This window comes from Phyllobates terribilis, unplaced genomic scaffold (genome assembly GCF_046119375.1).
Source record: "Phyllobates terribilis strain yellow unplaced genomic scaffold, ASM4611937v1 Scaffold_13__5_contigs__length_258822181, whole genome shotgun sequence".
Taxonomy (NCBI): Eukaryota; Metazoa; Chordata; class Amphibia; order Anura; family Dendrobatidae; genus Phyllobates; species Phyllobates terribilis.
The window spans coordinates 78866474-79010652 of record NW_027362773.1 but is presented as its reverse complement, the minus strand read 5'-3'; positions in this window follow the sequence as shown (position 1 = coordinate 79010652).

Below are 144179 nucleotides of genomic sequence, written 5' to 3'. Positions count from 1 at the left end.
TGTCTCGTACATTGTAGTCCTATGTAACCCTGCTCCCATAAGTGATTGGCAGCTATGCACAGTGAACACAGAAAACTGCCTATCATTGGTATTGGCAGGGTTATACAGAGGTCAGAATTCTGTGCACTGCCAGATATACAGAAGATAAGACACGGAAATGTGTCAAAATGACATAGAACATACCAGCAAGTGACACAGAATCAGGGTCTCTGCCCCTATATCATAGCAAAAACCTGCTGACAGATTCCCTTTAATGTCCCTTTCTTTTGAGGCCGCATTCAAACTTCAGTTTTTTTTATCAAAACCAAATAAATGGACTCAAACATAAGTGCAATGTGTAGGAGCACGTTCACACTGTGGCCATTTAAAAGACAAAACCTAAGATAAAAACAAAATAAGCAAATACCCTGTTTGATGCAAATAAGTAAATAGTGATAGTACATACATGTAAATAACATAGGGCACTTAGTTAACACTATTTTGATCAAAAAAGCATAAAAGCCATCCCACCACGACAAGGTGACCCAAATAGGATGGTCTTATCTCTAGTATTAAAACCTTATTATGTGTCAGAAGACCTCACTGTAGATGGGGCAGAGCAGGACCGGGGTCCAACTGTTCAAACACCTGCCCATGGGAAGCTATGTAGATGAAATACCTACCTCAAAAAGGGCATGTACTATAATTATTTTTTATTTACTTACTACAGAGTATAGGTTCACTTTATTTTTTATCTTAGGATTTGTCTCTTAAATGGCTACATTGTGAAAGTGCTCTTGCTCATTGCATTCATAACAACTTATGTTCCGGCTCATTTCTTTGGTTTTGCAGTAGTTTCTAGCACTCTGCACAAAAAGGAGCATGGCTCCCCTTTTTCGAGATAGAAAGAACCATCTTGGTTGGGTCACCTTGTCGTGGTGGGAAGGCTTTATTGCATTTTTGATCAAAATGGAAAACTAAAAAAATAATATTATGGCTCTTGGAAAAAGGACAAAAGCACAACAAAAAAAGCTACAACAGGCAGGGGTTAAGCACCAGGCGCAGTACAGCGCTGGACCTGTGTTATGCATTTGACCACATCCTTTGTCATATTATGTATTTTTTTTCCCCAAATTGAGAGTGCAGAAAGACGCCAACACTCCGAGATAATCCACAGATAACAAAGGCTGTAATTATTATCAGCACATTTTCATCTTCCGTTTCTCGGTGGCTGGAGGCCTCATTCTGTCATTACCCATTGTGATTTAAAGTCAAATAAATGTCACTAATGGATGTGTAACTCCAGATTCATGTCACAAAGTCATATAAAACTCCAAATACATGGCACTTTACGATGAGAAATACAAAATATAGGTCACAACACGCCACAGCCAAATTAATGTGTCAGTAATAGAATAACGAATGTGGAAATAATAATAATAATCATTATTTGCCGGAATAATTCAATCAGAGCAATCATGTTTTCCTGTATTGGACACGAATGTATTTATGGGTACTGCCATTATTAATAGCTGAGGCGCAGGCTTAAATGTCGTAGGTAACGCAATCAAATTTAATGACAAATTTACAGATTTGTTTGATGCAATACTGAAAAAATGTAAATAATTAATTAACATATTTCTTAAAACGTACACAGCATTAAAGAGAAGCCCAACGGAAATAATGTAGCAAAGTTGCCTTTTATATTATCTATTTCCCTCCTTGCTCTGCACTTTTCTCCCTGCCATGAGATCCAGTCAAAATCCATGGTGTTGCATTGCTCATGGACAGGATATCACGGGTGTATCAAGTATGACAGAAAGTCGCTCCTTCCTTTAGGACCCAGCAGCGACCTCCATCTTCTGCTGCTAATTGACACACCCTTGCTTGGTAGTTAAAAACTCTCAGTGTCTCCAGAGAGTTGCCGGTGATAGTTCTATGTTCCTCTGTCCATGCTTGGAGTACTAGTAGTTGGCTAGTTTCTTCTTAGACTTCCCTTGGAGGACAGGTGTCTTCTCAAGCTAAGTGTATCCCCTTTATTTGTTTAACTTAATGTCTTTAGTTACAGTGGGGCCTGACTAGTGTTCACCCCGTCCTCTCCCTACCAAGGGCCGAGCTCTAGGGACATTCAGAGATTAGGTTTCCTGCTCGGTGATAGGTGCGGAACCTATTTAGGAATGATAGGATAGTCAGGGAGATATTAGATATGCCTAGGGATCTCCACTCACCCTTTCCCTAGTTGTTGGGCTCCTTTCCCCTTCTTCCCTCTTCCCGTCGTTGTACACTTGCTCCTTTATTCACCTTATGTGACACAGGATTACACTGCAGTTGTTATCAGTGCATCCTGTACTGGCACCAGTGCTTTCCATTCCCATACGTCAGTGACACTGCATCGGTACAGCACATAATATGCAAGAAATTGCCAAAATACTGCTCGCATGAGGAGAGAGCAGTATGATATGATGGGCGACACATGGTAAAGCAAGGAACAGAAGAGCAGGATATTCAAAAAGGTACCTTAGAATAGCAGAGCTGAATGTGTGGGCAGCACCTTGGAGTAGCAGTGCAGTGTATGTAGTCAGACACCTTAGTACAACAGCAAAATGAAAGAAATGAACTGGAATAAAAGTTGGCATGCATGTAACTTGTAGGCGTTAAACAAACAAAACCTAATATAAAAACAAAATGAGCAAATACCCTGCAGTAAGTAAATAAATAGCAATAGTGCATGAAAATAACATAGGGTACTTAGTAAACATTGTTTTGATCAAAAAAGTGTAAAAGCCATCCCACCACGTCAAGGTGACCCTATTTGGGAGGGTCCTAACCTCTAGTATTAAAACCTTACCATATGTCAAATGACATATATGTGAATAAGGGCCGAGTAGGACCGAGACCCCGACTATTGGACAACCAGTCATGGGAAGTTATATAAACATAATGTCCAGCTCAAAGAAAAGGCCACACCCTTATCTGCACTGAGTGCAAAAACCAAAAGTAATAAACTGGAGTATAAGTTTGCATGCAACATGCAGGAACATGTTCACACATATCGTATTCACATTTACGTAATTTGATATATAGCAAGGTTTTAATGCTAGAGATTAGCACAGTCCCGAGTAGAGTCACCTTGACGTGGTGGGGTGGATTTACATTTTTTTAATCAAAACAATGTTAACTGAGTACCCTATGATATTTTCATGCACTATTGCTATTTATTTACTTATTGCATGGTATTGCTCATTTTGTTTTTATCTTAGGTTTCACCCTGGTACAACAGGTCTCAGTCTGTGAACAGCACCTAGGAACAGGTAACAGGTAAGTCAAGTAGACCCACAAATACTTTATTCAATTCAGTTGAGCTGGTTGTGCAGACAGCTCCTTGGAAAAGCCAAATTGTTTTGACAGAATGGCACCTTAGTGTAGCAGAGTCGTTGTTGCGGACAGCAAAAGAGAGTTGGCAAACAGGAACCTTGACCTAGCAGAGCCGAATGTGCAGACAGCACCTCGCGCTCAGCCTAATTGGATGAAATACACATTGATGTAGCAGAGCCTAGCACTAGCAGAGCTGGGATTGTCTTTTAGATTGGCTGAGTGCAGGCACTTGGTAGCAATGTGCACTTACTACTGCTTGAACCAGCCTTAAAATCTATATATGATTTTATATATATATATGAGGTCCCCAGATGTGAGACCTGCATCAGTCGGACATTGATGGCTTTTGCAGATGGGAATACCCCTTTAATACCCTATTTATCGGTTTTAGACATTAATGTATTTCGTGCTTTGAAATTCAATATCAAGAAGGCTGAAACTAGACAGTACCATCACTGTCTACCACTACTATTGTGGAGGTTTCACCAATTTAAGATACACCAGGCAACTGCTCTCCTCCAAATTAAAGATGTCCGAGTGCATGCAGAGAAGCTAATTAACCAAATCTGCTAATCTGGTTGAAAAACTTCACTCGGAGACTGAACCACGCAAATGGCATACTTTATTACGTAGACATGGGGTTAAATAGCATTCCCCTTTTAGGTGGGATTAGTAAAATGTATTGCTCTTTTCTGATAACTCAGCACGCTGTAATTTGCTCATCTATGTATCTCTTGGTCTGAGTAACGCCTTAGGAATTCTGATGGGAGGGGGTGAGCTCATCTCTCAGCGCCATCTTTGCCAACTCGACATGAATCTCTCTGTTATCAGCCATGCACATGCATACGTCATTCCCAGGAAATCATTTAGTTGTTCGTGTCTACAATATGAATAGAAGCTATTAGTTATATGTAACACCCCTTCAGGGCTACCACGGTACGCTGGGTGTTATGGGGGGTCTCACCTCTCTAGGGCGCAGTGCCTCCACCCGAATCTTGATTGGAGCTCTCTCTAGGACTGCAGAAGGACTGTTATCTTCTGCCAGGGACTGATTCGGGAAGCCCCTGCCTTTAGCTCAGTACACACTCACCCGGAACAGGAGTAAAACAGTTAACAGGTTTATTGCTATGCAGCAGAAATGAGGTGGATTTAAAGAAACAACATACAATACAGGTAACGGTGCTCTATAAAAATCATATACACATCACAACCTAATTCTTCCCCGCCCCTGCAAATATAACGTAGCAGGGTTCCCCTTTTCTTGTATTAACTCAGTCCAAACGTTGGGGCCCAGTTGCCGCGGATGTTGGCGCGCAAATTTATAACCGTTGGTGCACTTAGATGAACATTAACGTAAAAAGTCTGGGGCGTAGTGTACTCACTGTAACTGGCGCTGGTAGAACCACAAGTCTCAAAAGGGCACTCACGGTGCGTCTCAACCGGTTGTAGGTTTCCCTGGACACCAGCTGGGGGCGGCAGGATTCAGGCCTTTATACGGTGGGAGTGCCGGCAGAACTCTCCGAGTCCTTGATGTCACTTGCTTCACCGGGTGACAGGGCCGCGCTCTCTCCAGATGCGCAGGTATATCAGAGGGGACGGCAACGCTCCGCAGCGTAGCGGGATACAAGTCCACAGTGCTCCGTCTTTCACAACAACAAGCTGCCACACTTCCTTTCCTCTCTAGTTTTACTTTCACTTTCTCTCCAGCTCCCTCCCCCAAGTCCCTCCTCCATCCTATCTTTCCAGGCTGTGTCATCTGACAGAAACAAGGGTCCATGGGAATTGTAGTCCACTGCAGCTCAGGGAAAGAATGAGTAATGTCTGTAGGTCCCTGTTTAACAGCAGCTGCAAAGCTCTTCTTAGTGTCTGTAAGTCCCAGTATACCAGTAGCTGCTCTGACAGTTCCATGTGCAGGTGTTACATTCTCCCCCTGGTGTGTCATCGAAAGTGTCCCATCACGACATGAGGACTCACCACCTGAAACATGAATGGGGGTTAAGACATCCTGACTAACACCAAATTTACATGCATACAAACCACCTCCTGGACACATGGGAGATACCGGGAAATATGGCCAAGCAGAATTTGAATTAGGGTGTATCAACCTGGGGACCTCAGTGGCATGTCCCATTCTATCATAGGTCAACATCATGGGTGGCCTAGTGTCCCGCTTGGGACGAGTGTGTACTGAGGGGCACTCCTCCTCAGCCCCTGACTCTTGTCTCTCAAGAATGGGCTCCTCCAGGTGGATCTCTTCATTCAATAAATGTCCCTCTTCTGAACTTTCCCCCAATTGTGGGCAGGGTGCAATCGCCTCCTGACAAATGTCCCTTTTCTTTGTTTCTACTTCAGGAGTCTGGTTTTCAGGGTCTACGCCCATGGGGCATGGGTCCTCGGTCCACCTGTAGCTCCATTGACCGTCAGGTCCCCATTCATCCCCAGACTCGCTGTCACTTCCTCCTGAGGCAACTCCAGTCTGGGGTGTTTTTTTACACCTTCGACTTCTCCTATTGCACGGAAGAGTTGTATGACCTCCTTGAGTTGGCAATGGGGGTAAAGGGATGTTTTTTCCCACAGGCAACAGATGGTGTCGATGATAGGTTTTAACAGCTCCGCCCCCTTTCTCAGGCTTCACTCTGTAGGCCGGGACACCGGGCAACTTCTCCATCACCACGTAAGGGCCGGGACACCACCGATCAGCAAGCTTGTGCTTCCCAGGAAGGCCCAGAAGTTGGATAAGGACTCTATCTCCAGGCAGTAAAACTTGTTCTCGAACCCTACAGTCGTAGCAAGTCTTATTACGCTTCCCTGACCGACCAGAGGCCTGCTCTGCCAATCTGTAAGCTTTTGTCAAATCTTCTTTCAACTGGGACACATATTTTAAGTAGGTCTTGCCATTAGAATGGTCAATGGATGTCCCAAAACTAATATCCACTGGTAGTCGGGCTTTTCTTCCAAACATGAGGAAATAAGGAGAGTATCCAGTTGACTCATTTGTGGTGCAATTGTAGGCATGAACCAACTGGCTCACATGCCTGCTCCATTGTCCCTTCTTCCTGGGATCCAAAGTGCCTAACATGTTCAGAAGGGTACGATTGAATCTCTCAGGTTGAGGATCCCCTTGGGGGTGATATGGTGTGGTTCTGGATTTCTTGATCCCACAGAGAGCGCATAGCTCCTGGATTAGTCTACTTTCAAAATCTCTTCCTTGATCGGTATGGATGCGGGCAGGCAGCCCGTAATGTACGAAGAACTTCTCCCATAATGTTTTTGCCACAGTAATTGCCCTTTGATCTTTAGTGGGGTAGGCCTGGGCATATCGGGTGAAATGATCAGTGACCACTAACACATTACTGACTTTGCTTTCATCAGGCTCGATGAAGAGGAAATCAATGCACACTAGTTCAAGTGGGCCATCACTGGTAATGTTCACAAGGGGGGCTGTTCTCAAAGGCAAGGTTTTTCTCAACACACACCGGGAGCATGATTTGCAGTATTCTTCAATATCCGCTTCCATGCGAGGCCAGTAAAATCGGTCGGCCACAAGACTCGTGGTCTTTTCGATGCCAAGATGTCCATGGTCATCATGCAGGGACTTCATGACCATCTTCCGAAATCGGGTGGGTAACACCAGCTGTCTGCGGACTCCTCCCTTCTGGCCCTTTGCCTCCCGGTATAGTATTCCATTTCTTACTACTAGCGACTCTAGCTGCCGAGTCAGCAGGACAGATTCCTCTGTTCTTAATGCATTCTTTTCGGGCCTCCAGCCCCTCTTCACCCACCATCGAACTACCCCCACTGACTGATCCTCCTGCTGCGCCGTTCTTACTTGATTACGAGTCAGTTGAGGGAGAGAGTCTGGGGTTACATTTGTCACTCGGCAGTACGACAACGGGAGCGCTTCACTAGATGCTCCTAAGAATTTAGCACAGCACTGCATAGGGAGGGCATCAGTTTGATGTCTATGGCACAGAGTCTTCACCTCAGGGGCAGGGACCTCTATCCATCCTCCTTCTTCTTCCTCATTTAAGGGTTCACTAGGCAGGCGAGAGAGTGTATCTGCATCAATGTTACTGATCCCTGGTCGATATTTTAAGCTGAAATCATACAGAGAGAGTGCGGCAAGCCACCGGTACCCCGTGGCATCCAGTTTTGCTGTGGTTCTCACGTAGGTTAATGGATTGTTGTCGGTATGAACCATGAAGTGTACCCCATAGAGGTAGTCATGCAGTGTGTCCACTACAGCCCATTTCAGAGCCAGAAACTCCAGTTTGTGAGCTGGGTAGTTGCGCTCACTGGGAGTTAATCCTCGACTAAAGTAGTAAACAGGACGTAGACAGCCATCATGGTCCTGATAGAGAATCCCTCCTAGTCCGTCGAGAGAAGCATCTATATGTAACACATATGGTTTACTGGGGTCTGCATAGGCCAACACTGGAGTTTGGGTCAAACATGACTTCAGTTTCTCGAATGCCTCGTCGCATAAGGGTGTCCATCTTTTCCCAAAAAGTTCATTAACTCGGAAGTAGTCTCTCTTTCCTGACCTTGAGGGGTGGGCTGTCCCGCCGGAAGGGGGATACCCCTGGGTAAGGGCAGTTAACGGCTTCGCAATCCGAGAGTACTGGGGTACAAATCTTCGATAGTATCCACAAAATCCTAAAAAGGACCTAAGCTCCCTCAGCTTGGTGGGCTTGGGCCAGTTTACCACAGCCTCCACTTTGGCGGGGTCGGTGGAAATTCATTCTCTGCTGACTATGTGCCCCACATATTTCACAGTCGTCTGGCAAATCCGGCACTTATCAAGGAACAACTTCAACCCAGCCTCCTTCAACCGATCCAGCACCTTGAACAACCGCTGGTTGTGTTCTTCCAGAGTCTTCCCAAAAACAATAAGATCGTCTAGATAAACCAAGACCTCACGTAAATGCATGTCCCCCACTACTTTGTCCATACATCTCTGAAAAGTGGCCGGAGCACCTGTCAGTCCTTGAGGCAGTCTCTGAAACTCGAAGAACCCAATGGGGCAGATAAAAGCGGTCTTCTCTTGATCTTCCTTTGACATGGGTATCTGATAGTAGCCACTCCGGAGATCTAACACAGAAAACCATTGGCTCCCTTGCAGGCAATCTAGAGCTTCATCGATTCGGGGCACAGTGTACTGGTCAGGAACCGTACGTTTGTTCAAGGTACGATAATCCACACACATCCGAATAGCTCCATTTTTCTTCCGAGCTATCACGATGGGGGAAGCATAGGGGCTACTAGACTCTATGATGACTCCTCAGTCTAACATACCGCGTAGATGCTGCCTAACATCTTCGATATCCGCCGGGGCCAATCTTCGGGATCTCTCTCGGAAAGGCTTTTGATCTTTCAACCGAATGCAATGCTCTACTCCTTGGGCAAGGCCCATGTCCCATTCACCTAAAGAGAAAGCCGCCCCCCACATCATCATGCCGTCGATGACTAGCCTCTAGTGTTGAGCCACCCCCGTAGTGTTCGGGTTCGGTTCGGTTCGTCGAACACCGGGATGTTCGAGGAACTGTTCGTCGAACTGTTCGTCGAACACCTTAGAACACCGTCGAACACCGTTAAAACCAATGGCAGGCAAACAAAAACACATAGAAACACATAGAAAACACCTGCAAAGGTGTCCAAAAGCTGACAAACTGCTCAGAAGACACTCTCTTTAAAAAAGCCGGCCGGCAAATTCAGCAGCGGCATACACCGGTACCCGACAATTTAGACAAGAAGGAATAGAGCATCACACATAGATTAGATAGATAGAAACATGTCAGTCACACATATAAGAAGCACAGTGACAGTGTTGGTTACTGCACTTGTCATTTAGTGTAAAGGATTTATTAAAAAAAATATTAGTGTTTTCATGCACTGTCTCTTTAAAAAAGCCGGCCGGCAATTCAGCATCTGTACCCGACAATTTAGAACAGAAAGAATAGAGCTTCACACATAGATTAGATAGATAGAAACATGTCAGTCACATATATAATAAGTACAGTGATAGTGTTGCTTACTGTACTTGTCATTTAGTGTAAAGGATTTATTTAAAAAAATAATAGTGTTTTCATGCACTGTCTCTTTAAAAAAGCCGGCCGGCAATTCAGCAGCGGTACCCGACAATTTAGAACAGAAAGATAGAGCATCACACATAGATTAGATAGATAGAAACATGTCAGTCACATATATATGAAGTACAGTGATAGTGTTGGTTACTGTACTTGTCATTTAGTATTAAAATAAAGGATTTATTATTAAAAAAATTGGCGTGGGGTTCCCCTTAATTTTAGGCTCTAGCGGAGGTTAAGCAGACGGCTGGGGCAGATGTTTGAAGCCTGGGAAGGGGGTAATACCCACGGAGCTTCCCAGGCTACTAATATCAGCCCCCAGCTGAATACATAGCCTTTACTAGCTATTAAAATGGGGGACCCCCCCAAAAAAATGACGTGGGGTCCCCCCTAATTTAATAGCTAGCAAAGGCTAGGCAGACAGCTGGGGGCTGATATTAATAGCCCAGGAAGGGAGCCATGAATATTGGCCCCCTCCCAGGCTAGAAACACCAGCCGTCAGCCGCCCCAGAAATGGCGCATTCATAGGATGCGCCAATTCTGGCACTTAGCCTCGCTCTTCCACGCTGCCCTGGTGCGGTGGCAGGGGGTAATAGGGTTGGGGTTGATGTCAGCTTATAATGCCAGCTGACATCAAGCCCAGGTTAGTAATGGAGAGGCGTCTATAAGACACCCCCATTACTAACCCCATAGTCAAAGTTAAAAAAAACACAAACACCCAGAATAAAGTCCTTTAATTGAAATAAAGACACAATCCTTTATTGTTCTAAATTAAACCATACTTACCATCACGCCCATTCCAGCTGAAGCCAACGATCTCCTGCAATAAAAGAAAAATAATAAAGCAACCTCATCCTTACCTTTCCATGGTTCCCACGACAGCTTCAGCTCTGCTACATCGAGATGACAGGCTGGACCGCAGCAGAACGCTGCCATCCAGCCTGTCATCCCGCAGACACTGAGAAGCGCAGGCTTGCTTGCGCTGCTCAGCGTCTCTCTGTGACGACATCCAGATGAGCCGAGTTCATGTCCAATGAACTCGGCTCACCTCATGCACGTCACTGACAGCGTGGGAAAATTCTCACGCTGAAGCGCTGATTGCAGGAGAATTTTCCCACGCTGTCAGTGACGTGCAGGAGGTGAGCTGAGTTCATTGGACATGAGCTCACCTCATGCACATCACTGACAGCGTGGGAGAATTCTCCTGCACTCAGCACTTCAGCGTGAGAATTTTCCCACGCTGTCAGTGACGTGCATGAGGTGAGCCGAGTTCATTGGACATGACCTCGGCTCATCTGGATGCCGTCACAGCGAGACAGTGAGGAGCGCAAGCATGCCTGCGCTTCTCAGTGTCTGCGGGATGACAGACTGGATGGCAGCGTTCTGCTGCGGTCCAGCCAGTCATCTCGATGTAGCAGAGCTGAAGCTGTCGTGGGAACCATGGAAAGGTAAGGATGAGGTTGGTTTATTATTTTTCTTTTATTGCAGGAGATCGTTGGCTTCAGCTGGAATGGGTGTGATGGTAAGTATGGTTTAATTTAGAACAATAAATAATTGTGTCTTTATTTCAATTAAAGGACTTTATTCTGGGTGTTGTGTTTTTTTTAAATACTTTACTAGAAATTCATGGCGGTCATGTCTAATACTGGCGTGACCCCATGAATTTTGGGCTTGGGGCCAGCTGATAATACCAAGCTGGCCCTAACCCCTTTATTACCCAGTGAGCCACCGCACCAGGGCCCTGGATGAGTTGGGTACAGCGCCAGAAGATGGCGCTTCTATGAACGCGCCATTTTCCGGGGGGGCTGCGGACTGCAATTTGTAGCGGGGGGGGCCCCAGAAAGCTTGGGCCTCCCTGCGCTGCAGATTCCAGCCCCCAGCTGCCTAGTTGTACCTGGCTGGACACAAAAATAGGGCGAAGCCCCACGTACTTTTTTTTTAATTATTTCATGAAATTCATGAAATAATTAAGAAAAAAAGGCCTTCCCTATATTGTTGTGTCCGGTCAGGTACAAATAGGCAGCTGGTGGATGGGGGCAGCCCGTTCCTGCCTGCTGTACCTGGCTGGACACAAATATAGTGCGAAGCCCCACTTCAATTTTTTTAAATTATTTCAGGAAATTCATGAAATAATTTAAAAAAAATTGACGTGGGGCTTCGCACTATATTTGTGTCCAGCCAGGTACAGCAGGCAGGAACGGGCTGCCCCCAACCACCAGCTGCCTATTTGTACCTGGCCGGACACAACAATATAGGGAAGCCCTTTTTTTCTTAATTATTTCATGAAATAATTTAAAGAAAATTGACGTGGGGCTTCGCCCTGTTTTTGTGTCCAGCCAGGTACAACTAGGCAGCTGGGGGCTGGAATCCGCAGCGCAGGGAGGCCCAAGCTTTCTGGGCCACCCCCGCTGCAAATTGCAGTCCGCAGCCACCCCGGAAAATGGCGCGTTCATAGAAGCTCCATCTTCTGGCGCTGTACCCAACTCATCCAGGGCCCTGATGCGGTGGCTCACTGGGTAATAAAGGGGTTAGGGCCAGCTTGGCATTATCAGCTGGCCCTAAGCCCGAAATTCATGGGGTCACGCCAATATTAGACATGACCACCATGAATTTCTAGTAAAGTATTTAAAAAAAACACAACACCCAGAATAAAGTCCTTTAATTGAAATAAACACACAATTCTTTATTGTTCTAAATTAAACCATACTTACCATCACGCCCATTCCAGCTGAAGCCAACGATCTCCTGAAATAAAAGAAAAATAATAAAGCAACATCATCCTTACCTTTCCATGGTTCCCATGACAGCTTCAGCTCTGCTACATCGAGATGACAGACTGGACCGCAGCAGAACGCTGCCATCCAGCCTCTCATCCCGCAGACACTGAGAAGCGCAGGCTTGCTTGCGCTCCACAGTGTCTCTCTGTGAGGGCATCCAGATGAGCCGAGTTAATGTCCAATGAACTCGGCTCACCTCATGCACGTCACTGACAGCGTGGGAAAATTCTCCTGCACTCAGCGCTTCAGCGTGGGAGAATTCTCACACTGAAGCGCTGAGTGCAGGAGAATTCTCCCACGCTGTCAGTGACGTGCAGGAGGTGAGCTGAGTTCATTGGACATGAGCTCACCTTATGCACGTCACTGACAGCGTGGGAAAATTCTCCTGCACTCAGCGCTTCAGCGTGGGAGAATTCTCACGCTGAAGCGCTGAGTGCAGGAGAATTCTCCCACGCTGTCAGTGACGTGCAGGAGGTGAGCTGAGTTCATTGGACATGAGCTCACCTTATGCACGTCACTGACAGCGTGGGAGAATTCTCCTGCACTCACCGCTTCAGCGTGAGAATTTTCCCACGCTGTCAGTGACGTGCATGAGGTGAGCCGAGTTCATTGGACATGAACTCGGCTCATCTGGATGTCGTCACAGAGAGACGCTGAGCAGCGCAAGCAAGCCTGCGCTTCTCAGTGTCTGCGGGATGAGAGGCTGGATGGCAGCGTTCTGCTGCGGTCCTGCCTGTCATCTCGATGTAGCAGAGCTGAAGCTGTCGTGGGAACCATGGAAAGGTAAGGATGAGGTTGCTTTATTATTTTTCTTTTATTGCAGGAGATCGTTGGCTTCAGCTGGAATGGGCGTGATGGCAAGTATGGTTTAATTTAGAACAATAAAGGATTGTGTCTTTATTTCAATTAAAGGACTTTATTCTGGGTGTTTGTGTTTTTTTTAACTTTGACTATGGGGTTAGTAATGGGGGTGTCTTATAGACGCCTCTCCATTACTAACCTGGGCTTGATGTCAGCTGGCATTATAAGCTGACATCAACCCCAACCCTATTACCCCCTGCCACCGCACCAGGGCAGCGTGGAAGAGCGAGGCTAAGTGCCAGAATTGGCGCATCCTATGAATGCGCCATTTCTGGGGCGGCTGACGGCTGGTGTTTCTAGCCTGGGAGGGGGCCAATATTCATGGCTCCCTTCCTGGGCTATTAATATCAGCCCCCAGCTGTCTGCCTAGCCTTTGCTAGCTATTAAATTAGGGGGGACCCCACGTCATTTTTTTTGGGGTGTCCCCCATTTTAATAGCTAGTAAAGGCTATGTATTCAGCTGGGGGCTGATATTAGTAGCCTGGGAAGCTCCGTGGGTATTACCCCCTTCCCAGGCTTCAAACATCTGCCCCAGCCGTCTGCTTAACCTCCGCTAGAGCCTAAAATTAAGGGGAACCCCACGCCAATTTTTTTAATAATAAATCCTTTATTTTAATACTAAATGACAAGTACAGTAACCAACACTATCACTGTACTTCATATATATGTGACTGACATGTTTCTATCTATCTAATCTATGTGTGAAGCTCTATTCTGTCTGTTATAAATTGTCGGGTACCGCTGCTGAATTGCCGGCCGGCTTTTTTAAAGAGACGGTGCATGAAAACACTATTATTTTTTTTGATAAATCCTTTACGCTAAATGACAAGTACAGTAAGCAACACTGTCACTGTACTTCGTATATATGTGGCTGACATGTTTCTATCTATCTAATCTATGTGTGAAGCTCTATTCTGTCTGTTATAAATTGTCGGGTACCGCTGCTGAATTGCCGGCCGGCTTTTTTAAAGAGACGGTGCATGAAAACACTATTATTTTTTTTGATAAATCCTTTACGCTAAATGACAAGTACAGTAAGCAGCACTTTCACTGTACTTCGTATATATGTGGCTGACATGTTTATATCTATCTAATCTATGTGTGAAGCTCTATTCTTTCGGTTCTAAATTGTCGGGTACAGGTGTATGCCGCTGCTGAATTGCCGGCTTTTCATGTTTCACTGTTGGCACTGTTCCCATCGATTTGGGCAATCACTGTAATGCCACAACCACCATGGCTGTGGCATTACAGTGAGTGGCAGACAATCCCTGCATGATTGGTGCTCTAAATAGCGCCAGACATGCAGGACACGCTTTTGGTGCACGAACAGTTATCGAACATAACCTCGAACAGCCGAATTTTTTGCAAATCGTTCGGGTTCGTCGAACAACTCGAACACCGCCCAAAACAGCTCGAATTTGAGATTGGCGAACAGTTCTAGTCGAACACCGCTCATCTCTACTAGCCTCCTCTCTTCTCCTTTCAGCTCACTTCCTTCAAAACAAGGGTCAAAGCTTTCAGGCTGCAGTTCCCTCTTCTCCTCCTCCGTCCTCACATAGGCTTCCAGACAGACTGGGTGGATGGATAGGGTCTGCGAGTAATTTTCTCCCCCAACTTCACGACACCACTGAGCTAACGTACGGAAGATGTTGGCATTTGTTCCCACTATGACAGGTGTTGGTCTCTCATCTGCCTCTGCCTCCGGGCAGATTAGCGCTATGATGGGTATCTCTTTATCCACTCCAACAGTCTCTGGGAATCGTAGTGTCACGGATACGTATCCTCGGTACTGATAGCTGTGCTCAGTCCCCACACCACGAGTCCAGACAGCGGTTTCAGAGGCACATTGGATAAATATCTCTTATACCATCCTTCGAAGATGATGGACACTTTAGATCCGCTATCCAGCAATACTGAACAAGGTTGACCATTGATATATGCGGGGACATGTGGGGCTGGTCCCACTAACCCTTCAGGCAGTGTTTTCGATGAGGCACTGTTGGAGGGGGAGGTAGAGTAGGTCTTAGTTTCTGATGGGGGCTCAGTATGGGGTTCTACTGGCCCCCTTTCCCGTTTCCCGACTGCCTCTGAGAGTGATGGGGAAAATGTGAAGAGTTCTGTGAGCTCCACTTCTTTGGACACTGACGAGCTATATGGCCTGGACTTCCACAGACAAAGCACCCTTCTGGTTTCCTACTCTCCACTCTACACAGGTCATCATTCTCTCTTCCTGAAACCAGGGTTTGCTTCTCGGCTACCTCTGCAGCACTTTGTAGCCGCTGTATTGTCTTGGCCTGAGCACTTAACAATTGTGTAATCTGCTCCCCCTATTTCTCAATGACTTTCAACAGTTCCATCTCTCGGCAGTCGGCTGCTGGCTTCAGGGCAACAGTAGTCACCCGAGGGGATGTCTTCTCTCTTGCGGCCAAAATAACCTCCTCCTTGCGAACTTCCTTAAGCAACTCATGAAAAGAACTGGGAATCTTCTCTTTATCACAAGACCTCATCCGCTGGGCAATTGGATCATGCGTGAGAGCTCCTCTGAGCACTTGTTCCAGACGACACTGATCAACTTCTTTAGGGCTGACTCCACCTTTAGATACTATTCTATGAACCAGCTTATCTAGTCGGTATAGATAGTCGGACATCTTCTCATCTGGCAGTTGGTAGGTGGTACGGAGTTTATAGAGTAGATCAGTAGCATCTTCAGGGGACCCGAAAGCATCTTCTAAAGCACTCATATAATCTTGATAAGTTACTAGTGGCTTGCTCCGCCAAGCCGCCTGCACCACTTCCATAGCAGTACCCTTCAAACTTTCTACTATTCTCTGCTTCTTTACGGCATCAGTGCACTGCCACTCTTCTAAGCACAGTAAAGTGACATCCCTCCAAGTATCATATCCTTCTTCTTGAGCAGGGGTGGGGAGGGCACCCGAGAAAGTTCTTAGACGATGGTAGTTCCCTTCAGGCTGCATCTTTGCAAACTGACTGACTAACTTTTCCATAGCTGTCATAAGCACATCAGTAGGGGCCGCTGTCTCTTCAGGACTGGCTCTAAGTAGAGTAGAGGGCGGACATACAGTGCTGGCCAAAATTATTGGCACCCCTGCAATTCTGTCAGATAATACTCAGTTTCTTCCTGAAAATGATTGCAATCACAAATTCTTTGGTATTATTCTCTTCATTTAATTTGTCTTCAATGAAAAAAACACAAAAAGAATTGTCCTAAAGCCAAATTGGATATAATTCCACGCCAAACCTAAAAAAGGGGGTGGACAAAAGTATTTGCACCCTTTGAAAAATCATGTGATGCTTCTCTAATTCGTGTAATTAACAGCACCTGTAACTTACCTGTGGCACCTAACAGGTGTTGGCAATAACTAAATCACACTTGCAGCCAGTTAACATGGATTAAAGTTGACTCAACCTCTGTCCTGTGTCCTTGTGTGTACCACATTGAGCATGGAGAAAAGAAAGAAGACCAAAGAACTGTCTGAGGACTTGAGAAACCAAATTGTGAGGAAGCATGAGCAATCTCAAGACTACAAGTCCATCTCCAAAGGCCTGAATGTTCCTGTGTCTTCAGTGAGCAGTGTCATCAAGAAGTTTAAAGCCCATGGCATTGTGGCTAACCTCCCTAGATGTGGACAGAAAAGAAAAATTGACGAGAGATTTCAGCGCAAGATTGTGCGGATGGTGGATAAAGAACCTCGACTAACATCCAAACAAGTTCAAGCTGCCCTACAGTCCGAGGGTACAACAGTGTCAACCCGTACTATCCGTCGACGTCTGAATGAAAAGGGACTGTATGGTAGGATACCCAGGAAGACCTCACTTCTTACCCCGAGACATATAAAAGCCAGGCTGCAGTTTGCCAAAACTTACCTGAGAAAACCTAAAACGTTTTGGAAGAATGTTCTCTGGTCAGATGAGACAAAAGTAGAGATTTTGGGAAAAAACATCTACATAGAGTGTACAGGAAAAAAAAAGAGGCATTCAAAGAAAAGAACACGGTCCCTACAGTCAAACATGGCGGAGGTTCCCTGATGTTTTGGGGTTGCTTTGCTGCCTCTGCCACTGGACTGCTTGATCTTGTGCATGGCATTATGAAGTCTGAAGACTACCAACAAATTTTGCAGCATAATGTAGGGCCCAGTGTGAGAAAGCTGGGTCTCCCTCAGAGGCCATGGGTCTTCCAGCAGGACAATGACCCAAAACACACTTCCAAAAGCACTATAAAATGGTTTTAGAGAAAGTACTGGAGACTTCTAAGGTGGCTAGCAATGATTGCAGACCTAAATTCCATAGAACACCTGTGGAGAGATCTCAAAATGGCAGTTTGGAGAAGGCACCCTTCAAATATCAGGGACTTGTGCAGTTTGCCAAAGAAGAATGGTCTACAATTCCAGCAGAGCATTGTAAGAAACTCATTGATGGTTACCGGAAGCGGTTGTTCGCAGTTATTTTGGCTAAAGGTTGTGCAACCAAGTATTAGGCTGAGGGTGCCAATACTTTTGTCCGGCCCTTTTTGGAGTTTTGTGTGAAATGATCAATGATTTGATTTTTGCTTCATTCTCTTTTGTGTTTTTTCCTTGCAAGCAAATTAAATGAAGATAATAATACCAAAGAATTTGTGATTGCAATCGTTTTCAGGAAGAAACGGAGTATTATCTGACAGAATTGCAGGGGTGCCAATACTTTTGGCCAGCACTGTATACTAATCTTTCTAGGCTGAGTGGTTGATTCCTGTTGCCGGGTCTCAACTTCGGACTCAGTAGGCCAAGTGATCTTCCATTGTCGACCATACTCTGGGGACACAGCTATCATGGATGGGAAGTATTCTTTCCTCAATGTCTGCCCGGTTGAGATCAGGGCTGTGGGTAACTGTCCCCCCTTTTCCTTCCTGCGGTCGACCACTTTAGGGTGGGCAAGTTCAGTGAGTCGGTTAACTATTTTCAGTATCTCTTCATCAGACGCATCACAGAGCTCACCACTCACTGCAAAGCTTTGTTTTGCTGTAACATCCATCTCTTCACACCACAAATACACTTCTTTCTCTGTTAAAGTCTCCATAGTAAATACTCCTGTTTTAATTCTGGATCTCAGCAGTGCCTCCACTGTAACACCCCTTCAGGGCTACCACGGTACGCTGGGTGTTATGGGGGGTCTCACCTCTCTAGGGCGCAGTGCCTCCACCCGAATCTTGATTGGAGCTCTCTCTAGGACTGCAGAAGGACTGTTATCTTCTGCCAGGGACTGATTCGGGAAGCCCCTGCCTTTAGCTCAGTACACACTCAACCGGAACAGGAGTAAAACAGTTAACAGGTTTATTGCTATGCAGCAGAAATGAGGTGGATTTAAAGAAACAACATACAATACAGGTAACGGTGCTCTATAAAAATCATATACACATCACAACCTAATTCATCCCCGCCCCTGCAAATATAACGTAGCAGGGTTCCCCTTTTCTTGTAGTAACTCAGTCCAAACGTTGGGGCCCAGTTGCCGCGGATGTTGGCGCGCAAATTTATAACCGTAGGTGCACTTAGATGAACATTAACGTAAAAAGTCTGGGGCGTAGTGTACTCACTGTAACTGGCGCTGGTAGAACCACAAGTCTCAAAAGGGCACTCACGGTGCGTCTCAACCGGTTGTAGGTTTCCCTGGACACCAGCTGGGGGCGGCAGGATTCAGGCCTTTATACGGTGGGAGTGCCGGCAGAACTCTCCGAGTCCTTGATGTCACTTGCTTCACCGGGTGACAGGGCCGCGCTCTCTCCAGATGCGCAGGTATATCAGAGGGGACGGCAACGCTCCGCAGCGTAGCGGGATACAAGTCCACAGTGCTCCGTCTTTCACAACAACAAGCTGCCACACTTCCTTTCCTCTCTAGTTTTACTTTCACTTTCTCTCCAGCTCCCTCCCCCAAGTCCCTCCTCCATCCTATCTTTCCAGGCTGTGTCATCTGACAGAAACAAGGGTCCATGGGAATTGTAGTCCACTGCATCTCAGGGAAAGAATGAGTAATGTCTGTAGGTCCCTGTTTAACAGCAGCTGCAAAGCTCTTCTTAGTGTCTGTAAGTCCCAGTATACCAGTAGCTGCTCTGACAGTTCCATGTGCAGGTGTTACATATATATATCCATTAACTATTAACATAATCCATGTGCATATACACATTTGCATACATACATACGCATTGATTATTCCATCATCACTACATTGATTCACACTGATTAGGTAATCTATTAAAATAAATTAATTGATTTTCTATAATATATATATTTTACCTTGACACTATTACATTCCTTACTAGTGATGAGCGAACGTGCTCGCCACTGCTCGGTACTCGCTGAGCATCTCACTGCTCAAGATGCTCAGCGATCTGTGAGTATTTCCGGGTTACTCGGCGGGAGCTCGGGTCTAGTGTTGAGCCACCCCCGTAGTGTTCGAGTTCGGTTCGGTTCGTCGAACACCCGTGTGTTCGCCGAACTGTTCGTCGAACTGTTCGTCGAACACCTTCGAACACCGTTAAAACCAATGGCAGGCAAACAAAAACACATAGAAACACATAGAAAACACCTTCAAAGGTGTCCAAAAGCTGACAAACTGCTCAGAAGACACAACTAACACATGGAAAAGTGACAAGTACATATAGTCATGCGAAAAGAAAAGAGGTGGAGGAGTAAAAGGAGGGGGAGACACAGATATAGGCATGTCATGCCCTTCTAAAATCCAAAAAGTGAGAAGCCGAGACGGCCAGTCCGCTCCTGCCCGTGCCACCTCCGTGTCGCCGGGTTTGTGCCAGAGCCGCGGTGAACCCTGACGGCCAGCCCCCCTCTCCCAATACTGGTGCCTGTCCGCTGGTGGGTCAAGAGAGCCCCCCTGTGGTGGAGGCAGCTCTAAGCTTTTTAATTTAAATTGTCCCTCTAATTTGAATGAATACACTTTAAATCCATTTACAAGGATCTATTGGAGGGCAAGTCTCATGCCAGCAGCCGCGTAATTCCAGCTCCAGTAGCGTCCACTAAAGCTGCTGCAGTTAAAAAGCTTTTATAAGGATCGAACTCGGCTGTCCACCGCAAGGCATCCTAGTGCCAGTCCCAGCCCCTATGCCTTGGGGTGCCTCCTGATGCTCTTCACTAAGTATCCCGTGGTCCCGAAGCATTTCCTTTGAAAAAATTAAGTGTCCAAACTACAGGTGGTGTAGCTTGCTTAACAGCCGGGATAATCCGCTGACTAGCAGACACTGCTACTAGGCACAAAGTATTTCCTGGGCTAGATGCAGTTAAAAATTTGTAAGTAGATACTCTCGTTGGATGCTGAGAAAGCATTCCATAGAGTCTCCTGGCACGCCATATATGATTCTCTTAAAAAGCTTGGGGTAGGGGTCTAGGGGACCCTTTTATAGCCAAAATCACGGCCCTGTATCACAATACGTCACCTAGGCTGAAGATAAATGGAACTGTAGCACCGAGGGCTCGGTTGCTACAGACGTATTGCACCTCACCCAGAGGTGTGATATCTCACTCTCAGATAAGGATGGAGTGTGGATCAGGACCCGACACCTGCATGCATTACACCACATTGCCGTGGGGCAGGGCGACCAATATGCCCCTGAGATGGGCACGACAGTCCCTGTCCCTGGCTGGAGTGGGGGGAGGGAACACTGAGGAAGGGGAACCCTGCAGTGCAGGAGCAGGGAGGAAGCAGTTCCTGGGTGCATTGAGAAGGGAGTATAAAAGGTGGGCACCATCTTAGTTCAGTGCAGAGAAGTCTGAGCAGAAGTGGCAGGGAGCAGGGGCTCTGCATGAGCTCTGCTCCGGAGGCGGGCCTAGTAACAGAGGCCCAGGCCTGCAAGAGGGAGAAGGAAGGAAGAGGAGCGGAGAAGGCTCCAGGAACGAGGAATGAAGGGATCCCAGGGGTGCGGACGGGCGAGTCGCCACCGCACGCCCGAATCCACCTGCATAGAGGGGTCAGGCCAAAGGGGGAGACCGGTCCCCGAACTAGTGGAGGCAGGAAACGACCCTCAGCTAGAAACCGGAGGCTCTGACATTTTATGTGGCGCAGCCCCTTGCTCCACCCGCTAGGAAGGCACCACATAGGGTCAGGGAAACTGGCGCCAAGTTTACCAAGAGGAGGCCCGAGGCAGCCGGACAGAAGTGTTGGTAAGAAAGGCCAGACAAAGGACACACAAAGGGGGTCCTGTGAAGCGCTCCAAAGTTATCTGGGAGTTGTCTGAGCCCCTCACCTGGTGAGCACAGTACGACGTGGGCAGCCGTTACCTGCAGACGTGGTCTGGATAATAAGAACTGTGAGTAAAGGCCCTGAACTGCATCACTGACTCCGTGTCGTTACTGCTGCTGCCCTGCACCATCACCCCCATCCTCCGCATACACTGCCCTGAGGCTATACTCCTCCCGTGGGGAGTTATGCTACGCTCTGCTGCACCCACAACACCAGCCTTAGCGGTCTGCCCTGTAGCGGCGGTTCACTCTGACCGCAATCCACGGGTGGCGTAGTCGGACATTTAAACATCAAAACCACATAAATAGTTCCGCCACTGGATTGACCGCCCTGAGCCACGGAACCGGATCGCCACCACGAAGACTACAACCACCAGCATCCACCAAAAAGGGTCCGGCTCCGGGTGTCCCAAGGCCCAGGGGGTGCGTCAGAACATTTTCATCACCTTTCACAATCACCAATGGGACAAGGAAGGGATGTCCTCTGTCCCCTCTCTTATACATCCTAGTGACGGAGCACCTGCTCTCATCAATTCGCCATAACCCCAATATTAGGTGGATTGAGGTGGGAGGCACCGAGTACAAGTGCTCTCTATTTGCTGATGATGTCCTAGTATATATCACTCAATCACATATATCCATCCCTGCTGTTATGGCTGAAATAGATCACTTTGTTACATGGTAAAATTTTAAAATCAATGCAGCGAAGTCTGAGGCCCTCGATGTCTCCCTCCCTAAATCCATATAGGATTCCATCCAGTCCAACTTTCCCTTTGCCTGGCCCTCACAGGGTATCAAATACTTAGGAATTCCTATTCATAGAGACCTCTCCCATCTATGTTATGTTAATTTTGGGCCCTTTATTGAACAATTCCATACAGACCACGGTTGGCAAGTTAGAACTGTAAGATTCACTACGTGAACCACTGGTGTTTTGTGGAAAAGCACATGTGCACCGCGTTCCAAATTATTATGCAAAAAGTGTTTAGGAGTGATAAGGGAAGAATTTGTTTGTTTGTCAGTTAAACTCATTGATGGTGATGTGTGTCAGGGCTCTTTATATCACTGTAAGCAATTGCAGACACCTGTGCTAATTAGTTTGTCAGGTGTGTCCAATGAAAGGCAAGACTACTTAAGAAGGCTCTCTCACATTATTAAGCAGCCTACATTTTCTGCCAAAATGGGAAAGAAAAAGGATGTGTCGGCTGCTGAGAAGCAACAAATTGTGGAGTGTTTAGGTCAAGGCATGACTACAATCAACATTGTGCGATGATCAGGATGAAGTGTCTTGGCAATCAAGAAGTATGTAGCTGATTCACAGTATACACGTGTGCGTGCTGATAAGGGCAAATTGAGGACTCTTTCCTACAGGCAATTACGTCAGGTTGAAAGAGCAGCGGCAAAAAAGCCTTGTCATAGCAGCGGACAAGTTTTTGAAGCTGCTTGTGCCTCCAACGTCCCCCGAACAACAAGATGCAGGGTCCTTCAGAGGTTTGCAGCTGTGCATACGCCATCCTGTCGACCTCCTCTATCCACTTCACACAAGCAGAAACGGCTCCAGTGGGCCAAACATTACATGAAGACTGATTTCAAAACTGTTTTGTTCACGGATGAGTGCCGTGCAGCGCTCGATGGTCCAGATGAATGGAGTGGAGGATGGCTGGTTGATGGACACCCCACGCAAACACGGCTACAGCGCCAACAAGGAGGAGGTGGAGTAATGTTTTGGGCTGGAATCATGGGGAGAGAGATTGTCGGCCCCTTTAGGATCCCTGAAGGCGCTAAAGATGAACTCCATAATGTATGTGGATTTTCTCAAACAGCACTTCCTGCCATGGTTCAAGAAGAAGAACCGTGTATTTCACAGCAAGATCATTTTTCTGCATGATAATGCACCATCTCATGCTGCACATAAAACATCTGCATCTCTGGCTGATATGGGCATAAAAGGGGACAAACTTATGGTGTGACCCCCATGCTCCCCTGACCTCTACCCCATTCAGAACCTTTGGAGCATCATTAAAAGGAGTGTCTATGATGGCGGGAGGCAGTTCACATCTAAGCAACAGCTCTGGGAGGGTATTCTGTCCTCATGCAAAACAATTGAAGCAGAAACCATCCAAAACCTGACAAATTCAATGGACGAGAGAGTTCAGAAGCTCCTTTCGAACAAGGGGTCCTATGTGAAAATGTAACATCACCTAGAATAAAGTTTTGAGTTGAAAACTGTTTGATTTCAGTTTCTAACAACCTGCTAATGCTTATAATTTCAAAAATGACCATTTTTTTGGTCTTTATTAAAATGAAAAGGTTGATCGAAAAGTTTGGGGGATCTAAGAGTGTGGCAACCCAGTAGTCATGATTACTTCGAATTCTGACAATATGAGGGTCATGCTGCAGGTAGTGCAGCAAGAAGGCACTTATGTGTCTTGCGCATCTCGGAGCCCCAAAATTATTTTCCGGGCTAGATGCAGCTAAAAATTATTTTTAATTTTAAATCTGGTGAAGCTTATTATAGATGGCCTAATAGGATCAGTGCTGCACACTGCTACAAAGCCCAAATTATTTTCCAGTCAAGATACAGATAAACATGATTAGTAATTTGAAAGCTTAAAACGGTTGGTAGGGTGATTTTAACCAATCATCAAGCTTTTACTCTCCCCAGGATGACACAGGGGTAGAAAAGTCGTTTCGGATCCATGATTTGTTCATCTTTATGAACGTGAGTCTGTCTACATTATCAGTGGAGAGCCGCGTGCGCTTATCTGTCAGCACACCACCAGCAGCGCTGAACACACGTTCAGACAGAACGCTGGCTGCGGGGCATGACAAGATCTCCAAGGCGTAAGTGGCTAGCTCCGGCCATTTATCCAGATTGGAAGCCCAAAAAGAGCAAGGGTCCAGTGACACAGTCGTGGCTTCAATGTTTACTTGGAGATACTCCTGTACCATCGTCTCTAGGCGTTGACTATGTGTCAGACTTCTTGTCTCCTGTGGCCTTGCAAAGGATGGGCTAAAAAAGTGGTGAAATGATTCCGCAAAATTGATGTTACCAGCAGATACTGTGGTTCTGTTACGGTTTGAGTGCTGAACACTTGACGGTCCCACGGTTGGCAAGTTGGAACTGTGAGATTCACTACGTGCACCACTGGTATTTTGTGGAAAAGCACATGTAAGATTCTGCAACAGTCTCTGCTGATACTCCTGCATGCGTGCATCCCTTTCTATGGCAGGAATAATTTCTACAAATTTACTTTTGTACCGGGGATCTAACAGTGTGGCAACCCAGTAGTCAGGATTATTTCTAATTCTCACAATTCGAGGGTCATGTTGCAGGTAGTGCAGCAAGAAGGCACTCATGTGTGTTGCGCATCCAGGAGCACCAAGTCCCTGTTGTGTTGGTGGCGAGGTAACAATCATGCTTCCTTCCTCTGTCCTCTCCCCCCAACCTCGCACAACAGAAATGTGATCAAGGTCTCCCTCATCTGATGAGTCTTCCATCAGTTCGTCCTCCACTTCTTCCTGGGCTCCTGCACCTTCCTCACTAGTTTGGCTGCTACCATGCGCCCTGGTAAAACCATCTCCCCCACCCTCACATGCCTGCCGCCTTGGTGCTGCCGACCGTCTGGACCTTGCAGATGTTAGCCCTTCCGCATACAACTCCTCCTCCTCTACTTCCTCCACCTCCTCTTGTGCCACCACCTGACTCCGAATTCTGTTTAACATTTGCTCCAGCATGTAAATCACCGGAATAGTCATGCTGATAATGACATCGTCAGCACTAAACATCTTCGTCGCCATTTCAAAACTGTGCAGAAGGGTGCATAGGTCCCTGATCTGAGACCACTCCTCCAGCGTGATTTGCCCCACCTCTGAATCTCGTTGGCCCAGGCTATACGTCAGAACGTATTGCACCAGGGCTTGTCGGTGCTGCCACAGTCGCTGCAACATGTGCAGAGTTGAATTCCACCGGGTAGGCACATCGCATTTTAGCCGGTGAAGTGGCAGGCCCAACGACTTCTGTAGAGATGTAAGTCGCTGAGCTGCGGGATGCGAACGGCGGAAGTGAGCACACAGCGACCGTGCCCTCTGCAGAAGGCCATCTAGTCTGGGATAGTGGGCTAAAAATTGCTGGACAACCAGGTTCAACACGTGAGCCATACAAGGCACGTGTGTGACATTGCCCCGGCGAAGGGCCGCACCCAGGTTTGCAGCATTGTCGCACACGGCCTTCCCTGGTTTCAGGTCCAGTCGAGACAACCATTCATGAAATTGGTTCTCCAGAGCTGACCACAACTCCTCAGCTGTGTGACTCACATTTCCTAGACATTTCAATGTAAAAACCGCCTGATGACGTTGAGCCCTACTGCCAGCATAGTAAGGAGGTGTGCAGGATCCCTTCTGCGCAGTTAGAAAGCTTGTGGCATGACCAGACAGGCTTTGGGTGCAGGTGGAAGACCAAGAGGAGGTTGAGGAGGCAGAAGCAGTGGAGAAAAAATGACATAAAGAGGATTGACGCACAACTCGTGGGGACGGCAAGACTTGGACAGCAGCCCCTTGTCCTGCTGTCACCATAGTTACCCAGTGCCCAGTCAGCGACATGTAACGCCCCTGTCCATGCCTACTCGTCCAAGTGTCTGTGGTGAAATGCACCCTGTCACACACAGAGTTTCTCAAAGAAGCGGTGATGTTGTGTGCGACATGCTGGTGGAGCGCAGGCACACCTTTCTTTGAGAAGTAGTGCCGACTGGGCATCTGGTACTGGGGCACTGCGACGGACATAAGGTCTCGAAAATCCTCTGTGTCCACCAGGCGGAAAGGCAGCATTTCTGTAGCCAAGAGCTTGCAGATGGTGAAATTCAACCTCTTAGCTTTCTCATGGCTAGGAGGAAATGGTCTTTTACTTGTCCACATCTGAGGGACCGAGGGCTGGCTATTGTGCTTAGACGGGGTTGATAAGGGTGTCCCCGGCAAACTGCCGGTCTGTGAGGAAGATGCAGGCGGACATGTTAGGTTGCCTTGATCCAAAGGTGGTGCTATCGATGTCGGACAGCGCTCAAGACCAGCTGGTGTTACCACCTCCAAAGAAAATGATGACCTGCCAATCACGCTGGCTGTTGCGGGTAAAGAGGTGGCAGGTCTGCGCCCCAAAACAGGTGTGACTGCTGTCCCCCCAGTCACAGAGGATGAAGAGGCCGCGGATGCACAAGATATGGCAGACGGTGGTTGGCCCGGCCGGCTAGACCACATTGTAGCACACTGAGCTTCCCACTGCAACTTATGCTTCATGTCCATGTGCCGGTTCATGCATGAAGTACTCAAACTATGTATTTTTTGGCCTCTACTTAGCTTTTGCTGACAAATGTTACAGATAACACGAGTTGGGTCATCTTTATCGATCTGAAAAAATGCCCAGGCTATGCAAGGCTTAGCACCCATGCGACCTGAAGAGCCACCACGACTTGTGGTGAGAGGCAGAGTTGTGTTTGAGGATGCAGTTGTTGACGTGCTTCCAGTACTACGTCTCTGTCCAGGAAGGCGCAACCTGACCTCGTCGTCACTAGCATCTTCCTCCACCTCCTCTGCTGACCTCATCTCTTGGCTGACTGTGGGTTGACAGTAAGTGGGATCTCCGACCTCATCATCATCACCCTGTGCGTTATCACACCCGTCGTCCTCAGAGCCAACCTGTTCCTGCCCTGACAAAAAACTAAAGTTGTCGCTCCAATCAGGTATTTGAGTCTTATCATCGTCTTCCTCATTGTCTCCACCAACAGGAGTTACAGTTTGGGAATGAGGGTCTACATTATGGTCAGAACCTTCTGCGTCTGGTCCTGGATCCGACTCATAAAGATTCTGGGCATCAGTGCAGATCATTTCCTCGTCTGGATTCACAGAAGCGCTGGAGTCGACCTCTGATTCCCAGGCTATAGTATGAGTAAACAGCTCTGCAGACTCAACCATCTGTTCTACCTCATACTCAGACGGGCAGCTGGAGATTTGGGAGCTGTGAGGAAGCAAGTGCGATTTGGGTGACACCTTTGAGGACTGGAGTATTTGTGATGTTGAAGTTGATGTGGAGGAGAGCCCACTTAAAGGAGCACTTGATATCCGTTGAAGCACCTGCTGTTTTTGTGCCTCATCTGGAATTTGTAGCGATTGGCGTGGCCGTAAGAAAGGGATCTTATCACATTGTCCGCTAAAAGAAGTAGACATTTTAGTTTGGCTGGAAGATGGTCTTTCTTCTGCACCTACCCCACGGACACAACCTTTTTTCCCCTTCCCAACACGCCTATTCCCCTTTCCACCAGCAGCAGGCCTTTTTCCACTCATTTTGGTGGTTAACTAATTCACAACTCTGGAGTTGTTTGCACAAAAAAACAATGGATGGTAACCGAGCAGAGCTGAGTGGCCAAACTGTGGTATTAGGCCAAAACTATTGGCTGGGTTAGATGCAGAAAAAAATTATTTTTAATTTGCAACCTGATGGAGGTCAGTATAGATGGACTAATAGACCAAGTCCCACACACCGCTAGAAGCCCAAATATTTTTTCAGAGCTAGATGCAGAAAATTTTTTTATTCAATTTGCAACCTGATGGAGGTCAGTATAGATGGACTAATAGACCAAGTCCCACACACTGCTAGAAGCAAAAAAATATTTTTTCAGAGCTAGATGCAGAAAAAAATTATTTTTAATTTGCAACCTGATGGAGGTCAGTATAGATGGACTAATAGACCAAGTCCCACACACTGCTAGAAGCCCAAATATTTTTTCAGAGCTAGATGCAGAAAAAAATTATTTTTAATTTGCAACCTGATGGAGGTCAGTATAGATGGACTAATAGAACAAGTCCCACACGCTGCTAGAAGCCCAAATATTTTTTCAGAGATAAATGAAGAAAAAAATTATTTTTAATTTGCAACCTGATGGAGGTCAGTATAGATGGACTAATAGACCAAGTCCCACACACTGCTAGAAGCCCAAATATTTTTTCAGAGCTAGATGCAGAAAAAAATTATTTTTAATTTGCAACCTGATGGAGGTCAGTATACATGGACTAATAGACCAAGTCCCACACACTGCTAGAAGCCCAAATATTTTTTCAGAGCTAGATGCAGAAAAAAATTATTTTTAATTTGCAACCTGATGGAGGTCAGTATAGATGGACTAATAGACCAAGTCCCACACACTGCTAGAAGCCCAAATATTTTTTCAGAGCTAGATGCAGAAAAAAAATATTTTTAATTTGCAACCTGATGGAGGTCAGTATAGATGGACTAATAGAACAAGTCCCACACGCTGCTAGAAGCCCAAATATTTTTTCAGAGATAAATGAAGAAAAAAATTATTTTTAATTTGCAACCTGATGGAGGTCAGTATAGATGGACTAATAGACCAAGTCCCACACACTGCTAGAAGCCCAAATATTTTTTCAGAGCTAGATGCAGAAAAAAATTATTTTTAATTTGCAACCTGATGGAGGTCAGTATAGATGGACTAATTGACCAAGTCCCACACACTGCTAGAAGCCCAAATATTTTTTCAGAGCTAGATGCAGAAAAAAATTATTTTTAATTTGCAACCTGATGGAGGTCAGTATAGATGGACTAATAGAACAAGTCCCACACGCTGCTAGAAGCCCAAATATTTTTTCAGAGATAAATGAAGAAAAAAATTATTTTTAATTTGCAACCTGATGGAGGTCAGTATAGATGGACTAATAGACCAAGTCCCACACACCGCTAGAAGCCCAAATATTTTTTCAGAGCTAGATGCAGAAAAAAATTATATTCAATTTGCAACCTGCTGGAGGTCAGTATAGAAGGACTAATAGAACAAGTCCCACACACTGCTAGAAGCCCAAATATTTTTTCAGAGCTAGATGCAGAAAAAAATTATTTTTAATTTGCAACCTGATGGAGGTCAGTATAGATGGACTAATAGAACAAGTCCCACACACTGCTAGAAGCCCAAATATTTTTTCAGAGCTAGATGCAGAAAAAAATTATTTTTAATTTGCAACCTGATGGAGGTCAGTATAGATGGACTAATAGACCAAGTCCCACACACCGCTAGAAGCCCAAATATTTTTTCAGAGCTAGATGCAGAAAAAAATTATATTCAATTTGCAACCTGCTGGAGGTCAGTATAGAAGGACTAATAGAACAAGTCCCACACACTGCTAGAAGCCCAAATATTTTTTCAGAGCTAAATGAAGAAAAAAATTATTTTTAATTTGCAACCTGATGGAGGTCAGTATAGATGGACTAATAGACCAAGTCCCACACACTGCTGGAAGCCCAAATATTTTTTCAGAGCTAGATGCAGAAAAAAATTATATTCAGTTTGCAACCTGATGGAGGTCAGTATAGATGGACTAATAGAATGATGCTATGCCCAAAAGATTTTACTTCACTAGGTGCAGTAAAAAAATTGGTATTCTATACACAGGTGGTATATCTTGCAACACAGATAGGCTACTCCACTGACTAACACACTCTGCAATAGGCCAAAAAGGATTAGCTTTGCTAGATTCAGCCAAATGCTGTGAAAAAAACTTGCACAGCACTGGCACAGACCTGCCTGGCAAAAACTGATAGGAACTGATGTAACCTAGTCCTGAAAAGGACTCCAATTACAATTAGTCTTTACTCCCACAATCTATCTATTTAAGAGCACAGACCTGCCTGATAAAAGTCGTAGGAAATGCTGTAACCTAGTCCTTAAAAGGACTGCAATCACAACTATTCCCTACTCCCAAGCTATCTGTATATTTGTGCGAAAATTGGCTTGAAATTAACAAGGTATAGCGCACACAGCAACAGCGGTGCCGTCTAACACGCAGCTGCAGCAGTGAGAAAATGGTGGCGACGGGGAAAATGGCTTGGTCTTATAGGGCAAGGACATGTGACATACACTGCCAATCACACATGCCCTTGCTTGTGTGAAAAAAAGCACTTCGCTCCGTGTGTGCGCTTCTGATAGGCTGACAGATTGCACCTCCCCACTGCAAATGCGGGAAAGAGAAAAAAAAATGGAGATCTTCATTGTTCCTGCAGAGATCCATCCCCTGCCCCTCCCCCCGCCCCGCTGTACACTCAAACTGCGTATTAACATTAATTTTCATCATTACTGAGAAAAAATCCAGTTATGATTTTGGTGCACGAACAGTTATCGAACATAACCTCGAACAGCCGAATTTTTCTCAAATTGTTCGTGTTCACCGACCGGCTCGAACACCGCCCAAAACAGCTCGAATTTGAGATTGGCGAACAGTTCGAGTAGAACAACGCTCATCTCTACTCGGGTCCCCTCCCTGCATCTTTGGCGCTCTTCACAGAGCCAATGAACATGCAGGGATTGCCAGCCAGTCACTGTAATGCCGTAGCCATGTTGGTTGTGGCATTACAGTGATTGGCTGGCCGCGCAGCGTCATCAGGTCTATATCAGACCTGGCGCCGCCATGCTCGTCACAGTCACTCCGGAATCAGGCAGAATAGGGAGTGCTGCTGCTGCGTCAGGGAGAGATTTGCTTGTTTAGAGTTAGTATAGGTATTCCACAACATATATCTATAATATCCATCTGAACTAACAGTCCTTCTGAGGACTAATCCAGCTGCATATAATCAGTGGTGATAGCAGGAATTAGACAGGCAGGCAGGGTATGTGGCAGACTGCAGTGCATATAGCAAGAGGGTCCATTGAACATCCTGTTAGTCTAGGTATTCCACAACATGTATATATATATATATATATATATATATATATATATCAGAGCTAGGCAGGCAGTGTATAATACAGCACAAGAGGCTCCATTCCAGTTCTGTCTGCTCCTGCTTTTACAGATATTTCTAGAAATAGTCCCATGTATCAGGGGCCAGGGATAATTATTTTTTTGATCCTAATCCTGATTATTTTGTTAAAAAGCAATCCAGAGAACACAGTTTTTCTGCTCAATTTGCTTGTTGCCACAGCAGAATACGGCCAGATTCTTTATATATTACAGCGATAAAAATCCAGAAATTTGAAGTGAACATGGAAAATATTGGCTTCCATTAAAATTTTGCTGCAGTGTGTTAGTGAAGTTATTAACACGAGGTTGCTGTGAAAAATAGTAACCTACAGGTCAGGTATTTAAAACTGTGGCTGTCCGTCACACGGATCACATATAAGTTCACTCCGAATTCAGCCATTTCTGGCCTCCATGTAAATTTTGTTGCAGTGTGTTAGTGAAGTTATTGACACCAGGTCGCTGTGAAAAATAGTACCCTACAGGGCCAACTCTTTAAAACTGTGGTTTTTCCTTCACATGTATCACATATCACTGCGGTTCAAATCCAGCCATTTGTAGTGAACGTGGAAAATACTGCCCTCCATTTAAAAAGGGAAAGGCGCATGGCAAAGGATGGGGAACTGGACGTGATGGTGATGATGGTGCATGCAGAGGACAAGGCGGAGGCCGCGGGCAAGCTGAAATTGTGCCACAACAAACACCCACATCTTCTCGCTCGACCTTCCTGTCCCAATTAATAGGGGACCACAGAACACTACTATTGTACACAGAGCAATGTGAAAAGGTTGTTGGTTGGATAGCGGATAATGCTTCCAGTCACTTAGCCACCACCACCACTACCCTGTCTTCCACATGGTCAAGTCTCAGTAGCCGTGAGTCTGGACTGCATATTCCTCACCCTGATCCTCCTTCCTCCCACCATGCCGAGTGCCCGGAGACAACTAATCCCACACTTAGACACTCCGAAGAGCTGTTCACTTTTCCACACAGCACACAGGGGGAGGGAGGTGTAGCACCACAGCAGGCAAGAACAATCAGTGTGGTGGCCGCAGACAGAAGGCGGGCAACCATTTCCCGTAACATCAACACGACGGAAGTTGCCAGTCCAACTGTTAGGTCTTCCCAAGTTTGGTTGTTTTTTAACCCTACAATGTGTATCGGGGGCCTTTAGGCCCTGGTGCTTACTTTTTTTGCTATTATCTGCAAAATTACTTTAGTTAGAATTTTGAAACTCTAGGTATTCCTCAAGTATGTCGTTGTTGGCAATACCCAGTTGTTCATATAATTTTTTTGATAGGCATTTTGGTGTAACAATGCTTTTTTGGGGAAAATCACATCTGTACGGAACGGGGGGCCTTTTGGCCCCTGCTATTTTTATCATGTACTCAGCAGTGTTTGTGTCTCAAGTTACTTTATTTGTAGTCAGGGTTGCTGGTGGAGGGGTCAGGGGGTGATCATGCCATGTGAGGATGTCATGTGATTTTGGGAGGGAGTGATAAGGCCATGACATCATCGCAGGTCCTTCTGAACACAGTAACGAGCTGTGTAGAGAGTACTGAGGACAGTATACACTGTGAGCTAATTGCTGAAGGACCTGTGATGATATGATGTTGGGAGGAAGTCTGACTCATTTTCAGTCTCTTTGTTTCTATAAGAAGCTTACAAAGCGTAGAGCTTGTGAGCCACAAAAATCCAGAGAATTGTACACCACCTAAAAGAAAGTATAAAAGGTAAGAGCTGCTGAGGGCAAGAGGAGGAAGGGGGCACACACAAGCAAAGAGTGGACAACCCTCCTTGTGTTCATTGTTTTTTTCTTTTAGTTTGCTAACATCTAGTCAACAATGGCACAGTCTTCTCCAAGCATCTGACTTACCTAGAGATTTAAGCAATTATGTTTCAAAGCAGGGGTGGATTAAGAGTAGCAAGGGCCCTGGGCAGTTTAGAAGGCGCGGGCCCCCCACCCCCCACCCCCACACACACGTGACATGTCACATGATCCCCTGTGATAGATCATGTGATAGTTCACGTGAAATTAATTTGGCACAATATTAATTATAAAAAAAATTTTTAAGCTGTGTGCCCACTACGCGTTTTTTAAGCGTTTCCGCAGCGGCAATTCCGCAGCAGAAACGCTTAAAAACGCTTGGTAGAAGGTCTGCCATGTTCCCCAATGATAATCCGCATGTGCTGTGCACATGCTGCGGAAATTTCCGCTGCGGATTCTCATTGCGGAAAAATCCGCAGCACTAGCAATTATTTTGCGGAACCGCGGCGCTTTCGCCGCCATTGACTTGCAATGGAACGCATGGAATCCGCATCACTGCATCTGTACATGCAGAATCCATGCGTTTCAATGTGCGGATGGTACCCGGGTTTGGAGAAGAGGAGACTCTCCTCCGGACCCGGGTACCATAGAACCTGTAAAAAAAAGAATAAAATAAAAAATAAATATTATACTTAATGGCCCCCGGTGTCTTTATCCGATGCGTCCTGGCTTGCCGGCAGCTCGCGATGGTCTGAAAAGGACCTGCCGTGACGTCATTTAGTCATGTGACGGGTCACGCGACCGCTGACGTCGGCAGGCCATCAGAAGGTAATTATATATTTATTTTTTACCATTCTTTTACGGTCACACTATATAAATCCATGCCGGTTGCATTGATTTATATAGTGTGACCAAGTTGTCAAGCACTTTCCAAGTGATGCTAAAATCACTTGGAAAGCGCTTGTCAACCCGCATGCGGAAAAGCACATGAAGAACGCCTCACATCCGCATGTCCCTGGCAGGAAAAACGCATGTACAATCCACATGTACAATCCGCATGTGTTTTTTCTGCCAGGGAGATGCAGAAACGCTCAAAAAAAATCCGGAGTATTTCTGCATCGTGGGCACATAGCCTTACATTAATTGTATGACTCAATATTGAGCACACGTAGCCATCTATACACGGCAGGAGGCCGCACGTAGCCATCTATACACGGTGGGAGGCCGCACGTAGCCATCTATACACGGCAGGAGGCCGCACGTAACCATCTATACACGGCAGGAGGCCGCACATAGCCATCTATACACGGCAGGAGGCCGCACGGAGCCATCTATACAAAGCGGGAGGCCGCACAGAGCCATCTATACACAGCGGGAGGCCGCACGTAGCCATCTATACACAGCGGGAGGCCGCACGTAGCCATCTATACACAGCGGGAGGCCGCACGTAGCCATCTATACACAGTGGGAGGTCGCACGTAGCCATCTATACACAGTGGGAGGCCGCACGTAGCCATCTATACACAGCGGGAGGCCGCATGGCGCCATCTATACACAGCAGGGAGCCCGCACGGAGCCATCTAGACACAGCGGGAGGCCGCACTGTGCCATCTATACACAGCAGGGAGCCGCACGGTGCCATCTATACACAGCGGGAGGCCGCACGGCCCCCCCTCCAGAGACAGCAGGAGGCCGCACGGCGCCATCTATACTCAGCAGGGAGCCACACGGAGCCATCTACACACAGCAGGGAGCCGCACGGAGCCATCTATACACAGCAGGGAGCCGCACAGTGCCATATATACACAGCGGGAGGCCGCACGGAGCCATCTATTCTCAGCGGGAGGCCGCACGGTGCCATCTATGCACAGCGGGAGGCCGCACAGTGCCATCTATACACAGCAGGGAGCTGCATGGTGCCATCTATACACAGCGGGAGGCCGCACGTAGCCATCTATACACAGCGGGAGGCCGCACGTAGCCATCTATACACAGTGAGAGGTCGCACGTAGCCATCTATACACAGTGGGAGGCCGCACGGAGCCATCTATACACAGCGGGAGGCCGCACAGAGCCATCTAGACACAGCGGGAGTCCGCACTGTGCCATCTATACACAGTGGGAGGCCGCACGGAGCCATCTATACACAGCGGGAGCCCGCACGGAGCCATCTAGACACAGCGGGAGGCTGCACTGTGCCATCTATACACAGCAGGGAGCCGCACGGTGGCATCTATACACAGCGGGAGGCCGCACGGCCCCCCCCTCCAGAGACAGCAGGAGGCCGCACGGTGCCATCTATACTCAGCAGGAGGCCGCACGCAGTCACGCACGCAGTCACGCACACAAACATATACAGACATACACATACACGCATAAACACATTTGAAACACAAAAATACATATAAACAGACATCACACAATGATATCTGCCTGCACACACATACATACATGCACATACACACACACACACAATCACTCTCACACATACACACTCTCTCACACACACACACACACACACTCACCATCCCCCGGCTCGGCTCCAGTCCTCCTGGCTCCTGCTCCTCTCCGGTGGTAAGCAGCAGTGCAGGCCGGGTGCGCACTGCGTGACTTCACAGCTAGGAGACACGGCCGTGCACAGGGTCGTGTCTCCTAGCAGTGACGCGGCCGGGCCAGCACACCGGGAGGTTAACTGCTGCAGTGCTGGCCCGGCCGAAGAAGAAGCAGCGGCCGTGCACCGCTGCTGGGGGAGTGGTCTGGGGCCCCCCCCGCCACAGTCTGCCGGTATGTGCCGCGGGGCCACACATATAATGAGGGCAATCCGGCCATAGCCCCCCCAGAGCCCCGGGCCCCCTGGAGACCCGGGGCCCCAGGCGGTAGCCCGGATTGCCCTCATTATAATCCGCCTATGTTTCAAAGTGATGATGAAAGTGAACTATCTTTGTCCGATGAAGAGTACCTGCCACCAGCTAATCAAACATCCTCATCCAGTGATTCTTCTGATGATGAAGAAGTGGATCCAGTGGATCCTGAAGAAGTGATAAGTAGAACATCCAAAACAAATGTTTTTTGGGACAGTAATCCTTCGTTAATGGGACCTACTCCAATACATAATATTGTGAGATATGCAGGGTCAGACTGGGGTGCCTAGGGCCCACCAGGGGAACCGACTCTAGGGGCCCACACTATAGCCACCATAAGCGGTTGTATTACTTATGTTTTTCTAAAATGTACTATAATTACATGATTGGCCGCGCTGTGGAGCACCAAGCGGCGGGACTTTGTTCGAACAGTCATTCCGTACTGCCAGAGTCCCTTTAATGGTAACTTGTCACCTTGAGAAACACTATTTATTTGCAGATATTGGGTTAATCTACAGGTAAATAGGGTGTAAAGCCTGGTTAGATGGCTTAATGGAAAAGTGTTGGCTACAGGGAGAAAATTATGTTTTATTCTCCCTGCCGCCACTCGCTGTTAGAACCCTCCTGTTAGTTTTTGCTATCTTGTGTTTTGCAGTCACGTGACCAGCTGCCTATATATTCCAGCTCCGCCCTTTTGGCTTTGCTGGACTTCAGTGTTTTTTGCCTGTCTCTCTAGCCAGGTGCTTCGGTGCCTATCTCTGTCTAGTTTGCTTGGTCCTCTGGGACCTCTAGTACTTTTTGTCAGTTTGTCTTTTTGCTCTGCAACAACTTCTCTGTTCAGGAGGTGTCCCATTTTTGTCCCAGTCCTTAGTTCTTTTAGGGACCCCTCTCCTTATGCTATAGGTCTTCGTTCAGACTAGCCGAGGACTAAGGCGGGTCTGTTCGCTAGGAACAGGCAGCCCGCTACATCGTAGGGATTCAGCTTAGTCTTACTGTAGGGACAGCTTTTCCCATTCTTTCCTTAGTTTATGTTGTAGATCATAACACTCGCTTCCTGTCATAGGGTCGGTGCAAGGAGGGAGACATTACAGTCACCGCGAACTACAAAGTGAGCGTGCTGCAATAATGTCCGGCACCTTGATTGTGACATCTTCCATGGAGCCCAACCTCAGGCTGAGCTTCATTGAACGACTAACATGGCAGCAGCACCTGGCAACTAGTGCTGAGCGAGCGTGGTCTGATAAGGTGTTATCCCAGCATGCTCGGGTGTTATCCAGATATCTTGTAGTGCTCTGCTAATATGCCTGAGTCACTGCGGTAGCATGTTTTGCGGCGGTAGACAGACGTAACACATGCAGGAATTGCCTGTTTGTTATGTAATCCCTGCATGTGCTGCTTCTGTCTACCCCCGCAAAACATGCTACCGAAGGGACTCAGGCATATTAGCAGAGCACTACAAGATACTCGGATGAAAATCCGAGCATGCTGAGATAACACCTTATCAGACCACGCTCTCTCAGCACTACTGGCAACCCATCAGCAACCTGCAACTGCGTCAAAGGGGGCTGAAGGGAACAGGTGACTGCATGCATCGGCCATCTAAATGCGGCTGTCAGTGATTGACAAGGGCACTTAAATTCTCATAACAGCAGCAATCAAGGCGAGCTCTGATCACTGCTGTTACAGGCAGACACCGGCTATGTAACACAGCCGACATCTGTCCGATATGGAGCAGGCTCAGCTCCTGAATCCGTTCCATGCTGTTATGCACACGCCCGGACTGACTGGCGTGTGCGGGTGTTGTGGTTCCACTGGACCATGGACCGGAGAGTGCCTGGAGGGGCGTGACTAAGTATCTGGCCGATCCGACCAAGGTGGCACGACGGCATACGACGCCAGTGCACCAGGGAGAAACCGGGCAGAGGGACCAGGTGCTACTCCAGGTCAAACTCCGGACACGGGGGTTGACCCACACTGGGATTACTGGAACAGGCAGGTTAGGCTGGCACAGACTGGTGGATGTAAGCAAACACGGCAGGTATGCAGATGGGTGGATACAGGCGAGTATGCAGGCAGGGAGGTACTGGCCGAAAGGACGGGCTGGAGCACAGAAAGGTTAAGACCCAGTACAGACTGGGTCACAGAACCGCAGATGCGGTAGACAACCACAGCAGAGAGGGAACGCCCAAAGCGGTGGGCAAGAACAGAGCAGGACGGGGCTGCAGGAGCAGCGAGCACAAGCAGGGCAGGACAGGACTGCCGGAGCAGCGGGCAGAAGCAGGGCAGGACAGGACTGCCGGAGCAGCGGGCAGAAGCAGGGCAGGACAGGACTGCCGGAGCAGCGGGCAGAAGCAGGGCAGGACAGGACTGCCGGAGCAGCGGGCAGAAGCAGGGCAGGACAGGACTGCCGGAGCAGCGGGCAGAAGCAGGGCAGGACAGGACTGCCGGAGCAGTGGGCAGAAGCAGGGCAGGACAGGACTGCCGGAGCAGTGAACAAAAGGGTCAGAGCGGAGCAAGGCTGCCGGAGCAGTGAGCAAAAGGGTCAGAGCGGAGCAAGGCTGCCGGAGCAGTGAGCAAGGAGTCAGAGCAGGACGGACAGGGCTCTGTTCACACGGAACAGACAGGAAGGGAAAGGCAGAGCCGATACCCACAGGGTATTTGCAGTGAAGTAGCAAGTGGACCACAAACTCACAAACAGGAGTACAGAGACAACAAGCAGGAGTTAGGTACGAGTTCAGACTCTGCAGAAAAAGGAAAGGAACGGACATAGAGGCAAAACAGGTAAAGGATAGGAGAGAGTTCAGACTGGAACTGAGTGTACGAAAGAGACCGACACTGCAGCGGGATACAGGAGCGGGTCTGGGAATACGGCCCCCAGAGAGGCGGGACGAACAGGCAAGGAGCGTGTTCAGACAGGACAGACAAGATACAGGAACGGATCTAGGTAATCGGCCCCTAGAAGGCGGGAGGAACAGGCTAGGAGCGTGTTCAGACAGGCCTGGAAATACAGCCTCCAGGAAAGGCAGCAGGCAAGAGTACACAGACAGGACTCAGTTCAGACACGGGAACTGACACCGCAAGGCAGGAGACATAGACAGGACTCAGTTCAGACAGGAACAGATACCGCAAGGCAGGGACACAAACAGGACTCTGTTCAGACGGGAACAGATACCGCAAGGCAGGGACACAAACAGGACTCTGTTCAGACGGGAACAGATACCGCAAGGCAGGGACACAAACAGGACTCTGTTCAGACGGGAACAGATACCGCAAGGCACAGACAGGCAGATCTAGGAATACGGCCCTTAGAAGGCGAAAGAACAGGCAAGAAGCGTGTTCACAAGAACAGACCACAGTTCAGACACAGAACAGGAAAACAGGCAGGAAAACAGGATAGGACCTGGCATGTCAGAGACAAAAAGCCAACTGACAGGACACAATGCTCAGGCGCCATCTTGAGGAAGAAGATGGTATAAATACCCAAAGATGGACAGCAATAGGCTGAAGGTGCAACAGGGGCGTGTCCGCAGCAGGTACAAGAAACAGGAAGTTCAGCGGGCGTTGCCCTATGCAGCCAAAACAGACAAACAGACAGCAAGGAGGGAAGCCAGAGAGACATTCTGGACAGGAGATCAAGTGCGCGCTCTTGCACAGTGGGAGATGGACCACTATGCAAGGACGCCGCCAGGTATGTTACACATACAAGCACATCCCTATGGTGACAGTTATGTCAGGGTTAGCAAATTTCACTTGTCTGTTCTTAAATGTGGAAAGACAAATGGAATTCCCTAACACATGTGAAAGAGACCTAATAGATTTAGTAAATGTGCGCCGAGCATATGAATGTTATTACACACCACAATGCACTGTTACATACATGCATCTTACAAAAATACATATTATTCCAGATACGCAGACGCGCACAAACACATCAGTACATGAATACATCATCTGAACCACCATCAATTGTAATGTCAGGTCAGCCCCATATATCTTTGTATAGCATGAACCTACAACTCCCAGTATGTAATTAACAATAGAGATACTGGGAGTTGTTATCAGTCATCATCAGACTGTGGACCATACAGGAACCACAGTACTGATGAGACACAGGCAGGATCACAAATGAACATTGTGATCCTGCCTGTATCCAGGTATCTTACCTGAGACGTCTTCTCTGATTAGAGTCGTCTCTTTCTTTTCTTCCTCTTGTCCAGACCCCTTGAGGACATTTCTCATCCACAGCTCGTCTCTGCAGACTTCCATCTTCTCCGGTCTTCTGCAGCACATCCCCACACGATGCCCTTAAAGATAGCAGTGTCATTATAGTGCTCCTGAATAAAAATATCTGCCCTACGCTGAGCCCCTGAATAAACTTAACTCTTACAATGCTCCCTGCACAAAATATGACCCCCACACTACCCCTCTTATGGTACATGCTCTCCACACTGCCCCCTCCTTACCATACTGGGCCCCCTCTTCACACTGTCCTCTCACATGGTGTCCCCCCTATACTGCCCAGTCTCTATACTGTGCACCTTCATCACACTCCTCCTCCTCAGCATACAGTTTCCTCCCTGCTGTGTCCTCACACTGTTCCCCCCATACTGCAGCATCTCTCTACCTTCCCCCCACACTACCTAGTCTCTGTTCTGTGACCCCTCACACTTATCTCCCTCCATACTGTCTCCTCACACTATTCCCCCACTCTCCATACTGTCTCCTCACACATCATCCCTTCCCTAGTTCACCATACCGTTTCTTCACACATCTCCCCACACTGTCTCCTAAAATTTCTCTCCCATCTCTCCCCAAATATAATAAATCTTCGGAAGAGCACACAGACATGCACAAACATGCAGAAGCGCGCTTACACGCACGAAAACAAGTGCACACACAGACACACACTAAGGCCGCTTTCACACGTCAGTGTTTCCGGTACGTGTGGTGGCAGTTTCCACACGAAAAGGAGACACTTACACACATAGAACCATTCAAATGAATGGATCTGTGCACACCTCAGTGTGTTTTCACTTTCCACACACCATGTGTCAGTGGGCAAAACACGCTGACATGTCTGTTTTTTGCTCACTGCTCATGCTGCAAAACGTCTCGCACTTATGACATACGGATGACAGTTAGTGCTGTTCCAGAAGCGCTGGGTGCTGAACGCTGCCCTCATCATTGTTCCCTGTCTCATTGTAAAAATAAGAATAAAATGAAAAAATCCTTATACTCACCTCTCCTAAGTGTCCCCGCTGTATTCCATGCAACTGCTCGCGCCGAGGAGAATGACTCCTGCAGCGAGCGGGCCCCGGAGCTGCGCTCAGTGAATGACAGGACACCGCTTGTTGAACGCAGCTCCGGGGCCTGCTCGCTGCAGGAGTCATTCTCCTCGGCGCGAGCAGTTGCATGGAATACAGCGGGGACACGTAGGAGAGGTGAGTATAAGGATTTTTTTATTTTATTCTTATTTTTACAGTTGGACACTGCAGGAACTGAATACCACTACTCTCATCACTGTCCCTGCTGGTGATCATAGCGCCGGCAGGGAACTATGATGAGGGCAGCGTTCAGAACCCGGTGCTTGGGAACAGCGTTAACTGTACACCGATTCCCAGACGCCGGTACATGTGCTCCTTGTGTGGCACACGTGTGCCACACAGGTGGACACGGATATGTCCCGTACTGGTTTCTCCAGTCCTGTAAATATCAGGATATGTGAAAGAGCCCTAATATGCACACACAGATACACATGCTAACAGAAATGGGGACACGTACACACGCAGACAAGCACACACAGAAATGCACACACAGTCATGCACAGACACACTCAGACAATCACACACACAAAAATGCAGACATGCAGGGAAGCACGCACACACGTGTGAAGACACATATACACACGTAGACATGCACACACACAGACATGCATGCACTAAAATACATAGACACAAATGCACACGTAAACACAGACACGCACAGAAATGCATATGCAGACACACACATGCAGGCATATATACACACACACATACACACGCAGGCCGGCATATTTATACAGTTATATGAAAAAGTTTGGGCACCCCTATTAATCTTAAGCTTAATGTTTTCTAAAAATTGGTGTTTTTGCAACAGCTATTTCAGTTTGATATATGTAATAACTGTGGGACACAGTAATGTTTCTGCCTTGAAATGAGGTTTATTGTACTAACAGAAAATGTGCAATCTGCATTCAAACAAAATTTGACAGGTGCATAAGTATGGGCACCCTTATCATTTTCTTGTTTTAAATACTCCTACCTACTTTTTACTGACTTACTAAAGCACTTTGGTTTTGTAACCTCATTGAGCTTTGAACTTCATAGCCAGGTGTATGCAATCATGAGAAAAGCTACTTAAAGTGGCCACTTGCAAGTTGTTCTCCTGTTTGAATCTCCTCTGAAGAGTGGCATCATGGGCTCCTCAAAACAACTGTCAAATGATCTGAAAACAAAGATTATTCAACATAGTTGTTCAGGGGAAGGATACAAAAAGCTGTCTCAGAGATTTAACCTGTCAGTTTCCACTGTGAGGAACATAGTAAGGAAATGGAAGAACACAGGGACAGTTCTTGTTGAGGCCAGAAGTGGCAAGCCAAGAAAAACATCAGAAAGGCAGAGAAGAAAAATGGTGAGATCAGTCAAGGACAATCCTCAGACCACCTCCAGAGAGCTGCAGCATCAACTTGCTGCAGATGGTGTCACTGTGCATCGGTCAACTATACAACGCACTTTGTACAAGGAGAAGCTGTATGGGAGAGTGATGCGAAAGAAGCCGCTTCTGCAAGCACGCCACAAACAGAGTCGGCTGAGGTATGCAAAAGCACATTTGGAGAAGCCAATTTCTTTTTGGAAGAAGGTCCTGTGGATAGAGATGAGCGTTGTTCTACTCGAACTGTTCGCCAATCTCAAATTCGAGCTGTTTTGGGCGGTGTTCGAGCCGTTCGGCGAACACGAACAATTTGAGAAAAATTCGGCTGTTCGAGGTTATGTTCGATAACTGTTCGTGCACCAAAATCATAACTGGATTTTTTCTCAGTAATGATGAAAATTAATGTTAATACGCAGTTTGAGTGTACAGCGGGGTGGGGGGAGGGGCAGGGGATGGATCTCTGCAGGAACAATGAAGATCTCCATTTTTTTTTCTCTTTCCCGCATTTACAGTGGGGAGGTGCAATCTGTCAGCCTATCAGCAGCGCACACACGGAGCGAAGTGCTTTTTTTCACACAAGCAAGGGCATGTGTCATTGGCAGTGTATGTCACATGTCCTTGCCCTATAAGACCAAGCCATTTTCCCCGTCGCCACCATTTTCTCACTGCTGCAGCTGCGTGTTAGACGGCACCGCTGTTGCTGTGTGCGCTATACCTTGTTAATTTCAAGCCAATTTTCGCACAAATATACAGATAGCTTGGGAGTAGGGAATAGTTGTGATTGCAGTCCTTTTAAGGACTAGGTTACAGCATTTCCTACGACTTTTATCAGGCAGGTCTGTGCTCTTAAATAGATAGGTTGTGGGAGTAAAGACTAATTGTAATTGGAGTCCTTTTCAGGACTAGGTTACATCAGTTCCTATCAGTTTTTGCCAGGCAGGTCTGTGCCAGTGCTGTGCAAGTTTTTTTCACAGCATTTGGCTGAATCTAGCAAAGCTAATCCTTTTTGGCCTATTGCAGAGTGTGTTAGTCAGTGGAGTAGCCTATCTGTGTTGCAAGATATACCACCTGTGTATAGAATACCAATTTTTTTACTGCACCTAGTGAAGTAAAATCTTTTGGGCATAGCATCATTCTATTAGTCCATCTATACTGACCTCCATCAGGTTGCAAACTGAATCTAATTTTTTTCTGCATCTAGCTCTGAAAAAATATTGGGCTTCTAGCTGTGTGTGGGACTTGTTCTATTAATCCATCTATACTGACCTCCATCAGGTTGCAAACTGAATATAATTTTTTTCTGCATCTAGCTCTAAAAAATATTGGGCTTCTAGCTGTGTGTGGGTCTTGTTCTATTAATCCATCTATACTGACCTCCATCAGGTTGCAAACTGAATATAATTTTTTTCTGCATCTAGCTCTGAAAAAATATTTGGCCTTCTAGCAGTGTGTGGGACTTGTTCTATTAGTCCACCTATACTGACCTCCATCAGGTTGCAAACTGAATATATTTTTTTCTGCATCTACCTCTGAAAAAATATTGGGCTTCTAGCTGTGTGTGGGACTTGTTGTATTAGTCCATCTATACTGACCTCCATCAGGTTGCAAACTGAATATATTTTTTTCTGCATCTACCTCTGAAAAAATATTGGGCTTCTAGCTGTGTGTGGGTCTTGTTCTATTAATCCATCTATACTGACCTCCATCAGGTTGCAAACTGAATCTAATTTTTTTCTGCATCTAGCTCTGAAAAAATATTGGGCTTCTAGCTGTGTGTGGGACTTGTTGTATTAGTCCATCTATACTGACCTCCATCAGATTGCAAACTGAATATAATTTTTTTCTGCATCTAGCTCTGAAAAAATATTGGGCTTCTAGCTGTGTGTGGGTCTTGTTCTATTAATCCATCTATACTGACCTCCATCAGGTTGCAAACTGAATATAATTTTTTTCTGCATCTAGCTCTGAAAAAATATTTGGCCTTCTAGCAGTGTGTGGGACTTGTTCTATTAGTCCACCTATACTGACCTCCATCAGGTTGCAAACTGAATATATTTTTTTCTGCATCTACCTCTGAAAAAATATTGGGCTTCTAGCTGTGTGTGGGACTTGTTGTATTAGTCCATCTATACTGACCTCCATCAGGTTGCAAACTGAATATATTTTTTTCTGCATCTACCTCTGAAAAAATATTGGGCTTCTAGCTGTGTGTGGGTCTTGTTCTATTAATCCATCTATACTGACCTCCATCAGGTTGCAAACTGAATATAATTTTTTTCTGCATCTAGCTCTGAAAAAATATTGGGCTTCTAGCTGTGTGTGGGTCTTGTTCTATTAATCCATCTATACTGACCTCCATCAGGTTGCAAACTGAATATAATTTTTTTCTGCATCTAGCTCTGAAAAAATATTGGGCTTCTAGCTGTGTGTGGGTCTTGTTCTATTAATCCATCTATACTGACCTCCATCAGGTTGCAAACTGAATATAATTTTTTTCTGCATCTAGCTCTGAAAAAATATTGGGCTTCTAGCTGTGTGTGGGTCTTGTTCTATTAATCCATCTATACTGACCTCCATCAGGTTGCAAACTGAATATAATTTTTTTCTGCATCTAGCTCTGAAAAAATATTTGGCCTTCTAGCAGTGTGTGGGACTTGTTCTATTAGTCCACCTATACTGACCTCCATCAGGTTGCAAACTGAATATATTTTTTTCTGCATCTACCTCTGAAAAAATATTGGGCTTCTAGCTGTGTGTGGGACTTGTTCTATTAGTCCATCTATACTGACCTCCATCAGGTTGCAAATTGAATATAATTTTTTTCTGCATCTAACCCAGCCAATAGTTTTGGCCTAATACCACAGTTTGGCCACTCAGCTCTGCTCGGTTACCATCCATTGTTTTTTTGTGCAAACAACTCCAGAGTTGTGAATTAGTTAACCACCAAAATGAGTGGAAAAGGGCCTGCTGCTGGTGGAAAGGGGAATAGGCGTGTTGGGAAGGGGAAAAAAGGTTGTGTCCGTGGGGTAGGTGTTAAAGCAACAGTAACATCTGCAGAAGAAAGACCATCTTCCAGCCAAACTAAAATGTCTACTTCTTTTAGCGGACAATGTGATAAGATCCCTTTCTTACGGCCACGCCAATCGCTACAAATTCCAGATGAGGCACAAAAACAGCAGGTGCTTCAACGGATATCAAGTGCTCCTTTAAGTGGGCTCTCCTCCACATCAACTTCAACATCACAAATACTCCAGTCCTCAAAGGTGTCACCCAAATCGCACTTGCTTCCTCACAGCTCCCAAATCTCCAGCTGCCCGTCTGAGTATGAGGTAGAACAGATGGTTGAGTCTGCAGAGCTGTTTACTCATACTATAGCCTGGGAATCAGAGGTCGACTCCAGCGCTTCTGTGAATCCAGACGAGGAAATGATCTGCACTGATGCCCAGAATCTTTATGAGTCGGATCCAGGACCAGACGCAGAAGGTTCTGACCATAATGTAGACCCTCATTCCCAAACTGTAACTCCTGTTGGTGGAGACAATGAGGAAGACGATGATAAGACTCAAATACCTGATTGGAGCGACAACTTTAGTTTTTTGTCAGGGCAGGAACAGGTTAGCTCTGAGGACGACGGGTGTGATAACACACAGGGTGATGATGATGAGGTTGGAGATCCCACTTACTGTCAACCCACAGTCAGCCAAGAGATGAGGTCAGCAGAGGAGGTGGAGGAAGATGCTAGTGACGACGAGGTCAGGTTGCGCCTTCCTGGACAGAGACGTAGTACTGGAAGCACGTCAACAACTGCATCCTCAAACACAACTCTGCCTCTCACCACAAGTCGTGGTGGCTCTTCAGGTCGCATGGGTGCTAAGCCTTGCATAGCCTGGGCATTTTTTCAGATCGATAAAGATGACCCAACTCGTGTTATCTGTAACATTTGTCAGCAAAAGCTAAGTAGAGGCCAAAAAATACATAGTTTGAGTACTTCATGCATGAACCGGCACATGGACATGAAACATAAGTTGCAGTGGGAAGCTCAGTGTGCTACAATGCGGCCTAGCCGGCCGGGCCAACCACCGTCTGCCATATCTTGTGCATCCGCGGCCTCTTCATCCTCTGTGACTGGGGGGACAGCAGTCACACCTGTTTTGGGGCGCAGACCTGCCACCTCTTTACCCGCAACAGCCAGCGTGATTGGCAGGTCATCATTTTCTTTGGAGGTGGGAACACCAGCTGGTGTTGAGTGCTGTCCGACATCGATAGCACCACCTTTGGATCAAGGCAACCTAACATGTCCGCCTGCATCTTCCTCACAGACCGGCAGTTTGCCGGGGACACCCTTATCAACCCCGTCTAAGCACAATAGCCAGCCCTCGGTCCCTCAGATGTGGACAAGTAAAAGACCATTTCCTCCTAGCCATGAGAAAGCTAAGAGGTTGAATTTCACCATCTGCAAGCTCTTGGCTACAGAAATGCTGCCTTTCCGCCTGGTGGACACAGAGGATTTTCGAGACCTTATGTCCGTCGCAGTGCCCCAGTACCAGATGCCCTGTCGGCACTACTTCTCAAAGAAAGGTGTGCCTGCGCTCCACCAGCATGTCGCACACAACATCACCGCTTCTTTGAGAAACTCTGTGTGTGACAGGGTGCATTTCACCACAGACACTTGGACGAGTAGGCATGGACAGGGGCGTTACATGTCGCTGACTGGGCACTGGGTAACTATGGTGACAGCAGGACAAGGGGCTGCTGTCCAAGTCTTGCCGTCCCCACGAGTTGTGCGTCAATCCTCTTTATGTCAAAGTTCCTCCACTGCTTCTGCCTCCTCAACCTCCTCTCGGTCTTCCACCTGCACCCAAAGCCTGTCTGGTCATGCCACAAGCTTTCTAACTGCGCAGAAGGGATCCTGCACACCTCCTTACTATGCTGGCAGTAGGGCTCAACGTCATCAGGCGGTTTTTACATTGAAATGTCTGGGAAATGTGAGTCACACAGCTGAGGAGTTGTGGTCAGCTCTGGAGAACCAATTTCATGAATGGTTGTCTCCACTGGACCTGAAACCAGGGAAGGCCGTGTGCGACAATGCTGCAAACCTGGGTGCGGCCCTTCGCCGGGGCAATGTCACACACGTGCCTTGTATGGCTCACGTGTTGAACCTGGTTGTCCAACAATTTTTAGCCCACTATCCCAGGCTAGATGGCCTTCTGCAGAGGGCACGGTCGCTGTGTGCTCACTTCCGCCGTTCGCATCCCGCAGCTCAGCGACTTACATCTCTACAGAAGTCGTTGGGCCTGCCACTTCACCGGCTAAAATGCGATGTGCCTACCCGGTGGAATTCAACTCTGCACATGTTGCAGCGACTGTGGCAGCACCGACAAGCCCTGGTGCAATACGTTCTGACGTATAGCCTGGGCCAACGAGATTCAGAGGTGGGGCAAATCACGCTGGAGGAGTGGTCTCAGATCAGGGACCTATGCACCCTTCTGCACAGTTTTGAAATGGCGACGAAGATGTTTAGTGCTGACGATGCCATTATCAGCATGACTATTCCGGTGATTTACATGCTGGAGCACATGTTAAACAGAATTCGGAGTCAGGTGGTGGCACAAGAGGAGGTGGAGGAAGTAGAGGAGGAGGAGTTGTATGCGGAAGGGCTAACATCTGCAAGGTCCAGACGGTCGGCAGCACCAAGGCGGCAGGCATGTGAGGGTGGGGGAGATGGTTTTACCAGGGCGCATGGTAGCAGCCAAACAAGTGAGGAAGGTGCAGGAGCCCAGGAAGAAGTGGAGGACGAACTGATGGAAGACTCATCAGATGAGGGAGACCTTGATCACATTTCTGTTGTGCGAGGTTGGGGGGAGAGGACAGAGGAAGGAAGCATGATTGTTACCTCGCCACCAACACAACAGGGACTTGGTGCTCCTGGATGCGCAACACACATGAGTGCCTTCTTGCTGCACTACCTGCAACATGACCCTCGGAATTGTGAGAATTAGAAATAATCCTGACTACTGGGTTGCCACACTGTTAGATCCCCGGTACAAAAGTCAATTTGCAGAAATTATTCCTGCCATAGAAAGGGATGCACGCATGCAGGAGTATCAGCAGAGACTGTTGCAGAATCTTACATGTGCTTTTCCACAAAATACCAGTGGTGCACGTAGTGAATCTCACAGTTCCAACTTGCCAACCGTGGGACCGTCAAGTGTTCAGCACTCAAACCGTAACAGAACCACAGTATCTGCTGGTAACATCAATTTTGCGGAATCATTTCACCACTTTTTTAGCCCATCCTTTGCAAGGCCACAGGAGACAAGAAGTCTGACACATAGTCAACGCCTAGAGACGATGGTACAGGAGTATCTCCAAGTAAACATTGAAGCCACGACTGTGTCACTGGACCCTTGCTCTTTTTGGGCTTCCAATCTGGATAAATGGCCGGAGCTAGCCACTTACGCCTTGGAGATCTTGTCATGCCCCGCAGCCAGCGTTCTGTCTGAACGTGTGTTCAGCGCTGCTGGTGGTGTGCTGACAGATAAGCGCACGCGGCTCTCCACTGATAATGTAGACAGACTCACGTTCATAAAGATGAACAAATCATGGATCCGAAACGACTTTTCTACCCCTGTGTCATCCTGGGGAGAGTAAAAGCTTGATGATTGGTTAAAATCACCCTACCAACCGTTTTAAGCTTTCAAATTACTAATCATGTTTATCTGTATCTTGACTGGAAAATAATTTGGGCTTTGTAGCAGTGTGCAGCACTGATCCTATTAGGCCATCTATACTAAAGCTTCACCAGATTTAAAATTAAAAATAATTTTTAGCTGCATCTAGCCCGGAAAATAATTTTGGGGCTCCGAGATGCGCAAGACACATAAGTGCCTTCTTGCTGCACTACCTGCAGCATGACCCTCATATTGTCAGAATTCGAAGTAATCATGACTACTGGGTTGCCACACTCTTAGATCCCCCAAACTTTTCGATCAACCTTTTCATTTTAATAAAGACCAAAAAAATGGTCATTTTTGAAATTATAAGCATTAGCAGGTTGTTAGAAACTGAAATCAAACAGTTTTCAACTCAAAACTTTATTCTAGGTGATGTTACATTTTCACATAGGACCCCTTGTTCGAAAGGAGCTTCTGAACTCTCTCGTCCATTGAATTTGTCAGGTTTTGGATGGTTTCTGCTTCAATTGTTTTGCATGAGGACAGAATACCCTCCCAGAGCTGTTGCTTAGATGTGAACTGCCTCCCGCCATCATAGACACTCCTTTTAATGATGCTCCAAAGGTTCTGAATGGGGTAGAGGTCAGGGGAGCATGGGGGTCACACCATAAGTTTGTCCCCTTTTATGCCCATATCAGCCAGAGATGCAGATGTTTTATGTGCAGCATGAGATGGTGCATTATCATGCAGAAAAATGATCTTGCTGTGAAATACACGGTTCTTCTTCTTGAACCATGGCAGGAAGTGCTGTTTGAGAAAATCCACATACATTATGGAGTTCATCTTTAGCGCCTTCAGGGATCCTAAAGGGGCCGACAATCTCTCTCCCCATGATTCCAGCCCAAAACATTACTCCACCTCCTCCTTGTTGGCGCTGTAGCCGTGTTTGCGTGGGGTGTCCATCAACCAGCCATCCTCCACTCCATCCATCTGGACCATCGAGCGCTGCACGGCACTCATCCGTGAACAAAACTGTTTTGAAATCAGTCTTCATGTAATGTTTGGCCCACTGGAGCCGTTTCTGCTTGTGTGAAGTGGATAGAGGAGGTCAACAGGATGGCGTATGCACAGCTGCAAACCTCTGAAGGACCCTGCATCTTGTTGTTCGGGGGACGTTGGAGGCACAAGCAGCTTCAAAAACTTGTCTGCTGCTATGACAAGGCTTTTTGGCCGCTGCTCTTTCAACCTGACGTAATTGCCTGTAGGAAAGAGTCCTCAATTTGCCCTTATCAGCACGCACACGTGTGTACTGTGAATCAGCTACATACTTCTTGATTGCCAAGACACTTCATCCTGATCATCGCACAATGTTGATTGTAGTCATGCCTTGACCTAAACACTCCACAATTTGTTGCTTCTCAGCAGCCGACACATCCTTTTTCTTTCCCATTTTGGCAGAAAATGTAGGCTGCTTAATAATGTGAGAGAGCCTTCTTAAGTAGTCTTGCCTTTCATTGGACACACCTGCCAAACTAATTAGCACAGGTGTCTGCAATTGCTTACAGTGATATAAAGAGCCCTGACACACATCACCATCAATGAGTTTAACTGACAAGCAAACAAATTCTTCCCTTATCACTCCTAAACACTTTTTGCATAATAATTTGGAACGCAGTGTACATGTGCTTTTCCACAAAACACCAGCGGTTCACGTAGTGAATCTTACAGTTCTAACTTGCCAACCGTGGTCTGTATGGAGTTGTTCAATAAAGGGCCCAAAATTAAGATAACATAGATGGGAGAGGTCTCTATGAATAGGAATTCCTAAGTATTTGATACCCTGTGAGGGACAGGCAAAGGGAAAGTTGGACTGGATGGAATCCTATATGGATTTGGGGAGGGAGACATCGAGGGCCTCAGACTTCGCTGCATTGATTTTAAAATTTGACCATGTAACAAAGTGATCTATTTCAGCCATAACAGCAGGGATGGATATATGTGATTGAGTGATATATACTAGGACATCATCAGCAAATAGAGAGCACTTGTACTCGGTGCCTCCCACCTCAATCCACCTAATATTGGGGTTATGGCGAATTGATGAGAGCAGGTGCTCCGTCACTAGGATGTATAAGAGAGGGGACAGAGGACATCCCTGCCTTGTCCCATTGGTGATTGTGAAAGGTGATGAAAATGTTCTGACGCACCCCCTGGGCCTTGGGACACCCGGAGCCGGACCCTTTTTGGTGGATGCTGGTGGTTGTAGTCTTCGTGGCGGCGACCCGGTTCCATGGCTCAGGGCGGTCAAACCAGTGGCGGAACTATTTATGTGGTTTTGATGTTTAAATGTCCGACTACGCCACCCGTGGATTGCGGTCAGAGTGAACCGCTGCTACAGGGCAGACCGCTGAGGCTGGTGTTGTGGGTGCAGCAGAGCGTAGCATAACTCCCCACGGGAGGAGTATAGCCTCAGGGCAGTGTATGCGGAGGATGGGGGTGATGGTGCAGGGCAGCAGCAGTAACGACACGGAGTCAGTGATGCAGTCCAGGGCCTTTACTCACAGTTCTTATTATCCAGACCACGTCTGCAGGTAACGGCTGCCCACGTCGTACTGTGCTCACCAGGTGAGGGGCTCAGACAACTCCCAGATAACTTTGGAGCATTTCACAGGACCCCCTTTGTGTATCCTTTGTCTGGCCTTTCTTACCAACACTTCTGTCCGGCTGCCTCGGGCCTCCTCTTGGTAAACTTGGCGCCAGTTTCCCTGACCCTATGTGGTGCCTTCCTAGCGGGTGTAGCGAGGGGCTGCGCCACATAAAATGTCAGAGCCTCCGGTTTCTAGCTGAGGGTCGTTTCCTGCCTCCACTAGTTCGGGGACCGGTCTCCCCCTTTGGCCTGACCCCTCCACGCAGGTGGATTCGGGCGTGCGGTGGCGACTCGCCCATCCGCACCCCTGGGATCCCTTCATTCCTCGTTCCTGGAGCCTTCTCCGCTCCTCTTCCTTCCTTCTCCCTCTTCCAGGCCTGGGCCTCTGTTACTAGGCCCGCCTCCGGAGCAGAGCTCATGCAGAGCCCCTGCTCCCTGCCACTTCTGCTCAGACTTCTCTGCACTGAACTAAGATGGTGCCCACCTTTTATACTCCCTTCTCAATGCACCCAGGAACTGCTTCCTCCCTGCTCCTGCACTACAGGATTCCCCTTCCTCAGTGTTCCCTCCCCCCACTCCAGCCAGGGACAGGGACTGTCGTGCCCATCTCAGGGGCATATTGGTCGCCCTGCCCCACGGCAATGTGGTGTAATGCATGCAGGTGTCGGGTCCTGATCCACACTCCATCCTTACCTGAGAGTGAGATATCACACCTCTGGGTGAGGTGCAATACGTCTGTAGCAACCGAGCCCTCAGGGTGCTACAGTTCCATTTATCTTCAGCCTAGGTGACGTATTGCGATACAGGGCCGTGATTTTGGCTATAAAAGGGTCCCCTAGACCCCTACCCCAAGCTTTTTAAGAGAATCATATATGGCGTGCCAGGAGACTCTATGGAATGCTTTCTCAGCATCCAACGAGAGTATCTAATTACAAATTTTTAACTGCATCTAGCCCAGGAAATACTTTGTGCCTAGTAGCAGTGTCTGCTAGTCAGCGGATTATCCCGGCTGTTAAGCAAGCTACACCACCTGTAGTTTAGACACTTAATTTTTTCAAAGGAAATGCTTCGGGACCATGGGATACTTAGTGAAGAGCATCAGGAGGCACCCCAAGGCATAGGGGCTGGGACTGGCATTAGGATGCCTTGCGGTGGACAGCCGAGCTCGATCCTTATAAAAGCTTTTTAACTGCAGCAGCTTTAGTGGACGCTACTGGAGCTGGAATTACGCGGCTGCTGGCATGAGACTTGCCCTCCAATAGATCCTTGTAAATGGATTTAAAGTGTATTCATTCAAATTAGAGAGACAATTTAAATTAAAAAGCTTAGAGCTGCCTCCACCACAGGGGGGCTCGCTCGACCCACCAGCGGACAGGCACCAGTATTGGGAGAGGGGGGCTGGCCGTCAGGGTTCACCGCGGCTCTGGCACAAACCCGGCGTCACGGAGGTGGCACGGGCAGGAGCGGACTGGCCGTGTCGGCTTCTTACTTTTTGGATTTTAGAAGGGCATGACATGCCTATATCTGTGTCTCCCCCTCCTTTTACTCCTCCACCTCTTTTATTTTCGCATGACTATATGTACTTGTCACTTTTCCATGTGTTAGTTATGTCTTCTGAGCAGTTTGTCAGCTTTTGGACACCTTTGAAGGTGTTTTCTATGTGTTTCTATGTGTTTTTGTTTGCCTGCCATTGGTTTTAACGGTGTTCGAAGGTGTTCGACGAACAGTTCGGCGAACACAGGTGTTCGACGAACCGAACCGAACTCGAACACTACGGGGGTGGCTCAACACTACCTGTGGACTGATGAAACCAAGATTGAGTTGTTTGGTCATACAAAAAGGCGTTATGCATGGCGGCAAAAAAACATAGCATTCCAAGAAAAACACTTGCTACCCACAGTAAAATTTGGTGGAGGTTCCATCATGCTTTGGGGCTGTGTGGCCAATGCCGGCACCGGGAATCTTGTTAAAGTTGAGGGACGCATGGATTCCACTCAGTATCAGCAGATTCTTGACAATAATGTTCAAGAATCAGTGATAAAGTTGAAGTTACGCAGGGGATAGATCTTTCAGCAAGACAATGATCCAAAACACCGCTCCAAATCTACTCAGGCATTCATGCAGAGGAACAATTACAATGTTCTGGAATGGCCATCCCAGTCCCCAGACCTGTATATCATTGAACATCTGTGGGATCATTTGAAGAGGGCTGTCCATGCTCGGCGACCATCAAACTTAACTGAACTGGAATTGTTTTGTAAAGAGGAATGGTCAAAAATACCGTCATCCAGGATCCAGGAACTCATTAAAAGCTACAGGAAGCGACTAGAGGCTGTTATTTTTGCAAAAGGAGGATCTACTAAATATTAATGTCACTTTCTGGTGAGGTGCCCATACTTATGCACCTGTCAAATTTTGTTTGAATGCAGATTGCACATTTTCTGTTAGTACAATAAACCTCATTTCAAGGCAGAAACATTACTGTGTCCAACAGTTATTACATATATCAAACTGAAATAGCTGTTGCAAAAACACCAATTTTTAGAAAACATTAAGCTTAAGATTAATAGGGGTGCCCAAACTTTTTCATATAACTGTATATATATATATATATATATATATATATATATATATATATATATATATTAGAGATGAGCGTTGTTCTACTCGAACTGTTCGCCAATCTCAAATTCGAGCTGTTTTGGGCGGTGTTCGAGCCGGTCGGCGAACACGAACAATTTGAGAAAAATTCGGCTGTTCGAGGTTATGTTCGATAACTGTTCGTGCACCAAAATCATAACTGGATTTTTTCTCAGTAATGATGAAAATTAATGTTAATACGCAGTTTGAGTGTACAGCGGGGCGGGGGGAGGGGCAGGGGATGGATCTCTGCAGGAACAATGAAGATCTCCATTTTTTTTTCTCTTTCCCGCATTTGCAGTGGGGAGGTGCAATCTGTCAGCCTATCAGCAGCGCACACACGGAGCGAAGTGCTTTTTTTCACACAAGCAAGGGCATGTGTGATTGGCAGTGTATGTCACATGTCCTTGCCCTATAAGACCAAGCCATTTTCCCCGTCGCCACCATTTTCTCACTGCTGCAGCTGCGTGTTAGACGGCACCGCTGTTGCTGTGTGCGCTATACCTTGTTAATTTCAAGCCAATTTTCGCACAAATATACAGATAGCTTGGGAGTAGGGAATAGTTGTGATTGCAGTCCTTTTAAGGACTAGGTTACAGCATTTCCTACGACTTTTATCAGGCAGGTCTGTGCTCTTAAATAGATAGATTGTGGGAGTAAAGACTAATTGTAATTGGAGTCCTTTTCAGGACTAGGTTACATCAGTTCCTATCAGTTTTTGCCAGGCAGGTCTGTGCCAGTGCTGTGCAAGTTTTTTTCACAGCATTTGGCTGAATCTAGCAAAGCTAATCCTTTTTGGCCTATTGCAGAGTGTGTTAGTCAGTGGAGTAGCCTATCTGTGTTGCAAGATATACCACCTGTGTATAGAATACCAATTTTTTTACTGCACCTTGTTAAGTAAAATCTTTTGGGCATAGCATCATTCTATTAGTCCATCTATACTGACCTCCATCAGGTTGCAAACTGAATTTAATTTTTTTCTGCATCTAGCTCTGAAAAAATATTTGGGCTTCTAGCGGTGTGTGGGACTTGGTCTATTAGTCCATCTATACTGACCTCCATCAGGTTGCAAATTAAAAATAATTTTTTTCTGCATCTAGCTCTGAAAAAATATTTGGGCTTCTAGCAGTGTGTGGGACTTGGTCTATTAGTCGATCTATACTGACCTCCATCAGGTTGCAAATTAAAAATAATTTTTTTCTTCATTTATCTCTGAAAAAATATTTGGGCTTCTAGCAGCGTGTGGGACTTGTTCTATTAGTCCATCTATACTGACCTCCATCAGGTTGCAAATTAAAAATAATTTTTTTCTGCATCTAGCTCTGAAAAAATATTTGGGCTTCTAGCAGTGTGTGGGACTTGGTCTATTAGTCCATCTATACTGACCTCCATCAGGTTGCAAATTAAAAATAATTTTTTCTGCATCTAGCTCTGAAAAGATATTTGGGCTTCTAGCAGTGTGTGGGACTTGGTCTATTAGTCCATCTATACTGACCTCCATCAGGTTGCAAATTGAATTAAAAAAAATTTCTGCATCTAGCTCTGAAAAAATATTTGGGCTTCTAGCGGTGTGTGGGACTTGGTCTATTAGTCCATCTATACTGACCTCCATCAGGTTGCAAATTAAAAATAATTTTTTTCTGCATCTAGCTCTGAAAAAATATTTGGGCTTCTAGCAGTGTGTGGGACTTGGTCTATTAGTCCATCTATACTGACCTCCATCAGGTTGCAAATTAAAAATAATTTTTTTCTTCATTTAGCTCTGAAAAAATATTTGGGCTTCTAGCAGTGTGTGGGACTTGTTCTATTAGTCCTTCTATACTGACGTCCAGCAGGTTGCAAATTGAATATAATTTTTTTCTGCATCTAGCTCTGAAAAAATATTTGGGCTTCTAGCGGTGTGTGGGACTTGGTCTATTAGTCCATCTATACTGACCTCCATCAGGTTGCAAATTAAAAATAATTTTTTTCTGCATCTAGCTCTGAAAAAATATTTGGGCTTCTAGCAGTGTGTGGGGCTTGGTCTATTAGTCCATCTATACTGACCTCCATCAGGTTGCAAATTAAAAATAATTTTTTTCTGCATCTAGCTCTGAAAAAATATTTGGGCTTCTAGCAGTGTGTGGGACTTGGTCTATTAGTCCATCTATACTGACCTCCATCAGGTTGCAAATTAAAAATAATTTTTTTCTGCATCTAGCTCTGAAAAAATATTTGGGCTTCTAGCAGTGTGTGGGACTTGGTCTATTAGTCCATCTATACTGACCTCCATCAGGTTGCAAATTGAATAAAAAAATTTTCTGCATCTAGCTCTGAAAAAATATTTGGGCTTCTAGCGGTGTGTGGGACTTGGTCTATTAGTCCATCTATACTGACCTCCATCAGGTTGCAAATTAAAAATAATTTTTTTCTGCATCTAACCCAGCCAATAGTTTTGGCCTAATACCACAGTTTGGCCACTCAGCTCTGCTCGGTTACCATCCATTGTTTTTTTGTGCAAACAACTCCAGAGTTGTGAATTAGTTAACCACCAAAATGAGTGGAAAAAGGCCTGCTGCTGGTGGAAAGGGGAATAGGCGTGTTGGGAAGGGGAAAAAAGGTTGTGTCCGTGGGGTAGGTGCAGAAGAAAGACCATCTTCCAGCCAAACTAAAATGTCTACTTCTTTTAGCGGACAATGTGATAAGATCCCTTTCTTACGGCCACGCCAATCGCTACAAATTCCAGATGAGGCACAAAACAGCAGGTGCTTCAACGGATATCAAGTGCTCCTTTAAGTGGGCTCTCCTCCACATCAACTTCAACATCACAAATACTCCAGTCCTCAAAGGTGTCACCCAAATCGCACTTGCTTCCTCACAGCTCCCAAATCTCCAGCTGCCCGTCTGAGTATGAGGTAGAACAGATGGTTGAGTCTGCAGAGCTGTTTACTCATACTATAGCCTGGGAATCAGAGGTCGACTCCAGCGCTTCTGTGAATCCAGACGAGGAAATGATCTGCACTGATGCCCAGAATCTTTATGAGTCGGATCCAGGACCAGACGCAGAAGGTTCTGACCATAATGTAGACCCTCATTCCCAAACTGTAACTCCTGTTGGTGGAGACAATGAGGAAGACGATGATAAGACTCAAATACCTGATTGGAGCGACAACTTTAGTTTTTTGTCAGGGCAGGAACAGGTTGGCTCTGAGGACGACGGGTGTGATAACGCACAGGGTGATGATGATGAGGTCGGAGATCCCACTTACTGTCAACCCACAGTCAGCCAAGAGATGAGGTCAGCAGAGGAGGTGGAGGAAGATGCTAGTGACGACGAGGTCAGGTTGCGCCTTCCTGGACAGAGACGTAGTACTGGAAGCACGTCAACAACTGCATCCTCAAACACAACTCTGCCTCTCACCACAAGTCGTGGTGGCTCTTCAGGTCGCATGGGTGCTAAGCCTTGCATAGCCTGGGCATTTTTTCAGATCGATAAAGATGACCCAACTCGTGTTATCTGTAACATTTGTCAGCAAAAGCTAAGTAGAGGCCAAAAAATACATAGTTTGAGTACTTCATGCATGAACCGGCACATGGACATGAAGCATAAGTTGCAGTGGGAAGCTCAGTGTGCTACAATGCGGTCTAGCCGGCCGGGCCAACCACCGTCTGCCATATCTTGTGCATCCGCGGCCTCTTCATCCTCTGTGACTGGGGGGACAGCAGTCACACCTGTTTTGGGGCGCAGACCTGCCACCTCTTTACCCGCAACAGCCAGCGTGATTGGCAGGTCATCATTTTCTTTGGAGGTGGTAACACCAGCTGGTCTTGAGCGCTGTCCGACATCGATAGCACCACCTTTGGATCAAGGCAACCTAACATGTCCGCCTGCATCTTCCTAACAGACCGGCAGTTTGCCGGGGACACCCTTATCAACCCCGTCTAAGCACAATAGCCAGCCCTCGGTCCCTCAGATGTGGACAAGTAAAAGACCATTTCCTCCTAGCCATGAGAAAGCTAAGAGGTTGAATTTCACCATCTGCAAGCTCTTGGCTACAGAAATGCTGCCTTTCCGCCTGGTGGACACAGAGGATTTTCGAGACCTTATGTCCGTCGCAGTGCCCCAGTACCAGATGCCCAGTCGGCACTACTTCTCAAAGAAAGGTGTGCCTGCGCTCCACCAGCATGTCGCACACAACATCACCGCTTCTTTGAGAAACTCTGTGTGTGACAGGGTGCATTTCACCACAGACACTTGGACGAGTAGGCATGGACAGGGGCGTTACATGTCGCTGACTGGGCACTGGGTAACTATGGTGACAGCAGGACAAGGGGCTGCTGTCCAAGTCTTGCCGTCCCCACGAGTTGTGCGTCAATCCTCTTTATGTCATTTTTCCTCCACTGCTTCTGCCTCCTCAACCTCCTCTCGGTCTTCCACCTGCACCCAAAGCCTGTCTGGTCATGCCACAAGCTTTCTAACTGCGCAGAAGGGATCCTGCACACCTCCTTACTATGCTGGCAGTAGGGCTCAACGTCATCAGGCGGTTTTTACATTGAAATGTCTGGGAAATGTGAGTCACACAGCTGAGGAGTTGTGGTCAGCTCTGGAGAACCAATTTCATGAATGGTTGTCTCCACTGGACCTGAAACCAGGGAAGGCCGTGTGCGACAATGCTGCAAACCTGGGTGCGGCCCTTCGCCGGGGCAATGTCACACACGTGCCTTGTATGGCTCACGTGTTGAACCTGGTTGTCCAACAATTTTTAGCCCACTATCCCAGACTAGATGGCCTTCTGCAGAGGGCACGGTCGCTGTGTGCTCACTTCCGCCGTTCGCATCCCGCAGCTCAGCGACTTACATCTCTACAGAAGTCGTTGGGCCTGCCACTTCACCGGCTAAAATGCGATGTGCCTACCCGGTGGAATTCAACTCTGCACATGTTGCAGCGACTGTGGCAGCACCGACAAGCCCTGGTGCAATACGTTCTGACGTATAGCCTGGGCCAACGAGATTCAGAGGTGGGGCAAATCACGCTGGAGGAGTGGTCTCAGATCAGGGACCTATGCACCCTTCTGCACAGTTTTGAAATGGCGACGAAGATGTTTAGTGCTGACGATGCCATTATCAGCATGACTATTCCGGTGATTTACATGCTGGAGCACATGTTAAACAGAATTCGGAGTCAGGTGGTGGCACAAGAGGAGGTGGAGGAAGTAGAGGAGGAGGAGTTGTATGCGGAAGGGCTAACATCTGCAAGGTCCAGACGGTCGGCAGCACCAATTCGGCAGGCATGTGAGGGTGGGGGGGATGGTTTAACCAGGGCGCATGGTAGCAGCCAAACTAGTGAGGAAGGTGCAGGAGCCCAGGAAGAAGTGGAGGACGAACTGATGGAAGACTCATCAGATGAGGGAGACCTTGATCACATTTCTGTTGTGCGAGGTTGGGGGGAGAGGACAGAGGAAGGAAGCATGATTGTTACCTCGCCACCAACACAACAGGGACTTGGTGCTCCTGGATGCGCAACACACATGAGTGCCTTCTTGCTGCACTACCTGCAACATGACCCTCGAATTGTGAGAATTAGAAATAATCCTGACTACTAGGTTGCCACACTGTTAGATCCCCGGTACAAAAGTAAATTTGCAGAAATTATTCCTGCCATAGAAAGGGATGCACGCATGCAGGAGTATCAGCAGAGACTGTTGCAGAATCTTACATGTGCTTTTCCACAAAATACCAGTGGTGCACGTAGTGAATCTCACAGTTCCAACTTGCCAACCGTGGGACCGTCAAGTGTTCAGCACTCAAACCGTAACAGAACCACAGTATCTGCTGGTAACATCAATTTTGCGGAATCATTTTACCACTTTTTTAGCCCATCCTTTGCAAGGCCACAGGAGACAAGAAGTCTGACACATAGTCAACGCCTAGAGACGATGGTACAGGAGTATCTCCAAGTAAACATTGAAGCCACGACTGTGTCACTGGACCCTTGCTCTTTTTGGGCTTCCAATCTGGATAAATGGCCGGAGCTAGCCACTTACGCCTTGGAGATCTTGTCATGCCCCGCAGCCAGCGTTCTGTCTGAACGTGTGTTCAGCGCTGCTGGTGGTGTGCTGACAGATAAGCGCACGCGGCTCTCCACTGATAATGTAGACAGACTCACGTTCATAAAGATGAACAAATCATGGATCCGAAACAACTTTTCTACCCCTGTGTCATCCTGGGGAGAGTAAAAGCTTGATGATTGGTTAAAATCACCCTACCAACCGTTTTAAGCTTTCAAATTACTAATCATGTTTATCTGTATCTTGACTGGAAAATAATTTGGGCTTTGTAGCAGTGTGCAGCACTGATCCTATTAGGCCATCTATAATAAGCTTCACCAGATTTAAAATTAAAAATAATTTTTAGCTGCATCTAGCCCGGAAAATAATTTTGGGGCTCCGAGATGCGCAAGACACATAAGTGCCTTCTTGCTGCACTACCTGCAGCATGACCCTCATATTGTCAGAATTCGAAGTAATCATGACTACTGGGTTGCCACACTCTTAGATCCCCCAAACTTTTCGATCAACCTTTTCATTTTAATAAAGACCAAAAAAATGGTCATTTTTGAAATTATAAGCATTAGCAGGTTGTTAGAAACTGAAATCAAACAGTTTTCAACTCAAAACTTTATTCTAGGTGATGTTACATTTTCACATAGGACCCCTTGTTCGAAAGGAGCTTCTGAACTCTCTCGTCCATTGAATTTGTCAGGTTTTGGATGGTTTCTGCTTCAATTGTTTTGCATGAGGACAGAATACCCTCCCAGAGCTGTTGCTTAGATGTGAACTGCCTCCCGCCATCATAGACACTCCTTTTAATGATGCTCCAAAGGTTCTGAATGGGGTAGAGGTCAGGGGAGCATGGGGGTCACACCATAAGTTTGTCCCCTTTTATGCCCATATCAGCCAGAGATGCAGATGTTTTATGTGCAGCATGAGATGGTGCATTATCATGCAGAAAAATGATCTTGCTGTGAAATACACGGTTCTTCTTCTTGAACCATGGCAGGAAGTGCTGTTTGAGAAAATCCACATACATTATGGAGTTCATCTTTAGCGCCTTCAGGGATCCTAAAGGGGCCGACAATCTCTCTCCCCATGATTCCAGCCCAAAACATTACTCCACCTCCTCCTTGTTGGCGCTGTAGCCGTGTTTGCGTGGGGTGTCCATCAACCAGCCATCCTCCACTCCATTCATCTGGACCATCGAGCGCTGCACGGCACTCATCCGTGAACAAAACAATTTTGAAATCAGTCTTCATGTAATGTTTGGCCCACTGGAGCCGTTTCTGCTTGTGTGAAGTGGATAGAGGAGGTCGACAGGATGGCGTATGCACAGCTGCAAACCTCTGAAGGACCCTGCATCTTGTTGTTCGGGGGACGTTGGAGGCACAAGCAGCTTCAAAAACTTGTCTGCTGCTATGACAAGGCTTTTTTGCCGCTGCTCTTTCAACCTGACGTAATTGCCTGTAGGAAAGAGTCCTCAATTTGCCCTTATCAGCACGCACACGTGTGTACTGTGAATCAGCTACATACTTCTTGATTGCCAAGACACTTCATCCTGATCATCGCACAATGTTGATTGTAGTCATGCCTTGACCTAAACACTCCACAATTTGTTGCTTCTCAGCAGCCGACACATCCTTTTTCTTTCCCATTTTGGCAGAAAATGTAGGCTGCTTAATAATGTGAGAGAGCCTTCTTAAGTAGTCTTGCCTTTCATTGGACACACCTGCCAAACTAATTAGCACAGGTGTCTGCAATTGCTTACAGTGATATAAAGAGCCCTGACACACATCACCATCAATGAGTTTAACTGACAAACAAACAAATTCTTCCCTTATCACTCCTAAACACTTTTTGCATAATAATTTGGAACGCGGTGTACATGTGCTTTTCCACAAAACACCAGTGGTTCACGTAGTGAATCTTACAGTTCTAACTTGCCAACCGTGGTCTGTATGGAATTGTTCAATAAAGGGCCCAAAATTAAGATAACATAGATGGGAGAGGTCTCTATGAATAGGAATTCCTAAGTATTTGATACCCTGTGAGGGCCAGGCAAAGGGAAAGTTGGACTGGATGGAATCCTATATGGATTTAGGGAGGGAGACATCGAGGGCCTCAGACTTCGCTGCATTGATTTTAAAATTTTACCATGTAACAAAGTGATCTATTTCAGCCATAACAGCAGGGATGGATATATGTGATTGAGTGATATATACTAGGACATCATCAGCAAATAGAGAGCACTTGTACTCGGTGCCTCCCACCTCAATCCACCTAATATTGGGGTTATGGCGAATTGATGAGAGCAGGTGCTCCGTCACTAGGATGTATAAGAGAGGGGACAGAGGACATCCCTGCCTTGTCCCATTGGTGATTGTGAAAGGTGATGAAAATGTTCTGACGCACCCCCTGGGCCTTGGGACACCCGGAGCCGGACCCTTTTTGGTGGATGCTGGTGGTTGTAGTCTTCGTGGCAGCGATCCGGTTCCGTGGCTCAGGGCGGTCAAACCAGTGGCGGAACTATTTATGTGGTTTTGATGTTTAAATGTCCGACTACGCCACCCGTGGATTGCGGTCAGAGTGAACCGCCGCTACAGGGCAGACCGCTAAGGCTGGTGTTGTGGGTGCAGCAGAGCGTAGCATAACTCCCCACGGGAGGAGTATAGCCTCAGGGCAGTGTATGCGGAGGATGGGGGTGATGGTGCAGGGCAGCAGCAGTAACGACACGGAGTCAGTGATGCAGTTCAGGGCCTTTACTCACAGTTCTTATTATCCAGACCACGTCTGCAGGTAACGGCTGCCCACGTCGTACTGTGCTCACCAGGTGAGGGGCTCAGACAACTCCCAGATAACTTTGGAGCGCTTCACAGGACCCCCTTTGTGTGTCCTTTGTCTGGCCTTTCTTACCAACACTTCTGTCCGGCTGCCTCGGGCCTCCTCTTGGTAAACTTGGCGCCAGTTTCCCTGACCCTATGTGGTGCCTTCCTAGCGGGTGGAGCAAGGGGCTGCGCCACATAAAATGTCAGAGCCTCCGGTTTCTAGCTGAGGGTCGTTTCCTGCCTCCACTAGTTCGGGGACCGGTCTCCCCCTTTGGCCTGACCCCTCTATGCAGGTGGATTCGGGCGTGCGGTGGCGACTCGCCCGTCCGCACCCCTGGGATCCCTTCATTCCTCGTTCCTGGAGCCTTCTCCGCTCCTCTTCCTTCCTTCTCCCTCTTGCAGGCCTGGGCCTCTGTTACTAGGCCCGCCTCCGGAGCAGAGCTCATGCAGAGCCCCTGCTCCCTGCCACTTCTGCTCAGACTTCTCTGCACTGAACTAAGATGGTGCCCACCTTTTATACTCCCTTCTCAATGCACCCAGGAACTGCTTCCTCCCTGCTCCTGCACTGCAGGGTTCCCCTTCCTCAGTGTTCCCTCCCCCCACTCCAGCCAGGGACAGGGACTGTCGTGCCCATCTCAGGGGCATATTGGTCGCCCTGCCCCACGGCAATGTGGTGTAATGCATGCAGGTGTCGGGTCCTGATCCACACTCCATCCTTATCTGAGAGTGAGATATCACACCTCTGGGTGAGGTGCAATACGTCTGTAGCAACCGAGCCCTCGGTGCTACAGTTCCATTTATCTTCAGCCTAGGTGACGTATTGTGATACAGGGCCGTGATTTTGGCTATAAAAGGGTCCCCTAGACCCCTACCCCAAGCTTTTTAAGAGAATCATATATGGCGTGCCAGGAGACTCTATGGAATGCTTTCTCAGCATCCAACGAGAGTATCTACTTACAAATTTTTAACTGCATCTAGCCCAGGAAATACTTTGTGCCTAGTAGCAGTGTCTGCTAGTCAGCGGATTATCCCGGCTGTTAAGCAAGCTACACCACCTGTAGTTTGGACACTTAATTTTTTCAAAGGAAATGCTTCGGGACCACGGGATACTTAGTGAAGAGCATCAGGAGGCACCCCAAGGCATAGGGGCTGGGACTGGCACTAGGATGCCTTGCGGTGGACAGCCGAGCTCGATCCTTATAAAAGCTTTTTAACTGCAGCAGCTTTAGTGGACGCTACTGGAGCTGGAATTACGCGGCTGCTGGCATGAGACTTGCCCTCCAATAGATCCTTGTAAATGGATTTAAAGTGTATTCATTCAAATTAGAGGGACAATTTAAATTAAAAAGCTTAGAGCTGCCTCCACCACAGGGGGGCTCTCTCGACCCACCAGCGGACAGGCACCAGTATTGGGAGAGGGGGGCTGGCCGTCAGGGTTCACCGCGGCTCTGGCACAAACCCGGCGACACGGAGGTGGCACGGGCAGGAGCGGACTGGCCGTCTCGGCTTCTCACTTTTTGGATTTTAGAAGGGCATGACATGCCTATATCTGTGTCTCCCCCTCCTTTTACTCCTCCACCTCTTTTCTTTTCGCATGACTATATGTACTTGTCACTTTTCCATGTGTTAGTTGTGTCTTCTGAGCGGTTTGTCAGCTTTTGGACACCTTTGAAGGTGTTTTCTATGTGTTTCTATGTGTTTTTGTTTGCCTGCCATTGGTTTTAACGGTGTTCGAAGGTGTTCGACGAACAGTTCGACGAACAGTTCGGCGAACACACGGGTGTTCGACGAACCGAACCGAACTCGAACACTACGGGGGTGGCTCAACACTAATATATATATATATATACACACACACATGCATGCAGGCATACACACACACACATGCAGGCATATACACACACACATGCAGGCATATACACACACACACACACATGCAGGCAAATATACACACCCACATGCAGGCATATATACACACACACACACATACATGCAGACATATACACACACACATACATGCAGGCATATATACACACACACATGCAGGCATATACAGTACAGACCAAAAGTTTGGACACACCTTCTCATTTAAAGATTTTTCTGTATTTTCTTTACTATGAAAATTGTACATTCACACTGAAGGCATCAAAACTATGAATTAACACATGTGGAATTATATACTTAACAAAAAAGTGTGAAACAACTGAAAATATGTCTTATATTCTAGGTTCTTCAAAGTAGCCACCTTTTGCTTTGATGACTGCTTTGCACACTCTTGGCATTCTCTTGATGAGCTTCAAGAGGTAGTCACCGGAAATGATCTTCCAACAATCTTGAAGGAGTTCCCAGAGATGATTAGCACTTGTTGGCCCTTTTGCCTTCACTCTGCGGTCCAGCTCACCCCAAACCATCTCGATTGGGTTCAGGTCTGGTGACTGTGGAGGCCAGGTCATCTGGCGTAGCACCCCATCACTCTCCTTCTTGGTCAAATAGCCCTTACACAGCCTGGAGGTGTGTTTGGGGTCATTGTCCTGTTAAAAATAAATGATGGTCCAACTAAACGCAAACCGGATGGAATAGCATGCCGCTGCAAGATGCTGTGGTAGCCATGCTGGTTCAGTATGCCTTCAATTTTGAATAAATCCCCAATAGTGTCACCAGCAAAGCACCCCCACACCATCACACCTCCTCCTCCATGCTTCACGGTGGGAACCAAGCATGTAGAGTCCATCCGTTCACCTTTTCTGCGTCGCATAAAGACACGGTGGTTGGAACCAAAGATCTCGAATTTGGACTCATAAGACCAAAGCACAGATTTCCACTGGTCTAACGTCCATTCCTTGTGATCTTTAGCCCAAACAAGTCTCTTCTGCTTGTTGCCTGCCCTTAGCAGTGGTTTCCTATCAGCTATTTTACCATGAAGGCCTGCTGCACAAAGTCTCTGTTAAGAGGGCGGTTGCAGACAACTTTATTATAATGGAACGCAACCGATCCCGGGGTCCGCGATGCAGCCTGGTGGACTGCTGCCGAACACTTTCCGGGGGGAAAGGAAAGTAACCAACTTAAATGATAACCCTTCCGTGTTACTGCACACAGGAACGGGTATAGCGGTTCTCTCTATCTCCGTTAACTACACGGGAGATGCGCCACCGGGGAAGTAGCTGTAGCCCTGTTAACTACACAGGGACTACACGTGCCTCCAGCCGGCGTGCTACCGGACTGAAGGGTACTACTCCATGTGGCTGACAGACGATAGTTGTGGATAGGACGCCTGCAGGCTGCTCGGGGTGTTAGGCGACCCCTTTGGCAGAGCCAGACTGCTAGGCGAAGCTACCTGCCTATTTCAACTAGCCTGCCTATAGAAACTACGTGGAACACTGTCGTCCACACAACAGCATCACTTGCTCAATGATCAGAGAGCGCCGCCATGTTTGTGGGCGGGTCTTTTAAAGACTAAGCCCTGCCCACCTTCGCACTATTGGCGGCGTCACCCGCGACCAATCAGGCGGTGCCAGGTCGCCGGATCAAGTGGTTGCCAAACCACCAATCACGGTCCGCCAGGTCACGGACATGCTCAGTGCGGAGAATCCTGGACTTAGGCTCCAACAGCCCTGTCTCCCTCAGCAACCTATGCTTAACATTGCTAGGCAAAAATACACTAGAGACAATCTGTACATCTCATGGACCAGCTAGTCGTTGGGGCTGATGATGATGCTGAGCAACATCAACCCTGGCTGGACTGAAATGGGAGACCACAGAATGTTCTGGACCCATTTTGAATCCAGCAACAGCCCGGCGCCTAACATTATCCCCCTCCACTTGACGCTCATTTTCCTCAACGAGTAGGGGAGCATGAATGTGGTCCACCGGGTCACAGAGAAGATCCTCAGAACTGTGACCCCTCCGGTGTACAGGGTACCCTTTTTTAAAGTTGGGGGCAAACTTAGCAGACTCCCCACGTACTTTAGTATTGTGGGAGATGGAGAAGACCAGCCGGACTTTGACGGGAAGATTTATCTCTCGCACAGACGGGACACGCGAGAACAAAGTCCTTAACGTCCTGGCGCCACCAATAGGACCGTTGAAGAGACTTAGTGGTACGTTTGACCCCCAGATGAGCTCCGATCTTAGGGGCATGAGCCCAGGAGAGCACCGTATTTTGTAGATTAGGGGAAACAAACGTCCTCCCCGATGGAACCTGGTTAGAGGAAACTGCAGCCACCCTCTCTACCTGAGAGTGCTTTTTGACATAGTCTGACAAGGCCCGGGTCCAGGGGACAGACAAAGAATCTGTACTGGAAGCCACACCGGTAGAGGGATCAGAGACTACCCTCCGGGTGACTGTGACCATAAACTGAGACGCACAATTCTCACTCCAGGAAGAAATTCTCCCCGTATTCCAGTCAATGTTTGGAGTATGACAATGTAGCAAGTGGAGACCCAATAACACCTTGTCTAATCCACCAGGAATAATAAGAAAGGAGATGACCTCCCGGTGGCCCTGAGGAAATGACATGGTGAGGGGAATCGACTGGTGGGTGATTTGCGTGTCCAGGAGTGAACCATTGACTACTCTAATGTTCATTGGTCTTGGCAGTAACTCTATAGGGATGGCGTGCCTCTGGGCAAACGTAGATGACAAAAAATTGCCATCAGCACCAGAGTCCACCCACGCCTTGGCAGTAACTGCAGATGTACCAAAGGACAATGTCACCTTATATAATAATTTGGAGGAAGAAGTCCCAGAATCGAATACACCTCCTCCAACGGTGGTAAGACCTACTCGTTTTCCCAACTGCTTGGAACCCTTATTTACCGGGTACTCCAAGAGATGTGCAGGTCGGGATCGAGAGGGACTAGACTCAGTCCGGGATATATCCATAGCCTCAATCTCCGGGTCGGGAGTCGCGGGTTTGGAAACGGGTCTAGAGAAGGACGGTGTCAACCGACTCTGAGGTCTGGGAACCTCCAACTCTAATTTGTGTTCTGCATGACGCAAATCTATTTGGTTAGCAAGAGAGATTAACTCCTCCAGGGAGGTTGGGATCTCTCTGGTAGATAGAGCATTTTTAATATGCCCAGCCAGACCCTTCCAGAACACCGGGATAAGCGACCGCTCAGACCAATCCAGTTCAGCCGCTAGGGTTCTAAACTGGATGGCATAGTGGCTGGCAATGGCCAAACCCTGGATCAGCGCAAGAAGCTTAAGAGCCGGATCATGCGTGACCTGAGGACGTAGGAATATACTTTTTAGGGTCTTAAGGAAAAGACCCGCATTTGCTACAACCAGATCATTCCACTCCCATAGAGGAGTAGCCCACTCCAGAGCCCTGTGGGAGAGTAATGAGATGACATAACCAACCCACTTTGGCTCTTTCGGAGGGGAACCGTGCCTCCATCATCTCCAACTGAATGGAGCATAAATTAATAAAACCCCTGCAGGATTTACTGTCGCCAGAAAATTTTTCCGGGATAGCAAAACGGGGTAATGGGGCAGTTGCAGCTGTCGCAGCATTCACCGCAGCCGAGTTAACCAGATTGGCTGCTTGAAAACCTGCCTGGGTAGCTACTACAGTGATATCAGCGACCGGAGCTTGTTCCAGAGACCTAAGTCTGGTCTCCATTTGCTGTATGTAACGCTGCAGTTGCTGGTTGTCGGCCATGTGCGGCAAGACCCTGGCGCTCTGATACTGTTAGGAGGGCGGTTGCAGACCACTTTATTATAATGGAATGCAACCGACCCCGGGGTCCGCGATGCAGCCTGGTGGACTGTTGCCGAACACTTTCCGGGCGGAAAGGAAAGTAACCAACTTTAATGATAACGCTTCCATGTTACTGCACACAGGAACAGGTATAGCGGTTCGCTCTATCTCCGTTAACTACACGGGAGATGCGCCACCGGGGAAGTAGCTGTAGCCCTGTTAACTACACAGGGACTACACTGGCGGCGCTAGGATGCGTGTGTGACTACGCCGACGGGTACACGTGCCTCCAGCCGGCGTGCTACCGGACTGAAGGGTACTACTCCACGTGGCTGACAGACGATAGCCGTGTATAGGACGCCTGCAGGCTGCTCGGGGTGTTAGGCGACCCCTTTGGTAGAGCCAGACTGCTAGGCGAAGCTACCTGCCTATTTCCACTAGCCTGCCTATTTCAACTAGCCTGCCTATAGAAACTACGTGGAACACAGTCGTCCACACAACAGTATCACTTGCTCAATGATCAGAGAATGCCGCCATGTTTGTGGGCAGGTCTTTTAAAGACTAAGCCCTGCCCACCTTTGCACTATTGGCGGCGTCACCCGCGACCAATCAGGCGGTGCCAGGTCGCCGGATCAGGTGGTTGCCAAACCACCAATCACGGTCCGCCAGGTCACGGACATGCTCAGTGCGGAGAATCCTGGACTTAGGCTCCAACAGCCCGGTCTCCCTCAGCAACCTATGCTTAACATTGCTAGGCACAAATACCCAAGAGACAATCTGTACATCTTGTGGACCAGCTAGGTGTTGGGGCTGATGACGATGCTGAGCAGCATCATCCCTGGCTGGACTGAAATAGGAGACCACAGAAGCTTCTGGACCCATTTCAAATCCAGCAACAGCCTGACGCCTAACATTATCCCCCTCCACTTGACACTCATTTTCCTCAACGAGTAGGGGAGCATGAATGTGGTCCACCGGGTCACAGAGAAGATCCTCAGAACTGTGACCCCTCCGGTATACAGGGTACCCTTTTTTAAAGCGGGGGGCAAACTTAGCAGCCTCCCCGCATACTTTAGTATTGCGAGCCGTGAGCCACACTCTGTCGCCCGGAAAGAATACAGGAGCAGGGCGATGAGAAGTGACAACTGACTCTCTATGTGTGGAGTCCGTCATGGATGACAGATGCAGAAGACCAGCCGGACTTTGACGGGAAGATTTATCTCTCGCACAGACGGGACACGCGAGAACAAAGTCCTTGACGTCCTGGCGCCACTGGGGCCACCAATAGGACCGTTGAAGGGACTTAGTGGTACGTTTGACCCCCAGATGAGCTCCGATCTTAGGGGCATGAGCCCAGGAGAGCACTGTATTTTGTAGATTAGGGGAAAAAAACGTCCTCCCCGACGGAACCTGGTTAGAGGACACTGCAGCCACCCTCTCTACCTGAGAGTGCTTTTTGACATAGTCTGACAAGACCCGCGTCCTGAGGACAGACAAAGAATCTGTACCGGAAGCCACACTGGTAGAGGGATCAGAGACTACCCTCCGGGTGACTGTGACCATAAACTGAGACGCACAATTCTCACTCCAGGAAGAAATTCTCCCCGTATTCCAGTCAATGTTTGGAGTATGACAATGTAGCCAGTGGAGACCCAATAACACCTCGTCTAATCCACCGGGAATAATAAGAAAGGAGATGACCTCCCGGTGGCCCTGAGGAAATGACATGGTGAGGGGAATCGACTGGTGGGTGATTTGCGTGTCCAGGAGTGAACCATTGACTACTCTAATGTTCATTGGTCTTGGCAGTAACTCTATAGGGATGGCGTGCCTCTGGGCAAACGTAGATGACAAAAAATTGCCATGAGCACCAGAGTCCACCCACGCCTTGGCAGTAACTGCAGATGTACCAAAGGACAATGTCACCTTATATAATAATTTGGAGGAAGAAGTCCCAGAATCTAATACACCTCAGCCCTGGCTGGACCAAAATGGGAGACCACAGAAGGTTCTGGACCCATTTCAAATCCAGCAACAGCCCGACGCCTAACAGTCTCCTCTTAACAGTTTTTGAAGATATGTGTCTGCTGCTAGAACTGTGTGTGGCATTGACCTGGTCTCTAATCTGAGCTGCTGTTAACCTGCGATTTCTGAGGCTGGTGACTCGGATAAACTTATCCTCAGACGCAGAGGTGACTCTTGGTCTTCCTTTCCTGGGCGGTCCTCATGTGAGTCGGTTTCTTTGTAGCGCTTGTTGGTTTTTGCAACTGCACTTGGGGACACTTTCAAAGTTTTCCAATTTTTCGCACTGACTGACCTTCATTTCTTAAAGTAATGATGGCCATTCGTTTTTCTTTACTTAGCTGCTTTTTTCTTGCCATAATACAAATTCTAACAGTCTATTCAGTAGGACTATCAGCTGTGTATCCACCTGACTTCTGCATAACACAACTGATGGTCCCAACCCCATTTATAAGGCAAGAAATCCCACTTATTAAACCTGACAGGGCACACCTGTGAAGTGAAAACCATTTCCATTGGCTACCTCTTGAAGCTCATCAAGAGAATGCCAAGAGTGTGCAAAGCAGTCATCAAAGCAAAAGGTGGCTACTTTGAAGAACCTAGAATATAAGACATATTTTCAGTTGTTTCACACTTTTTTGTTAAGTATATAATTCCACATGTGTTAATTCATAGTTTTGATGCCTTCAGTGTGAATGTACAATTTTCATAGTCATGAAAGTACAGAAAAATCTTTAAATGAGAAGGTGTGTCCAAACTTTTGGTCTGTACTGTAGAAACATTACCATGGACAATTATTTTACCAATGTTGCACTGGGTAATTTTTTGCTTGAAAAAGCTGTTACACTTGTTGGTACTATGAAGCCAAACTGACGAGAAATTCCTCAAGCAATGAAACACAATCCACAGCGAGCACTTTATGAGAGTGTCTTTGGTTTCAACAACAAAGCGACATTGGTATCTTACAAAGCGAAGAAGGATAAATCTGTTATATTACTCTGTACCATGCATTATGATTGCAGTATTGACAGCAATGACAGGAAATTGAAACCAGAAATCATCCTGTATTACAATAAAACTAAAGGAGGTGTAAACAAAATGGATGAAATGGTGGGAGAATATTCATGCAAGAGACAAACAAGACGTTGGCCTGTAGTAATTTTTTCAAATATGCTTGATGTAGCAGCCCTGAATTCATTCATTATTTATACAGAAACTCATCCGGAAGGAGGAAGGACAGGAGATGCCTATTCTTGAAGGATCTTTGCCGTGAACTTGTAATGCTTCACATGATGGAGCGAAGCAAGATGAAATGCTTCCAAAGCAAACTAAAGAAGCAATGAAACGGTGTGCCGTACAGTTTCAGGTATTCCAGGGCCAGGAGAAAGAAAATGAAAGCGTTGTTTCATTTGTCCAAAAAACTTAGAGAGGAAAACTGAGCTATATTGAACCGCTTGTGGGAAAAATTTTGCGAATGCTTGCGCTCAAAATGTTGCCTTTTAGGCTCGTGGAGACGGAAGCTTTCCGAAACCTGATGGCGGTGGCTGTCCCTTGGTACTCGGTCCCCAGCCGCCACTATTTCTCCCGGTGTGCCGTTCCCGCATTACACAAGCACGTGTCCCACAACATTAGCCATGCCCTCAAAAATGCAGTTACTGGGAAAGTCCACCTAACCACGGACACGTGGACAAGTGCTTGTGGGCAGGGACGGTACATCTCGCTGACGGCACACTGGGTTAACTTAGTGGAAGCCGGGACCCAGTCGGACCTTGGGACGGAACACATCCTCTCGACGCCGAGGATTGCAGGTACTGGGTCAATCACGGTTGCCCCCACATTCTACAGCTCCTGCACCTCCTCCTCCTCTTCAGCATCCATTTTCGAAATGACCACATCAGTCACAAGCTGGAAGCACTGCAGCACTGCCTCGGCCAAGCGGCAATAGGCTGTGCTGAAGCTAATATGCTTAGGTGACAAACCGCACAATGCTGAAGAGTTGTGGACAGCTCTGAAAGAGCAGGCAGATCTGTGGCTGACACCGCTGAACCTACCGTGGTGTCAGCCACAGATTTATGATAGGCAAGCACTATGGGAACATTGTTTTTAGGAGGCTCTCTGACCTCTGCGTCTCTTTCAAGGGGCATTGGAGTTCCTCCAAATTTTTGTCAGCCATTGCTTCACTGCATAAGCAAACACTATGCGAGACCCATTTCCTAATAATGGGAACATTGTTTTTAGGAAGCTCTCTGACCTCTAAGTCTCTTGCGAGGGGCATTGGAATTCCTCCAAATTTTTAGTAGCCGGTGCTTCACTGCATAGGCAAATACTATGGGAGACCCACTTCCTAATAATGGGAACATTGTTTATAGGAAGCTCTCTGACCTCTAAGTCTCTTGCGAGGGGCATTGGAATTCCTCCAAATTTTTAGTAGCCGGTGCTTCACTGCATAGGCAAATACTATGGGAGACCCACTTCCTAATAATGGGAACATGGTTTTTAGGAGGCTTTCTGACCTCTATGTCTCTTGCAAGGGGCATTGGAGTGCCTCCAAATTTTTGGCAGCCCTTGCAGTCACTGCATATGCAATAACAATATAGGAGACCCACTCATTAATAATGGGAACAACAAAGCATAGCCGGCTGATGGCTCTCTAACAATAGCGAGGGCCGACTGCTGGCCCTTTAAGAATAGTAAGGGCTGCCTGATGGCCCTATGAATATAGGCTTTGTGACTTTCAGAGTCCCACCATCATAAATGAAACAGGATATGTCTTTAACATAGTTCCCAGGAAAATTCATTTTGGTTTTGTTTTTGTATGTTTTATTGTGAGTCAGTAAAAGTGGTGTAATACCTCTGACAACGTTGTTGACAGCAGTGACCTGGGAGTCAGAAATGCTTCCAGGGGTCTTCTCCATGCTGTTCCCATGTTATTTGAGCACTGCTCCCGTCGATTTTGGCAATTTTTAGGCCCTCTGCAGACCGCCGGGGGGAGCCTCCTGAAAAATGCTCAAGTTTCCCATAGACTTACATTGGGCTCATTACTCGGACCGAGCACTCGAGCATTCCAATTTGCTAGACCCGAGCAACGAGCACCCGAGCATTTTAGTGCTCGCTCATCACTATTCCTTACCTTTCTCCTGGCCCAAAATGTCTCAAGATGAGTAATATGAAATTAACATTTTTTGTGATTTTGTGATACTCTGTTGGGGGATGTTTATTCTATAGGTGTCTATGAGTTGCCGCCTGATGGTTGCGATATGTATAGTTATTTATTCTGTGTGTCCTTCCTAAACAATATGGCCTGAATTCCTTTTTTGGGGCTCTACGCACCCATTTATTCACTGATCTTGATATGATTTTTTAATTGGAAAGAAGGGAGAACCGTTTTTCTTTCTGGTTCTGTATCTGTGTTCAGGGTAAGAGAGCTGCAAGTGAGGACAGTGTTATATATCCCCCTTTACAACCACCCAGTGACCAGGGAGTGTAGTATATGACATCTTAGGGTCTTGACTTTGTACTGCCATCTGGATGGCATGGATTTTGTTATAATTCCACGTCTGGCGAATGTTGCCTGTGTACAGACATAAATGACATGCTTGATCACTGCTCTTCTTTTATTTTTAGTAAGTTTTGTGTATTTCCAGTTCAACTTTTAGCCAGAAACATAATTTGAATTAATCTTTTACACTAATTGATTGCATGAAGATGCTAATTCGGGTAAAGTGCTGATAGCCAATCAGTGGTCATCGCGGCACGCACCGTTCTCAGTGGAAGAGGAAAAAAGAAGACTTGCAGCGGATCAATACTTCCAAGAGGAGGGCAGACAATTGAAAAGTGAGTATATAGTCATTTATTTGTTTTATCAGGCTGAGCCCAGTTTGAAAAAAAATAGTTACAAATATCTCCAAACATCTAGTGTATACAGCTCACGTGCAGACCTATGTGTCTCCATAGCTACAGACTACAAACACAGTCCTGTAGTCAGTCGTGTGCTTCTCCTTTCCCTCTGCTCTCTTTTCTTGATACCTAGAGATAAGTTAGGGTTCGCTCATCTCTACTTAAAAGTTCGGGGTTCATACTGGACAATTAGTGTCTGGTGCTAAACGCTGAACACGGACTTCTCCCAGAAGTCTGTTGCGATGTTCAGAGTTCCAGAGGAATTCCGGAAGGAGAGAGAGAGAAAGAGAGAGAAAGACATAGAGAAAATTCTCCAGCTCAAAACTTTGTGTCCTCATTGTTTTTAATGGGGTTCGGGTTCAAGTTCGGGTATAGTTCTAGTACAGGAACCGAACTTTGGAATAAAGTTCGGATCGGGTACCAGAACCCAAACTTCCACTGGTATGCTCATCGCTAGATATGAGCAAACCAGAACTTAAAAGTTCGGGGTTCGTACCGGACAGTTAGTGTCTGGTGGTAAATGCCAAACATGGACTTCTCCTGGAAGTCCATTGCTAAGTTCGGAGTTCTGGGGGAAGTCCATTGCTGAGATAGAGAGTTTTTTTCCAGATTGAAAGTACAGGTCCTCATTGTTTTCAATGGGGTTCGGGTTCTGCTTGAAGCTTGAGTAAAGTTCTGGTACCCGAACCAAACTTTGGATTAAAGTTTGGGTAAGGTACCAGAACCCAAACTTCCACAGGTCCGCTCATTCCTATTGATGACCTATAGACTAAAGAAGAAGAGGGAACAGATGGCAGGTAGTAACACATGACGGAAGCATTTGATAGCACAAGGCTCTTTGCAGCCTGTAACTGTGGACACACATAGACCTGCATGGGAGCTGAATATACAATACGGAAGGATTTATTTTTTTTTTAAATGGTGATTGATTAATTTTTTTTTTGGGGTAACTGTATAAGAGGTTGATTTTAGTCATAAGGAATTGCAGTATATAGGATTTACTGTATACTTATATAATTTCTTATACAAAAGTGGATGCAATTGAGATTAAAGTTATTAGCCGATGCCCAGGCCATTTACAGCAGAGCCACATATAAGAAATGGCTTCTTGCCAAAATATTATTATCCTCTGGTAAGTGTCATTTAGAGACCTCACTGTCAAATGCAAAGTTAATCTGCGGTCTGAACCTGCACGCAAGTCGTTTTTTTATTTTTTTACCTTCCATTTTCCATAATAGGTCTTACAATTTTCCAATTACATAGCAGAGCTGGTATTCAGATTAATAGCCATGAATTCAACTTTACCTCCCTTAGCTATTTGCATGAACTGGATAATCATCTCATCAAGCTCACCTCAAGTAATATGATTGATATCCAAGATGTGCAGGTTTTGTATATTTCATACCCCTTACGTGTTCTGTTTGTAAACCCGGTCATCAGAAAGACGGAATAATAAACGCAGAGAAAAAGTGATCAAGGACAACGAGACGTCTGTCAAGAGGCTAAACGGACAGTTTTTACAAAGTTCTTCAGATATTCTGCAGAAATGTTTCAAGGCTCCTTGTAGGTTCGGCATTGACTTACAGGGTAGTTACCAATAGGAGTCACTAGAGATACAGTTTTCTTCCTTCTGGCAGGGAGCTATTTTGCATACTTTTTTCCCCAGGATGCAATGCGTGTTTATTTTGTCTAATTCTGTGCATTGCATTTATTTCTAGACTTCGTTGAATGGATAAAAGTTGCAATGTATTTCAGGCATTGCTTAGCTAAATAAGATCCAGAACAGTATAGGAAGTACACAAGGTGTAACTGTCCTTGCACAATGTCACCCTGGTGGGCATGGACCCACTGGGCTTAACCTGGAAGGGCGTCACTTAGTGACTAAGCAGCTACCTTGGTCTTCACTATAGCCTATCATGGTGAAGTCAGGCTTGAACTGAAGGTAGCCACCTGGTACCACTTTAGGACAGTCCCCGAAACTGCAGTAGCTGACCCCAAGGGTCACGCATGCAGGTACGGACTTGGAGTCCAAGGTAGGACCGAATAATGATGCTGGTTCAAACAGTACGGATTCTGGATCATGAGACAGAGCAGACACTGGTGCTGGTTCAGGCAGTGCGAGATCTAAAACACTGCACAGGACGGACACTAATGCTGGATCAGACTGTGCGGGTTCTGGAATACTAGACAGGTGTTGACATGACAGGTACAGGAGCTGGTTCAGACTAGATGGGTTCAGGAAGGTAGAACTGGTTCAGGTTCAGGGAAACAAGATGGGCATGGGAACAGGGACCTGACAACTGACTTAGCAGCTTGCAACATTGATTTTGCTCAAGCACCTCCCTACAAGGAAAGGTGCCTTAAATATTTAGCACCTCTAAGCTATTGGTTGGGTACACATCAAGAGTGCGCGTGCTACCCCTTTAAGAAGCAGGTAGCACATGCTCCCTAAGCACGCTGCCAGGAGACCGGCACGGCGTGTGCAGGCTCTGGGACACGAAAGCCGTGATGGAAGCTGGAGCACAAGATGCAGGTGGGCGGTCGAGGTGGTGAGCATGTCGGCGTCCCCGCCAGGAGGAGGGAGAGAAACCATGCTGGGATGCCGGCGTTACACACAAGCAAATACAAACTACAACATGCGAGTCAAAAGTGAAGAGTCACAGCTCGTATCAATAACATATCAAACCGATGCATTATAAACAGTGTAAGGCAGCGCTAGTCATCATACTGGGGGATACTCGCTGCACCGGGTAAATTAAGCACACGTGCAATGTCCTTCCGGTATTTTCTCAATACAGCAGTTTATTATGTTATCATAAACCGCTGTTCACACACATGATGTCCATCTTAGTTTGTCACCGGCATGTTTACACACTTAACATCCGGGAGTCTCTCAAATAGCAGACAGGCCCAATTGGCCCAGGTCACAGCCTTCAGCAAGGTAATACTATAGCAATGTCCATAACACAGTCCATGTAACAAAGTGCATTACCTTTGCGGGGTTTAGTTGCTGCAGTCCCTTTAATCCGCCACCACTGTGGCTTTGTGGCTTCCCAGGTAGGGGTCTCTAGCCGTCGTCCCGTCTAAGGCTACTGGAATGTTTCACTCACACACATCCAGTCTGCGCCTTTCCGGACTCTTCACCAAGCCTCTGCCTTCCAAGGCCACTAGCATCCACTCACAGGATCCAGTCCCAGCCTTTCAGGCTGCCAGGCTTCACTCAGCCTCACTAGGCAGAACGGTGTCCCACACACATGGGGAACAGGCCTCATGTCTCTCACACCGAACACACCTGTCTCCAATTACCAGGGTTTATATATCCTGTGCACACATACACCCATACTGACAGGACCTTGCTGATGTCACAGTCATGTGATCAGTCAGCTATGTGTATAGGTCCTGTGTGCTGTCCCAGTCATGTGTACAGACCTTTACTGTGCATACAGGACCTGTGTGATGTCACAGTCATGTGACCAGTCAGTTAAAGGGGAAGGTACATGGTCAGGTAAAACACATCCTGGACCATTTACAGTAATGCTAGCAAGCTGCTGCATTACAACAGGTAATAAAACGTGGATGTAATCACAAGCTGCATAAAAAGAATGTCTAAGATAAACAATGGGAAAAAAAATTTAGAAAGAGGAAACTTCAGAAAATCAAATAACAATAGTAATAAATAATAATACTTCTCATAACGCTTTGTGTCATGTTCTTCATATGATCTCTAGCAGAAGAACAATATATAACAGAGAGACTCATGGTAACCACAGATTAGTTACTCTCCGAGAATTTAATGCCCCTTATTATGCTGTGGAGCCTGGAAAGAATAATAATTGTGATATGTAAAAAATAAAAATAAATAGTTGTACCCACCTCACCGCTCACCTCTCCGGACCCTACGCTTCTTACGGTTACCAGTCTGGTCCTCATTGCATCTTCTGATCCCTGACACTTGTGCTATAATCCCCAAGCCTCCTTAAGGGACTTCCGGCTCTGATAGGGACCGGGAGGGTTCTGCGCAAGTGCTGAAAAAGTCATGACATCATGATGTGACAACGTGCTCCGTGACCTTCAACGCACATGAAGGGCCTCATCAGAGCTGTAAGTCCCGGGGATTTCAGCATAAGCTGCGTGGATCTGAAGACCAGACGTGTGAGGGTGAGGAGCTGAGGTCCTGGTGAGAAGAACAGTAAGGTAAGTATATATATATACAGTACAGACCAAAAGTTTGGACACACCTTCTCATTTAAAGATTTTTCTGTCTTTTCATGACTTTGAAAATTGTACATTCACACTGAAGGCATCAAAACTATGAATTAACACATGTGGAATTCTATACTTAACAAAAAAGTGTGAAACAACTGAAAATATGTCTTATATTCTAGGTTCTTCAAAGTAGCCACATTTTGCTTTGATGACTGCTTTGCACACTCTTGGCATTCTCTTGATGAGCTTCAAGAGGTAGTCACGGGAAATGGTCTTCCAACAATCTTGAAGGAGTTCCCAGAGATGCTTAGCACTTGTTGGCCCTTTTGCCTTCACTCTGCGGTCCAGCTCACCCCAAACCATCTCGATTGGGTTCAGGTCTGGTGACTGTGGAGGCCAGGTCATCTGGCGTAGCACCTCATCACTCTCCCTCTTGGTCAAATAGCCCTTACACAGCCAGGAGGTGTGTTTGGGGTCATTGTCCTGTTGAAAAATAAATCATGGTCCAACTAAACGCAAACCGGATGGAATAGCATGCCGCTGCAAGATGCTGTGGTAGCCATGCTGGTTCAGTATGCCTTCAATTTTGAATAAATCCCCAACAGTGTCACCAGCAAAGCACCCCCACACCATCACACCTCCTCCTCCATGCTTCACGGTGGGAACCAGGCATGTAGAGTCCATCCGTTCATCTTTTTTGCATTGCACAAAGACACGGTGGTTGGAACCAAAGATCTCAAATTTGGACTCATCAGACCAAAGCACAGATTTCCACTGGTCTAATGTCCATTCCTTGTGTTCTTTAGCCCAAACAAGTCTCTTCTGCTTGTTGCCTGTCCTTAGCAGTGATTTCCTAGCAGCTATTTTACCATGAAGGCCTGCTGCACAAAGTCTCCTCTTAACAGTTGTTGTAGAAATGTGTCTGCTGCTAGAACTCTGTGTGGCATTGACCTGGTCTGAGACTAGTGACTCGGATAAACTTATCCTCAGAAGCAGAGGTGACTCTTGGTCTTATTTTCCTGGGGCGGTCCTCATGTGAGCCAGTTTCTTTGTAGCGCTTCATGGTTTTTGCAACTGCACTTGGGGACACATTCAAAGTTTGCCCAATTTTTCGCACTGACTGACCTTCATTTCTTAAAGTAATGATGGCCACTCGTTTTTCTTTACTTAGCTGCTTTTTTCTTGCCATAATACAAATTCTAACAGTCTATTCAGTAGGACTATCAGCTGTGTATCCAACAGACTTCTGCACAACACAACTGATGGTCCCAACCCCATTTATAAGGCAAGAAATCCCCCTATTCAACCCGACAGGGCACACCTATGAACTGAAGACCATTTCCGGTGACTACCTCTTGAAGCTCATCAAGAGAATGCCAAGAGTGTGCAAAGCAGTCATCAAAGCAAAAGGTGGCTACTTTGAAGAACCTAGAATATAAGACATATTTTCAGTTGTTTCACACTTTTTTGTTAAGTATATAATTCCACATGTGTTAATTCATAGTTTTGATGCCTTCAGTGTGAATGTACAATTTTCATAGTCATGAAAATACAGAAAAATCTTTAAATGAGAAGGTGTGTCCAAACTTTTGGTCTGTACTGTATATTTCATTTTTTAACCTTTTTAATGTCTCTTTACGGTTCAGAAAAATGGTGGCGAGCATCCACCATTTTGCTGAATCCATGTGAAAGCGAATTGCAAAAAAATCCACATTTTGAAGAGTGCTGATTTTTCTAGAATCTGAGTAGAATTAAATTCCACCTGAACGTGTTCACCGTTTTTTAGTGGTGGTAACCAGAGTAAAATATGATTCATAAATTGTAACAAATTTGACTCAGAATTCAAGCATAAAACTATATGAAATGTCAATTTTTTTCACATTTCATGAATGCACAAAAATGTTGTGACTTATAGAGTTTTTATGTTGGTTCCTATCAAGGTCAGGCAGCTTTGTGAAAAGTGAATACTGTTCATTAAGTACTAAAAAGTGCGTGTTAAATAGAAAAATTAAATAGAAAAACTATTGATACTTCGTAGTAGCCATTTGCAACAGGAAACGTCAACAATTGTGCACATTTTTGGGCACAAACATAATGGTAAATTTCCCCCACTATCCGGCCATCAAAGTAATTGTTGCACAGATAGAGGGAAAGGTAAGGGATGGAGGTAAGGGATGGTGTAATTGAGTGACAGCCCACTGTTAATGGAGGGCTGTAGGGCTGTGTGCTACAAGACGTCCTGTAAATCTTTAGTCTTTACATACTGCTTCAGACACATATAGTTGATTAAACACCAGCTGTACGTCTCCTTCTTTACCTTTCTCTTGGCTCGACAGATCCCAAGAAGTGAGGTTGTAGATAATAAAAACTATTTGTGATACTTTGCCAGGAGATGTTTATGTTATATTTGTCTATATGTAGCCTCCCAGTGACTGTGTTGTTAATTGAATTGTTGTTAATGTATCACAAGCATTTCAAAATAATGCATTGAATTTATATCATAGGACATTGGAGCCCTTCATGAAATTCATGAAAAAAAGGGTTAAACGTTTCTAGATTACATAATCTGATTTTCAGTTGAGAAGGTGACCCGAATTTAGCTGTTCTATGGTTAATAGTGTGACAGTGAACACAACTGGAAAGGAAGACTTGCAGCTGTCCTCCCCTACAAGCTAAAATTGTTTTTAACGCACATACCAATCTAAAGTGTCCAGAAGCTGTCTGGCTTCTTATGCTTTAGAAAATTACCATTGACTCATTTCCAATAGGGGGCTTTATCAACATTTTGCCAGCACGATAAGTGCTGAAACTTTCTTATTTTCACTTCCCAGCAAACAGTGCTTTTGGCCAGTGTCCAATGTCTTGCCTGCAGAGATGAGCGAACCTGAACTTAAAAGTTTGGGGTTCGTACCCCGACACTTAGTGTCCGGTGCTAAACTCCAAACATGGATATCTGGAAATCCATTTTAATGTTTGGAGTTCCGTGGGAAGTCCAGGAGACAGAGAGATTTTTTCCAGCTCCAAAGTTCAGGCCCCCATTGTTTTCAATGGGGTTCGGGTTCTGGTTGAAGTTTTGGTACGCAAACCAAACTTTGGACTAAAGTTCGGTTGGGTAAGAGAACTCGAACTTCCATGGATCCACTCGTCCCTACTAGTGTTGAGCGAGCATGCTCGACACTGCTCGGTACTCGCCCGAGCATCTCGCTGCTCGGGATGTTCGGCGAGCACCGAGCATTCCCCGGTTACTCGGGCAGGAGCTCGGGTCTCCGCCCTGCATGTTTGGCGCTCTTTACAGAGCCAATGAACATGCAGGGATTGCCAGACAGTCACTGTAATGCTGCAGCCATGTTGTTTGTGGGCATTACAGTGATTGGCTGGCCGCACAGCGTCACCTCGAGTATTTAAAACTGGGCGCCGCCATCTTGGACACGGTCGCCCGGGATCAGAGAGTGTAGGGTCAGTGCTGCTGAGTTAAGGAGAGATATATAGTGCAAAATAGGTAGCATAGGGTCTCTAAAGCCTGCCAAATCAAACAAACAGTCCTTCTCAGGACAAATATCCATCCCAGATATCAGGCAGGCAGGCAGGCTGTATAGGAGACGCAGTGGTTATACCAGCAAACGCTGTATTACAGTCCTGTGTGCTCCTGTTGGCCAAATTGCTAGACTTATCCCCTGGTCTCAGGGGCCAGGAAAAATCTTTTTTTTTTTCATCTAAATCCTGTATTTTTTTTTTCTCAGTCAAACTGTATAAATACGCGTCTTATTAACCTTTTGGTATTCCCCAGCCCCCCAAAAAAATTGAGTTTGTCTGTGACTGTTCACACACCAATATATCTGTTTAAAAGATTCTGGTGTAGGCCACATAACTATAACTGTGGTTTTGCAGTTCCACGGTTCAAATCTCTGTATTATCCAGCTTTTGGCCTTTTTTTCCGAAAAAAAAAAAACAGTAATAGTGTCTCCCTGACTGTTCAGACACAAATATATCTGTTTAAAAGATTCTGGTGTAGGCCACATAACTATAACTGTGGTTTTGCAGTTCCACGGTTCAAATCTCTATATTATCCAGCTTTTGGCCTTTTTTCCGTAAAAAAAAACAGTAATAGTGTCTCCCTGACTGTTCAGACACAAATATATCTGTTTAAAAGATTCTGGTGTAGGCCAGAGAAATAGAACTGTGGTTTTCCTCTTCCACGGTTCTAATCTCCTTTTTCTTACCCTTTTTCTATTGATAGTGTGAGAGTAAGCTATTTTACTTCATTTACAATGGGCAAAGCGCGTGGCAAGGGACGTGGAACTGCACGTTCTGCTGATGGTGCGTGTAGAGGACGAGGCCGTGGCCAAGGTGAAAATGTGCCACAACCAACAGCCACATCTTCTCGCTCCCACTTCTTGACCGAATTACTAGGGAAGCACACTACAACACCAGTATTGCGAACTGATCAGTGTGAACAGGTTATTAATTGGATAGCAGATAATACTTCCAGTTACCTGGGCACCACCACCTTCGGTCTGTCTTCCACACGGTCAAGTTTTAGTAGTCGTGAGTCTCGACCGCATACTCCTCCTCACCCTGATTCTCCTTCCTCCCACCATGCCGAGTGTCGTCAGACAGCAACTGATCCCACAGTTGGACACTCTGAAGAGCTGTTCTCTGGTCCATTTCTATATTTGTGCCCCTCACCTGCTCCGCTTGAAGTGGTGGAAGAGGAGATCCCATGTAGCGATGCCCAAATATTTGAACAGCCACGGCCACAGGAAGTTGACACTGGCAATTTGTCACAAGGGGTGGACGATGACGAGACACAATTGCCAGGAAGTGAGGAGGAAGATCGGGGTGCGCAAGTGGAAGAGGAGGAGGTAGTGGATGATCCAGTAACTGACCCAACGTGGCAGGAGGACACGCAGAGCGAGGCCAGCAGCACACAGGGGGAGGGAGGCAGAGTACCTCAACAGGCAGGAAGAAGCAGTGTGGAGGCCGCACACAGAAGGCGGGCAACCGTTCCCCATAACATCAACACGAGGAGCTTTTGCCAGTACAACCGGTAGGTCTTCCAGAGTCTTGAACTTTTTTAAAGACTTTGCTGATAACCCCAAAAAGGCCATTTGTACCACCTGCCATGCCAGCATCAGCAGGGGTGACAAAACTACCAGCCTGACCACCACCAGCATGATCAGGCACATGTCAGCAAAGCACCCGACTAAGTGGGACAAACCCCAGGGTCCACGACCAGTGTCAGCGGGTGTCACCACTGCTTCTTCCGCTGTTGTGTGTGTAAGAGAAGCCCCTGTTGTGCGTGCAAGGCAAACCCCCGTCCATACTGCATGTAAAGATGCCCCCTCCTCTCAGTCTTCACTTGTTATGGCAGTTTCTCAAGAAACAGCATCCACGTCCACGTCCCACTGCAGCGTTCAATTGTTCATATCAAAGACCTTTGAACAAAAGCGCAAATTCGCAGCCAATGCCCCACTGGCCACAGTCCTAAATTCGCACATTTCACGACTTCTTGCATTGGAAATGCTGCCTTTTAGGCTGGTGAAGATGAAATCCTTCCACAACCTTATGGCGGTGTCCGTCCCTCGGTACTCGGTCCCCAGCCGACACTATTTTGCCCAGTGTGCCATCCCCGCACTATACAAGCACGTGTCCTAAAACATCTGCCGTGCCCTCAGCAATGCAGTTACTGGGAGAGTCCACCTGACAATGGACACGTGGACAAGTGCTTGTGGCCAGGTAGGGTGCATCTCCCTGACGGCACACTGGGTAAACATAGTGGAAGCTGGGACCCAGTCGGACCTGGGGACGGAACACATCCTCCCCACACCGAGGATTGCGGGCCCTATGTCAGTCAGAGTTGCCCCCACAGTGTACAGCTCCTGCACATCATCCTCCTCCTCCTCCTCATGTTCAGCCTCCATCTCAGATATCACCACATCAGTTACAAGCTGGAAGCACTGCAGTACTGCCTCAGCCAAGCGGCAACAGGCTGTGCTGAAACTCATAAGCTTAGGTGATAAACCTCACACTGCTTGTGAGTTGTGGACAGCTGTGAAAGAGCAGGCAGATCTGTGGCTGAGAGCGCTGAACCTACATCCAGGCATGGTCGTGTGTGACAATGGCCGTAACCTGGTGGTGGCTCTGAGGCGAGGCAAGATCACACACGTACCATGCCTGGCTCATGTGCTTAACCTCGTGGTTCAGTGGTTTCTTAAATTGTACCCCGAGTTGCCAGATCTGCTTGTCAAAGTACGCCGCCTGTCAGCTCATTTTCGGAAGTCGGCTACAGCTTCCACCGCCCTTATTGTGTTGCAGCAGCATTTGCAGCTTTCGCACACCGACTGGTGTGTGATGTCCCCACACGTTGGAACTCTACCCTCCACATGTTGCAAAGGATTTGTGAGCAGAAGAGAGCAGTTGTGGAGTACCAGCTGCAACAAGGCCGTCAATATTCAGGTCAGACTTCACACATAAGACCTCAGGAGTGGACCTGGATGTCTGACATATGTACCATCCTGACAAACTTTGAGGAGTCCACCAAGATGGTGAGTGGCGATGACACCATCATTAGCGTCAGCATCCCACTTGTCTGTCTTTTGCAGCGCTCTCTGCAGAGAATTAAAGAGGAGGCATTGCAGCCAGAGTGTGATGAGATGGATCAAGAAGCCGTAAAGGGCGATTACACACAGCCCAGCCTCATCTCATCCCAACGTGCATTGGGGGACAATGAGGGAGAGGAGGAGGAGGAAGAACAGGAGCTGGTATCATGTGCTGTAGACGATAGTACCTGTACAACTGTCATACAGTCGGTTCAGCGTGCGTGGCCTGAGGACAGGGGGGAGGAGGAGGAGAGCATGGTCAGTCGTCATCTTGGTGAGGACACGGAAGTCTTGCCCGTTACCAGTCTGGCACGCAAGGCTGGCTTTATGTTACGCTGCCTTAACCGAGACCCTCGCGTTGTCAAAATGTTGGGTGACAGTCATTACTGGTTGGTGACACTTTTAGACCCCTGCTACAAGAAGAACTTTCACTCTCTTATTCCTGAGGTGGAGAGGTCTACAAAAATGGGACAGTACCAGAAGGCCCTTGCTGCAGAACTGTTAAAAAAAATTCCCATCTGAACACACCAGCGGCAGAGGTCACAGTTCGTTGCCCAACCAAAGCGTACAGGTGAGAGAGACGCAACTCCAATCCAGCAGAGGCGGGGGAACACTGTCAACGTTCTGAGACAGTTTTCTGAGACCCACCCAGCTTACAGGCCCTGAGGCGCGGGGTACTCTCACAAGGAGTGGAAAGTTTCAAAAGATGGTTAAGGAGTTCCTTGCCGACTGTACCAGCGCCTCCATGATTCCTCTGTGCCTTTTAATTATTGGGTATCCAAGCTTAACACCCAGCAGCTTTTGCTTGGAAGGCATAGGCAAAGACTATGGGAGACACCCTCCCCCATAATGGGAATAATGTTTTTAATATGCTGTACTGCATGGCTCTTGTTTGCCAGCATTGCAAGTTCCTCCGTCCTAATTTTTGACAGCTTTTGCTTGGAAGGCATAGGCAAAGACAATGGGAGACCTACTCCCTAGTAATGGGAATAATGTTTTTAATATGCTGTACTGCATGGCTCTCGTTTGCTAGCATTACAAGTTCCTCCATTCTAATTTTGGGCAGCTTTTGCTTGGAAGGCATAGGCAAAGACTATTGGAGACTAGAGATGAGCGTTGTTCTACTCGAACTGTTCGCCAATCTCAAATTCGAGCTGTTTTGGGCGGTGTTCGAGCCGGTCGGCGAACACGAACAATTTGAGAAAAATTCGGCTGTTCGAGGTTATGTTCGATAACTGTTCGTGCACCAAAATCATAACTGGATTTTTTCTCAGTAATGATGAAAATTAATGTTAATACGCAGTTTGAGTGTACAGCGGGGCGGGGGGAGGGGCAGGGGATGGATCTCTGCAGGAACAATGAAGATCTCCATTTTTTTTTCTCTTTCCCGCATTTGCAGTGCGGAGGTGCAATCTGTCAGCCTATCAGCAGCGCACACACGGAGCGAAGTGCTTTTTTTCACACAAGCAAGGGCATGTGTGATTGGCAGTGTATGTCACATGTCCTTGCCCTATAAGACCAAGCCATTTTCCCCGTCGCCACCATTTTCTCACTGCTGCAGCTGCGTGTTAGACGGCACCGCTGTTGCTGTGTGTGCTATACCTTGTTAATTTCAAGCCAATTTTCGCACAAATATACAGATAGCTTGGGAGTAGGGAATAGTTGTGATTGCAGTCCTTTTAAGGACTAGGTTACAGCATTTCCTATGACTTTTATCAGGCAGGTCTGTGCTCTTAAATAGATAGATTGTGGGAGTAAAGACTAATTGTAATTGGAGTCCTTTTCAGGACTAGGTTACATCAGTTCCTATCAGTTTTTGCCAGGCAGGTCTGTGCCAGTGCTGTGCAAGTTTTTTTCACAGCATTTGGCTGAATCTAGCAAAGCTAATCCTTTTTGGCCTATTGCAGAGTGTGTTAGTCAGTGGAGTAGCCTATCTGTGTTGCAAGATATACCACCTGTGTATAGAATACCAATTTTTTTACTGCACCTAGTGAAGTAATATCTTTTGGGCATAGCATCATTCTATTAGTCCATCTATACTGACCTCCATCAGGTTGCAAACTGAATATAATTTTTTTCTGCATCTAGCTCTGAAAAAATATTTGGGCTTCTAGCAGTGTGTGGGACTTGGTCTATTAGTCCATCTATACTGACCTCCATCAGGTTGCAAATTAAAAATAATTTTTTTCTTCATTTAGCTCTGAAAAAATATTTGGGCTTCTAGCAGTGTGTGGGACTTGTTCTATTAGTCCTTCTATACTGACCTCCAGCAGGTTGCAAATTGAATATAATTTTTTTCTGCATCTAGCTCTGAAAAAATATTTGGGCTTCTAGCGGTGTGTGGGACTTGGTCTATTAGTCCATCTATACTGACCTCCATCAGGTTGCAAATTAAAAATATTTTTTTTCTGCATCTAGCTCTGAAAAAATATTTGGGCTTCGAGCAGTGTGTGGGACTTGGTCTATTAGTCCATCTATACTGACCTCCATCAGGTTGCAAATTAAAAATAATTTTTTTCTTCATTTATCTCTGAAAAAATATTTGGGCTTCTAGCAGCGTGTGGGACTTGTTCTATTAGTCCATCTATACTGACCTCCATCAGGTTGCAAATTAAAAATAATTTTTTTCTGCATCTAGCTCTGAAAAAATATTTGGGCTTCTAGCAGTGTGTGGGACTTGGTCTATTAGTCCATCTATACTGACCTCCATCAGGTTGCAAATTAAAAATAATTTTTTTCTGCATCTAGCTCTGAAAAAATATTTGGGCTTCTAGCAGTGTGTGGGACTTGGTCTATTAGTCCATCTATACTGACCTCCATCAGGTTGCAAATTGAATAAAAAAATTTTCTGCATCTAGCTCTGAAAAAATATTTGGGCTTCTAGCGGTGTGTGGGACTTGGTCTATTAGTCCATCTATACTGACCTCCATCAGGTTGCAAATTAAAAATAATTTTTTTCTGCATCTAGCTCTGAAAAAATATTTGGGCTTCTAGCAGTGTGTGGGACTTGGTCTATTAGTCCATCTATACTGACCTCCATCAGGTTGCAAATTAAAAATAATTTTTTTCTTCATTTAGCTCTGAAAAAATATTTGGGCTTCTAGCAGTGTGTGGGACTTGTTCTATTAGTCCTTCTATACTGACGTCCAGCAGGTTGCAAATTGAATATAATTTTTTTCTGCATCTAGCTCTGAAAAAATATTTGGGCTTCTAGCGGTGTGTGGTACTTGGTCTATTAGTCCATCTATACTGACCTCCATCAGGTTGCAAATTAAAAATAATTTTTTTCTGCATCTAGCTCTGAAAAAATATTTGGGCTTCTAGCAGTGTGTGGGACTTGGTCTATTAGTCCATCTATACTGACCTCCATCAGGTTGCAAATTAAAAATATTTTTTTTCTGCATCTAACCCAGCCAATAGTTTTGGCCTAATACCACAGTTTGGCCACTCAGCTCTGCTCGGTTACCATCCATTGTTTTTTTGTGCAAACAACTCCAGAGTTGTGAATTAGTTAACCACCAAAATGAGTGGAAAAAGGCCTGCTGCTGGTGGAAAGGGGAATAGGCGTGTTGGGAAGGGGAAAAAAGGTTGTGTCCGTGGGGTAGGTGCAGAAGAAAGACCATCTTCCAGCCAAACTAAAATGTCTACTTCTTTTAGCGGACAATGTGATAAGATCCCTTTCTTACGGCCACGCCAATCGCTACAAATTCCAGATGAGGCACAAAAACAGCAGGTGCTTCAACGGATATCAAGTGCTCCTTTAAGTGGGCTCTCCTCCACATCAACTTCAACATCACAAATACTCCAGTCCTCAAAGGTGTCACCCAAATCGCACTTGCTTCCTCACAGCTCCCAAATCTCCAGCTGCCCGTCTGAGTATGAGGTAGAACAGATGGTTGAGTCTGCAGAGCTGTTTACTCATACTATAGCCTGGGAATCAGAGGTCGACTCCAGCGCTTCTGTGAATCCAGACGAGGAAATGATCTGCACTGATGCCCAGAATCTTTATGAGTCGGATCCAGGACCAGACGCAGAAGGTTCTGACCATAATGTAGACCCTCATTCCCAAACTGTAACTCCTGTTGGTGGAGACAATGAGGAAGACGATGATAAGACTCAAATACCTGATTGGAGCGACAACTTTAGTTTTTTGTCAGGGCAGGAACAGGTTGGCTCTGAGGACGACGGGTGTGATAACGCACAGGGTGATGATGATGAGGTCGGAGATCCCACTTACTGTCAACCCACAGTCAGCCAAGAGATGAGGTCAGCAGAGGAGGTGGAGGAAGATGCTAGTGACGACGAGGTCAGGTTGCGCCTTTTTGGACAGAGACGTAGTACTGGAAGCACGTCAACAACTGCATCCTCAAACACAACTCTGCCTCTCACCACAAGTCGTGGTGGCTCTTCAGGTCGCATGGGTGCTAAGCCTTGCATAGCCTGGGCATTTTTTCAGATCGATAAAGATGACCCAACTCGTGTTATCTGTAACATTTGTCAGCAAAAGCTAAGTAGAGGCCAAAAAATACATAGTTTGAGTACTTCATGCATGAACCGGCACATGGACATGAAGCATAAGTTGCAGTGGGAAGCTCAGTGTGCTACAATGCGGTCTAGCCGGCCGGGCCAACCACCGTCTGCCATATCTTGTGCATCCGCGGCCTCTTCATCCTCTGTGACTGGGGGGACAGCAGTCACACCTGTTTTGGGGCGCAGACCTGCCACCTCTTTACCCGCAACAGCCAGCGTGATTGGCAGGTCATCATTTTCTTTGGAGGTGGTAACACCAGCTGGTCTTGAGCGCTGTCCGACATCGATAGCACCACCTTTGGATCAAGGTAACCTAACATGTCCGCCTGCATCTTCCTCACAGACCGGCAGTTTGCCGGGGACACCCTTATCAACCCCGTCTAAGCACAATAGCCAGCCCTCGGTCCCTCAGATGTGGACAAGTAAAAGACCATTTCCTCCTAGCCATGAGAAAGCTAAGAGGTTGAATTTCACCATCTGCAAGCTCTTGGCTACAGAAATGCTGCCTTTCCGCCTGGTGGACACAGAGGATTTTCGAGACCTTATGTCCGTCGCAGTGCCCCAGTACCAGATGCCCAGTCGGCACTACTTCTCAAAGAAAGGTGTGCCTGCGCTCCACCAGCATGTCGCACACAACATCACCGCTTCTTTGAGAAACTCTGTGTGTGACAGGGTGCATTCCACCACAGACACTTGGACGAGTAGGCATGGACAGGGGCGTTACATGTCGCTGACTGGGCACTGGGTAACTATGGTGACAGCAGGACAAGGGGCTGCTGTCCAAGTCTTGCCGTCCCCACGAGTTGTGCGTCAATCCTCTTTATGTCATTTTTCCTCCACTGCTTCTGCCTCCTCAACCTCCTCTCGGTCTTCCACCTGCACCCAAAGCCTGTCTGGTCATGCCACAAGCTTTCTAACTGCGCAGAAGGGATCCTGCACACCTCCTTACTATGCTGGCAGTAGGGCTCAACGTCATCAGGCGGTTTTTACATTGAAATGTCTGGGAAATGTGAGTCACACAGCTGAGGAGTTGTGGTCAGCTCTGGAGAACCAATTTCATGAATGGTTGTCTCCACTGGACCTGAAACCAGGGAAGGCCGTGTGCGACAATGCTGCAAACCTGGGTGCGGCCCTTCGCCGGGGCAATGTCACACACGTGCCTTGTATGGCTCACGTGTTGAACCTGGTTGTCCAGCAATTTTTAGCCCACTATCCCAGACTAGATGGCCTTCTGCAGAGGGCACGGTCGCTGTGTGCTCACTTCCGCCGTTCGCATCCCGCAGCTCAGCGACTTACATCTCTACAGAAGTCGTTGGGCCTGCCACTTCACCGGCTAAAATGCGATGTGCCTACCCGGTGGAATTCAACTCTGCACATGTTGCAGCGACTGTGGCAGCACCGACAAGCCCTGGTGCAATACGTTCTGACGTATAGCCTGGGCCAACGAGATTCAGAGGTGGGGCAAATCACGCTGGAGGAGTGGTCTCAGATCAGGGACCTATGCACCCTTCTGCACAGTTTTGAAATGGCGACGAAGATGTTTAGTGCTGACGATGCCATTATCAGCATGACTATTCCGGTGATTTACATGCTGGAGCACATGTTAAACAGAATTCGGAGTCAGGTGGTGGCACAAGAGGAGGTGGAGGAAGTAGAGGAGGAGGAGTTGTATGCGGAAGGGCTAACATCTGCAAGGTCCAGACGGTCGGCAGCACCAGGGCGGCAGGCATGTGAGGGTGGGGGAGATGATTTTACCAGGGCGCATGGTAGCAGCCAAACTAGTGAGGAAGGTGCAGGAGCCCAGGAAGAAGTGGAGGACGAACTGATGGAAGACTCATCAGATGAGGGAGACCTTGATCACATTTCTGTTGTGCGAGGTTGGGGGGAGAGGACAGAGGAAGGAAGCATGATTGTTACCTCGCCACCAACACAACAGGGACTTGGTGCTCCTGGATGCGCAACACACATGAGTGCCTTCTTGCTGCACTACCTGCAACATGACCCTCGAATTGTGAGAATTAGAAATAATCCTGACTACTGGGTTGCCACACTGTTAGATCCCCGGTACAAAAGTAAATTTGCAGAAATTATTCCTGCCATAGAAAGGGATGCACGCATGCAGGAGTATCAGCAGAGACTGTTGCAGAATCTTACATGTGCTTTTCCACAAAATACCAGTGGTGCACGTAGTGAATCTCACAGTTCCAACTTGCCAACCGTGGGACCGTCAAGTGTTCAGCACTCAAACCGTAACAGAACCACAGTATCTGCTGGTAACATCAATTTTGCGGAATCATTTCACCACTTTTTTAGCCCATCCTTTGCAAGGCCACAGGAGACAAGAAGTCTGACACATAGTCAACGCCTAGAGACGATGGTACAGGAGTATCTCCAAGTAAACATTGAAGCCACGACTGTGTCACTGGACCCTTGCTCTTTTTGGGCTTCCAATCTGGATAAATGGCCGGAGCTAGCCACTTACGCCTTGGAGATCTTGTCATGCCCCGCAGCCAGCGTTCTGTCTGAACGTGTGTTCAGCGCTGCTGGTGGTGTGCTGACAGATAAGCGCACGCGGCTCTCCACTGATAATGTAGACAGACTCACGTTCATAAAGATGAACAAATCATGGATCCGAAACGACTTTTCTACCCCTGTGTCATCCTGGGGAGAGTAAAAGCTTGATGATTGGTTAAAATCACCCTACCAACCGTTTTAAGCTTTCAAATTACTAATCATGTTTATCTGTATCTTGACTGGAAAATAATTTGGGCTTTGTAGCAGTGTGCAGCACTGATCCTATTAGGCCATCTATAATAAGTTTCACCAGATTTAAAATTAAAAATAATTTTTAGCTGCATCTAGCCCGGAAAATAATTTTGGGGCTCCGAGATGCGCAAGACACATAAGTGCCTTCTTGCTGCACTACCTGCAGCATGACCCTCATATTGTCAGAATTCGAAGTAATCATGACTACTGGGTTGCCACACTCTTAGATCCCCCAAACTTTTCGATCAACCTTTTCATTTTAATAAAGACCAAAAAAATGGTCATTTTTGAAATTATAAGCATTAGCAGGTTGTTAGAAACTGAAATCAAACAGTTTTCAACTCAAAACTTTATTCTAGGTGATGTTACATTTTCACATAGGACCCCTTGTTCGAAAGGAGCTTCTGAACTCTCTCGTCCATTGAATTTGTCAGGTTTTGGATGGTTTCTGCTTCAATTGTTTTGCATGAGGACAGAATACCCTCCCAGAGCTGTTGCTTAGATGTGAACTGCCTCCCGCCATCATAGACACTCCTTTTAATGATGCTCCAAAGGTTCTGAATGGGGTAGAGGTCAGGGGAGCATGGGGGTCACACCATAAGTTTGTCCCCTTTTATGCCCATATCAGCCAGAGATGCAGATGTTTTATGTGCAGCATGAGATGGTGCATTATCATGCAGAAAAATGATCTTGCTGTGAAATACACGGTTCTTCTTCTTGAACCATGGCAGGAAGTGCTGTTTGAGAAAATCCACATACATTATGGAGTTCATCTTTAGCGCCTTCAGGGATCCTAAAGGGGCCGACAATCTCTCTCCCCATGATTCCAGCCCAAAACATTACTCCACCTCCTCCTTGTTGGCGCTGTAGCCGTGTTTGCGTGGGGTGTCCATCAACCAGCCATCCTCCACTCCATTCATCTGGACCATCGAGCGCTGCACGGCACTCATCCGTGAACAAAACAGTTTTGAAATCAGTCTTCATGTAATGTTTGGCCCACTGGAGCCGTTTCTGCTTGTGTGAAGTGGATAGAGGAGGTCGACAGGATGGCGTATGCACAGCTGCAAACCTCTGAAGGACCCTGCATCTTGTTGTTCGGGGGACGTTGGAGGCACAAGCAGCTTCAAAAACTTGTCTGCTGCTATGACAAGGCTTTTTTGCCGCTGCTCTTTCAACCTGACGTAATTGCCTATAGGAAAGAGTCCTCAATTTGCCCTTATCAGCACGCACACGTGTGTACTGTGAATCAGCTACATACTTCTTGATTGCCAAGACACTTCATCCTGATCATCGCACAATGTTGATTGTAGTCATGCCTTGACCTAAACACTCCACAATTTGTTGCTTCTCAGCAGCCGACACATCCTTTTTCTTTCCCATTTTGGCAGAAAATGTAGGCTGCTTAATAATGTGAGAGAGCCTTCTTAAGTAGTCTTGCCTTTCATTGGACACACCTGCCAAACTAATTAGCACAGGTGTCTGCAATTGCTTACAGTGATATAAAGAGCCCTGACACACATCACCATCAATGAGTTTAACTGACAAACAAACAAATTCTTCCCTTATCACTCCTAAACACTTTTTGCATAATAATTTGGAACGCGGTGTACATGTGCTTTTCCACAAAACACCAGTGGTTCACGTAGTGAATCTTACAGTTCTAACTTGCCAACCGTGGTCTGTATGGAATTGTTCAATAAAGGGCCCAAAATTAAGATAACATAGATGGGAGAGGTCTCTATGAATAGGAATTCCTAAGTATTTGATACCCTGTGAGGGCCAGGCAAAGGGAAAGTTGGACTGGATGGAATCCTATATGGATTTAGGGAGGGAGACATCGAGGGCCTCAGACTTCGCTGCATTGATTTTAAAATTTTACCATGTAACAAAGTGATCTATTTCAGCCATAACAGCAGGGATGGATATATGTGATTGAGTGATATATACTAGGACATCATCAGCAAATAGAGAGCACTTGTACTCGGTGCCTCCCACCTCAATCCACCTAATATTGGGGTTATGGCGAATTGATGAGAGCAGGTGCTCCGTCACTAGGATGTATAAGAGAGGGGACAGAGGACATCCCTGCCTTGTCCCATTGGTGATTGTGAAAGGTGATGAAAATGTTCTGACGCACCCCCTGGGCCTTGGGACACCCGGAGCCGGACCCTTTTTGGTGGATGCTGGTGGTTGTAGTCTTCGTGGCGGCGATCCGGTTCCGTGGCTCAGGGCGGTCAAACCAGTGGCGGAACTATTTATGTGGTTTTGATGTTTAAATGTCCGACTACGCCATCCGTGGATTGCGGTCAGAGTGAACCGCCGCTACAGGGCAGACCGCTAAGGCTGGTGTTGTGGGTGCAGCAGAGCGTAGCATAACTCCCCACGGGAGGAGTATAGCCTCAGGGCAGTGTATGCGGAGGATGGGGGTGATGGTGCAGGGCAGCAGCAGTAACGACACGGAGTCAGTGATGCAGTTCAGGGCCTTTACTCACAGTTCTTATTATCCAGACCTCGTCTGCAGGTAACGGCTGCCCACGTCGTACTGTGCTCACCAGGTGAGGGGCTCAGACAACTCCCAGATAACTTTGGAGCGCTTCACAGGACCCCCTTTGTGTGTCCTTTGTCTGGCCTTTCTTACCAACACTTCTGTCCGGCTGCCTCGGGCCTCCTCTTGGTAAACTTGGCGCCAGTTTCCCTGACCCTATGTGGTGCCTTCCTAGCGGGTGGAGCAAGGGGCTGCGCCACATAAAATGTCAGAGCCTCCGGTTTCTAGCTGAGGGTCGTTTCCTGCCTCCACTAGTTCGGGGACCGGTCTCCCCCTTTGGCCTGACCCCTCCACGCAGGTGGATTCGGGCGTGCGGTGGCGACTCGCCCGTCCGCACCCCTGGGATCCCTTCATTCCTCGTTCCTGGAGCCTTCTCCGCTCCTCTTCCTTCCTTCTCCCTCTTGCAGGCCTGGGCCTCTGTTACTAGGCCCGCCTCCGGAGCAGAGCTCATGCAGAGCCCCTGCTCCCTGCCACTTCTGCTCAGACTTCTCTGCACTGAACTAAGATGGTGCCCACCTTTTATACTCCCTTCTCAATGCACCCAGGAACTGCTTCCTCCCTGCTCCTGCACTGCAGGGTTCCCCTTCCTCAGTGTTCCCTCCCCCCACTCCAGCCAGGGACAGGGACTGTCGTGCCCATCTCAGGGGCATATTGGTCGCCCTGCCCCACGGCAATGTGGTGTAATGCATGCAGGTGTCGGGTCCTGATCCACACTCCATCCTTATCTGAGAGTGAGATATCACACCTCTGGGTGAGGTGCAATACGTCTGTAGCAACCGAGCCCTCGGTGCTACAGTTCCATTTATCTTCAGCCTAGGTGACGTATTGTGATACAGGGCCGTGATTTTGGCTATAAAAGGGTCCCCTAGACCCCTACCCCAAGCTTTTTAAGAGAATCATATATGGCGTGCCAGGAGACTCTATGGAATGCTTTCTCAGCATCCAACGAGAGTATCTACTTACAAATTTTTAACTGCATCTAGCCCAGGAAATACTTTGTGCCTAGTAGCAGTGTCTGCTAGTCAGCGGATTATCCCGGCTGTTAAGCAAGCTACACCACCTGTAGTTTGGACACTTAATTTTTTCAAAGGAAATGCTTCGGGACCACGGAATACTTAGTGAAGAGCATCAGGAGGCACCCCAAGGCATAGGGGCTGGGACTGGCACTAGGATGCCTTGCGGTGGACAGCCGAGCTCGATCCTTATAAAAGCTTTTTAACTGCAGCAGCTTTAGTGGACGCTACTGGAGCTGGAATTACGCGGCTGCTGGCATGAGACTTGCCCTCCAATAGATCCTTGTAAATGGATTTAAAGTGTATTCATTCAAATTAGAGGGACAATTTAAATTAAAAAGCTTAGAGCTGCCTCCACCACAGGGGGGCTCTCTCGACCCACCAGCGGACAGGCACCAGTATTGGGAGAGGGGGGCTGGCCGTCAGGGTTCACCGCGGCTCTGGCACAAACCCGGCGACACGGAGGTGGCACGGGCAGGAGCGGACTGGCCGTCTCGGCTTCTCACTTTTTGGATTTTAGAAGGGCATGACATGCCTATATCTGTGTCTCCCCCTCCTTTTACTCCTCCACCTCTTTTCTTTTCGCATGACTATATGTACTTGTCACTTTTCCATGTGTTAGTTGTGTCTTCTGAGCAGTTTGTCAGCTTTTGGACACCTTTGAAGGTGTTTTCTATGTGTTTCTATGTGTTTTTGTTTGCCTGCCATTGGTTTTAATGGTGTTCGAAGGTGTTCGACGAACAGTTCGACGAACAGTTCGGCGAACACACGGGTGTTCAACGAACCGAACCGAACTCGAACACTACGGGGGTGGCTCAACACTATTGGAGACCCACACCCAATAATGGGAATAATGTTTTTAATATGCTGTACTGCATGGCTCTTGCAAGTGGCATTAAAATCGTCTTATTAAGCTACTGTGACCTCCACGTCTCTTCCAAGAGTCATTGATATTGTCTTTTTATTCCACGGGGACCTCCATGTCTCTTCCATGGGGCATTAAAACCGTCTTATTAAACCACTCTGAACTCCACAGTTTTTCCAAGGGGCATGAAAACCGTCTTGTTAAGCTACTGTGACCTCCACGTCTCATCCAAGGGGCATGAAAACCATCTTGTTAAGCTACTGTGACCTCCACGTCTCTTCCAATGGGCATTAAAACCATCTTGTTAAACCACTCTGAACTCCACAGCTCTTCCAAGGGGCATGAAATCCTCTTGTTAAACCACTCTGAACTCCACAGCTCTTCCAAGGGGCATTAAAACCATTTTGTTAAGCTACTGTGACCTCCACCACTCTTCCAAGGGGCATTGACATTGTCTTTTTATTCCACTGCAACCTCCACCACTCTTCCAAGGGGCATTAAAACTGTATTGCTAAGCTACTGTGACCTCCACGTCTCTTCCAAGGGGCATTAAAACAATCTTGTTAAACCACTCTGAACTCCACAGCTCTTCAAAGGGGCATTAAAACTGTCTTGTTAAGCTACTGTGACCTCCACGTCTCTTCCAATTGGCATTAAAACCGTCTTGTTAAACCACTCAGAACTCCACAGCTCTTCCAAGGGGCATGAAAACCATCTTGTTAAGCTACTGCGACCTCCACCACTCTTCCAAGGGACATTAAAACCACCTTGTTAAACCACTCTGAACTCCACAGCTCTTCCAAGGGGCATTAAAATGGTCTTGTTAAGCTACTGTGACCTCCACCTCTCTTCCAAGAGTCATTGATATTGTCTTTTTATTCCACGGGGACCTCCATGTCTCTTCCATGGGGCATTAAAACCACCTTGTTAAACCACTCTGAACTCCACAGCTCTTCCAAGGGGCATTAAAATGTTCTTGTTAAGCTACTGTGACCTCCACCTCTCTTCCAAGGGGCATTGATATTGTCTTTTTATTCCACTGCGACCTCCACCACTCTTCAAAGGGGCATTAAAACTGTCTTGTTAAGCTACAGTACTGTGACCTCCACGTCTCTTCCAATGGGCATTAAAACCATCTTGTTAAACCACTCTGAACTCCACAGCTCTTCCAAGGGGCAGGAAAACCTCTTGTTAAACCACTCTGAACTCCACAGCTCTTCCAAGGGGCATTAAAACCATTTAGTTAAGCTACTGTGACCTCCACCACTGTAGCGTAGACGTCCCTGCCTCCTGCTAGGCAGGGACGCTGTTCCCCTCACCTCTCCGCTCTGTGCCCGGCGTCTTCCTCCCGCTCTGCTGGCAGCGCGCGCTGCTTCCAGGCCACGGTGCTTAGGACGCGCGCGCTCCCCCTCTCTTAAAGGGGCCGCGCGCGCCGTCCTAAGGAGTCCCCGGCCAATGGCCGGAGGACTTCACCATATATAAGGCACCTCCTCCAAAATGGAGGTGCCCGAGCAATGTTGTTGCAAAGCCTTCACTCTGCTTCAGCCCTCAGGTCCCGTTTCCAGTTACCTGCCAGTCACCTGCCAGATTCCTGCCTGTTACCTGCCAGTCACCTGCCAGATTCCTGCTTGATACCTGCCAGATATCCATTTACCTTCTTGCAAGCCTGCGGTCCGACGGTCTGCCTTCCGACACCTGTCAGTCTGTCTATGGACCAGCCTGCCCGCTCACCTGGGAGCGCTCATCTGCTACCTGCCTGCTAGCCTACCTGGAGGCTCCGCCGTCACTTGCCGTGACCACCTACCTGTCCAGAGACTCTTGTCTGCTCACCTGGGAGCGCTCATCTGCTACCTGCCTGCTAGCCTACCTGGAGGCTCCGCCGTCACTTGCCGTGACCACCTGCCTGTCCAGAGACTCTTGTCTGCTCACCTGGGAGCGCTCATCTGCTACCTGCCTGCTAGCCTACCTGGAGGCTCCGCCGTCACTTGCCGTGACCACCTGCCTGTCCAGAGACTCTCGCCTGCTCACCTAGGAGCGCTCACCTGCTACCTGCCTGCTAGCCTACCTGGAGGCTCTGCCGTCACTAGCCGTGACCACCTGCCTGTCCAGTGACTGTCCCTGTCACTTGCCGTGAGTACCCGTCCTTCTACCCAGAGACTGTCCCTGTCACTTGCCCTGACTACCTGCCCTTCTACCCAGAGACTGTCCCTGTCACTTGTCGTGACTACCGGCCCTTCTACCCAGAGACTGTCCCTGTCACTTGCCGTGATTACCTGCCCGTCTTCCCTGGGAGCCACCCGCTTCCTTACAAGGACCGCCCCCTTGTATAGTTGCTCAGAGGTTCCACCTCCCAGACCCGTTGCAACCACTCTTCCAAGGGGCATTGACATTGTCTTTTTATTCCACTGCGACCTCCACCACTCTTCCAAGGGGCATTAAAACTGTCTTGTTAAGCTACTGTGACCTCCACGTCTCTTCCAAGGGGCATTAAAACAATCTTGTTAAACCACTCTGAACTCCACAGTACTTCAAAGGGGCATTAAAACTGTCTTGTTAAGCTACTGTGACCTCCACGTCTCTTCCAAGTGGCATTAAAACCGTCTTGTTAAACCACTCTGAACTCTACAGCTCTTCCAAGGGGCATGAAAACCATCTTGTTAAGCTACTGCGACCTCCACCACTCTTCCAAGGGGCATTGATATTGTCTTTTTATTCCACTGTGACCTCCACCAGTCTTCCAAGGGGCAAAAAAACTGTCTTGTTAAGCTACTGTGACCTCCATGTCTCTTCCAAGGGGCATTAAAACCGTCTTGTTAAGCTACTGTGACCTCTACCACTCTTCCAAGGGGCATTGATATTGTCTTTTTATTCCACTGAGACCTCCACCACTTTTCCAAGGGGCATTAAAACTGTCTTGTTAAGCTACTGTGACCTCCACGTCTCTTCCAAGGGGCATTAAAACCGTTTTATTAAACATCTCTGGACTCCACAGCTCTTCCAAGAGGCATTAAAACCGTCTTGTTAAGCTACTGTGACCTCCACGTCTCTTCCAAGGGGCATTAAAACCGTCTTGTTAAATCACTCTGAACTCCACATCTCTTCCAATGGGCATTTAAACCGTCTTGTTAAGCTACTGTGACCTCCACCACGCTTCCAAGGGGCATTGATATTGTCTTTTTATGCCACTGCGACCTCCACCACTCTTCCAAGGGGCATTAAAATGGTCTTGTTCAGCTACTGTGACCTCCACGTCTCTAACAAGGGGCATTAAAACCATCTTGTTACACCACTCTGAACTCCACAGCTCTACCAAGGGGCATTAAAACCATCTTGTTAAGATACTGTGACCTCCACGTCTCTTCCAAGGGGCATTAAAACCATCTTGTTAAACCACTCTGAACTCCACTGCTCTTCCAAGGGGCATTAAAATTGTCTTGTTAAGCTACTGTGACCTCCACCTCTCTTCCAAGGGGCATTGGTATTGTCTTTTTATTCCACTGCGACCTCCACCACTCTTCAAAGGGGCATTAAAACTGTCTTGTTAAGCTACAGTACTGTGACTTCCACGTCTCTTCCAATGGGCAATAAAACCGGCTTGTTAAGCTACTGTGACCTCCACCACTCTTCCAAGGGGCATTAAAACCGTCTTGTTATGCTACTGTGACCTCCACGTCTCTTCCAAGGGGCATTAAAACCGTCTTGCTAAACCACTCTGAACTCCACAGCTCTTCCAAGGGGCATTAAACCATCTTGTTAAGCTACTGTGACCTCCATCACTCTTCCAAGGGGTTTTGATATTGTCTTTATATTCCACTGCGACCTCTACCACTCTTCCAAGGGGCATTAAAACTGTCTTGTTAATCTACTGTGACCTCCACGTCTCTACCAAGGGGCATTAAAACCGTCTTGTTAAACCACTCTGAACTCCACAGCATTTCCAAGGGGCATTAAAACCGTCTTGTTAATCTACTGTGACCACCACGTCTCTTCCAAGGGGCATTAAAACTGTCTTGTTAAACCACTCTTAACTCCACAGCTCTTCCAAGGGGCATTAAAACCGTCTTGCTAAGCTACTGTGACCACCGCCACTCTTCTAAGGGGTATTGATATTGTCTTTTTATTGCACTGCGACCTCCACCACTCTTCCAAGGGGCATTAAAACTGTCTTGTTAATCTACTGTGACCTCTACGTCTCTTCCATGGGGCATTAAAACCGTCTTGTTAAACCACTCTGATCTCCACAGCTCTTCCAAGGGGCATGAAAACCGTCTTGTTAAGCTACTGTGACCTCCACGTCTCTTCCACGGGGCATTGATATTGTCTTTTTATTCCACTGCCACATCCACCACTCTTCCAAGGGGCATTAAAACCGTCTTGTTAAACCACTCTGAACTCCACAGCTCTTCCAAGGGGCATTGAAATGTTGTTTTTAATTACCTCTAACCTCCACGACTCTTCCAACGGGCATTGCATTTCCTCCTAATTTTAGTCAGCTTTTGCTTTTCAATGCATAGGCGAACACTAAGGGAGACCCATTCCCCAATAATGGGTAGAAGGTTTTAAGTACGCTGTAATCCATGTCTGTTTCAAGGGGCATTGCAGTTCCTCATAATTTTTGGAAAGCCTTCCATTCACTGCTTAGGCCAGCAGTGCACAGGAGACCCAGTTGCTATAAATGGAAAAAATGGTTTAGTTAAGGCCCTCTGACCTCCATGTTACTTCCAAGGGGCATTCGAGTGCCTCAAAATATTTGGTAGGCATTTCACTCACTGTATGCCCTATAACTGTGTAGCCTAACCGCTCCTTTTGGTACAGAAACATATCCTACAAGACATGTGTGGTTGACTGGCCTGATATTGATGTGAATGGTCCCTGTTCCTCCTGCTCTTTCTCCTTTGCCACCACCTCATCCACCATTCATCACCTGAAGCTTTGTTTTAATGTGAGTCAAAGAACTGGGATAGTAGCAGGAAAACATCCAGCAATCCTCGGAGGAGGTAGGATATGCGCCAAAACGCTGACCACCTCAGGCCTAGCCGCTAATACATACATGCGCTTGCATTTCATGGAACAGAAAGTTAAGGAGATGGATGGCCTCATGATCATGAATAATTTACTCGTTCTGTAGGAGGCCGACCACTGCTGCTGTCTATCTTGTGAACTTTGTGTTGAAGCCTAATTGACCCAGGACCCGCAATCCTCTATGTCTGGAGGACGTGTTGCATCCCAGTGTCCAACTGTGTCCCGGCTTCCACAATATAAACCCAGTGTGAAGGCGTCAGTCAGATGGACCATCCCTGGCCACATTCACTTGTCCATGTGTTTGTGGTTAGGCTGTCCTTCAAATAGGGGCGGCTGGGGACAGTTTATTGACACCCGGCCCCCCTCAGGCGGCTGGGGACCATGCGTGGACACCCGGCCGCCCCCTGGCTGCTGGGGACCAAGCGTGGACACCTGTCCGCCCCCTGGCAGCTGGGAACCAAGCGTGGACACCCGGCCGCCTGGCGGCTGGGGACTGAGTATGGATACCAGGCCGCAGACGCAGCCAAGACGTGGTGGCCAGATTCCGCCTCCACATGCCTAAAAGGCCCAATTTCAAGTGGAAGCAAGCAAACAATATGGTATTGCAGTCTGGGGGTGGGTGGGTGGCAGGCTGCATACTTGCACTTGCATTGCAAGGAATGGGGGAGGTACAATTGAACACTGCCCTGGTACAAGGACTTGCACGGGGATAGTTGCAAGTCTGCATCTTCTGATGCGGCAAGGATCACTTCTGATGGGCACACTTTTAGGCAGTGACCTGGGAGTCAGAGATGCTTCCAGGGGTCTTCCCCATGCTGTTCCCATGTCTTTTCAGCACTGTATGCATGTGTCACACAGCATAAGGTTGTAAAATGTTAAAATGACATTTCCCGGTGAATGCATTTGTCACGGTTGAAAGCAATACAAAACTGCAAAAACGCATGAAAAATGCTACTTGTAAACATAGCCCAAGGTGTGGAGGGGTATTTTTGTTTTTGGTTATTTATTTTACCTTATACACAAGTATTTACCCTGGAAAGGCAGTTCCTTACCATATTTCACAGGAAAACTGTTTCAGTTTAGTTTTTGAACGTTTTATTGTAAACCCGTAAAAGTGGCTTAATACCTCTGACCACATTGTTGACAGCAGTGACCTGGGGGTCAGAAATGCTTCCTGGGGCGATCCCCATGCTGTCCCCATGTCATTTGAACACTGTCACTATTGTTTTGGGCACTTTTTAGGCTTTCTACAGACTGCCGGGGGTGCTGCCGCAAAAATGCTCTGGTCTCCCATAGACTAACATTGGGCTCGTTGCTCGGGTCGAGCACCCGAGTATCACGGTAAGCTCGGCCCGAGCTTCGAGCACCCAAGCATTTTAGTGCTCGCTCAACACTACTCCCTACTTGTCTGGCTTAGAATGAAACCCTTCATCTCTGTTACTTCTATGGAGTTTGATAGACAGGAAGGCTGGATTAGAGAGACAAAGACCCACCCTACTCCCCGTGGGAAGACAAAGATCTGCCCCCACTTACTGTAGAGTGACAAATACCGCCCTTTCTGTTAACTGTCTCAGTGCCTCTGCTGCTAGGGACTAGTGATGAGCAAAAATTATTCACAGGGGCCACATTGGTAGGCCAGAGCTTTGCAATCCTCCTCAGAATCCTTGGTGCCTCTTTCGATCACTAAGCCCAATGAGACATCATGCATGGGTCGTACCGCAACAATGATACATGCCAGATATACTAATCAGAAGAGAAACTGGGGAGACCAGCAGGAAGCAGAAGGTTAGGAGGGCTTTGGTCCGGCAGCCGCGGACTACAAATGTGGCCAGTGGACCAGGGCCTTACAAATGGTATTCCTCAACTTAATTAGAGAAGGATTACTCTTTATAACATGCAATAAAAAGCAAGTAATACATAAAGGAAACACCTTTATGTATGACACACCACCACTTTATGTATGGAACACCAGCTCTTTATGTATGAAACACCAGCACTTTATGTATGGAACACCACCACTTTATATATGGAACAGCAGCACTTTATGTATGAAACACCAGCACTTTATGTATGGAACACCACCACTTTATATATGGAACACCAGCACTTTATGTATGAAACACCAGCACTTTATGTATGGAACACCACCACTTTATATATGGAACAGCAGCACTTTATTTATGGAACACCAGCTCTTTATGAATGAAACACCAACATTTTATGTATGGAACACCAGCACTTTATGTATGAAACACCACCACTTTATGTATGGAACACCACCAATGTATGTATGGAACACCAAAATTTTGTATATGGAACACTACCATTTTATATATGGAACACCACCACTTTATATATGGAACACCAGCACTTTATTTATGGGACACCACCAGTTTATTTATGGAACACCACCATTTTATATATGGAACACCACCACTTTATATATAGAACACCAGCACTTTATTTATGGAACACCAGCACTTTATTTATGAAACACCACCACTTTATTTATGGAACACCAGCACTTTATTTATGGAACACCAGCACTTTATTTATGGAACACCAGCACTTTATGTATGGAACACCACCATATTATATATGGAACACCAGCACTTTATTTATGGAACACCAGCACTTTATGTATGGAACACCAGCACTTTATGTATGACACACCAGCACTAATGTTGAGCATTCCGATACTGAAATATCGGGTATCGACCAATATTCGCGGTATCGGAGTTCCGATACTGAGTTCCGATCATTTTAGAATATCGAACACCAGAATCGGAAGTTCCCATAATGCCTGCGCTCTGCAGTGTCTCTGAAGGATGACAAGCTGGATGGCAGCGCTCAGCTTACTGTACTTGTCATTTAGTGTTAAAGGATTTATTAAAAAAACTAATAGTGTTTTCATGCACCGTCTCTTTAAAAAAGCCGGCCGGCAATTCAGCATCGGTATCCGACAATTTAGAATAGAAAGAATAGAGCATCACACATAGATTAGATACATAGAAACATGTCAGTCACATATATAAGAAGTACAGTGATAGTGTTGATTACTGTACTTGTCATTTAGTGTTAAAGGATTTGTATTTATTAAAAAAAAAATTGGCGTGTGGTTCCTCATAATTTTAGTCTCTAGCAGAGGTTAAGCAGACGGCTGGGGCAGATGTTTGAAGCCTGGGAAGGGGGTAATACCCACGGAGCTTCCCAGGCTACTAATATCAGCCCCCAGCTGAATACCTAGACTTTACTAGCTATTAAAATGGGGGACCCCAAAAAAAGTGACGTGGGGTCCCCCCTATTTTAATAGCTGGCAAAGGCTAGGCAGACAGCTGGGGGCTGATATTAATAGCCCAGGAAGGGTGCCATGAATATTGGCCCCCTCCCAGGCATGAGGTGAGCTCATGTCCAATGAACTCAGCTCACCTCATGCACGTCACTGACAGCGTGGGAGAATTCTCCTGCCATCCAGCTTGCCATCCTTCATAGACACTGCAGAGCGCAGGCATGCTTGCGCTCTGCAGTGTCTCTGAAGGATGACAAGAACATTAAAAAATTGTGTGTTTATTTCAATTAAAGGACTTTATTCTGGGTGTTGTGTTTTTTTAAATACTTTACTAGAAATTCATGGTGGTCATGTCTAATATTGGCGTGACCCCATGAATTTCGGGGTTAGGGCCCGCTGATAATGCCAAGCTGGCCCTAACCCCTTTATTACCCAGTAAGCCACCGCACCAGGGCCCTGGATGAGTTGGGTACAGCGCCAGAAGATGGTGCTTCTATGAACGCGCCATTTTCTGGGGTGGCTGCGGACTGCAATTTGCAGTGGGGGGGGGGCCAGAAAGCTTGGGAAGCCCTTTTTTTAATTATTTCATGAATTTCATGAAATAATTTAAAAAAAATTGCCATGGGGCTTCACCCTATTTTTGTGTCCAGCCAGGTACAGCAGGCAGGAACGGGCTTCCCCCAACCACCAGCTGCCTATTTGTACCTGGCCGGACACAACAATATAGGGAAGCCCTTTTTTTAAAATTATTTCATGAATTTCATGAAATAATTTAAAAAAAAATACGCGGGGCTTCGCCCTATTTTTGTGTCCAGCCAGGTACAACTAGGCAGCTGGGGGCTGGAATCCGCAGCTCAGGGAGGTCCCAAGCTTTCTGCCCCCCACTCCGGTACAAATTGCAGTCCGCAGCCATTCCAGAAAATGGCGCGTTCATAGAAGCGCCATCTTCTGGCGCTGTACCCAACTCATCCAGGGCCCTGGTGCGGTGGCTCACTGGGTAATAAAGGGGTTAGGGCCAGCTTGGCATTATCAGCTGGCCCTAAGCTTGCGCTCTGAAGTGTCTCTGAAGGATGACAAGCTGGATGGCAGCGTTCAGCTGCGATCCAACCTGTCATCTCAATGCCATCCCAGCGTGGGAGAATTCTCCTGCTCAAGCGCTGAGCGCAGGAGAATTCTCCCACGCTGTCAGTGACGTGCATGAGGTGAGCTGAGTTCATTGGACATGAGCTCACCTCATGCACGTCACTGACAGCGTGGGAAAATTCTCCTGCGCTCAGCGCTTCAGCAGGAGAATTCTCTCACGCTCACTGCAAGCGCAGGAGAATTTTCCCACCCTGTCAGTAACGTGCATGAGGTGAGCTGAATTCATTGGACATGACCTTGGCTCATCTTTATTCCATCACAGCCAGACACTGAGGAGCGCAAGCATGCCTGCGCTTCTCAGTGTCTGCGGCATGGCAAGCTAGATGGCAGCTTTCGGCTGCGATCCAGCCTGTTATGTGAATGTAGCAGAGCTGGAGCCGTCGTGGGAACCATGGAAAGGTAAGAATGATGTTGGTTTATTATTTTACTTTTATTGCAGAAGACATTGGCTTCAGCTGGAATGGGTGTGATGGTAAGTATGGTTTAATTTAGAACAATAAAGAGTTGTGTGTTCATTTCAATTAAAGGACTTTATTCTGGGTGTTTGTGTTTTTTTTTTAACTTTGACTATGGGGTTAGTAATGGGGGTGTCTTATAGACGCCTCTCCATTACTAACCTGGGCTTGATGTCAGCTGGCATTATAAGTTGACATCAACTCCAGTCCTATTACCCCACTGCCACCGCTACAGGGCAGTAGGAAGAGCGAGGCTAAGTGTCAGAATTGGTGCATCCCAAGGATGCGCCATTTCTGGGGTGGCTGACGGCTGGTGTTTCTAGCCTGAGAGGGGGGTAATATTCATGACACCCTAATAAAGGCTAGGTATTCAGCTGGGGGCTGATATTAGTAGCCTGGGAAGCTTCGTGGGTATTACCCTCTTCCCAGGCTTCAAACATCTGCCCCAGCCGTCTGCTTAACCTCCGCTAGAGACTATAATTATGGGGAACCCCACGCCAATTTTTTGTTAATAAATCCTTTATTTTAACACTAAATGACAAGTACAGTAATCAACACTATCACTGTACTTCTTATATATGTGACTGACATGTTTCTATGTATCTAATCTATGTGTGATGCTCTATTCTTTCTATTCTAAATTGTCGGGTACCGATGCTGAATTGCCGGCCGGCATTTTTAAAGAGACGGTGCATGAAAACACTATTATTTTTTTTAATAAATCCTTTAACACTAAATGACAAGTACAGTAACCAACACTGTTACTGTACTTCTTAACTATGTGACTGACATGTTTCTATCTATCTAATCTATGTGTAATGCTCTATTCTTTCTGTTCTAAATTGTCGGGAACCGGTGTATGCCTCTGCTGAATGGCCGGCTTTTCATGTAATACATTCTACATTATTCTTAGTTATTTTCCTTCATGTAGAATTAACCTACAAGGAAAGAAAGGGTTTATTTTCATTCCAATATTTGTGTCCCATTGACCTTCATTGGTTTCCGGTATCGGAATCGGCGATATCCGATATTTTTTGGGTATCGGTCCGATCCAATCCAATCTGATATTTCCCGATATCGGAAGGTATCGCTCAACACTAACCAGCACTTTATGTATAGAACACCAGAACTTTATGTATGGAACACCAGCACTTTATGTATGAAACACCAGCACTTTATGTATGAAACACCAGCACTTTATGTATGGAACACCACCAATTCTTGGCTTGATTTGGCCAAGAATTTACTCCATTTCGTTAATTAAAGTCATGTATATTCCTCATTAATTTCCTCCAGTCTTCTGTAGCTCGGCATATAAATGACAATCCTGTCTTCATTTTTACCATCTCCAACTAAGCTTCACGAGAAAAGGTTTCTAGAACTTTTCTACTTGGGATCTAAGCTAAATCCCCAGGCAGTACAGTAAATCTACAGCTGGCCAACTTCTTTCTAAAAAGTAATGACCTCTTAGACTCATGGTACTGAAGCATAAACTATATGTTCATGTTTCATGAAAGAAAAATACTAATTAGAGTCATTATCGGCATTAAAATTCAGGACACACACCATTAGTTGTCTAATAGGTTATAGTGGGCCAGTAACAAATACATATATTAAGACCTATAGTCATTTCATACTTTAATTTGTGTAGCCTGATCTATCGGAGGAGAGAGATAATCTCGCTGGAGACAGGAAAACAGAAATAATTAGCTGTCTGCTAAATGAGTTCCTGCAATGAGATTAGTTATTGCGTTATGAAGATGTTCATCTTGGTACAAGCGGTACATGGTTTTCTGCATATTATCTGATTAGCCGACTTTTAGGTCACAGGGTTGGCAATTTCACAGCTCACAGTCATCAGGAAGACCGGCTTTTCGGGATAATCAGTCCAATCATCCTTGTGTTGAACAGGAGCAGACATTACAGTAATGGTTTAGAAATTATTTCAGGTCAAGTTTTAAAGGGGAAGTAATTTTCTTTTAAAACATGTGTTCCTATAGTAAATTGGATAAATGCAGAAATGGATTCAGCAAGTTATTCCCATCCTAGGTGGACATTTCTCATTTTTCCCTTTTTTTTGTCCCCTATTGTGTACGACCTGATGAGAGGAATAATAGAAAGACAATGGCCGGCCCTGGGTATAATTTAGTATGGCTTATATAAATTAGGTCCAGCTACGACAGGGGCAGTTTCAGGGTTCAGGTGACGCGGGTGTGGCTTCAGGCTATGTGCCCATGATGCAGAAATGCTGCATATTTTTTACACTTCTCCCTGGCAGGAAAAACGTATGCGGTTTTTACATGCGGTTTTCCCACCAGGTAGAAGCGTTTGTAAAGCGTTCTTCACATGCATTTCTGCATGCGGGTTATCAAGCGCTTTTCCAAGCGATTTTAGCATCACTTGGAAAAGTGCTTGACAACTTGTTCACACTATATAAATCCATGCAACCGGCATGGATTTATAGTAGTGTGACCAAGTAATAGTTAAAATAAAAGAATAAGAATGGTAAAAAATTAAAAAATAAAGTTTATGCTTACCTTCCGGTGTCCTCCCGGTATTATCTCCACTGCGTCCGGTGTGTTGGGCGGCTCACGGTGGTGTGAAGGACCTGCGGTGACGTCATTGAGCCATGTGATGGGTCACCTGACTCAGTGACGTCATGGCAGGTCCTTCACAACAGCGCGGGCAGTGCAAGACACTGGACTTAGCAGACAAAACACCGGGAGGACATCGGAAGGTAAGCATAAATTTTATTTTTTATTTTAAATTCTTTTTTTTTACAGTTTCTATGGTACCCAGGTCTGGATGAGAGTCTCCTCTCCTCCAGACTTAGGTACCATCCGCACATAGAAGCGCATAATATCCGTGTGTACAAATGTACTGACACGGATATTATGCACTTCAATGCAAGTCAATGGCGGCGATTACGCTGCGTGTCCGCAAAATTAATGGAAATGCTGCGGATTTTTGAGCGCAGCATAAATGCTGCGGAAAAATCCGCAACATGGGCATTGACATTGCAGCTTGTCATTGGGGACCATGGGGGGCGGATTACCAAGCATTTCCCAAGCGTTTATGCTGCGGAAATTCCGCAGCATATACACTTGTAAAACGCTACGTGGGCACATACCCTCAGGGTTCAGGATTAGACAACATGGGTAACTGGCACAGGTTCAGGTTCAGGCTAAGCGGAATTTACTACAGGTGCAGATACTAACACAATAGCTTCAGGGATAGGTTTAGGGATCTGACAACAAACTAAGAGGAAGAAACACAAACTAACACTAGGAAAGGACATTGTACGGGCACCTCCCTACAGGGGAGCATGCTTTAAATGCTAGATTCCTCCCAACTATTGACTGGGGGCATTTTCAAAGTGCGCGCACTGCTCCTTTAAGAGTCAGGGAAGCGTACTCTCGCGTGCACTAGGCGTGCTGACAGAAGACCAGGAAGTTGTGAAGGACTGGGAGGCACCGCTAAGCTGCCAGGACAGTGAGCATGTAGGTGTCCCTGCAGGGAGGAGGGAGAGGGATTATGCAGGGACGCCGGGCATGGCGTTACACAGAAAAAAAGTTGTAAGGTGATGAGCCTGTCTAAAAATATCTGGCACAATAAAAATGGTAGATGGGAATAAATCCAATTGTCTGGGGTAGCACATTTAAAAAACATGGTGTAGAACAAGAAAAGTCTTGAAGATGGGAAATAATGGTTCAAATTATGAAGAATATTGGTCTTAGTACATTGACAGAAGCACAAGTATGGTAGACAAGGATGAGGGAGAGAATGTAGTGCATGGCAGCTGTGCAGAGAGTTTTCTGGGTGATTAGATGTATATTAAGTTTATATTCTATTACTAAGTTGTTGGGCCACCAGTTTAATAACTGGCACAGAGGGGAGACATCAGTGTAGCAGCTGGACTGAAAGATGAGCTTAATAACTGGATTCAGGAAAGATTGGAGAGGGGAGAGTTTAGTGAGAGGGCGACCGATTAGTAGTGAGTAGAGTTGAGCAAACCTCCTGAAATTCGATTTGGGAAGGTTCGCTCAATTCAAAGGGGAAATTCAATTTACATCAAATAAATTTAAAGGCATTTGAATCAGCCAAGAAGGGATTAAAAAAATCTTATACTCACCTCTCTTCAGCCCTTACTCGTATGTGTTCTGCCGCTTCTGTTCCTCCGATCTTCTGTCCTTTTATCTTCTCTTTTCTACCTTTGATCCAAGATAAACCCGGCTGTAAGGAAGGTAGATTTTTTTTTTATATCGGTTAGAAACTGAAGAAAAAAGCAAGTTCCAGCACTACCCTTCTTTATTACAGAATGTTAAAATCCAATATGATGAAAAAAAAAACTGCAAGCAAATCGAGTTAAAAAAACAAACAGTTATAGAAGCCTATAACATTGGAACGTTCTTACTCTACTTTTGACAAAGTGTTTCACACTGAGTTAGTCGAATTGACTCATTGATAGTGAGCTATCTGGATGGGACATACCCTTTAGTTCAAGAAAGTTTCATAAGATCAAGATAGTGATCATTGTAAAAGGAGAGAAAAAAAATGTAAAAATATAAAAAAGGCGTAAACTGCAAGAACAAAAAATCAGTAACTAAGCAAGAAATCTGTGTTCTAGTTCAATCAAATTGGAAATCTAGTATCCAACTCCAAGATCCAAAAGGAATCTCAAGTCATTAATTTTTTTTAGATCTATCACCTTGAGTATGTTTTTTAACCTGCTCAATGCCAATAATTATACAACTGTCCAAATTGTCCGTGGTGAATTTAAGCAAAATTTTTGGAAGCACCAGAAATATTGTGCATGGAGCCGGCTTTCACTCAAAGTGCCAGAGTGCACCTACTGCCACTGCTTACAGTTCTGTGAGCAATGACTTTAACGAGGTCGGCACCCCTGTATGACTGTAAATCGGTAGCTCCTGGAAGGGATAAAGTTCATTTTCTTCCAGGAACCGCCCTTTTAATATGGCTGCCAGACACCTTTCTAATGCTATTTAACTGCAGATTAATCCTATATCTGCAGGTTAATAGCATTATCTGACGTGAGGCAATTCATAGAATCATAGAATGTTAGAGTTGGAGGGGACCTCCAGGGTCATCGTGTCCAACCCCCTACTCAATGCAGGAGTCACTAAATCATCTCAGACAGATATCTGTCCAGTCTTTTTTTGAAGACTTCTATTGAAGGAGAACTCACCACCTCTCGTGGCCGCCTGTTCCACTCATTGATCACCCTCACTGTTAAAAAGTTTTTTCTAATATCTTAGCTGTATCTTCTCCCTTTCAGTTTTGTCCCATTGGTTCTCGTGTTTCCATGTGCAAATGAGAATAAGGATGATCCCTCTGCACTGTGACAGCCCTTCAGATATTTGTAGACAGTTATTAAGTCTCCTCTCAGTCTTCTCTTTTGCAAGCTAAACATTCCCAGATCCTTTAACCGTTCCTCATAGGACATAGTTTGCAGACCGCTCACCATCCTGCTAGTTCTTCTCTGAATTTGCTCCAGTTTCTTGATGTCTTTTTTAAAAAGCGGTGACCAGAACTGGACAGAGGATTCCAGATGAGGTCTGACCAAAGAGGAACAGAGGGGGATAATTACTTCACGTGATCTAGACTCTGTGCTTCTCCTAATACATCCCAGAACTGTGTTTGCCTTTTTTGCTGCTGCATCACACTGTTGACTCATGTTCAGTCTGTGATCTATTATTATACCCAAGTCTTTTTCACAAGTGCTGTTGCTTATTCTATTCCTCCCATTCTGTAGATGTAATTTTTGTTTTTCTTGCCCAGATGTAGAATCTTGCATTTCCCCCTGTTGAATACCAATCTGTTAGTTGCTGCCCATTGTTCAAGCTTATCTAGATCATTCTGAATCCTTTCTCTGTCTTTTCTAGTGTTAGCTATCCCTCCTAGCTTTGCATCTTGTGCAAATCTGATTCATTTACCTTCAGTTGCCTTATCTAGATCATTTATAAAAATGTTGAACAATTTGAGGCAAATTTGATTAATCTCAAATTGTTTTATCCATCGGTATTCAGCAGCCCTACACATATTATATTTATACATTTTTAGATTTTGTCTATGAACATCCAATAATCCAGAATATTTCAGAATTCAGAATCTATTGGGTCACACATTGATTTGGGATCATAGAGATTTTACTGTGCATTTGATATGTACAGAGAAATTTCTACATTGATACATAGTTGCAAATTTTGATGAAGGTTTAGTTCAATTTAATAACAATAAAAAACTTTAATTTGACTTTGTAACTAATGTAATAAATGAGAATCCACCGCCGTCGCTGGTGTTTCTCTGGTTAGAGCTTAGTAGGCCATCATTTTTCAGAAAACGAAGATGAATGTTCCATTCAGATTAGTTTCTGCTCTGAAGATTGATCTGTACAGGCAGAAACGTGTAACTGTTACCATCAGTAAGCAATTACAAAGCAATTATGCGCTAAAGGAGTACAATATCTGTACACTTTCTACTGTACTTCCAGGGTAAATGAAAGGCTTAGCAGTTATCAAATGTGCCAAAAGCAGATAATTTAGTCATCCCCTCTGCATTATTTATCATGAATCGCTCATACATCACAAATTATTCCAAACACCCATCACATTGGGAATTCTATTTGAATATGTCTCCAGTCATTTATCAAAACTCTGCTCGGCTTTGAGATTCAGAAACAAAATTAGCTGCATTCAGATTTATTTCCATCTAGAAAATATGTCTTCCATTTAGACTGAGACCTAATGCATGTTGGTAATGTCATAGAGTCGAGTGACGATAATTAAAGGAGGTTTCAATCAGCAGACCAGCAGGGGGGTGCTAAGAGTTGAATTCCAACCATTATAATATGCCAAATTATAAGCCATAATTTAGCATTTGGATCCTCAGATTAGCTGGAGATCCCCTCTAGCACCCCTGCTGATCAGTTCATCAAACGGGCATGTATAGAGCCAGCTCCATACAAGCAGTTTGTGCACCCATTTTACATGCATGGCAGCTGTGTTTAAGGGGTTAATTCCATTCAAATGAATTTGTTAGGCTCAACTGTTTAGGTGGATCCTCCAAGCCCAATATCCAGGTGGGCACATGGGCCTTGAGTAGAGATGAGCGAACCCAAATTGTAAAGTTCGGGGTTCGTAACTGACATTAATGTCCGGTGCTGAACTCCGAACACGAACTTCTCCTGGAAGTCCATTTTATAGTTCAGGAGTCCGGGGAGGAGAGAAAGAGAGATTTTCCAGCTCCTAAGTTAAGGTCCGAATTGATTTCTATGAGGCTCGGGTTCAGGTTCAAGTTCGGGTACAGTTCTGGTACCCAAACCAAACTTTGGACTAAAGTCCGGTCGAATTTGACAAACCCCAAACTTCCACGAGTCCACTCATCCCTAGCCACGAGCATCAGCACAGCAGACAGGTGAGGAACGTGAGAGATGGGCAGCAGAGGTACACAAATTAATAACACAATTTAGATATATAGATCCATTTAACAATTCAAAGGGAGTACCCCAAACTGAATCAAGATCTTAATTGCACCCCCATAATTAATTAAATAATTATATACCTGACATAATAAATCAGTTACAAAATTAGAAATCTATTTTAATCACAGCAAACAGAAGACCATTTAAAAATTGCCCCTAAAAATCCCTTTAAAAACCTTAAAGGGCAGTGTGGTACATGAATAGTAGTACAACAGCACAAATTTATAAAGTATAAATACAACCAATTATATATGACCACCAATAGTCACTATTACATATAGGTACATAATATACAGTTTATCACTAAGCAGATTTCCAAAGATATCATTTAGTTATAAAACAACATCAATCAGTGACTATGGCAGTCTTGATTGCTTATCCCATACAGATTGATACCAACCATGTGCCATATTTTTTGGTACCACACTGCCCAGTACCCCTATGCGCGTTTCGTGTGTTGCTTCATCCCCCTGATGAAGCAACAAGCCCAATTCAGATGAATCTGTTCATCCAAACTTGGCGAATCTGCCCAATCGAACATTGAGTGATTTGGAAAGAAAAATTTGGTGAACATATCATCATCTTTTGTCACTAAAGACCAGCAATAAATATATTTCAGGAGTGCCATCATCATTTTTTGATCTTGATAAAAATCATTGAACCCCACCGGAAAATATAACTAGGTACAAGGCGTTTCTAAAGGGTCAACCTCAACGTGTTTGACAACACAGAATATCTCCGATAACCAAAATCCAACAAATGGTTTATTCCAAAATCTAAAAGAAAAATTTTGGTTCATTCGTGATCACAGATGTGATCCCCACAATCCTCACTGAGGAGAATGTTCACCTTTGTAGGGAACTAGTGACAATTATCAGGTTATTATAGACCGAAATTGGAAGAAATTTATTATAAACAGATCTTGTCCAAAAGAAAAACAGAAAAAAAAATGCAATTCTTTTTGGTTCCATTTTACTGTACAATGATCCTTGAGGTCAGAACAATTATGGTGATACCAAACTTGTAGAGTTTTTTTTATATATATAATTTGTGGTTAAAACAAATTTAGAACTTTTTTTTTAAAAAAAGTAATGTTTGTGTTGCCATTCTCTGAGGCCCATAATTTTTTTTATTTTTCCATCGATTAAGCTATAGAGTTCTTGTTATTTCTTGCCATTTGCTTGACATTTGTATTGATACTATTTTGGAGTAAATTTGGCTTTTTGATCACTTTTTGGGAAATTTTTTGGGGGATATGCGAAACACAAAAAATGACAATTCTGGATATTCGATTTTTTTTTTCTGTTTTGGTATTCAACTTATGGGATCAATATTGAAATATTTTATTAGTTCAGACAAGTTGACACGTGGAAATACCAAATATTTTATTTTATACATTTTGACATTTACTTTTGGTGAATGCAGATTAATAAAACTTTTATATATTTTATTAGATATTTTTGCAATTGAGGACTAGAATATTGCTTGATTGCCTATACAATACATAGCAACCAATCCGACCAAACAGGTGATAATGATCATCATTTTCATATGTAGGTTAAAACACAGTACTTTACTGAAACAGAAACAGTTGTGTAGGAGGTTTATAGTGAGGTGGGGAACAGCGAAACTCTGCTACAAAGGTGAGGTTGTTAAAACAATTTGATGAATAGATAAAAAAACTGGAAAGACAATGAGCACAATAGAGTTTTAACCGGGTTAAAAAGGAAAGATAAAAATCAGAATATGTTCATCTTGTGAGGTTGTGAAAGTCACAACTCAGCTGAAGAATTTGGCTGCAGCTGATGCATATTATGGAGTAACATGGAAGACTGGAAATAAGTGGATATAAATCCATGCTGAAAATGGTCCAGGATGTATTAGGAGACCAAAAAGGTTTGAATGTTTGAGGAACCTGTTTGTTTTATTGCAGTAACCTTGCAGTCTGCATCATTGCTATGAGTAGGAGTTTGCTTACTATGTTTACTATGATCTTGATATCTATATGTTGTGACAAAGTCACTGGCAGTGTGACGGAAAGGAGATATGTTTCACTGAGACTGTTAGCCTCAGTGATGTGAAACAAGGAAGTTTCTCCTGCACATTTGGTGCAGAGAGGGTTAACGGCACAGGTTTACAAGGGCATGTCTTTAGTGGATGATGAAGTGCAGGGCGGGACGTCGTCCACCATATCTCCAATCCAGGGAGTGTCTGGGCTTTATATAGCCAGCCTTGACACTCAGGTGTGTTCAGTGTGTGGAAGCTAGCTCCCGGGAGAGAGGAGTTCTGTTGGTGCTAAATTGGACCGCGTGCTGTTTACTAACCCTGAGTGTCCAGACCTCCGCCACAGTAAGAACTGTTGGTACCTTTGTTTGTTTTTTCCTTTGCTTTTTCTTGTTATGCCGGAAAGGCTATTTTATATTTTCCACTTGGCAATGATTTATGCTGACTGGTTTAAAAAACTACGTCATTTAAAGAGACAGTGTCCTATAACTACCTCCAAGTGCAGCATAGCAAGAGACTTTACCACAATGTCTACATTCACACCATTGTGTCCATAGTACTTATATGAATTATTGTTTGTGCATTCATATTTGTTTATTGATTATTCATCTTTATGAATTTCATGCATACTTTACACTATATGTGTTCATAAATTCGCAATTTTTCTGCTTAGAACTGCGATTTCCAAAAATGGAAACTTTTCATACTATCATGTCTGAAAAAATGATTGACTAAGTACGTCCTGCAAGAATTAGTGTAGAAACTCAACCGGTCTGATGGACCTTTCCAGTCCAGCATAAACAATGACAATTAAAGTAGACCTTGTATACTTTTATGTCTTATTGACTACATTTTTTGCACATTTTTCACCCTATTTCGTAGACTCTGCCATGATCCTTACATATGTTATTTTTCTTTTTTTCATTGTAAACTGGAACCTGCAACGTATCCTCTTTAGACTGTCTCCACATTTCTTCATTACTGACATGCTCAAAACAGCAAGGAGTCAAAAAATGTTATCAGAACAAAAGTTTCTCAAAAGCCCTGCTTTGTAGAGGTATGGTGTCTTTTCTCCCGGAACACTCAGTGAGGGGTCGTCTTTGCTGTAGTCCCTCAAAGCCAACATTGCCTTTGAAAAACTAGAGGCAAGGTCTCAGACCGGCTTTCGTCTTTCTCCTTTCTTTCACCACTGCTGTGTTCTCAGAAGAGAGGGTGCTATGATGACAGAGGGATCTAAACAAGCCGTTAGCCGATGTGGCCTGCAAATACTCACATAGAGAGCATTAGTCAATGTTCAAGTGGCTACGACACAAGATTCTTCAAAGATTGCAGGGTTTCTTCTTGCCTGAAAGCATTCAACACCATCGCAGATAACTAGCATTGTCCTCTTTTATTGACGCTAACTTCCCGGCATGAAGCTTGGCCACAGTTGACCATTAATATAAAATTTATTACTCTCCGTGGATGATAAAACTGAAGACGTTTATAAAGGAGCCAATTGTGCAAGATGACCAAGGCAAAGGGTTACAAGGTTATGAGGCATGTGGAGGATCCATAAATATCCATACGAGGTGTGCGGAGGATCCATGTGGCTGGAATTGTAAATAATCTCTAGCTTGGACCTGAGGTTGGAGGGGTTTTTCAATCTGAGGACAATAACATCTATTCTTCTTCTATAATTTACACTTTCTAGAATTCCTAACCTTCAAGCCTCATTCAGATGTCAGTGTACAACAAAATCGGACAGATTGTGGTCCGAGTGTGATCCGATTTTCTCGTACATGGAGAAATGGAAAAACAAAATTCTCCATCTTCTCCATTCTCTCAGTTCGTGAAAATCGGATCGCACTCGGATATCAATTTTTTCACCGTCTCATTGACTTGCATCGCTGATTTTGATCCGACCCTTGGATTAAAATTGGACACATCTCTGTTGTTTTCATTGGACCACTTGGTCCAAGGACAAAATCGGACATGTTAATTGTCCCTTAGAATATCACTCGCACCAATGCTATCCGTAAGAAATACGGATAGCACTGGTACGTGAAAACTGGACGTCTGAATGAGGCCTTAGGCTGTGTGCACACAATGAGTTTTTGGCACGTTTTTTAAGTTGCAGATTTTCTGTACCTATCAAGTAAATTAGGTTTTTTCATTGTGTTTTTTAGTGATTTCTTTTCTGTGCACTTTTATCGCGTTTCTTCAGCTGCAGTTTTTGTCTCCTTTTGAGATGTCATGTTTTAAATAAACTGCTTTTTTTTGGATACTTCCTTTGGTAAAACATAATTGATAAAGCCATGTATGGATTACACACAGCTAGTAACACATGTGCAATTTTTATATGTGAATTTTGCTCATCGTATACAAGTCAATATGGAAATTCCACAAATCAAATGCACATTCATAGCAAGAAAAATTGGCATGTTTCAGATTTTAAAAGTGCACCGCAGGTCAGTTTGTGTTAAAAAATCACAGTGGGCATGAGATTCAGAGAAATCCCATACTTTTTGCTCAAACTGTAAGACTACGGTTTTTATACAGCGGGAGAAAAAAAACAAATGCTCATCTTGGGAACTTAGATTAAATTTTAATTTTCTGAAGTGTGCTTTGCACAATTTGATTGCACAGTGCCTAATTTGGAGAACTGCCCACTCTCCCCAGTAACACAAGCTCGCTGCCTTGGGGTAACCCTGGACTCTGATCTCTCCTTCAAACCACATATCCAAGCCCTTTCCACCTCCAGCAGACTATAACTCAAAAGGATCTCCCGGATCCGCACATTCCTCAGTAAAGACTCTGCAAAAACACTAGTGCACGCCCTCATCATCTCCCGCCTCAACTACTGCAACCTCCTGCTCTGTGTCCTCCCTTCCAACACTCTCGCATTCCTCCAATCTATCCTAAACTCTGCTGCCCGACTAATTCACCTGTCTCCCCGCTATTCCCCGGCCTCTCCCCTCTGTCAATCCCTTCACTGGCTTCCCATTGCCCAGAGACTCCAGTTCAAAACCCTAACCACGGCATACAAAGCCATCCACAACCAGTCTCCTCCATACATCTGTGACCTAGTCTCCCAGTACTTACCTGCACGCAACCTCTGATCCTCACAAGATCCTCACAAGATCTCCTTCTCTACTCCCCTCTTATCTCCTCTTCCCACAATCACATACAAGATTTCTCCCGTGCATCCCCCCTACTCTGGAACTCTCTACCCCAACATATCAGACTCTTGCCTACCGTGGAAACCTTCAAAAGGAACCTGAAGACCCACCTCTTCCGACAAGCCTACAACCTGCAATAACCACCACTCCACCATACCACTGCCTGACCAGCTCTCCCCTCACCTACTGTATCCTCACCCATCCCTTGTAGACTGTGAGCCCTCGCAGGCAGGGTCCTCGCTCCTCCTGTAACAGTCAATGACTCATTTTGTTTAAGATTATTGTAAGTGTATTTGCTATGTATACCCCCTAGAAGTCAATGGGAAGGCTGAGAGATGCTTGGTGTAATTTTGAGTGTTTTGCACCAAAAAATGCTAGAGTTTTCTTCATTGTTTAATGGATTTAAAAATAAAAATATCATCCAAGAAATGGCAGTGAAAGGTCTCCCAATAAATGGTGAAAAAAAAAGCCAGCTTAAAAATACGATGGAAAAGCTCCCGGGAAATAACCAAAAAAAATGCTAAAACAAGATGCATAAAGTTTACGAAACTCAAAAATTAAAAAAAAATCAAAATACAAGAATTACATTTTTGGCTGCGGCAACATTGCAATAAAATGCAATAACAGGAGATCAAAAACATTGTACCTACCCCAAAATGGTATCAGTAAAAACATCTGCTCAGGGAGCAAAAAATAAGCCCTCAACCAGCCCCATATTCTGAAAAATGAAAGTGTTACAGGTCTCTGAAAATGGCGACACAAGCAAAAATTTTTTTTTTACAAATTTCAGAATTTTTTTTTACCACTTAAATTTAAAAAAAAAATACACATTTTGTATATGCGAACTTGTGCTGACCTCAGGAATCATAATGTCTGGTCAGTTTTACCATGTATTGAGCACAGTAAATAAAATAAAAACAATTGTGGAATTGCTCTTTTTTTGCAATTTCGACACGCTTGGAATTTTTTTTCCCATTTTCCAGTGCATTGCATGATAAAATGAATGATGTCATTCAAAGCCCTCATATGGCTATGGGGAGAGAAAAACAAACAAAAAAAAAGTTATGGCTCTTGATAAAAGGGGAGGAAAAAAACAAAAATTAAACAAAAATGGAAAATCGCAAGGTCGTGAACTTGATGAAGAACATAAAAAAGTTTGTAGAACAAGGCATCGGGTCCTTGCAATGACCTTCATTAGGGTCTGTGCCGAATTATAATCCTTTATTACGGAGCATCACCAAGTGGTTCTCCTGGAAAGGCAGCGGGAGATTCTGCATGTCTCCGAATGACTACAATCTAGTGATAGCACTGTAGGCAATTTCCGCTCTTCTGCCAGGGAATGGTTCCTTTGGAAGAAAGAGGCGCGATGCATTTATCCTATTGTGCAATGCAAAACATATGATGGAGCCGTACCCAGCAGGCAGAATTAATCATTTAGCAGGCAAAAAAAAATCTAATTTTACTTCCAAATTGCGACCAGAATATGGTTTATTAACCTCAAGAGAAATGCTTAAATACCTCCGAGCATTCTCTGCCGTACTCGGGAGTAATTAAATTAGAACACACGTTGCAATATGCAGCACTTTAATCTGCAGCCGTGCTAATTGATAAATCAACCTGTAATTGACTCGCGATAATGAAGCAGCACTCGGGTCAGAAGAAGTCTCGCAATTATAAAGTTTTTAGTACATAAAAGGGTGTTTTTTCTTATGCCTGATGAGCGCAGTTTGTGCGTGGGGAGAGTGTGGGTGGTGACTGATGGAAATTCTCCGCAATTGATATGCATGTTACTAATGTGATACTTGCCTCTTCTCAGCTCTCAACCTCCAGCCCTGGAAACAAGTTGGATTACCTAATAAAATATATAAGAGTTAACCCCAAACTCTGATCCCTATTTGTATTATTTTTTTCTGTATATATCAATATGACCTTAAGATATTTATGATGTTATCACTTCTGGTAAAGCCAGAGGAGAGAAGGAAATCAGCACGTCTTGGAAATATTACAATTGTCAGAAAATTGTCCATTGTTTATATAAACTTTTGATGTTTCTTTTTTAGATATATTATTGTTGTTTTTTGTTTGTATAGTTTGTTTTTTTAAATATAACTTTTTTATATATATTATTGTTTGTTTGTTTGTTTGTTTTTTAAATATAACTTGTATGAAAAAAATATTGTAATTTATGCATTATATGCCCAAAAAATAGACAATTTTGGCTTTGGAAATCCAAATGTGTGCTCCTTAAGACTACGTTCCCACAAAAAGTTTTTGGTGCGTTTTTAATGGTGTGTATTTTTGAAAAAGTGTAAGTAACCATTTTTACTTAATAGGTGCACAAATGGTACAGACAATCAGCAACATCAAATACTCATCAAAAGCTAATCTTGTGAACCCAGCCTTACCTTTCCTCTTGAATCCACACATCTGGAGATAAGTTGTCTGAAATGAAAAGCTTTGAAAAAATAATTCTGATTTGGGATACACTGTCAGGGGATGTTTGTGCTATATTTGTCCATATGTGGCCAACTAGTGGTTGTGATTAGTGATGAGCGAACGCGCTCGCCACTGCTCGGTACTCGCCCGAGCATCACTGTGCTAGATGAGCTTGGCGCTCGCCGAGTATTTCCAGGTTGCTCGGGCGGGAACTCGGGTCCCCTCCCTGTATGTTTGGCGTTCTTTAGAGACCCAAAGAACATGCAGAGATTGCCTGCCACTCACTGTAATGCTGTAGCCATGTTGGTTGTAACATTACAGTAATTGGCTGGCTGCACAGCGTCATCAGGTGTATATAAGACCGGGCACCGCCATGCTGAGATTTGCTTGTTCATAGTTAGTGTAGCTATTCTACAACATACAAGTGCATCTCACTAAATTAGAATATCACCAAAAAGTGAATTTATTTCAGTTCTTCAATCCAAAAAGTGAAACTGATATATAGAGTCATTACAAACAGAGTGATCTATTTCAAGTGTTTATTTCTGTTAATGTTGATGATTATGGGTTACAGCCAATGAAAACACAAAAGTCATTATCTCAGGAAATTGAAATAATTAACAAAAAACACCTGCAAAGGCTTCCTAAGCGTTTAAAAAGGCCCCTTAGTCTGTTTCAGTAGGTTCCACAATCATGGGGAAGACTGCTGACTTGACAGATGTCCAGAAGGCAGTCATTGACACACTCCACAAGGTTCCAGAGTCTGGAGGAAGAGTAGCGAGGCCACAATCCAAGCTGCTTGAGGTCTGGTGTGAAGTTTCCACAATCAGTGATGGTTTGGGGAGCCATGTCATCTGCTGGTGTAGGTCCACTATGTTTTATCAAGACCAAAGTCAGAGCAGCTGTCAACCAGGACATTTTAGAGCTCTTCATGCTGCCCTCTGCCGACAAGCTTTTTGGAGATGGAAATGTTATTCTCCAGCAGGACTTGGCCCCTGTCCACACGGCCAAAAGTACCAATACCTGGTTTACAAACAACAGTATCACTGTGCTTGATTGGCAGCAAACTCGCCTGATCTTAACCCCATAGAGAATCTATTATAGAGAATCTATGGGGTATTGTCAAGAGGAAGATGAGACCCCAGAGCCAACAATGCAGACGAGCTGAAGGCTGCTATCAAAGCAACCTGGGCTTCCATAACACCTCAGCAGTGCCAAAGGCTGATCGCCTCCATGCCACGCCGCATTGATGCAGTAATTGATGCAGTAATTGATGCAAAAGGAGCCCCGACCAAGTATTGAGGGCATTTACTGAACATACATTTCAGGAGGCCAACATTTCGGATTTTAAAATCATTTTTCAAGCTGTTGTTATAAAGTATTCTAATTTACTGAGACAATGACTTTTGTGTTTTCATTGGCTGTAAGCCACAATCATCAACATTAACAGAAATAAACACTTGAAATAGATCACTCTGTGTGTAATGACTCTATATAATATATGAGCTTCACTTTTTGTATTGAAGAACTGAAATAAATTAACTTTTTGATGATATTCTAATTTAGTGAGATGAACCTGTATATCTATAATATCCATCTAAAATAACATTCCTTCTGAGGACTAATTCAGCTGCATATAATCAGTGCTAGGCAGTAGAGATGAGCGGTGTTCGACTAGAACTGTTCACCAATCTCAAATTCGAGCTGTTTTGGGCGGTGTTCAAGTTGTTCGACGAACCCGAACGATTTGCAAAAAATTCGGCTGTTCGAGGTTATGTTCGATAACTGTTCGTGCACCAAAAGCGTGTCCTGCATGTCTGGCGCTATTTAGAGCACCAATCATGCAGGGATTGTCTGACACTCACTGTAATGCCACAGCCATAGTGGTTGTGGCATTAGAGTGATTGCCCAAATCGATGGGAACTGTGCTCACAGTGAAACATGAAAAGCCGGCAATTCAGCAGCGGCGTACACAGGTACCCGACAATTTAGAACCGAAAGAATAGAGCTTCACACATAGATTAGATAGATAGAAACATGTCAGTCACATATATAAGAAGTACAGTGACAGTGTTGATTACTGTACTTGTCATTTAGTGTAAAGGATTTATAAAAAAAAATATTAGTGTTTTCATGCACCGTCTCTTTAAAAAAGCCGGCGGCAATTCAGCAGCGGTACCCGACAATTTAGAATGGAAGGAATAGAGCTTCACACATAGATTAGATAGATAGAAACATGTCAGTCACATATATATGAAGTACAGTGACAGTGTTGATTACTGTACTTGTCATTTAGTGTTAAAATAAAGGATTTATTTTAAAAAAAATTAGCGTGGGGTTCCCCTTAATTTTAGGCTCTAGCGGAGGTTAAGCAGACGGCTGGGGCAGATGTTTGAAGCCTGGGAAGGGGGTAATACCCATGGAGCTTCCCAGGCTACTAATATCAGCCCCCAGCTGAATGCCTAGCATTTACTAGCTATTAAAATGGGGGACCCCCCAAAAAATTGACGTGGGGTCCCCCCTATTTTAATAGCTAGCAAAGGCTAGGCAAACAGCTGGGGGCTGATATTAATAGCCCAGGAAGGGTGCCATGAATATTGGCCCCCTCCCAGGCTAGAAACACCAGCCGTCATCCGCCCCAGAAATGGCACATCCATAGGATGCGCCAATTCTGTCACTTAGCCTCGCTCTTCCCACTGCCCTGTAGCGGTGGCAGTGGGGTAATAGGGCTGAGGTTGATGTCAGCTTATAATGCCAGCTGACATCAAGCCCAGGTTAGTAATGGAGAGGCGTCTATAAGACACCCCCATTACTAACCCCATAGTCAAAGTTAAAAAAAAACACAAACACCCAGAATAAAGTCCTTTAATTGAAATAAAGACACAATTCTTTATTGTTCTAAATTAAACCATACTTACCGTCACGCCCATTCCAGCTGAAGCCAACGATCCCCTGCAATAAAAGAAAAATAATAAAGCAACATCATCCTTACCTTTCCATGGTTCCCACGACAGCTTCAGCTCTGCTACATCGAGATGACAGGCTGGACCGCAGCAGAACGCTGCCATCCAGCCTGTCATCCCGCGGACACTGAGAAGCGCAGGCATGCTTGCGCTCCTCAGCGTCTCTCTGTGACGGCATCCAGATGAGCCGAGGTCATGTCCAATGAACTCGGCTCACCTCATGCACGTCACTGACAGCGTGGGAAAGTTCTCACGCTGAAGCGCTGAGTGCAGGAGAATTCTCCCACGCTGTCAGTGACGTGCATAAGGTGAGCTCATGTCCAATGAACTCAGCTCACCTCATGCACGTCACTGACAGCGTGGGAAAATTCTCCTGCACTCAGCGCTTCAGCGTGAGAATTCTCCCACGCTGAAGCACTGAGTGCAGGAGAATTTTCCCACGCTGTCAGTGACGTGCATGAGGTGAGCAGAGTTCATTGGACATTAACTCGGCTCATCTGGATGCCCTCACAGAGAGACACTGTGGAGCGCAAGCATGCCTGCGCTTCTCAGTGTCTGCGGGATGACAGGCTGGATGGCAGCGTTCTGCAGGTCCAGCCTGTCATCTCGATGTAGCAGAGCTGGAGCCGTCCTGGGAACCATGGAAAGGTAAGGATGATGTTGCTTTATTATTTTTCTTTTATTTCAGGAGATCGTTGGCTTCAGCTGAAATGGGCGTGACGGTAAGTATGGTTTAATTTAGAACAATAAAGAATTGTGTGTTTATTTCAATTAAAGGACTTTTTCCTGGGTGTTGTGTTTTTTTTAAATACTTTACTAGAAATTCATGGTGGTCATGTCTAATATTGGCGTGACCCCATGAATTTCGGGCTTAGGGCCAGCTGATAATGCCAAGCTGGCCCTAACCCCTTTATTACCCAGTGAGCCAACGCATCAGGGCCCTGGATGAGTTGGGTACAGCGCCAGAAGATGGCGCTTCTATGAACGCGCCATTTTCTGGGGTGGCTGCGGACTGCAATTTGCAGCGGGGGTGGCCCAGAAAGCTTGGGCCTCCCTGCGCTGCGGATTCCAGCCCCCAGCTGCCTAGTTGTACCTGGCTGGACTCAAAAACAGGGCGAAGCCCCACGTCAATTTTCTTTAAATTATTTCATGAAATAATTAAGAAAAAAAGGCTTCCCTATATTGTTGTGTCCGGCCAGGTACAAATAGGCAGCTGGTGGTTGGGGGCAGCCCGTTCCTGCCTGCTGCACCTGACTGGACACAAATATAGTGCGAAGCCCCACGTCAATTTTTTTTAAATTATTTCATGAATTTCATGAAATAATTAAAAAAAAATTACGTGGGGCTTCGCCCTATTTTTGTGTCCAGCCAGGTACAACTAGGCAGCTGGGGGCTGGAATCTGCAGCGCAGGGAGGCCCAAGCTTTCTGGCCCCCCCCCGCTGCAAATTGCAGTCCGCAGCCACCCCGGAAAATGGCGCGTTCATAGAAGCGCCATCTTCTGGCGCTGTACCCAACTCATCCAGGGCCCTGGTGCGGTGGCTCACTGGGTAATAAAGGGGTTAGGGCCAGCTTGGTATTATCAGCTGGCCCTAAGCCCAAAATTCATGGGGTCACGCCAGTATTAGACATGACCGCCATGAATTTCTAGTAAAGTATTTAAAAAAAACACAACACCCAGAATAAAGTCCTTTAATTGAAATAAACACACAATTCTTTATTGTTCTAAATTAAACCATACTTACCATCACACCCATTCCAGCTGAAGCCAACGATCTCCTGCAATAAAAGAAAAATAATAAACCAACCTCATCCTTACCTTTCCATGGTTCCCAGGACGGCTCCAGCTCTGCTACATCGAGATGACAGGCTGGACCGCAGCAGAACGCTGCCATCCAGCCTGTCATCCCGCAAACACTGAGAAGCGCAGGCATGCTTGCGCTCCTCAGTGTCTCGCTGTGACGGCATAAAGATGAGCCGAGGTCATGTCCAATGAACTCGGCTCACCTCATGCACGTCACTGACAGCGTGGGAAAATTCTCACGCTGAAGTGCTGAGTGCAGGAGAATTCTCCCACGCTGTAAGTGACGTGCATGAGGTGAGCAGTGATCATTGGACATGAACTCACCTCATGCACGTCACTGACAGCGCTTCAGCGTGAGAATTTTCCCACGCTGTCAGTGACGTGCATGAGGTGAGTTCATGTCCAATGATCTCTGCTCACCTCATGCACGTCACTGACAGCGTCGGAAAATTCTCCTGCACTCAGCGCTTCAACGTGATAATTCTCCCATGCTGAAGCGCTGAGTGCAGGAGAATTTTCCCACGCTGTCAGTGACGTGCATGAGGTGCGCCGAGTTCATTGGACATGACCTCGGCTCATCTGGATGCCGTCACAGCGAGACACTGAGGAGCGCAAGCATGCCTGCGCTTCTCAGTGTCCGCGGGATGACAGGCTGGATGGCAGCTTTCTCCTGCGGTCCAGCCTGTCATCTCGATGTAGCAGAGCTGAAGCTGTCATGGGAACCATCGAAAGGTAAGGATGATGTTGGTTTATTATTTTATTTTTATTACAGGAGATCGTTGGCTTCAGCTGGAATGGGCGTGACGGTAAGTATGGTTTAATTTAGAACAATAAAGAATTGTGTGTTTATTTAAATTAAAGGACTTTATTCTGGGTGTTTGTGTTTTTTTTAACTTTGACTATGGGGTTAGTAATGGGGGTGTCTTATAGACGCCTCTCCATTACTAACCTGGGCTTGATGTCAGCTGGCGTTATAAGCTGACATCAACCCCAACCCTATTACCCCACTGCCACCGCTACAGGGCAGTGGGAAGAGTGAGGCTAAGTGCCAGAATTGGCGCATCCTATGGATGCGCCATTTCTGGGGCGGCTGACGGCTGGTGTTTCTAGCCTGGGAGGGGGCCAATATTCATGGCACCCTTCCTGGGCTATTAATATCAGCCCCCAGCTGTCTGCCTAGCCTTTGCTAGCTATTAACATAGGGGGGACCCCACGTCATTTTTTTTGAGGGGTCCCCCATTTTAATAGCTAGTAAAGGCTAGGTATTCAGCTGGGGGCTGATATTAGTAGCCTGGGAAGCTCCGTGGGTATTACCCCCTTCCCAGGCTTCAAACCTCTGCCCCAGCCGTCTGCTTAACCTCCGCTAGAGACTAAAATTACGGGGAACCCCACGCCAATTTTTATTTTAATAAATCCTTTATTTTAACACTAAATGACAAGTACAGTAACCAACACTGTCGCTGTACTTATTATAAATGTGACTGACATGTTTCTATCTATCTAATCTATGTGTGAAGCTCTATTCTTTCTGTTCTAAATTGTCGGGTACCGCTGCTGAATTGCCGGCCGGCTTTTTTAAAGAGACGGTGCATGAAAACACTAATATTTTTTTTACTAAATCCTTTACACTAAATGACAAGTGCAGTAACCAACACTGTCACTGTGCTTCTTATATGTGTGACTGACATGTTTCTATCTATCTAATCTTTGTGTGATGCTCTATTCCTTCTTGTCTAAATTGTCGGGTACCGGTGTATGCCGCTGCTGAATTTGCCAGCCGGCTTTTTTAAAGAGAGTGTCTTCTGAGCAGTTTGTCAGGTTTTGGACACCTTTGCAGGTGTTTTCTATGTGTTTCTATGTGTTTTTGTTTGCCTGCCATTGGTTTTAACGGTGTTCGACGGTGTTCTAAGGTGTTCGACGAACAGTTCAACGAACAGTTCCTCGAACATCCCGGTGTTCGACGAACCGAACCGAACCCGAACACTATGGGGGTGGCTCAACACTACTAGGCAGGCAGTGTATGTGGCAGACTGCAGTGTATAATACAGCACAAGAGGGTCCATTGAACGTCCTGTCTGCTTCTGCTGTAATAATTACTGATATTTCTAGACATAGCGCCAGATATAAGGGGCCAGGGAATTTTTTTCTATTTTAATCCTGGTTATTTGCATAAAAAGCAATCCAGAGTACACCATTTTTCTGCTCACTGCAGAATAAAGCCAGATCTGTTCCATATTACAGCGATAAAAATCCAGAAATTTGAACTGAACGTGGAAAATATTGGCCTCCTTTTCCATTCTGTTGCAGTGTGTTGGTGAAGCTATACACACTAGGTCTCCGTGTAGAATAATATTAGTAAATTTCAGGCCTACAATTTAAAGCCGTGGTTCTCTGTCAGACATATCACCAAAAAGACTTCTGAAATCATACATTTCTTCCATTTTCATTCCGTTGCAGTGTGTCGGCGACGCTATTCACACTAGGTCTCCGTGTAGAATGATATTAGTAAATTACAGGCCTACAATGTAAAACCGTGGTTCTCTGTCAGACATATCACCAAAAAGACATGTAAAATCATACATTTCTTCCATTTCCATTCCATTGCAGTGTGTCGGTGAAGCTATTCACACTAGGTCTCCATGTAGAATAATATTAGTAAATTACAGGCCAACAATTTAAAGTCTTGGTTCTCGGTCAGACATATCACCGAAAAGACTACTGAAATCATACATTTCTTCCATTTCCATTCCGTTGCAGTGTGTCGGTGAAGCTATTCACACTAAGTCTCCGTTTAGAATAATATTAGTAAATTATAGACCTACAATTAAAAGCCGTGGTTCTCTGTCAGACAGATCACCTAAAAGACTTCTGAAATTATACATTTTTTCCATTTTCATTCAGTTGCAGTGTGTCGGTGAAGCTATTCACACTACTTCTCTGTGTAGAATAATATTAGTAAATTACAGGCCTGCTATTTAAAATCGCTGTTCTCTGTCAGACATATCACATATAACTGCGTTCCAAAATCAACCATTTCTCGTGAACGTGGAAAATATTGTCCTCCATTTAAAATGGGCAAGGTGCGTGGCAAGGGACGGGGAAGTGGACGTGATGGTGATGGTGCATGCAGAGGCCGAGGACGTGCCCGTGGGCAAGGTGAAATTGTGCAACAACAAACACCCACATCTTCTCGCTCAACCTTCCTGTCACAATTACTAGGGGATCACAGAGCACCACTATTGCACACAGAGCAGTGTGAAAAGATTATTGGTTGGGTAGCAGATAATGCTTCCAGTCACTTGGCCACCACCACCTATACCCTGTCTTCAACACGGTCAAGTCTCAGTAGTTGTGAGTCTGGACTGTATATTCCTCACCTTGATCCTCCTTCCTTCCACCATGCCGAGTGCCCGGAGACAACTGATCCCACACTTGGACACTCAGAAGAGCTTTTCGCTTTTCCATTTGTAAATTTGGGCCTCTCGCCCGGCCAGCTTCAAGCGAGTCAAGAGGAGAATGCGTGTAGTGATGCCCAAATATTGGAGCAGCCACAGTCACACGGAGGCGAGAGTGGTAAAGTGCAATTACTTTCACAAGAGGTGGATGATGATGATGAGACACAATTGCCAGAAAGTCAGGAGGAGACCCAGGGTGCAGAAGTGGAAGACGAGGTGGTGGATGATTTAGTAACTGACCCAACCTGGCAGAGGGACACACGGAGCGAAGACAGCAGCACACAGGGGGAGGGAGTTATAGCACCACAACAGGCAGGAAGAAGCAGTGTGGCCAAAGACACAAGGCGGGAAAAAGTTTCTTGTAACACCAACACGACGGAAGTTGCCAATACAACTGTTAGGTCTTCCTGAGTCTGGCTATTTTTTAAAGACTCTGCAGATAACCCCAAAAAGACCATTTGCACCACCTGCCAGGCCAGCATCACCAGGGGTAGCAAAAATACCAGCCTGACCACCACCAGCATGATCAGGCACATCGTAGCAAAGCACCCTATTAAGTGGGCTGAACCCCAGGGTCCAGCAACAGTGTCTGCGGGTGACACCACTGCTTATTTCTCTGTTGTGCATGCACGCCAATCCCCTGTCCATTTCGCATGAGAAGATGCCTCCCGCCCGGCACCTGTCGTTGCTCACTCTCAAGTAGCACCATCAGCAAGCACATCCACATCCTTGTCCCAGCGCAGAGTTCAGTTGTTACTACCCCAGTCTTTGGAACGCAAGCGCAAATACGCAGCTAACGCCCCACAGGCCACACTACTAAATTCACACATTTCGCGAATGCTTGTATTCAAAATGTTGTCTTTTAGGGTTGTGGAAATGGAAGCTATCCGCAACCTGATGGCGGTGGCCGTCCCTCGGTACTCGGTCCCCAGACGCCACTATTTCTCCCGGTGTGCTGTCCCCGCATTACACGAGCATGTGTTCCACAGCATTAGACGTGCCCTCAACAACGCAGTTACTAAGAAAGTCCACCTTACCACGGACCAGTGGACAAGTGCTTGTGGGCAGGGAAGGTACATCTCGCTGATGGTACACTGGGTTAATATAGTGGAAGCTGGGACCCAGTCGAACATTGGGACGTAACACATCCTCCCGACGCCAAGGATTGCGGGCCCTGGATCAATCAATGCTGCCCCCACATACTACAACTCCTGCACCTCCTCCTCTTCAGCATCCATCTCCAAAATGACCACATCAGTTGCAAGCTGGAAGCTGCACTGCAGCACTTCCTCGGCCAAGCGGCAACAGGCTGTGCTGAAGCTAATATGCTTAGGTGACAAACCACACAACGCTGAAGAGTTGTGGATTGCTCTGAAAGAGCAGGCAAATGTGTGGCTGACACCGCTAACCCTATAGCCAGGCATAGTCATGTGTAACATTGGTGAGAGCCTGGTGGCGGCTCTGAGGCGAAGCGAGCTCAGACACGTACCATGCCTGGCCCACGTGCTTAACCTCTTGGTTCAACGGTTTCTCAAAACCTACCCAGATCTGCTGGATCTTCTTGTCAAAGTACGCCACTTATGTGCCCATTTTAGAAAGTCAGCTACAGCTTCTGCCACCCTTGCCGTGCTTCAGCAGTGTTTGCAGCTTCCAGCTCACCGACTGATCTGCGATGTCCCCACGCATTGGAACTCTGCATTGCAGATGTTGGGAAGGATTTGTGAGCAGAAGAGGGCAGTTGTTGACTACCAGCATCAACAAGGCCGTCGGTATTCAGGTCAGACTCCACACAAAAAACCTCAGGAGTGAACATGGATGTCAGACATCTGTACCATCCTCCAAAACTTTGAGGACTCCTCCAAGATGGTGAGCGGCGATGAAGCCGTAATTAACATCAGCATCCCTCTTCTCTGTCTTCTGAAACTCTCTTTGCTCTCAATTATAGAGGATGCATTGCAGGCGGAGCACAATGAGATGGAGCAAGGAACTATACATCCTAAACTCTATCCTAAACTCTGCTGCTCGACTAATCCACCTGTCCCCCCGCTATTCCCCGGCCTCTCCTCTCTGTCAATCCCTTCACTGGCTCCCTATTGCCCAGAGAATTCAGTTCAAAACTCTAACCATGGCATACAAAGCCATCCACAACCTGTCTCCCCCATACATCTGTGACCTAGTCTCCCGGTACTTACCTGCACGCAACCTCCGATCCTCACAAGATCTCCTGCTCTACTCTCCTCTTATCTCCTCCTCCCACACTCGTATACAAGATTTCTCCCGTGCTTCCCCCCTACTCTGGAACTCTCTACCCCAACATATCAGACTCTCGCCGACCGTGGAAACCTTCAAAAGGAACCTGAAGACCCACCTCTTCCGACAAGCCTACAACCTGCAGTAAACACCACTGCACGACCAGCTCTACCCTCACCTACTGTATCCTCACCCATCCCTCGTAGACTGTGAGCCCTCGCGGGCAGGGTCCTCGCTCCTCCTGTACCAGTCGCTGACTCGTTTTGTTAAGATTATGTAAATGCTTTTGTTATGTATATCCCTATCACATGTAAAGCGCCATGGAATAAATGGCGCTATAATAATAAATAATAATAATAAATACAGGGTGATTACACACAGCCCAACCTCATCTCATCCCAATGTGGATTGGGTGACAATGAGGAAGAGGAGGAGGAGGAGGAAGAACAGGAGCTAGTTTCCTGTGCTATAGATGTTACTACCTGCACAACTATCATACTGTCTGTTCAGCGAGGATGGCCTGAGGACAGGGAGGAGGAGGAGGATGAGGAGTACAGCATGGTCAGTCATCATTTGGTGAGGACACGCAAGTCTTGCCTCTTTGTACTCTGGCACACATAGCTGAATTTATGTTACGCTACCTTTCCTGTGACCTTCGCGTTCTCAAAATTTTGGTGACAGTCATTACAGGTTGGTGAAGCTTCAATCTAGACCCAAGCTACAGGGAAAATTTTATGTCTCTTATTCTGTTGCAGGACAGGCCTAATAAAATGGTGCAGTACGAGAAGGCCCTTGTTGCGGAATTATTTAAAAAATTCCCATCTGAAAACGCTGGCGGCAGAGGTCACAGTTCGTTCGACAACCAAGGAGTACAGGCGAGAGAGACATAAATGCAATCCAGCAAAGGCAGGGGAACACTGTCAAAGTTCTTGGACAGTTTTCTCAGACCCTCCCATCGCACAGGCCCTGAGATGGGGGGTACTCTCACAAGGAGTGCAAAGTTTGGGAAGATGCTGAGGGAGTACCTTCCCGACTGTACCAACATCCTCTGTTTTTCCTCTGTGCTTTATAATTATTGGGTATCCAAGCTGGACATGTGGCATGAACTGGCTCTCTATGCCTTGGAGGTCCTGGCCTGCCCTGCCGCTAGCATTTTGTCAGAGCGAGTTTTTAGTGCCGCTGATGGAATTATAACTGACAGGCGCATCCGCCTGTCAACTGAAAATGCTGACAGGCTGAATGTTATAAAAATGAACAAGGGCAGAATTGGGCCAGACTACTCAACACCACCGAATGATAGCAGCGTAACATAAACCCAAAAACAGTGTCTTTTTTTGGGGAAGTCTAACTCTATTCCCATGCACCTCTGCCTTCATACCCAGACATGGATATACGCTTCCTGATTTTGTCTATTTGCTCTTGTCCTCCTCCTTCTCCGCATCCTCATCCTCCACCACCGTATCACCACCATATGTACCATATCAACATATCTACGTCTCTTGCAAGGGGCATTGGAGTTCCTCCAAATTTTTGGCAGCCGTTGCTTCAGTGCATAGGCAAACAGTATGGGAGACCCACTTTCTAATAATGGGAGCATTGTTTTCAGGAGGCCCTCCGACCTCTACGTCTTTTGCAAAGGGCATTGGAGTTCCTTCAAATTTTTGGCAGCCCTTGCATTCACTGCATAGGCAAACAGTATGGGAGACCCACTTCCTAATAAAGGGAGCATTTTTTCAGGAGGCCGCCCAACCTCTACGTCTCTTGCAAGGGGCATTGCAGTGCCTCCAAATTTTTGACAGCCATTGCAGTCACTGCATAGGCAAACAGTATGGGAGACCCACTCATTTCAACCAGGAATATGTTGTTACTGAGGCCCACCTCTATGTGTCTTTAAATTGTTAGTGGGATTTTTCCTAAATTTTGTCAGCCGTTGGACTCACTTTATACCCTATAACAATATAGCAGACTCGCTCCGTTCTAAAGAATATGCCTATGGTGAAATACAACTCCCACTGAGAAGCAGTTTCAAACTGAAAAACATTGGGACCACCAGAGGATTTGATTCTGATTCCTAAAATTGATTTCCAATTTTAGGAAAAATCCCACTAAGAATTTAAAGACACATAGAGCAGGGCCACAGTAACAAGGTTCGACATGCTCCCATTAGAAAGGAGAGGGTCTGCTATACAGTTATAGGGTATGCAGTGAGTCCAACGACTGACCAATTTTAGGAAAAACCCCACTAAGAATTTAAAGACACATAGAGCAGGGCCACAGTAACCACAAATTCCCATTAGAAAGGAGAGAGTTTCCCATAGTGTTGGCCTATGCCGTGAATGCAAGGGCTGCCAAAAATTTGGAGGCACTTCAATGACCCTTGGAAGAGACGTGGAGGAGGGCCTCATAAAAAAATGTTCCCATTAGAAAGGAGCGGGCCTCCTATACTTGTGATGCCCATGCTCTAAGTGTATGGGCTGACAAACATTTACCCCTGGGGGGTATACATGAGCATACTGTATAAAAAAACAGCTCAAGTATATACTTGAGCATAAGCCAAGTTTTTCAGCGCATTTTTTGTGCTGAAAAAGCCCCCTTCGGCTTATACTCGTTTATATACTCGAGGATATAGAAATTCCGTTGGTGGATAGTGAGGGCGGGGGGAATTGCGGCGGAGGAGCAGGGCACACGCAGTAGCCACTGCTGCAGCTACCACATGTGCCCACTGCTAAAGGGAAATGAATATTCCCTCTTCTCCACACCCATGGGCGTGGAGAATAATGAATATTCATGCTCCTGCTGACAATGCCCGCTACTAATGATTATGCATATTCGCTCCTCTCCATGCACACAGTCCCGGCGTGAAGAGGAGTGAATATGCCGGCAGCTCACATCAGCGTCTGGGGGCATGACATGAGCTGCAGCAGCAGAACAGGATGCAGTGCTAGAACAGAGGTGAGGAAGGAAGGTGAGTATAAGTGTTTATTTTTTATGTGAGCAGTGATGGGGCCATACATACCAGGATTGGGGGATAAGGAGGCCATGCATACCAGGATTAGGGATAAGTGGGCCATGCATACAAGGATTTGGGATGAGGGGGCCATGCATACCAGGATTGGGTATGAAGGGACCATGCATACCAGGATTGGAGAATGAGGAGGCCATGCATGCTAGGATTGCGGGATTAGGGGTGCCATGCATACCAGGATTGGGGGATGAGGAGGCCATGCATACCAGGATTGGGGGATGAGGGGTGCCATGCATACCAGGATTGGGGGATAAGGGGGCCATGCATAGCAGGATTGGGAATAAGGGGGCCATTCATACCAGGATTGGGGGATGAGGAGGCCATGCATACCAGGATTGGGGATAAGTGGTCCATGCTTATCAGGATTGGGAATGAGGGGTGCCATGCATACCAGGATTGGGGATGAGGAGGTCATCATACCCAGGATTGGAGGATGAGGGGTGCCATGCATACGAGGATTGGGGATAGGGGAGCCATGCATACCAGGATTTTGGGATGAGGAGGCCATCATACCCAGGATTGGAGGATGAGGGGTGCCATGCATACCAGGATTGGGGGATAAGGGGGCCATACATAGCAGGATTGGGGAGGAGGAGGTCATGCATACCAGGATTGGGAATGAGGGGGCCATGCATACCAGGATTGGGGGATGAGGAGGCCATGTATACCAGGATTGGGGATAAGTGGGCCATGCTTACCAGGATTGGGGATGAGGGGTGCCATGCATGCCAGGTTTGGGGATGAGGGGACCATGCATACCAGGATTGGGGGATGAGGAGGCGATGCATACCAGGACTGGGGGATGATGGATGCCATGCATACCAGGATTGGGGATGAGGGGGCCATGCATCCCAGGATTGGGGATGAGGGGACCATGCATACTAGGATTGGGGGATGAGAAGGCCATGCATACCAGGATTTTGGGATGAGGGGGCAATACATAGCAGGATTGGGGATGAGGGGGCCATGCATACCAGGATTGGGGATGAGGGGACCATGCATACCAGGATTGGGGGATGAGGGGGCCATACATAGCAGGATTGGGGATGAGGGGGCCATGCATACCAGGATTGGGGATGAGGGGACCATGCATACCAGGATTGGGGATGAGGAGGCCATGCATACCAGGATTGGGGGATGAGGGGACCATGCATACCAGGATTGAGGATGAGGGGACCATGCATACCAGGATTGGGGGATGAAAAGGCCATGCATACCAGGATTGGGGGATGAGGGGGCCATGCACACCAGGATTGGGGATGAGGGGACCATGCATACCAGGATTCGAGGATAAGGAGGCCATGCATACCAGGATTGGGGGATGATGGGTGCCAAGCATACCAGGATTGGGGATGAGGGGGCCATGCATACCAGGATGAGGGGACCATGCATACCAGGATTGGGGATGAGGGGACCATGCATACCAGGATTGGGGGATGAGGAGGCCATGCATACCAGGATTGGGGGATGAGGGGTGCCATGCATACCAGGATTGGGGGATGAGGGGGGCCATACATAGCAGGATTGGGGATGAAGGGGCCATGCATACCAGGATTGGGGATGAGGGGACCATGCATACCATGATTGGGGGATGAGGAGGCCATGCATACCAGGATTGGGGGATGAGGGATGCCATGCATACCACGATTGGGGATGAGGAGGCCATGCATACCAGAATTGGGAATGAGGGGGCCATGCATACCTGGATTGGGGGATGAGGAGGCCAAGCATACCAGGATTTGGGGATGAGGGGTGCCATGTATACCAGGATTGGGGGATGATGGGTGCCAAGCATACCAGGATTGGGGATGAGAAGGCCATGCATACCAGGATTGGGGATGAAGGGAGCCATGCATACCAGGATTGGGCATGAGGAGGCCATGCATACCAGGATTGGGGATGAGGGGTGCAATGCATACAAGGATTGGGGATGAGGGGGCCATGCATACCAGGATTGGGGATGAGGTGTGTCATGCATACCAGGATTGGGGATGAGGGGGCCATGCATACCAGGATTGGGGATGAGGGGGCCATGCATACCAGGATTGGGGATTAGTTGGGCCATGCATGCCAGGGTTGGGGGATGAGGGGCCATGAATGCCTGGATTGGGGATGAGTGGGCAATACTTACCAGGATGGGGAAATTTACCAGTAGATGCTGAATTTCCCACCCTAGGCTTATACTCTAGTCAATAAGTTTTCCCAGTTTTTTGTGGTAAAATGAGGTACCTTGGCTTATACTCGGGTCGGCTTATACTCGAGTATATACGGTATTTGATCACCGACCAACCAGCAAGAGTTCTGGCTCTCACAGGCCTGTTAGTTTTTCTTTAAGAAGCCCTCCTACTCTGCACTCTTTACCTGTATTAATTGCACCTGTTTGAACTCGTTACCTGTATAAAAGACACCTGTCCACACACTCAATCACACTCCAGCCTCTACACCATGGCCATGACCAAAGAGCTATCTAAGGACCCCAGGGACAAAATTGTTGACATGCACAAGACTGGGATGGGCTACAGGACAATAAGCAAGCAGCTTGGTGAGAAGGCAACAACTGCTGGTGCAATTATTAGAAAATGGAAGAAGCACAAGATGACTGTCAATCTTCCTTGGTCTGGGGCTCCATGCAAGATCTCGCCTCATGGGTAAGGATGATTCTAAGAAAGGTCATAAATCTGCTCAGAACTACATGGGAGTACCTGGTCAATGACCTGAAGAGAGCTGGGACCACAGTCTCAAACATTACAGTTAGTAACACATTAAGCCTTCATGGTTTTAAATCCTGTAGGGCACGCAAGGTCCCTTTGTTCACACCAGCACATGTCCAGGCCTATTTGAAGTTCGCCAATGACCATTTGGATGATCTAGAGGAGGCATGGGAGAAGGTCATGTGGTCAGATGAGACCAAAATAGAACTTTTTGGCATCAACTCCACTTGCCGTGTTTGAAAGAAGAAGAAGGATGAGTACAACCCCAAGGATACCATTCCAACTGTGAAGCATGGTGGGGGAAACATTATATTTTGGGGGTGCTTTTTGGGGACAGGACTACTGCATCGTATTGAAGGGAGAATGAATGGGGTCATGTATCGTGAGATTTTGGCCAACAACCTCATTCCCTCAGTAAGAGCATTGAAGATCAGTCGTGGCTGTGTCTTACAGCATGACAATGACCTGAAACACACAGCCAAAGCAACTAAGGAGTGACTCCGTAAGAATCATTTTAGGGTCCTCGATTAGCCTAGCCAGTCTCCAGGCCTGAACCCAATAGAAAATCTTTGGAAGGAGCTGAAACCCAATGTTGCCCAGCAACAGCCCCGAAACCTAAAAGATCTGGAGAAGATCTATATGGAGGAGTGGGCCACAATCCCTTCTGCAGTGTATGCAAACTTGGTCAAGAACTGCAGGAAACGTCTGACCTCTGTGATTGTAAAGGGTTTCTGGACCAAATATTAAGATCTGTTTTTCTATTGTATCAAATGCTTATTTCATGCAATGAAATGCAAATTAATTATGTAAAAATCATACAATGTGATTTTCTGGTTTTTATTTTTAGATTCTGTCTCTCACAGTGAAGTGTACGATAAAAATTACAGACCTCTCTATTCTTTGTAAGTGGGAAAGCTTGCAAAATTGTCAGTGTATCAAATATTTATTTTCCTCACTGTATAAAAAATATGTAACTACTAGGTCTTTCATTCCTAAGTTTCAATTAGGGTAGCTGATTGTAGAAAGCAAATGAATTGTGGTTTGGCTCAAAAGCCTGAATTCGGATCCCACAAAACTCCTGTTGAAACCTGGATCACGATGCTTAATATGGGCAAAAATTCAAAAAGACTTAAAGCGTAATTATTAGTGTTGAGTAGTGTTGAGCCACCCCCGTAGTGTTCGAGTTCGGTTCGGTTCGTCGAACACCCGTGTGTTCGCCGAACAGTTCGTCGAACTGTTCGTCGAACACCTTCGAACACCGTTAAAACCAATGGCAGGCAAACAAAAACACATAGAAACACATAGAAAACACCTTCAAAGGTGTCCAAAAGCTGACAAACTGCTCAGAAGACACAACTAACACATGGAAAAGTGACAAGTACATATAGTCATGCGAAAAGAAAAGAGGTGGAGGAGTAAAAGGAGGGGGAGACACAGATATAGGCATGTCATGCCCTTCTAAAATCCAAAAAGTGAGAAGCCGAGACGGCCAGTCCGCTCCTGCCCGTGCCACCTCCGTGTCGCCGGGTTTGTGCCAGAGCCGCGGTGAACCCTGACAGCCAGCCCCCCTCTCCCAATACTGGTGCCTGTCCGCTGGTGGGTCGAGAGAGCCCCCCTGTGGTGGAGGCAGCTCTAAGCTTTTTAATTTAAATTGTCCCTCTAATTTGAATGAATACACTTTAAATCCATTTACAAGGATCTATTGGAGGGCAAGTCTCATGCCAGCAGCCGCGTAATTCCAGCTCCAGTAGCGTCCACTAAAGCTGCTGCAGTTAAAAAGCTTTTATAAGGATCGAGCTCGGCTGTCCACCGCAAGGCATCCTAGTGCCAGTCCCAGCCCCTATGCCTTGGGGTGCCTCCTGATGCTCTTCACTAAGTATCCCGTGGTCCCGAAGCATTTCCTTTGAAAAAATTAAGTGTCCAAACTACAGGTGGTGTAGCTTGCTTAACAGCCGGGATAAACCGCTGACTAGCAGACACTGCTACTAGGCACAAAGTATTTCCTGGGCTAGATGCAGTTAAAAATTTGTAAGTAGATACTCTCGTTGGATGCTGAGAAAGCATTCCATAGAGTCTCCTGGCACGCCATATATGATTCTCTTAAAAAGCTTGGGGTAGGGGTCTAGGGGACCCTTTTATAGCCAAAATCACGGCCCTGTATCACAATACGTCACCTAGGCTGAAGATAAATGGAACTGTAGCACCGAGGGCTCGGTTGCTACAGACGTATTGCACCTCACCCAGAGGTGTGATATCTCACTCTCAGATAAGGATGGAGTGTGGATCAGGACCCGACACCTGCATGCATTACACCACATTGCCGTGGGGCAGGGCGACCAATATGCCCCTGAGATGGGCACGACAGTCCCTGTCCCTGGCTGGAGTGGGGGGAGGGAACACTGAGGAAGGGGAACCCTGCAGTGCAGGAGCAGGGAGGAAGCAGTTCCTGGGTGCATTGAGAAGGGAGTATAAAAGGTGGGCACCATCTTAGTTCAGTGCAGAGAAGTCTGAGCAGAAGTGGCAGGGAGCAGGGGCTCTGCATGAGCTCTGCTCCGGAGGCGGGCCTAGTAACAGAGGCCCAGGCCTGCAAGAGGGAGAAGGAAGGAAGAGGAGCGGAGAAGGCTCCAGGAACGAGGAATGAAGGGATCCCAGGGGTGCGGACGGGCGAGTCGCCACCGCACGCCCGAATCCACCTGCGTGGAGGGGTCAGGCCAAAGGGGGAGACCGGTCCCCGAACTAGTGGAGGCAGGAAACGACCCTCAGCTAGAAACCGGAGGCTCTGACATTTTATGTGGCGCAGCCCCTTGCTCCACCCGCTAGGAAGGCACCACATAGGGTCAGGGAAACTGGCGCCAAGTTTACCAAGAGGAGGCCCGAGGCAGCCGGACAGAAGTGTTGGTAAGAAAGGCCAGACAAAGGACACACAAAGGGGGTCCTGTGAAGCGCTCCAAAGTTATCTGGGAGTTGTCTGAGCCCCTCACCTGGTGAGCACAGTACGACGTGGGCAGCCGTTACCTGCAGACGTGGTCTGGATAATAAGAACTGTGAGTAAAGGCCCTGAACTGCATCACTGACTCCGTGTCGTTACTGCTGCTGCCCTGCACCATCACCCCCATCCTCCGCATACACTGCCCTGAGGCTATACTCCTCCCGTGGGGAGTTATGCTACGCTCTGCTGCACCCACAACACCAGCCTTAGCGGTCTGCCCTGTAGCGGCGGTTCACTCTGACCGCAATCCACGGGTGGCGTAGTCGGACATTTAAACATCAAAACCACATAAATAGTTCCGCCACTGGTTTGACCGCCCTGAGCCACGGAACCGGATCGCCGCCACGAAGACTACAACCACCAGCATCCACCAAAAAGGGTCCGGCTCCGGGTGTCCCAAGGCCCAGGGGGTGCGTCAGAACATTTTCATCACCTTTCACAATCACCAATGGGACAAGGCAGGGATGTCCTCTGTCCCCTCTCTTATACATCCTAGTGACGGAGCACCTGCTCTCATCAATTCGCCATAACCCCAATATTAGGTGGATTGAGGTGGGAGGCACCGAGTACAAGTGCTCTCTATTTGCTGATGATGTCCTAGTATATATCACTCAATCACATATATCCATCCCTGCTGTTATGGCTGAAATAGATCACTTTGTTATATGGTAAAATTTTAAAATCAATGCAGCGAAGTCTGAGGCCCTCGATGTCTCCCTCCCTAAATCCATATAGGATTCCATCCAGTCCAACTTTCCCTTTGCCTGGCCCTCACAGGGTATCAAATACTTAGGAATTCCTATTCATAGAGACCTCTCCCATCTATGTTATCTTAATTTTGGGCCCTTTATTGAACAATTCCATACAGACCACGGTTGGCAAGTTAGAACTGTAAGATTCACTACGTGAACCACTGGTGTTTTGTGGAAAAGCACATGTACACCGCGTTCCAAATTATTATGCAAAAAGTGTTTAGGAGTGATAAGGGAAGAATTTGTTTGTTTGTCAGTTAAACTCATTGATGGTGATGTGTGTCAGGGCTCTTTATATCACTGTAAGCAATTGCAGACACCTGTGCTAATTAGTTTGGCAGGTGTGTCCAATAAAGGCAAGACTACTTAAGAAGGCTCTCTCACATTATTAAGCAGCCTACATTTTCTGCCAAAATGGGAAAGAAAAAGGATGTGTCGGCTGCTGAGAAGCAACAAATTGTGGAGTGTTTAGGTCAAGGCATGACTACAATCAACATTGTGCGATGATCAGGATGAAGTGTCTTGGCAATCAAGAAGTATGTAGCTGATTCACAGTACACACGTGTGCGTGCTGATAAGGGCAAATTGAGGACTCTTTCCTACAGGCAATTACGTCAGGTTGAAAGAGCAGCGGCAAAAAAGCCTTGTCATAGCAGCAGACAAGTTTTTGAAGCTGCTTGTGCCTCCAACGTCCCCCGAACAACAAGATGCAGGGTCCTTCAGAGGTTTGCAGCTGTGCATACGCCATCCTGTCGACCTCCTCTATCCACTTCACACAAGCAGAAACGGCTCCAGTGGGCCAAACATTACATGAAGACTGATTTCAAAACTGTTTTGTTCACGGATGAGTGCCGTGCAGCGCTCGATGGTCCAGATGAATGGAGTGGAGGATGGCTGGTTGATGGACACCCCACGCAAACACGGCTACAGCGCCAACAAGGAGGAGGTGGAGTAATGTTTTGGGCTGGAATCATGGGGAGAGAGATTGTCGGCCCCTTTAGAATCCCTGAAGGCGCTAAAGATGAACTCCATAATGTATGTGGATTTTCTCAAACAGCACTTCCTGCCATGGTTCAAGAAGAAGAACCGTGTATTTCACAGCAAGATCATTTTTCTGCATGATAATGCACCATCTCATGCTGCACATAAAACATCTGCATCTCTGGCTGATATGGGCATAAAAGGGGACAAACTTATGGTGTGACCCCCATGCTCCCCTGACCTCTACCCCATTCAGAACCTTTGGAGCATCATTAAAAGGAGTGTCTATGATGGCGGGAGGCAGTTCACATCTAAGCAACAGCTCTGGGAGGGTATTCTGTCCTCATGCAAAACAATTGAAGCAGAAACCATCCAAAACCTGACAAATTCAATGGATGAGAGAGTTCAGAAGCTCCTTTCGAACAAGGGGTCCTATGTGAAAATGTAACATCACCTAGAATAAAGTTTTGAGTTGAAAACTGTTTGATTTCAGTTTCTAACAACCTGCTAATGCTTATAATTTCAAAAATGACCATTTTTTTGGTCTTTATTAAAATGAAAAGGTTGATCAAAAAGTTTGGGGGATCTAAGAGTGTGGCAACCCAGTAGTCATGATTACTTCGAATTCTGACAATATGAGGGTCATGCTGCAGGTAGTGCAGCAAGAAGGCACTTATGTGTCTTGCGCATCTCGGAGCCCCAAAATTATTTTCCGGGCTAGATGCAGCTAAAAATTATTTTTAATTTTAAATCTGGTGAAGCTTATTATAGATGGCCTAATAGGATCAGTGCTGCACACTGCTACAAAGCCCAAATTATTTTCCAGTCAAGATACAGATAAACAT